We start from the raw sequence: 117,154 nt of genomic DNA, 5'->3' as shown, positions 1-117,154 counted from the left end.
TATTGGAACTTGAGCTTCAGCATCAGTCCTTCCAATGAATATTCAGGACTGATTTCCCTTAGGATTGACTGGTTTGATCTTGCAGTCCAAGGAACTCTCAGGAGTCTTCTCTAACACCACAGTTCAAAAGGATCAATTCAGGGGAACCACTATCACAGAGAAATCCTGTCTCTAATTTCAGATAGGGTTCCTCAGGCCAGGGCTGAGGCTTCCCAGCAAAGGTAGGGAGGGGTTTGGTAGCAAGAGAAGAAAGAAGTCACCGGGTGAACAATGGTTGTTTCATTTTTGATGGTAGGCTAGAACGCTTGTTTTTCAAAGCAAGTTTTTCAAAGTTTTTCAAAGCAAAGTTCTTGAGAAACCTGTATGCAGGTCAGGAAGCAACAGTTAGAACTGGACATGGAACAACAGACGGGTTCCAAATAGGAAAAGGAGTACATCAAGGCTGTATATTGTCACCCTGCTTATTTAACTTCTATGCAGAGTACATCATGAGAAATGCTGGGCTGGAAGAAACACAAGCTGGAATCAAGATTGCCGGGAGAAATACCAATAACCTCAGATATGCGGATGACACCACCCTTATGGCAGAAAGTGAAGAACTAAAGAGCCTCTTGATGAAGGTGAAAGAGGAGAGTGAAAAAGTTGGCTTAAAGCTCAACGTTCAGAAAACTAAGATCATGGCATCTGGTCCCATCACTTCATGGGAAATAGATGGGGAAACAGTGTCAGACTTTATTTTTTGGGGCTCCAGAATCACTGCTGATGGTGACTGCAGCCATGAAATTAAAAGACGCTTACTCCTTGGAAGGAAGGTTATGGCCAACTAGATAGCATATTTAAAAGCAGAGACATTACTTTGCCAACAAAAGTCCGTCTAGTCAAGACTATGATTTTTCCAGTGGTCATGTATGGATGTGAGAGTTGGACGGTGAAGAAAGCTGAGCGCCGCAGAATTGATGCTTTTGAACTGTGGTGTTGGAGAAGACTCTTGAGAGTCCCTTGGACTGCAAGGAGATACAATCAATCCATCCTAAAAGAGATCAATCCTGGGTGTTCATTGGAAGGTCTGATGTTGAAGTTGAAACTCCAATACTTTGGCCACCTCATGCGAAGGGTTGACTCATTGGAAAAGACCCTAGTGCTGGGTAGGATTGGGGGCAGGAGGAGAAGGGGACGACAGAGGATGAGATGGATGGATGGCATCACCGACTCGATGGACATGGGTCTGGGTAGACTCCGGGAGTTGGTGATGGACAGAGAGGCCTGGCGTGCTGCAATTCATGGGGTCGCAAAGAGTCGGACACGACTGAGCGACTGAACTGAACTGAATCTAAATAAGAATAGTTTATATTCTAAATAAGAATAGTTTGTAAGAATAGTAGTTATCAAAAACTACTTTCTTTTTAAACCCATTAGCTCTATTCCTCTCCTTGTACATTAAAACCTCACGTTCAACTCTTCACTAGTTTGTCGTTTACAATTATTTGTCAGATGGACTGAGTCTTGCTGTTTGCAACTATTTAAATGTGGATACCTTGATTGTTAGGGCTTCCAGGTGGTTCAGAGGTAAAGAATCCACCTGCCAAGCAGGAGACGCCCGTTCGATCCCTTGGTTTGGGTAGATCCCCTGGAGAAGGAAACGGCAACCTTCCCTAGGATTCTCTAGCTACGGTCCTTGGGGTTGTAAAGAATCGGATGTGACTCAGCAACTAAACAACAACAACCTTGATTATTAACCAAGAGAGAAGGGAGCAAAGGGACAATTGTTTTCCTGATTTAAGTGTAAATGCCAAAGAATTATTTTGAATTGTTACTCAAGACCGCTTGTATTCTAGCAAACGTGCTAGTATAGTTACTAAAGCCTTTTAAAATAGTTTTACTGGTGGTCAATTTTCTGATCCCATCCAGTTATTTTGAATAGTTTTAAAAAGGTATAATGTTAGTAATTTGAGAATTATACACTTCATTCATTCATTCGTATTCCTGCTGGGTACCAAGTACTAGGCAGTACAAAGATAAATATGTCCATTCCCTAAGTGGCTTGATTTTGGAAGGGTGAGAGCATCTTAGCCTGGAAAAGTCTGTAACTATTGCAAGTGTATATATAAGATAAGGAAGTAGGACCAAGTGCTCATTAGTCCAGGAAGATATAAAAGTGCCTGCAGTGCTAAGACTCAACTCTGCACTTCTCATTCCATAAAGGACCAAAGAGTTTGCCTTGTCAGTGTAGTGGCCCTGTTATGTGATACAGGCAGTCTGCTCCCCAGTAAATTAGATTTTACTGGGCATGTTAAATTTGGCAGTATCTGATCTCATTTCTGAATGCCTCTTCAAAAAATTATAATGTTTCAAATTTATGATATGTAAAACTTGGAAACATGGAAGGTTCATAATATCGAGGTTCTCAGGCTCTATTATGAGCATGTACTTGGTTTCTCAGTTGTCTCCGACTCTTTGCAACGCTGTGAACTGTAGCCCACCAGGCTCCTCTGTCCATGGGATTTTTTCAGGCAAGAATACTGGAATGGGTTGCCATTTTTCTCCTCCAGGGGACCTTCCTGACCCAGGGATCGAATCCATGTTTCCTGCACTGTGGGCGGATTTTTTACTCTCTGAGCCATGGGGGAAGCCCATATATATCTGTGTGTCCTCTCTTTTTCATTTGATCTGCTCAACTTACTCATCTTTAGCCCTCCTCCTGTTGACCTAAAACATGTAGAATGCCAGGTATTTCTCCAGCAAAGATGGGTTTATTCAGGATAGGCAGAGAATTACAATTTGGGATATGCAATTATGGTGAGAGGAGTACTATTTATCCCCATGGCAAGAGAAGGAAATGCTTTTACAGAGGAGAACAGGAAGTTGAGAGGCTGTGGTAAAAAAGGGTTCATGGCTTCCCACTGGCTGAGTCCTTTCCAGGAAGGAAAAGTACTTTTCCTTCTTGGGCTCATCTGTCTTCACAGGTGTGAGAGCTCCCCCTTGTGGTTTGCGGTTTCTATTAACTTCTTTTATACTCATCAGTCAATACCCAGTTTTGATCCTGGCTGACTCTTGTGCTTAGTTGCTCAGTCATGTCCGACTCTTGTGACTCCATGGACTATAGGCCCCCCAGGCACCTCTGTCCATGGGGATTCTCCAGGCAAGAATACTGGAGTGGGTTGCCATGCCCTTCTTCGGGGGATCTTCCCAGCCCAGGGAGCTGATTCGTAAACCTTATTTATAATTCCTGGATTTAGGGGGAAAGTTCATCGAATTATTTTTCTAAAATTCAACTTTTATCTTTTATTTGCTGTGCTGCTGTGATTAATAATAAATATATATATACAGTATTTGTTCTTCATCCCAACTTCTGGCACAGAACTCCCAAAACCCTTGGAATGTCTTAAGTGAGGAGAACAGAAAGGTGTCTTTTGTTATGTTAATATGTTAAGGTAACTTGTAGCTCCCAAGGATGGGGACTGGTCACCAGGAATATCAACCATGTGATTCGGGGGCCCCCACCCCCCAATCTCTGGGGCTGGGGGGCCGGCTAGAGGTTCTATCAGTCATTGATGGCCAATGATTTCACCAATCATGCTTATGAAACCAGGTGGCTCAGTGGTAGTCTGTCTGCCAATGCAGGAGATGCGAGTTCAATCCCTGGGTCAGGAAGATCCCCTGGAGAAGGAAATGGCAGTCCACTCCAGCATTCTTGCCTGGGAAATCCCCTGGAGAGAGGAGCCTGGTAGGCTACAGTCCATGGGGTCGCCAAGAGTCAGACCCGGCTTAGCAACTAAACAGCAGCAACAGCAGCAGGTTATGAAATGAAGTCTCTGTGAAAACCCCATGACAGCTTGCAGAGCTCCTGGATGGGTGAACTGAACAGTTGATACACAAGGAGGGCAGCTATACAGGGAGGGCAACATGCTCCTTGAAAACTCCTTGCCGTTGCTGTTCCCTCAGCCCTTGCCCTATTGGTCTCTTCCATCTGCCTGTCCCTGAGTTATGTCCTCTTATAAGAAACCAGTAATCTAGTAAATGAAATACTTCTCTGCATTCTGTGAGCTGCTCTAGCAAATTTATTGAACCCAAGGAAGGGTCATGGAAACCTCTGACTTATAGCAAGTGGGTCAGAGGCACAGGTAACAACCTGAGCTTGCAATTGGCATGTCAAGTGGAAGCAGTCTTATGAGCCCTTAATCTATGGAATCTGATGCTCTCTCCAGGTAGGTAGTGTTGGAATTGAGTTGAATTGTAGGACCCGCAGCTGCTGTGGGGAAAACCCCTGTGCAAGCTGGAATTGGGTATCAGAATCTTTATTTGCTATGTAGATATTTGAGCAAACAATTCTTACATGGATTAGATGTCACATTGAAGTTGGACAGGAGACTAGCTGAGATTTCCCTATTTCACAAAATGGTAAACTTACGGAAAAGCGGAGATCAACAACCAGGAAACTCACTCCTTGGACACTTACTTAATGAGATGGGGAATTCAATTCACCTGAGACACAATGGAAAAAAAGAGTGGGCACTGACCCGAATAAGTTGAAAGCACTGTCTTGTCGGCCTTTGAGTCTTTGTCCGGAAAAGGAAATGATGACCTGAAAAAAATGCCAATCATAAGAGAACTTTACAAAAAGACACAAAGGAGTGGCTTTTGTCCCAGTAGCTCTTTGTTTTTCCGAAAATTAAAAACTGAAGGACACCTGAGCTCCACACTAAGGGACCTAAAAAACTGAAGGAGGAAGGGTGGAGTTTGCTGGGACCAGGCCGAGTAGATGTGATTGGCGGTGACTCCCTGGGAGAGGTGAGGTTTTTGTGTAAGCTGATGGCTATGTCCTTGACCTCCTGTGATGCAGAAAGACACTGTGTCCTTCCAAGAGTCCACTTTGGACAGCCAAAGAATGGACAACACCACTGGCTAAGCTCCGTTTCTTTTAAGATTCCCCAAACTGCACCTCTGACACTCACTGAAATCTTGAAGAAAAAAGGATGCAGTTGTGATTTAAAGGAGGAATTTGCTAAATGAGAAACCACTACTCTACACAATACCAGGTACATCGTTGCTTGCAGATTAAATTATTGTATATGAAGTAGCAAAATGTAAACAAGTTTTTTAACTTCTTAATGGTGTACTTCTTTCATCTCAAGTTTGTAATCCTGGGTCTTCCCTGGTGGTCCAGTGGTTAAGACTTTGCCTTCTAACGCAGGGGGTGTGGGTTCAATACCTGATTGAGGAACTAAGACCCCATATACCTTGTGGCCAAAAAACCAAAACATAATTATTGTAGCAAGTTCAATGAAGACTTTAAAATGGTCCACATTAGAAAAAAAGTTTAATAAAAAATAACAAAAGCTTCAAAGTTTATAATCCCAGCTGCAGAAGGTAAAGAGATGACCGGTAGGCCTTTGTGCTTGTCCCTCTTAGACAAAAAGCAATCCCAGGATCAAAACCTGAGTGGCAGGTTGTCAGGAGCCTGACCTAATGGTGATCGTTGTTGTTAGTCTGAGGGTTGTGCTGAGTTTTGACTGCATTCGCCTCATTAACTGTATCGTCTGCTGATAAATATCTCTTACTGACATGTTGTCTTGCTGTGGAGATGCTGATACCAATAGTTTATGTAAAGGAAGTGTCATCAGAAAGTCAGGTAGACCCTCCTCGTCTGACTAGAAATGTCCTTCTCCAGCTGACAATGTCCTCATTTCTCTTCTCTTCTGCAAAACTCATTAAAGTCACAGGTTCACTGTGCAATTTTACCACACATCAGATCGGTTAAAAAGGTGTTCTATGAATAACCAAATAATGGATTCCTCCTCAATTGAAGGGGAATAAACTAATGTATTCAATTTTCTCCATCTCAGAAAATTTTCTTAAAACCCTTGCTCTTTGGTCGTTAGTGAGAACTAATAGGCAGCCAGGTAATTGAACAAGAGCCAATGAGCACTGAGTGGGAAGCACAGATATTACTAATGCCAAGAAAGCTTGCTTCTTTCAGGAGCCTGTGTGCTTGTGGTTATGATTTTTGACTGCATGCATTTTTTTCTTGGGAAAATTGTCCTCAGTTTGCAAGATTCAGTTCAGTCTAGCAATCAGCCTTGGTATCCCAGAAAGAATTGTGGCTTTCAAATGCTCTGAGAAGCAACAGAAGTTATGAACCATGGCTCTAGGGTCAAGCGACCATGCTGGAGGGCTTCACCAACTGAGGGAAGACTCAGTGATCTGCTGAAGGGAAGAGAAAAGGTGGGCTTAAAGATGCAGAGGTGTGCAGCATGCTGCCTGATGGGCATCCTCAAGGGGCTGCCTGCAGCTGAGGAAAGCTGTGAGCGGGACCCCACCCTTCCCCCACCCCATGAGAAGCATGGCCACATCTGGTTTTATTATTGTCAAGATGGACAGTGTCCCTTGCCTCTGCAGTGCATTTTCTTCCATCATAGAAAAGAGGAGGAAAGAATAACAAGAAAGGGCCAAAAAAAGAAAGGAAAAAAAAAAGGTCTTTTCAACGTATTATCTATGACAACCCTTACATTTTCACTCTTTCTAGTCAAGATAAAAAGAGCTCCAAACATTGGCACATTCGTCAGAAGTGAATTGCTCATACATGAAATTCTTAACCTTACATCCTGAGGGGAGAAAAGGCGAGCTCGCAGAAGAGAGCTGTAAGAGGTCTAGAAAAGTCATATTTCACTACAATTCTATGTAATCAATCTTTCCTGTTTGGGGAGAAAAGAGTGTTCCCCCTAATGTTACTTCGCATGCAAATACTTCACTGAGACGTAGGGTTAGAGCACCCTCTTGTGGCCAAAATCCCTAACATGCTGAACACTAAAAAAATAGCCTGTTTCATTCCTAACTAGGATAATAGTTTGGGGGGAGTTTTTTTTGCTTTTTTTAAATTAAAGTGTAGTTGATTTACAATGTTGTGTTAATTTCTGTTGTACAGTAAAGTGACTCGGTTATACATATACATACATTCCTTTCTTAATAGTCTTTTCTATTATGGTTTATCCCAGAATATTGAGTATAGTTCCCAACAGTAGGACCCTGTTTATCGATTCTATATGTAATATAGAAGTTCCAGTCCATTCCTCTCCCATCCCCACTGGCAACCACAGGTTTGTTCTCTCTATCTGTGAGTTTGTTTCTGTTTCATAATTACGTTCATTTGTGCCATATTTTGGATTCCACATTTAGTTATACCATATGGTATTTTTTTCTGACTTACTTCACTTACTGTAATGTCTAGTTGCAGGGATAGGTTTTACTAATATTCCACTTCCTTAAAACCACATAAAACACTTTTGAGAATAATATGCCCTATTTTATATATGCATATAATAACATATGAACTACACTAAAAAAGAATAAGGCTTATATAATTGAGTCTATAGACATCAATATTACACTTTTGGATAAGGGACATTTTGGGGGCTGAGGAAACTGGAGGGAGTGTCAGAATTTCAAAGTAAATGACTTCAACATCTTTCTCCGGTACCAAGGTTGAGTCAGGGCTTTCATATCCCACCAACTTCCCACGGTCATAATGACTGTCTTCTCAGCGTGGACTAGACCTCAGTCAAAAAGGGGTCCTAGAATGGTTACTGAATGCTCTTGCTGCTGTTGCTGCTAAGTCGCTTCAGTCGTGTCCGACTCTGTGCAACCCCATAGACAGCAGCCCACCAGGCTCCCCCGTCCCTGGGATTCTCCAGGCAAGACCACTGGAGTGGGTTGCCATTTCCTTCTCCAGAATGTTCTTGGGTACAGTCCTTTAGACAACACCCTCATACCCACATGGTCCTCTTGCCCACACATTAAACTTCTGTAATGCTTACTCTCATATAGCAAATTAAGTAGTCATTCAAGTTGGTCCCAAGTTTCAAGCTATTTCACGTGGAAGTGCAAGAGTGTATAAATTGTCTTCTACATTCATGTTATTTTAATTGGTGCTTTTTAAAGGTACTGGCTTCTCTGGTGTTTCAGGTGGTAAAGAATCTGCCTGCAATGAAGGAGGCCCAGGTTCAATCCCTGGGTCGAAGATCCCCTGAAGAAGCGATTGGCTACCCACTCCCAGTATTCTTGCCTGGAGAATTCCATGGACAGAGCAGCCTGGCAGGCTACAGTCCACAGGGTCGCAAAGAGTCGGACACGACTGAGCAACTAATGCTACACTACAAAGCAGTTTTTATGAACTAGAGAGCTAGACTTGTTCCACGTGTAACCCTAAAATCATTCAAGGATTAGAAGCTTGAAAAACCTAACGGAGAAGATAATTCCCCTCCAAACTTGTAGATTACGGTCCTGCAAACTGCCCTGAGCAGGAGAAATATATCAGTAGAACTTACAGAGGAGGAAAGGATTACTCAGTTTGCAACTGAGTTCTCCAAAGACTTTTGGAAAAAAATATTCAACTAAAATAAAATTAGAACATTGTTCTAGCACATGCTGGATGAGAAGTGGTTGGAGGACACATACCATCTTTTGCTTCCCAGAAACTTTTTATATAGTATCTCTTTCCTCCTATGTTGTCAATGAGATGCTTGATGTGTCTACTTGTAGATGATATGTGTAAGGGTAGCATTTTACTACTGGGTTTGGTCCTCTATCCCTGTGCGTAATTATTAGGAGTTGGAGTTACTCTCAAAGGTGAAAGAGTTTACACTTAAGCTAACCAATCCAGCCAACTAGGTAATTCTCAAACTCCCCTTCAAAAGCAGTCTCTGCGTTAGCTGTCACAGGTGTAAGTCCTCTTTTTTCATCTTATTTAGTTGCCAAGTCATATCCAACCCTTTGCAACCCCTAAAGTCCACTGGGCTCCTTCATCCATGGGATTTCCCAGGCAAGAATACTGGAGTGGGTTGCTGTTTCCTTCTTCAGTAAGTCCTCCTAGATGATATTAAGTCCACTTTGAAACTGTTTGCCCGAGACTGGTTAGGAGTTTCAAAGATTCATCTTCCTTTACAAAAAGATTTCATGGCAAAAAGTGTTACCAGTTCAAACGTTTTCAGTTCAGTTCAGTCGCTCACTTGTGTCCGACTCTTTGTGACCCCATGAATCGCAGCACGCCAGGCCTCCCTGTCCATCACCAACTCCCGGAGTTTACCCAAACCCACGTCCACTGAGCTGGTGATGCCATCCAGCCATCTCATCCTCTGTTGTCCCCTTCTCCTGCCCCCAATCCTTCCCAGCATTAGGGTCTTTTCCAATGAGTCAACTCTTTGCATGAGGTTAAACATTTTACTTCTTTTCTATTCTCAACTCCCACTTTTCTTGTTAACTTCTGGGGAGTGACTGCTGGCAGACTGAAACTGAAAATTATTACTGTTGCCAAAAACTTGAAACGAAATAAAGGGAATTTGCAGTAGGAGGATTACTGAACTGAACATAAAGGATTAAAGAACCAGAAAGCACACTTTTAAGATGTGTCTTCTACTGAATTAAATGTGTTACAGTAAGATATTTAAGAGCCCTGCTTGGGACATGGTCGCTATGATTATGGAATACTAAATTGATAAATAAATGCATACTTTATTTTTCCATTAGCTTCTACATTTTAATCTGCTTTTGATTTTTATTTTAAAAGCATAAAATGTACATCCCTGCCATTCATTTTATAGAAATTAAGTAGCTATGAAATCAACCTGCACACAGAATTTTAAACCTTGGCTTCTCTTCCCACGGACCACAGGCTGGGTAGTCGTCACCTAAGTTATTGTAAAGCCTGTTATAATCAGCACCTTACATTTCTAAAGGTTATAAGTTATGACTATTTTAGCTAAAACTGTACCAGAGAGGGGAGAAGGCAATGGCAGCCCACTCCAGTACTCTTGCCTGGAAAATCCCATGGACGGAGGAGCCTGATGGGCTGCAGTCCATGGGGTCTCGAAGAGTCGGACACGACTGAGCGACTTCACTTTCACTTTTCACTTTCATGCACTGGAGAAGGAAATGGCAACCCACTCCAGTGTTCTTGCCTGGAGAATCCCAGGGATGGGGGAACCTGGTGGGCTGCCGTCTATGGGGTCGCACAGAGTCGGACATGACTGAAGCGACTCAGCAGCAGCAGCAGCACTAGAGAGGCAGAGTTCACTAATCTGGGTATATCAAGTTAAGCTACAATGAAATACATGAAGAATAACTTCTTTTAATTGGCATTACAGCAAACTTCATGTAAAGTATACATTCAAATTATGATACCTCAAAGTCAGAAGGGAATAAAATACACCTAACTGTACAAGTTAAATACAATAATAAGATCAAGAATTTGAGTTAAAATTTATCAGGAAAATACCAAAAGATCAAAAGATTTCTGATAGAACAAAACTGACTAAAAAGAAAATAAAAGAAGTGACCTGATAAACACTTGTTCAATTTTAGGAACTCAGTATGAGGAATAAGACTTATTTCTTCACGATTTAAAAAATGTCCAGCTTGGATCATCTTTTGACGTTCGTCCGTCTCGCTGTTTTGCTCACAGGTTTCAGGCTGTGTCTCTGGCTGGCTAGCTGGCGGCGGTGGCCTTTCCCGCTCTCACAGGCTCCTCGGGCCTGGAGTAATCCCAGGGCCGGCGATTCTCAGCAAACCCGTAGAGTTTCCTCAGAGCCACTCGGGCAGCTTCTTCTTCTGCAACCAGTACTGTCTCCCCGGGGCCTTCGGCAACTAGCTCTTTATCACTAGGAAAAAAACCCAACAACGGCCTGAAATTACATGGTGCATCATAAAACAAAGCACACAGATCAGTTTTCCCTGGTCTAATTTTGGCAGCAATATTCACCAACACTATCAGAAATATTGTGCCTTTTCTTTTCTTTCTACCAGCAGTATATGAACTGCTGATGAAGGATGCGTTTAAGGCTTGCCAATCTGATAAGCAAGAGCATCTCATTTTGCTTTGCACTTCAATTAAAACTAAAGATCAAACATCTTACAACACCATCAGTTTTCTCCTTTGCAATATCTTCTACTGCTTTTATACCTACGAAGTCCTACATCATATAAAATCAGAAAAATATTTACCTAAATTTTAAAAGTCATCATAAATATTCACAGTTTACACTTAACACTTCTATCCACCTGCAATCAACCTGAGGCAGGTCAACTGTTACTAAGAAACCTAAAAGTTCTCAGCATGGGCTGACTTATTTTGATGGACAGTGTTCAGTTTCTTTTTCAGTTCTAGGCTCAACTGAAGCTATTACAAGTGTGGACTGGGGTTAAATCTCTATTACAAGTCAAATTTTTTCTAAAGAAATATTTAGATTACCAGGATTCTCCATGAGATTTCTATAGTGAACGGTTGGTTAACAAAAGCTACTATTAGCAAACCACAGATTATCTACCTTCCCCTAAGGATGACCAGCAGGAAAGGAAGTAGTGACTAGATCACCAACGGAATGAGGTTTTCAAAAAATCTTTTAATGCAATTCAAGGTTTATTAAAGAATTGTGAAAAGTCGGTTTTTAAGACTTCTGATCAGTATTATGAATATTAAAATTTTACTAACCAGTATAAGCCAACAAAATACACAGGCAAAGCTGTGGTGCTTCCAGACTGCCTAGTGAGTCTAGATTCAGGAACTGAAATATTCCTTTTCTTCAGTTCTTGTACCAGTAGCCCCATGGGATTTATTATCTTCCAAATCTCAAAGAGTTCTTTTCCCGTCATTTGAGTAATTAAGAAGTCCTGCATATAAAAACATAATTTATACATTTAAATTAGTAAAAAGAAAATAAGGACCATAATTCAAAGTTCACTTTTAACAGAAATTTTAAAATTTAACGCAATTAAGAGGTATGAGCTACTATGTATTGGGTTGACCAAAAAAGTTCATTTGGGTTTTTTCATAAGATGTGACAGGAGAACCTAAGGAAACTTTTTGGGGCAACTCAATATAAAATAAATAAAGTACAAGGTTATGTGGTACAGCAAAGGGAATATGCTCCTCAAGGTTTCTTCCTGGAAGGACCTTCTTGGGGCTAAATGTCACTTCTGTAAAACTTCCCTAACCCTGCTGGAATGAGTAGTTGCCTCCTCTGAGCTCCCGCTACACCTTACAATACGTGAGGGCACTGTCCACATTCTACTCTCTCTGCCTATGAGCTGTGAGCAAAGACTGAATCCTATTAAACTCTGGATCCAGTGCTTGGCACAGTGCCTGGCATACAGGAAACAATAAATATTAGGTGAGCAAATAAATGAAATAAGACCATTCAAACCAGTCAGTTCTACTATGGAGAGTGCCTGTGCTCACCACTATACCACCAACAGTTAGTTCTACTACGGGAGAAGTCACAGCTCTTGACTGAGAAATAAGATATTTGAATTATCTATCTCTATGAAGATGTATAATTGGAACTGTCACCAGAGGCACTAAAATACGGTAAACAAGTATTTCCAAAATGGTCTCATGACTACCCTGTGAAAATTTCAAAATGGTGACCAAAAACTGTTTAGACAGTTCTAAGACTCTACATAAGCTATAGTGATTGGGAGAGAATGGAAATCAAGGGAGGATTTTGTTAGAATTTCTTTAGAAAAAAATATTCAATTACAGGGGAAAGAGGGGGCAGGCAAGGCTTTCCTTTTCACCTCAGGCCTAGAGGGCTTCAAAGGGTCCCCTGGCCTCTGAATATGAGGCAATGGATGTGCAGTCAACTGGCAGTCAACACACACTCCTGCTTAAGTCAACAGTCTGGCAGAAGTTACCTGCAGTAATGGGGCCGAAGTCCGCACCTGATGTCAGGGGTATAAAAATCCTTAAGACCTGAGGTGGAATTCATAGCAGGGATGTCATTTTGAAAGGAACCCTATCCAGAAAACTAGAAGCTGACAGCCAACACCCACATGAAAGTACACGTTTGTAAGGTTCCAGCTGGGAACAAAATGCTCACTAGTGTCTGTTTTAAACAGTGAGCAGACTCAGAAAGCACTAAACCAGCTTTGAGCCATCAAGTCAAGTAAACAACTTCTGCTTTCCTTTCCTTCTATTTCCCTCAGCTCCATCTCCAGAGGTGTCAGTTAACATACCTGCTTCCATAAGACAGACAGACAGATAAGTCCTGGCTGGGAAGTTGAAAGGGAGACCTTACCTATGAATGAAGTCTGAGTGCTGGTTAATGCGAGTCCTTCTTGATCAAAATGATCACATCAACTTAGTGTCAAAACTAAATACATACATTCCAACAGTAAGGGATACTGGTTTAAAACACCTGATTTCAAAGGCCTGAATCAAAACTCTTTTTGTGACTTCAAGTGATTCCCTGGACTATCCATTATTTAAGAAAGACCAAAAACTCATGTTTTCATCCAAAAGCAAAGTATATAACTTCTCCCAATTGACAACTTCTAAAAGGACAGTGGAGTTAAATCATACCAATTACTTAAGTATTTTAATTAGGCAAGCTACTGGCTAACAAGGAATTAGGTGTACATAATGAAAGTGTTACTCGCCAGTTGTGTCTGACTCCTTGCAACCCCATGGACTGTATCCCGCCAGGCTCCTCTGTCCATGGGATTTTCCAGCCAAGAATACTGGAGTCGGTAGCCATGCTGATCTAGGGATCGAACCTGGGTCTCCTGCATTGCAGGGGGATTCTTGACCATCTGAGTCACCAGCAAAGCCCATAATAGGGATCAGAAATCCAAGACTGTATCACTCAGAAGAGCAGAACAGCAGCTGGTACTTAAGCAAGGAGCTCCCAAGCCATACTAGGCCCTCCAGCCGTGTCCTTTGGACTCACTAAACACCTGACCGTCTACTGTGCAGGCACTACACTTGTACCTTAGGATGTAAAGCTAAAAACACTGCTTGCAGTCCTGCCATTAGGTGAACATTAAATTTAATATTTAATTCACCTCTGACGTTGTCCTCAATAATAAGAGACAACTGGAAAAATTAAGATACTATCATAAAAAGCTTTTTTTAGAAAAGACAGAGGAACCAGAGATGAAATTGCCAACATCCACTGGATCACTGAAAAAGCAAGAGAGTTTCAGAAAAGCATCTAGTAAAGTAATGCTAGTAAAGTAATGCTCAAAATTCTCCAAACCAGGCTTCAGCAATATGTGAACTATAAACTTCCAGATGTTCAAGCTGGTTTTAGAAAAGGCAGAGGAACCAGAGATCAAATTGCCAACATCCAATGGATCACTGAAAAAGCAAGAGAGTTTCAGAAAAACATCTATTTCTGCTTTATTGACTATGCCAAAGCCTTTGACTGTGTGGATCACAATAAACCGTGGGAAATTCTGAAAGAGATGGGAATACCAGACCACCTTACCTGCCTCTTGAGAAACCTGTACACAAGTCAGGAAGCAACAGTTAAAACTGGACATGGAACAACAGACTGGTTCCAAATAGGAAAAGGAGTACGTCAAGGCTGTATATTGTCACCCTGCTTATTTAATTTACATGCAGAGTACATCATGTGAAATGCTGGGCTGGATGAAGCACAAGCTGGAATCAAGATTGCAGAGAGAAATATCAATAACCTCAGATATGCAGATGACACTATCCTAATGCCAGAAAGCCAAGAGGAACTAAAGAGCCTCTTGATGAAAGTGAAAGAGGAGAATGAAAAAGTTGGCCTGAGGTTCAACATTCAGAAAGCTAGGATCATGGCATCTGGTCCTATCACGTCATGGCAAATAGATGGGGAAACAGTGGAAATAGTGACAGACTATTTTTGGGGGCTCCAAAATCACTGCAGATGGTGACTGCAGCCTTGAAATTAAAAGATGCTTGCTCCTTGGAAGAAAAGTTATGACCAACCTAGACAGCATATTAAAAAGCAGAGACATTACTTTGCCAACAAATGTCCGTCTAGTCAAGTCTATGGTTTTTCCAGTAGTCATGTATGGATGTGAGAGTTGTACTATAAAGAAAGCTGAGCACGGAAGAATTGATGTTTTTGAACTGTGGTGTTGGAGAAGACTCTCGAAGGTCCCTTGGACTGCAAGGAGATTCAACCAGTCCACCCTAAAGGAAATCAATCCTGAATATTCATTCGAAGGACTGAATGCTGAAGCTGAGACTCCAATACTTTGGCCACCTGATGCGAAGAACTGACTCATTGGAAGACCCTGATGCTGGGAAAGATTGAAGGCAGGAGGAGAAGGGAACGACAGAGGATGAGATGGCCAGATGACATCACCAACTCAATGGACATGAGTTTGAGTAAGCTCCGGGAGTTGGTGATGGATAGGGAGGCCTGGGGTGCTGCAGTCCATGGAGTCGCAAAGAGTCAGACACAACTGAGCTACTGAACTGAACTGATAAAAAGCTTTAGGTCTTTCTCAGTTTGGATCCGGAGAAGGCAATGGCACCCCACTCCAGCACTCTTGCCTGGAAAATCCCATGGACGGAGGAGCCTGGTGGGCTACAGTCCATGGGGTCGCTAAGAGTTGGACACAACTGAGCGACTCCACTTTCACTTTTCCCTTTCATGCACTGGAGAAGGAAATGGCAACCTACTCCAGTATTCTTGCCTGGAGAATCCTAGGGATGGCAGAGCCTGGTGGGCTGCCGTCTATAGGGTCGCACCGAGTCGGACACGACTGAAGCGACTTAGCAGCAGCAGCAGTTTGGATCAGGAGAAAAATTCACATGCAATCTGCCAAGGTCATAGCACAAAGAAGTAAAGTACAAAAAGAAATTTTTCTTTCTATCTCAAGCATGTTCCAGCATGTGCGACTAACAATCACCTACCCTGATGAAGAGTGCAGTCCTCTCGGGTCCGCTGCTCTGTAGCAGGGCTCCAATCACTGCAAAGAAAGTCTGCCGTAACACAGCTGGGGGGACAGGGAAGTCCGCACTCAATGTCAACTGTTCCACTGCCAAGTTTCTAGCCACATGACACACAACTTCCTCACCGGTGAGATAGTCAACCAGACTTTTAATGCCTTCAGTGGGCAAGTCTGGGAATGCGTCCTCAAAAAATTGCGTGAGACATGTCTGTGAAAAAGATGTCCCTTGTTCAGATAGTTCTTGATTATCTTTGAGGTTCAGAAAAACAGCTTCCTTCTCTATTCCAAGTTTTTGGCGTTTGGCCTCCTCGCTCTTAATATAGCAGCTATTAACAAATGCAGTTTTGAGAAGATCTAATGAAAAAGTTTCCTGTAACCGAGGGCCAAATGCTTGTATTTCAGCATGGTAATCCCAGTTGGGCTTCTCCGAACTGAAAATGTAAAACAGAAGACAGTAAGAGATAGTAAAGAGAACAAGATGTTGCTGTGATGCAAGCATTTCTCATTGTGATGCAATTTTATTTAATCTTATAAGGAAAATTTTAAAAGATTGAGCTTCATTTTAATTCCAGAATCTGATTTTCTAAAAATTAAAACTTATGTCAGATGATTATTTGTGGTCCTTTGCTGGATTAATTGTCCCTCTGAGTCAACTGCCACATCAAAGCAGTCCATCAACAGAGACTAAGACCTTATCCTCACTTTTAGGTTCTACTACCACTGTTATAACCACGGAACTATGGTTTATACTTACACATGAAATACAAATTATAATTTCATATGTTCAAGTCATAAACACTAAGTAAATTATATTTATCTTGTATTTTATTGTTTTAAGATTTGAAAGCATTCATTGAAAATTAGCAATAAAATCTAGTATCAATATTGTAAGTAGGTTAAAACTTAACAATCATTCTCAAGAATGACTGAAAGGTCTTTTTAAAACTAAAGACAATAAACCAAAAATAAAACTCTCAAGTAAAAAGACTGCAAAGCATAAAGATCTGGGTTGTAAGTCATTAAGATATATATAATCTATATAATATATAAAGTTTCTAACAACTATAAAAGCCTAAAATGGCTAACTTCACTATAACCAAATGTAGATTAAGAAAGAATACTATTTTTTATTGTTTTTAGGAAAAACCTTAATATTCTGTGTTGAAAAATACAGGACTACGAACACGTATGTTCCCACCAGGTATATAAACTAGATCGGCTTTTTTGGGGCGGAGGGCAATATTAAAGTAGCTATCAATTTTCATACTAAATTTTCACAGGGGCAATAACTTCAAAGCTATTCGGTGTTACATCAGCTGTAACACCAACAGTAACTCAAACACCCATCAAACGGAGCCATCAAAGAGTGAGGTGCATCTATTTGTACGGCCACGACTACATGTCAAAGAAACATTATGAAAAAGATGCAAAACCTCATGTATAGGGGGATCTTTTCTGGAGTTATATAAAGATCTGAGGGTCTTCCTACCAGACTTTCCACTAGCAGAACAAGATTAATTATCTAAACCTAAAGCCAAACTGTTTTCCCTTTCCTCTGAACAGTGGACTTGTGATTGTGTACTTTTTTTATTGCCCTATATCGCAATACTGTTTTGTGCTTTCCTTTCTCTTGTCCGTACCCAAAGAATTCTGAGGCAGCAATACAAAGCAGGGGCTAAAATAGCCAAGCCCGGGTAAAGGTTACCCTCCAGCTGGCCTTATTTCTCACAAGTCTCGGTCTACAGGACTCCAAATGGGAGTTCCAAGAGCGTCGGGGGCAGCCACGCGCCCAACTCCTCAGTAGAAATGCATTCCCTTTGCCTCCACAACGCGTCCACGACCCGTGGGTGTCTCTATCGCACAACTAGGGTCAAGCCAGGAGCAAACGAGCGATGAGCAGCTCTACCCGCCACCCGGCCGAAGCCGCTGGGGAGCGCGCCCCGGCTCCACGACCGCCACCACTAGCCTCTTCCCCCGGTGGCTCCTACCGGCGCACCGGCGGCGGAGGGCACCGGAGCAGGCGCCACCGCTCTAACTCCTTCTGGAATCGGAAAGCGGCGCGGAATCCCTTCTTCACTCCCCGAACCGGCGGAGAGAGAATGGGGCCAGCCGTTGCCAGGACGCAACGGGGACCTCGCAGCAGCAGCAGCCTCGTCAGGCCGGATGCCATTGCACCGGAGAAAGCAATGGAGGGCGGAAGGAGGAAAGCCAGAGCAGTGTCGCGGTAACACAGTTCCCCCGGAAACCGGGAAACGCGGGAGAGGCGGGGGCTGAACCAGAGCCAGGTGGGGGGGGGAGGGCCAGCAAAGGTGTTTTAGTGGGCATGCGCAAATGTTGCTTTTTGCTTTATTTTCTTTTTCTTTTTTTCCCTCAGTTCAGTCCAGTGGCTCAGTCGTGTCTGGCTCTTTGCCATCCAACCATCTCATCCTCTGTCGTCCCCTTCTCCTGCCTTCAATCTTGCCCAGCATCAGGGTCTTTTTTAATGAGTCATTTCTTCGTATCAGGTGGCCAAAGAATTGGCGCTTCAGTTTCAGCATCAGTCCTTCCAATGAATATGCAGGGTTGATTTTTTTTTTTTGCAGGATTGACTGGTTGAATCTCCTTGCTGTCCAAGGGACTCTCAAGACTCTTTTCCACCACCACAGTTCAAAAGCATCAATTCTTCAACGACCAGCCTTCTTGATGGTCCAACTCTCACATCCATACATGACTACTGGAAAAGCTATCGCTTTGACTAGACGGACCTTTGTCGGCAAATTAACGTCTCGGCTTTTTAATGTGCTGTCTAGGTTGGTCATAGCTTTTCTTCCAAGGAGCAAGCGTCTTTTCATTTCATGGCTGTGGTCACTATCCACAGTGATTTTGGAGCCCAATAAAAAGAAAATCTGCCACTGTTTTCATTTTTTCCCCATCTGTTTGCCATGAAGTGATGGGACAGGATGCCATGATCTGTTTTTTGAATGTTGAGTTTTTTTTTTTTTTTTCTTAATATGGAATGCTTCACGAATTTGCGTGTCATCCTTGCTCGGGGGCCATGCTAACCTCTGTATTGTTCCAATTTTAGTATAAGTGCTGCCGCGAGTTCCAATGTTGAGTTTTAAGTCGGTTTTTTTGCTCTCTTCTTTCACTTTCATTTAGTTCCTCTTGGCTTTCTGGCATTAGGGTGGTGTCATCTGCATATCTGAGGTTACTGATATTTCTCCCTGCAATCTTGATTCCAGCTTGTGCTTCATCCAGCCCGGCATTTCACATGATGTACTCTGCATGTAGGTTAAATAAGCAGGATGACAATATACAGCCTTGACGTACTTCTTTCCCAATTTGGAACCAGACCATTGTTCCATGTCTGGTTCTAACTGTTGCTTCTTGACGTGCATACAGATTTCTCAGGAGGCAGGTCAGGTAGTCTTGTATTCCCATCTCTTTAAGAATTTTACAAAGTTTGTTGTGATCCACACAGTCAAAGGCTTTAGTGTTGTCAGTGAAGCGGAAGTAAATGTTTTTCTGGAATTCTCTTGCTTTTTCTATGATCCAACAGATGTTGGCAATTTGATCTCTGGTAATTTGACCTTTTTTTTTTCCTACCTGGGCATTAATTACTCTTGGGTGTACAGAACTTGATGGGCTTGGGGTTCCAGAAATTTTTGGAAGAAGTTGCTTCATCTTGTCAGTTGCTCTTGTTCCTTCCGTCCTAATTAAAGTAAGACAAGCTGTTTCATGTTTAAAGAAAACACTTAAATTCTTAAAAAGAAAATACTTCTTATCAAGGCATAGTCTTAAAAAGAGTTCAAGACCATGAATCCAGCAGCTGTTTATAGACAAATATTTACCTGGCATGTCTCCAGAAGCCTTCCTTTTAGGAGCCCTAGACTAAGAGATTATTGAATCCAAAATAAACATTTTTATTTAAAAACAATCTAAGTACAAACTGTTTTACAGCAAAAGGTGGGGGGAGGATGGGAGAGATATGTCAAAATGGGAACAGTGGATTTATGTCATTTTTTCTTTATCTTTCACTCTTTAGCAATATCATCACATGGCTTTCTTTGTTGTTGTTCAGTCACTCAGTCGGATCCAACTCTTTGCCCCTTCATGGACTGCAGCATGTCAGGCTTCCCAGCCCTTCACCATCTCCTGGAGTTTGCTCAAACTCATGTCCATCGAGTAGGAAATGCCATCCAACCATCTTATCCTCTGTTGTCCCCTTCTCCTCCTGCCTTCAATTTTTCCCAGCATCAGGGTCTTTTCCAATGAGTCGGTTCTTTGCATAAGGTGGCCAAAGTATTGAAGCTTCAAGTTTTAGCATCAGTCTTTCCAATGAATATTGCTTTCTTACCAAACTATTAATTTATTTTTTAAACTTAATATTAAGTCACAAAAGAAGACTGTCTGAATCCTCAAGTTTTGAACTGCCCACAAAACATGTAGATATTGAAAGAGCATCTCTTTCTGTGATCGCTCTACTTGTTAATGGCATCCTCCATAGTCACCCAGGTTGGACTCCTATGTCTTCAGTTGTTCCTATTTCCATAAATACCCTCTTTTATCCAGGTGGCAAGTCTTCTTTCAGTTTATTTCCACAGGAGCTACCTGATGGCTAGCCTACCCCTCTCCCAGGTTATTATTGTCAGCCTCCACTGTAATCAATCTTCTTCCTTCCTTTCTTCCTGGACACATCTCACCTACATTCACCTCCCTGAAAACTGGTTCATAACAATGTACAGGAGGTGGTGACCAAAACCATCCCAAAGCATGCTACGACTTAGCTCAAGATTCTCCAGTGTTAGGATCTGGCAAAGATTCTCCTTGACCAAACTTCAGTCTGGCTTCTCTAAGCCCTCTTCTCAACAAGGCTTCCACCTCAGGCTCCAGTCTGCCCCCTTGATAGGCCTGCATCACAGTTTCAGCAAGAAAGTTAAATCAGTTTAGAGAGGCTCCCCCCACCCAATGTCTGACAGTCCTTGATATCTTATCAAATTCATAAACCTTACTATCCTCCAGTTATGTCTGATCACCTGGCCTGCCTTTTGTAAGAATTCTGTCAACTTAGTTTAGGCAGAATCCCTTAGTACCCCTGATGTTTCCTCCTAGTACTTTGCCAGCCACTGACCTCTACCATACTCCTTGGCTTTAAATCCCCACTTTAGTTCAGTTCAGTCTCTCAGTTATATCCAACTCTTTGCGACCCCATGGACTGCAGCACGGCAGGTTTCCCTGTCCATCACCAACTCCTGGAGCTTGCTCAAAGTCATGTCCATCCAGTCAGTGATGCCATCCAACCATTTTATCCTCTGTTGTCCTCTTCTCCTCCTGCCTTCAACCTTTCCCAGCATCAGGGTCTTTTCCAATGAGTCAGTTCTTTGCTTCAGGTGGCCAAAGTATTGGAGCTTCAGCATCAGTCCTTCCAATGTATATTCAGGACTGATTTCCTTTAGGATGGACTGGTTTGATCTCCCTGCAGTCCAAGGGACTCAAGAGTCTTCTCCAACACCACAGTTCAAAAATTGCCACTTGTCCATGCTGTATTGGAAACTGAGCCCAGTTCTATGCTGGTGTCTCTTTCCCTCTATTTTTAGGGGAATAGTTCCTAAATAGACTGTTATTAACTACTGTCCAGCTCTCATTTTTTGTTGACAGGTCATACAACTCAGTTCAGATCTCTTAGCTTAACCTATGAAGAGGAAGAATCTGAATGGTTCATCCCAGTTTGTAAAAGGGTTCCCTGTGGGTAGGGAGAGAAGAAAAGAAGGATTTGACACATATGGCAAAACAAGCTGATGCATTTCTGGGTGAAGCAATTTTTCTCAGAAGAGGTGAGAGGGGATTGTGATTTGGCTTCATGTTACACTGCATGTTAAATACTCAAAATTCATGGAATATCATTCAAATAAATTGAAGAAAGCACAAGGAACTGTTATTTTTGCAGTATTTCATTAATTGAGAGAAATATTCTAATAAATGATCTACTAATATAGTTGGAGAGAGGAGTATTAAAGAAAACGGGGGATTAAAAGCAAACAGGACAAAAAAGCCCTTCCACATCCACAGTTTTTTGTTTATAGAAAAAGGCTTTAGTCATTGACCTTTCCTGAGTTCCAAAGAGTAGTTGCTAATTAGGGGAGTGAGGGAACACAGCAACAAAGGAAAAGCAGTCAGCAAGAAAAATAATAATAGCTTAAACAATAGTTCAGTAATAACAGTCCTTGTTCCTCCTCAAGGGAGAGTCTAGCAATCTGATCCATATCTTTGAGTTGTTTTGCAGAAGCTAAGACCCCCCTCCACCCAGGTGGAGGATGGTGACTACATGCTGACCAACAGCATGTATACCCTAGACCAGTCGGAACCAGAAGGTTGATGATTAAGATTTCTAAACATAACCCATCACCACCAAGCAACCAGAAGAAAGTCATGAGTCACAACCCTTACCCCAAATGTTGCCTTTAAAATTCCTTCCTTGAAAGCCATTCTGGGAGTTGGCTCTTTTGAGCATGAGCTGCCTGTTCTTCTTGCTTCTCTTACTCAGTTGCTTAGTCATTTTTTTTTTTTTCTTTCTTTCTTTCTTTTATGACCCCACATACTGTAGCCTCCTCTGTCCATGGAATTCTCCAGGCAAGAATACTGGAGTGGGTAGCCATTCCCTTTTCCAGGGGAATCTTCCCTACCCAGAGATCAAACCTGGGTCTTCTGTGTTGCAGGTAGATTCTTTACTGTTTGAGCCATCAGGGAAGCCACCCTGGAAATAAATGCTGACTTTCCTTCACTACAATGTGATGTCAGTAGCTTTGCTGTGCTTTGGGCTAACAGATCCAAATTCGGTTCAGCAACATTTATGCTCCACAGATACTAGCTGTGAGCATCCAGCTAGCTCCTGAATATTCATTGGAAGGCTGATGCTGAAACTGAAGCTCCAATACTTTGGTCACCTGATGCGAAGAACTGACTCATTGGGAAAGACTCTGATGCTGGGAAAGATTGAAGGCAGGAGGAGAAGGGGATGACAGAGGATGAGATGGTTGGATGGAATCACCAACTCGATGGACATGAGTTTGAGCAAGTTCCAGGAATTAGTGGTGGACAGGGGAAGACTGGTGTGTTGCAGTCCACTGGGTCGCAAAGAGTCAGACTCGACTGAGCGACTGAACTGACTGAACTCATATAAAGATTTTCGGATCGTGCTTGATATACAGTCACCACTCAATGAGTGCCTTTCAAAGATTCTAAATTGCATTCTTATTTTTCGCACTTTAACATGTCTGCAATGTTTGGAGGTGTGGTTCAAACAAAGGCTTCTTAGAATGGATACAGTATAGTATTGTTATTTTCGATAGGTTCTAGTTTGAGGGATAATTCCTCTTCACTGCCAACTGTTCAATACATTCCTTGGATCCATGAGTTTCCTCTTCGAACTTTGTAACCTCCCCTACTTCTCAGGTGAGCCCTTTACAGGCCTCTCTCCTGGCCACGTAATTTTTAGCTGCGCGGCTTCCTCAGCCAATACGGTAGGCGGCGGAAGCACTCGGGAGCTTACGGCGGCGCGGCACCCACGCGGCCGAGGGAGCGGGAGCGAAACCTAACTGGTCTCCGCCCGCCCGCAGTCAGCTGATGGGCCGCCCGTAGCGGAGACCGCCGCCGCCGCTCGAAGATGGCGGCCGAGATCCACTCCAGGCCGCAGAGCAGCCGCCCGGTGCTGCTGAGCAAGATCGAGGGGCACCAGGACGTCGTCACGGCCGCGCTGCTCATCCCCAAGGAGGACGGCGTGATCACGGCCAGCGAGGACAGGTAGGGCCGGCGGCTGGTGCGCGGCGGGGCCGAGGCGCGACGAGGGCGGCCCGGATTCCACCGGCGCCCGGGTGTGGGGGCCCTGGGGGTCGCCGGCCTCGGCCCTCTCCGCGTGGGGGCGTCCACGGCCCCCGGGTCCCGCGGCCCGTCGCCCCCGCCAGCCCGTCTTGGTCGCCGGGACCCCCTCCCTCGAGTTCCCGCCCGTGGGGTTCCTCTAGTCTCGACCCGCCGCCGCACTCTCTGGTCACAGACCCCGGTCCGTGCCTCGCACCTCCCTGTCCGGGACACCTGTCCCAACCCCCGGCCACTGCGCTTCCCCAGCCCGAGACCCTCATCCCCGCCGCGCCCCTCCGGTCCGAGACCCCCCACGGTATACCCTTCGAGCCCGGGACCCCCGCTTTCCCCTAATTCTCCTTTGCCGAGAGCTGGAAGCGTCCCTTCCGCGGTCCGTTCCAAGCCGCCTTCTCTGGGAGCCAGGACTGGCCTCCGGTTCCCTCGGGACCGGGTGCCAGGGATCCCCTTATTGCAACACACCTCCCGGGGCTTCAGCACTCTTCTGCCCTACGCTGGGGTTTACACCTCTCTTTGGCGCTCACCAGGTCTCTAGATCAGTTATTTTTCCACAGCTGTTAGAACCATCTGAATTGTTATTTACAAAACAATGTTTTTTTTCCCCTAAAAGTGACTCACTTAAGAAAAAACTCTAAGAATAATAAAAATGTTTTTATTTTTAAAGAAATTTGATATTTCCACTGTTAGTGGAAAACCAGTTATCCCTTGACATAAAAAATTGATGGCTAAAACGTTCATCTCTGTACACCTAAAGTCAGCTCTGTCTGGTTAACAGGGCGTCTTGCCCATCATACTTTGGGAAACACTGATCCGATGCGATTTTCTCATTCTTCCCAAGAGGAAACTGAGGTTCGTGGAGAGACACAGAGATACTGGTGACGCCAGAAATGCACCCCAAGATTCCGCAGTCCAGCTCTCTGGTCTTTCCAGGGTTTTGTGATTGGATGGGAGAGAGATTATTTGTGTTGTAACTTTAGCGCTTTGTAAACCCTTAAAAGTTTCAAAGGTTAGTGGCTTTACTGTGGGAATTTGGAGGAAATGACTGATGTTTCTGAGAGAAGCTGTGTTTCCTTGCTTCAGTGAGTGTTCTTAAACGGTGATACTGCAAAAGTGGAAAGTCTTTCTGGAAGAAGGAAGGTTCTGCTGTTCTGTTGAAGTGGGAGGCACAGTACAGCCTTTTGTCATCTAGTTTCTGAAGTCGGTAGTTTTGAGGGCCTGCTCCCACTGCGAAGAGGAAACCTGAAACCCCCCAGCGCCTGTTTGACCTTTGTATTTTGCTTTTGAGTGAGTTTGTTGTGAGCAGGCAATTTAGGAGTAACTGACCGCAAACGAGGTGGAGAGTGATTGGTTAAACCTGGATGTGGGTGTGTCACCAGGAAGGACTGGGAGACTGGGCTGCCTGAGCCACAGGGAGAAATTGTTCTTGTTCAGTTGCTAAGTCTCATGTCCTTCTCTCAGGGCGAAGAGGGGACTGTTGTAAAAAAAAAAAAAAAAAAGACAAAGGACAGAACAATGATATTTGCATGATATGAACACAGATGGAGACAACACTTTATACAAGTTAGCTGTCTTTGTTCAGTAAAATATTTTAGTCATGACTCATGTGTGTTGGGTAACTTGCTGAGTATTTGCGATTACTGGCCAGGAGCAGTGCTGATCAATGTTTTATGGAAAGTGATTACTTAGCTGCTCTGGCACTGAAGTGTTCTGGGAGACACTTTCATGGGGGCACAGCAGGGTCCTGGCAGAGGACTGGACCAGGTGGGGGTTGGGGCCTCGGGTCTCTGATTTGTGTTTCAGGCCCATGGAACTTCCTGGCAGGCAGGACACTCTTTGTAGCAGGTTATACACCTTATGAGATTTATGAAAGCGCATGGCTATGAGGTTTTTGTTGTTGTTGGATATGGTGGTTTGTTTTTACATTGTCATAAGTCTGTGTCGTATTCTTCAATCTTTCTTTATTCACTCATTTATAGATTTAGAAATAATCTCCTTATTGAGTGCCAGGCCCTAGACAGAACAAGGAGCAAAAGTCATAGCACTTGCCCTTATATAACTTCTGATTCGTGATTTTATGGCGTCCGACCTGATAGAACCAGCCAGGAAATAGAACACTGACCACCGTTTATCATCAAACAAGCATTTATTGGGCACTTACTGTGTGCCAGGCCCATCTTAGATCTGTGGGTAGAAAACACGGATGCTGAAATTGCTGTTCCCAAAGGGCTGGATGGTGTGGTCAAGAGATGGCCCTGTGCTCTCCACTCTCTGAGTGCTGGGGAGACACAGGGGAAGGAGGGTCCTTGGGTGAGCGCTGGGTTTCAAGAAAAGCCTTCTGGAGGAGATATCACTGGTGAAAGGAGTGGTCTCTGTGACCTTGATCCAGGCAGAGGGAAAGGACAGGAGGGAATCGCAGGCGCTACAGAACCATGGTTACTTCTAGATGCCCAGAGCAGAAAGTGTACTGAGAGCTGGAAGGCCCAGTGTCCAGTTATAGAAGGATCTTCCTTGTGTGCCACTGTTAAGATTTGCGAGCCGTGGGGGACCATTAAAGAGTTTAAAACAAGCAAATGACGCCGTCAGAATGTGTACTTGAAATCTTTCTTTTTCTCAAAATATTTACTTACTTGGCACAAGGGAGTCTTAGTTGCATCATGTGTGTCCTTGGTCACTCTGCCATGTCCAACTCTTTGTGACCCCATGGACTGTAACCCGCCAGACCCCTTTGTCCCTGGGATTGTCCAGGTAAGAATATTGGAGTGGGTTGCCATTTCCTCCTCCAGGGAATCTTCCCCACCTAGGGATCAAACCTGCATCTCTTGCTTCTCTTGCATTGGCAGGCGGATTCTTTACCACTGCACCACCTGGAAAGCCCCTATAGCATGTCAGTTCTTTTTAGTTGTAGCATGTGGGATCTAACTCCCTGACCAGGGATCCAACCCAGGCCCGCTGTATTGGGAGTGTGGCGTCCCACTGGACCACCAGGGAAGTCCCCCAGAATTTGTGCTTTAAAAATAGCAACAGTTAACCTGTTAAAAGTCCTCTCCCTCTTTCAGTACAGAATTGGACCAGTGTATGTGACTGCATCCAGTCCTCACATCTCCCTGTGAGATGGGTTCGGTCATTTTCTTTTATCGACAGATCCAAAATTCAAGGTATTGTAACAGTCAGAGGTGTTTTTGATGGTTTGTTTTTGTGAGTTAGGCCTGAAAACTCATTGGTGCTAAAACTTGATCTCCGTAGATGAGAGTATTTGTAATCTTTATTTATCCCATGTGGCATGAATAATATTCATTTGTTTTACTGCAGAGATAGCAATGCATTGTATTGCGGGTCCCACTGGGACTTTTATGAAACATGTAGTGTAGATGTCTTGTTGTAATGAGCATTTGGCCATTTAGAAAACTGGGGCGCAAGGGGCACTGAAGTAGCTGTTAATACCCAAGGTCACGTTGCCAGTAAATAATAGGAATGAGATTTGAACCCAGGTCTGACTGAGGCCCTAGTTCTTTCTGCTGTGCACTAGTCCTACACGTTTGGAGACCCTGAGTTGAGGCAATGTCAGTGGTTGACGACTCCAGCAACAAGTGTAAAATGAGAGGATTCTGCCTTTTGCCCTCCCTGCCTCCGCGGTCCCCTGGAGTGGGGGACGTTGGGCAATATCTGGAGATATTTGGTTGTCATAACTGGGGGAGGGTACTCCTGGAATCTAGTGGGTAGAGGATGTTGAACATCCTGTAACACACAGGACAGTCCCTCATGAAAAGGGTTGTCCAGCCCCGAATGTCATTAACGCTGAGTTGGAGAAACCCTTGTCTAGGCTTAATGTACTTGTTTGTCTGATTTGTCTAGAGGGTGGCTCTCAAAGCTTGCATGTGCATCAAGGTCACATGGAGAGGGATCTTGTTAAAGCACAAAGATCCCAGTTCAGTAAGTCTGGGGCTGGGCCCCAGAGTTTGCCTTTCTGTCAAGTTCCCAGTGATCTCCATGCTGATGCTACTGGTCACCTTGGAGGGCCGTTGCTTTACGCAAAAGGAGAATTATTCATCGTGCTTGTCTGTGGAGAGGCACTGGGAAAGAAGACTGTTTATACCTTATTCTCTTTTCTTTTTTTCGTCAGTTTGTGGGATGTTTTTACCTGGAGCCATTTACATATACTCATCTATTTCCTAGTAAAACCAAAGTATATCTGATAGTGCTAAATACAGAGAATTCCCCCAAGGAGTAATAACCTAATATGGAGGATTCACCTTAATTCCACAGGACCTGGAGTCACTGCTAATGGTTTGGGCAGCAAGTTTAGGGGTCTAATCAGAAACCTTCAGGGATTGCTGTGCCCTGAAGGGTTAACGGAGAACGGTGCTGCTCTTTCACACGCATTCATTTGTATTTTGTTGGGGCTTCCCAGATGGCTCAGTGATGAAAGAATCTGCCTGCCAATGCAGGAGATGTCGGTTCAATCCCTGAGTCAGGAAGATCCCCTGAGGAGGAAATTGCAGCCCACTCCAGTATTATTGCCTGGGAAATCCCACGGACAGAGGAGCTTGGTGAGCTACAGTCCATGGGGTCACAAAGAGTTGGACACATCTGAACGACTAAGCACACACACACAAATCCCTTTGTTTAAGCTTCGTTCTTCATGAAACCTTAGTATTTTTAAATTGTAGTTTTCAGTTGCACATTGGAACTAGAATATCTGAGCATGCAGCGTAGAAAAATGGTACATTGGTAAAGTAAAAAAAGATTTTCTTGAGTCAGTGGAGTATGACTGTCTTTCTAGTCAGGAAACTGTAAAAATAACAGTAATAAACTCAGTATTACGTTTCAGAATTTAACTGCAGCAGTCATTTTCCTGGTCGGAGAAACAGAAAATGAGACTGTACTTTCAGGACAGAACTGAAATGTTGTGAGGCAACAGGAAATGATTCCCCGGACACGTTTGCTTTCTGAACTTCTTTGCTTTGAGTTGCACCAAAAATTTAGACAGTTGGTTGAAAAGGATAGATAGCATTTTTTTAAAGGTAAAATCTTACTAAAAGTCTTACCAGTAAGTTAAGGCTGAGAGCTAGCTATCTTCATTTTTGAAAAATAGAGTTTGGAGAGATGCCTGCTGATACTACTGTTTCAGGGGCCTAAAGGTCAAGGTTGATTTCTGCAAGAAATTGTTTTGTCTGGCCTAAGTCACACAAAGAGAGATTGCGTCTATTTTAAGATATTTTAGGATGTTGCACTTAGGCTGGTAAGCAATAGAGATCACAGAAGACCAACTTCTAAAATATTTTTGGTAGCATCGCCCCCCCCCCGCTACATTAGCTGTTTATTTTTTTGTTTCCTTTAGACATTTCTAAGGGTATTAAGATGGTTTGAAGGAAAACTGTATATTTAGTAGCTGTTCTCATAGAAACAATGCTAAATAAACAAGCAACTTGATTTTTAAGTGTTGTGCTTGGGAGGAAACATGGTTTAGCTGAAAGTTTTCAGTTTATACAGAAAACCAGAATGTTAACTGCTGTATTTTTGTTGTCTTGCAGTGCCTAAAATAGACTTTCATTTGTGTTACAAAATAAAGTGAAGAAGTGAGATGTCGGAAGCCTGGGTAGGAAAGCATCTATTGCTCTGTCATTAGGAGCGGGTTTTCATTGTTGAGATAATTTTCTTTTATAGCATAGTTTAGAACAGATTCTGAATCATGAATGCCAGAGTTTGAGTCCTAGCCATGCGACCTTGGGCAGGTTACTTTTTTCTCCCAGTGTTGTAGTTTTGTCATCTGTAAAATGGAGATAATAAAGGCTCCAGCCTCCTAATTATGAGAATTAGATGAATTCACATGTAAAGCACTTTGAACTGTACCTGGCACAGAGAAGGCACTTCTCTGTGTGTTGTTTATTATTATTTTCATTCTCATTTATTTTGCACTTGATTGCTTTCATCTCATCAGAAGCTAAACATGTCTTTGCGCACTGTGACTTTTGAGTGTGCTTGCTGCCTGGGAACTGTAGCCCGCCAGGCTCCTCTGTCCATGGGGTTCTCTATGCAAGAATCCTCCAGTGGGTTGCCATTTCCTCTTCCAGGGGATCTTCCCGACCCAGGAATCAAAGCTGCATCTCTGGTGTCTCCTGCATTGTGGGTAGATTCTTTACCACTGAGCCACATAGGAAGCCCCTGGTATATATGTGTGTGTGTAAATAAAATGAAAAATTTCCTGCCTGAATAGAATAGTTTCAGAGCAATAGGTGCTTTCCTGCCCAGGCTTCCAACTTCTCACTTCTTCCCTTTATTTTGTAACACTAATGAAAGAGTCTATTTTTAGGCACTGCAAGACAACAAAAATACAGCAGTTAATATTCTGGTTTTGTGTATAAACTGAAAATTTCCACTTTAGGGGTCCCTTACAGACCTTAATTCTTATAACTGTCTTTAAGTCATGCCTTTTCAGCATTTCCATATTTGGTCACTTACAAGTCACGTCAGTCACACGTTTTCACTTATAAAAGTCTTTGCCCTGCTGTGTTAGGGAGCCCCCAAACCACTGCCAGGTTCCTTGATTCAGGAGGAGGACTGCCATTGTGTGGTCATCCTCACGGCTGCGATGTATTACAATGGGAGGACAGGAAACAAAATCGATGAAGGGAAAGGTATGGGGTGAAGTCCAGAGGAAACCAGGCGTGAGCTTCCAGGAGTCCTGGCCCTGTAGAGACTCTCAGGAGATGTTCCATTCCCCCAGCCAGAAGTTATCCCACACGTGTGAAATACTCACACTGGCTACCTGCAAGCTGGTTAGAGGCTCAAGCTACCCAGGCGCTCACTGGGGGATGTTCCTGAAGGCAGCCTCTGCCTCACACGTGCCGAAATCCCAGATTCCCAGAAGGAAAGCAGGAGGTCAGTGGTCTCTCAAATGATAGTTTGGTTTTTTGTTTTATTTTTTCCCATATTTATTTATTTGGCTGTGCCGAGTCTTAGCTGTGGCATGCAAACTCTTGGTTGTGGCTTGTGGCATCTAGTTCCCTGACCAGGGATCAAGCCCAGGCCCTCTGCATCAGGAGCTCAGAATCTTAACCCCTGGGCCCCCAGGGAAGTCGCTCAAATGTTAGTTTGAGAAAATCCTCAATAAATAAATCTAGAAGAAGCATGGACCAGAATTGCAAAACAGCCTCACTATCTCCAACTGTTTTTTTTTTTTAAGTTCGTTTGCCTTTGTGTTTCAAGACTTCAAGGCTGTGAAGAAGAGTCTGGAACTTTTTTTTTTTTTTAATTCTTGAGTTAATGTTGCATGGACCCTACCTGGACCGACTCCACCCTCTCCTCCTGCTCCTCAGAGGTTGTAATAGCTTTTACCCACCTGGGTGGCACAGAGGTCACAAAAGGTAATTTTGAGGCTGACAGTGGAAACATACCAACAGGAATGTCTCCTCAGGTCAGAAAGAAAATGTCTCAGGTGGAAGACCCAGCCACCCGGCTTGTGGAGCCATTATTCACTTAGGGGCTGGCAAAGGTGCACATGTCCTTTGCCCCTGATAAAGTCTGCCGATGACAGAATCAGCAGTCTGAGGGTCACCATCATCATGGACAGGATTCCTTCCCTAGATTGTAGAAGGGGGTGGAAATTTAAATTTTCCAAGCCAGTCTGATTTTCCTCTATACCAAAAAAGGCTAGTTGCGCTGCCTTTCAGTTTAGTTAATTCAGTAAAAATCTAGTGTTTTCCCCCTTTGTTATTCAAAGAGGAAGGCTGCTTTCTGCCAGTGTAATGAAGAGGGCAGAGTTCAAGAGACTTGGCTGGAGGGAAACTGCTGTTAATTTGGTAAAAGCAGATTGTACCATTTGGGCTTCCCTGGTGGCTCACTGTTAAGGAACCCAGCTGACAATACAGGAGATGTGGGTTTGATCCCTGGGTCGGGAAGATCCCCTGGAGGAGGAAATGGCAACCCACTCCAGTATTCTTGCCTGGGAAATCCTGTGGACAGAGGAGCCTGGTGGCCTACAGTCCATAGCGTCACAAAAGAGTCAGACACAAGTGAAGCCACTGAAACAAGATTGCACCATATCCTTTTCTCCTCTCCCTTTTAGGCTAACATCTTAGTGTTATATCAGTAGAAATTACTCGGGCTATCAGAATTATGCATTTTTATCTGTAACCCTGGAGGTACTGTCAGACTAGGAAAAAACATCCTTTGTAGTAGGTAACACAAATGTTTGGTCATTTACCAAGGTATAAAATAGCATCAGCAATCCTAAGAGCAACTGAAAAATCAGATTTCCCCAAACTTACTATTTTTTCCAAGTTTTAAAGAAATCAGGCTTGGGGCTTAATTTGTAGCACATGCTATATTTTGTATTCTTTTAAGCCAATTCAATGAATAAGCCCTGTATATCAGTTTACAATTTAAAGATGATTAAATTGTTTTAATTTAGCTATTTGGGGATGGTTAGGGTGTTTGGGGGGGAGCTTTTTGAAAGAGCTGGTTTTAGAAATGCTGATGTATCAGGCAAGGTAGAATTTGGCCTTGGGATTTTATAGAAACACCTGTGTGCTATTTGAATCTCTTTATCAAAGTGTGGGCATGATTTTCAAAGTAATCATACTAGAAAATAACATGTACTGAACCCAAATGTATGTTCTTATTGGGTGATAGGTTTGAAAATGGTATTAATCATGACTTGCACAAGGTATCTCCTGGTTTGAGAGCCAGTGCTTTTCAGGAGAAAAATTATGCTTTAATCTGTCTTTTCTCTACTGTGTTGTAGCATACATAAATGAGATTTTTATAAACTTGATTTCCTAAGGTGTGTTTTTAACTCTCTTTTGATCAGTTCTTTGACAGAGTGAAACCAAGGGGCTAGAAAAGATCAAAGAAAGCTCTGTTTCTCATTAGGAGTATCTGTGAGCAGGTCACAGATTTATCTCCCTGGAATAGGTGCTTCTTTCTTAAACCTTTTGGTTTTAGTCTGCTTTTTATGTATCTACTCTAGTTAGGAAAAAGAACATACAGAATTATTATTCTTGATAGGATGAAAAATATTGAGTAATATTTAATTAAGAGTAATATGTTCATTTGTGCTTTTGCATAACTTCTTCAATTTCTTGGAAATCGAATTAGCATCTGAGCAAAATGAGGATCCTGGAGCTCAGTTAAAAGTAAAAGTGGACTTAATGTGTTTACTAAGGACTCTGAAATTCTTGGCACTTGGTCAATGCCAAATGCTGTTTTTATTTCCAATTTTAAGGTCAGAATCCTAATTATTCTTAAAGATGTGCTACTTGGAACAGGCGGCATTGTATCAGTTAGCTATTGCTGTGTTGCAGGCCGTCGTGAAATTCAGAGGCTTAAAACAAGAAGTGCCATCATTGCTGGTGAGCCTGTGAATCCCTTAGACAGTCCACCCGCTCACAGCTAGGCTCGCTTATACACGTGCTGGCCCTGCTCATTTCAGCCAGTCTCTTTCACGGGGCTTGCTGGCCACAGACTGGTGGAGGATGGCGTCACCTGGCATTTGGGGCTCTCTTCCTTGTGGTCCATCCTCTAGCAGGCTAACCCCTCTTCTTCATGTAGACGTGGTAGCCTTTACTCAGGCCCAGTACAGAGCTGGCACTGCATTGCTGCAGCCATGTTCTTTGGGCCAAAGCAAGTCACAGGGCAGCCCATCTCCAGGGTTGGAGAAACAGTTTCCACCTCTTGTTGGGAAGAACTGCAATGTCACGTTGTAAAGTGCACACAAGCAGGGAGGGGTAAGAATTGGGCTTGTTCTTGCAATTTACCACCCCAAGCACTATCATATTGGATACTGTAGTTGATCTTAAGGTACTGAGAAATTTTGTTAGAATCACTGTTCCTGTTTAGCACAGAAGTCGGGATTTTTTTTGTTTTTTTTTTTGAACCAAGTGAGAGTTTTGGGGTTGAACCTAGACTTTTCCACATTCTGCATTTATTTGGAGAAAAAAGGAATTTAATGCTTCCTGTTTTCTTACTGTTGAGGAGTCACTGCTTTGTAGGATAAAACGTAGAGTTTTCTGAATGCCCTTTAGAAAATGGTTCTGTGTATTAATTGCCATATGAAGCTTCTTTACTTTGGAATTTTCCACAGTTTGTTGTGATCCACACAGTCAAAAGCTTTAGCATTGTCAGTGAAGCAGAAGTAGATGTTTTTCTGGAATTCTCTTGCTTTTGCTATGATCCAACAGAAGTTGGAAATTTGATCTCTGGTTCCTCTGACTTTTCTAAATCCAGCTTGAACGTCTGGAAGTTCTTGGTTCACGTACTGTTGAATCCTAGCTTGGAGAATTTTGAGCATTACTTTGCTGGAGTGCAATTGTGCGGTAGTTTGAACATTCTTTGGCATTGTTTTTCTTTGAGATTGGAATGAAAACTGAGGTTTTCAAGTCTTGTGGCCACTGCTGAGTTTTCCAAATTTGCTGGCATATTGAGTAAAGCACTTTAACAGCATCATCTTTTAGGACTTGAAATAGCTGGAATTCTATCACCTTGACTAACTTTGTTCGTAGTGATGCTTCATAAGATCCATTTGACTTCAGATTCCAGGATGCTGGTTCTAGGTAAGTGATCACACCGTTGTGGCTATCTGGCTCATTAAGATCTTTTTTGTATAGTCCTTCTGTGTATTCTTGTCACCTTTTCTTAATATCTTCTACTTCTTTTAGGCCCATACTGTTTCTATCCTTTACTGTTCCCATCTTTGCATGAAATGTTCCCTTGTTATCTATAATTTTCTTGAAGAGATAGATCTCTAGTCTTTCCCATTCTATTGTTTTCCTCTGTTTCTTTGCATTGATCACTGAGGAAGGGTTTCTTACCTCTGTTTGCTATTCTTTGGAACTTTGCATTCAGGTAGGTGTATCTTTCCTTTTCTCCTTTTCCTTTAGCTTCTTTTCTTTTCTCATTTATTTGTAAGACCTCCTCAGACTACCATTTTGCCTTTTTACATTTCGTTTTCTTGGGGATGGTCTTGATCACTGCCTCCTGAACAGTGTCATGAACCTCTGTCTATAGTTCTTCAGGCACTCTATCGGATCTCAACCCTTGAATCTGTTTGTCACTTCCACTGTATAATCCTAAGTAATTTGATTTAGGTCATTCTTGAATGGCCTAGTGAGTGGTTTTCCCTACTTCAATTTAAGTCTGAATTTGGCAATAAGGAGTTCATGATCTGAGCCATAGTCAGCTCCCGGTCTTGCTTTTGCTGACTGTATAGAGCTTCTCCATCTTTGGCTGCAAAGAATATAATCAGTCTGATTTCGGTGTTTACCATCTGGTGATGTCCATGTGTAGAGTTGTCTCTTGTGTTGTTGGAGGAGGGTGTTTGCTATGACCAGTGCTTTCTCTTGGCAAAACTCGATTAGCCTTTGCCCTGCTTAATTTTGTACTCCAAGGCCAAACTTGCCTGTTACTCTAGGTGTCTCTTGACTTCCTACTTTTGCATTCCAGTCCCCAATGATGAAAGGGACATCTTTTTTTGGTGTTAGTTCTAGAAGATCTTGTATGTCGTTGTAGAACAGTTCAGCTTCAGTTTCTTCGGCATTAGTGGTTGGGGCATAGACTTGGATTACTACGATATTGAATGCACAGAGGCACGGTTTATTGCCTTGTAATTTTCAGGCCAGTGAGTCCCTGCCTTTTGGTGCCTTCTCTTTCCTTCCTTTCTGCCCCAGACTTCTCTGCCCAGCTCTGCCCCTGCTCATAGATCCCAGGGAGTAACTGCTGCTCTCAAGGCCCCATCTACCCAGCACCTCTAGCCCTTGTGTCCAAGCCCTCCTCACCCCTCTGTTCTGACCTCCATGGATACATCAGATAGACTCCGAGGGGCCGCAGAGCCTCATAGAGTCTGCCACACTGGAAAGAAAGTGGTTGCGTCCGGTTTGAAACTGCCTCTGATTCCCAGGTGGCTCAGTGGTAATCCTCCTGCCAATGTAGGAGCTGCAGATGATGCAGGTTTGGTCCCTGGATCAGGAAGATCCCCTGGAGGAGGAAATGGCAGCCCACTCCAGTATTCTTGCCTGGAGAATCCCATGGACAGAGCCTGCCGGGCTACAGTCCATGGGTTTACAGACAGTGACCACAGACACAACTGAGCAAGTGAGCATGTGTGCACTGATTCTAGTGCCTGCAGCTGCCCAGAGCTTCAGGCTGACCCTGTTTCACTCCTCACCCTCTCTTGCTTTCAGTGGTACCAGTTTGTTAAGCATGCTTCCAGGTAGTGGATGGTTTTTACGTTTAGAATTTGAAATAGCCACACTTGCAAATCAGACAAAATAAGTCCTGTGTACCTCAAGGCTTATGAAAGTGTTAGCTGCTCAGCTGTTTCTAACTTTGTGCGACCCCATGGACTGTAGCCCACCAGGCTTCTCTGTCCATGGGATTCTCCAGGCAGAAATACTGAGTGGGTTGCCATTTCCTCCTCCAGGGAATCTTTCTGACCCAGGGATCGAACCCAGGCATCCTCCATTGCAGGTAGATTCTTTACCGTCTGAGCCACCAGGGAGGCCACGAGGCTTATGATGAAGTGTTTGATAGTTGGCAGCCCTGCTGTCCTCCTGCTTCTCAGCTGCTCCACATCTTTGCTCTAGGGACCACCCCCAACCCTGCCCTCCTCAGGAGCCAGAGTCCTAGTCTGTCTCACAGGCGCTCTGGGGACCACCCCCAACCCTGCCCCCCTCAGGAGCCAGAATCCTAGTCTGCCTCAAAGGCGTGTTCACTTCTCTCTGCCCCTTGTCAGCCTTCTTGCCCTCTCTGCCCAGCCTGACTCAGCATGGCTGTGGAATTTAGTTCCATCATTTTTTACTATGCTTAAAAAAATCATAAACATTCCTTCATGCTTCCATGGTCATCATAACTCATTTTAGTGACTATATAGGCTATTGAATTAATATGTCATTAACCCATTTGATTATATGGCATTTTCCCTTAATTTTTGCTCCTTTGAATAAGGCTCATATGAACTTTTTAAAATACATAGTTCTTTTGTTTTCATCTATTAAAAAATTTCTGCAGAATCAGTTGCCAAGCCTGGAATTCCTAAATCAATTTATTATTGTTTTTATCATCATCATCATCACTGTTATTATTATTAGGTAGGTAATGTGTTTCTCTGGAGAAGGCAATGGCACCCCACTCCAGTACTCTTGCCTGGAAAATCCCATGGACGGAGGAGCCTGGTAGGCTACAGTCCATGGGGTTGCACAGAGTCGGACACGACTAAAGCGACTTAGCAGCAGCAGCAGCAACAATGTGTTTCTCACTAAATGGAACAGAATTCTTGGCACAGAAGTAGTTCTAATGTACAGTGCTGACAAAAAATCATGAGAACCCTAGAAATGGTACGTTCTTTTGTTCTCAGTTGTTCCTTGCTTAGCCCTGCCAGGCAGTTTCAGTCTGAAATATTTAAAATAAAGAAATATAATCCAGCCTTGGCATTTTCATTTTCCCAGAAATTAAATGAATGATGAGCCACTGGGGTGTGAACAGCAAGACAAATAAGATGATGATTTGATGTGGATACAGTGGGGCTGTAGTCTTACAAAGAGTCCTCTTTTCCTCTCTCCATGAAAAACTGTGCAGCCCTACGTGAGTTCGTGCTTCTCAGACTAGGAGGGCAAAGGATACTGATAGTAGAGCCCTCCACAGGATCAGCAGGAATGTAAGGAAGTTTAAAAAGCACTTATGTAGTCTCTGGAAGAAATGACACATTTCCTTTCTAAGTACCTTTTGGAAAAGTTTCAGGCTATTGTTTTTAAAATAACTTAAACATAGAGCTTGGCAAAATGAACACGTTTCTAAAATTTTTTTTTCTACGTTGACACAGACTATCAAAGACAATCCCTCTACTAGAAAAATGGGTAGAATAAGCAGCAAGCAAAACATACAATGAGTTTAGGTGAGTGGGGGTTAAGTGTCAAAACAATGAGTTTAGGTGAGTGGGGGTTAAGTTGTCAAAACAGTGAAGGAAAAGGAAGCTGTTTTATCTCGGTGCAGAGCATGGTTTCCCTAGGGGCTCAGATGATGAAGAATCTGCCCGCAATGCGGGAGGCCCAGGTTTGATCCTTTGAGAAGGAAATGGCAACCCACTCCAGTATTCTTGCCTGGAAAATCCCATGGACAGTGGAGCCTGGCGGGCTACAGTCTGTGGGGTCGCAAAGAGTTGGGCATGACTGATCGAGTAACACGTAGAGCATGGCTTAGACATTCATGAAGGTAGTTTTTGTAAAAATAAAGCCATCTGATCTTGATACTTTGATGCGGTTTATTAGTATCATTCAGAAATTTTTAATAGTTTGTGCCTGTAAAATGTTTCTAAACTGTATTGTTGTGAATAGTAGATTTCGTTTCCAATTTGCTGAATAGTAAATTTTTTAGTCTGTGGAATTTGTTGATTTTTAAAAATAAAACAGCCCAACTTAAGCCTGTTTTGAAAACCATTTTTTAAACCAATGAGATATATCCTAAATACAAAACAAATTTCTGTATTACTTAATAGAAGTTATACAACTTTGTTTAATACCTAGTTTCTTGAGAGTGCTGGAGTATTAGGAGTTGAACTTAATATTGTTTTGATTTTATCTCAAAAGTGGGAGATTTTAATTTGTCACCCAAGGAAGTAAAGGAGTGTGCCTGGACAAAGAGAAAGAAGGAATTCTAGATAGAACCTGTGAATACAGTAAAGCCAGCTATCAAGGTCAGCTGCCTGATTTGAAACCTGATTCACAAGCAAGGATGGTCTTCTCTCAGCCTGAATGTGATAAGCAATTTTCAGGTGAAACGCTCCCAACAAACAGTGTAAGTCTTGCCAATTTTCTAGTGTGTCCGCTTGAGCTGAGTGCAGACCAAACGGTAGTACTGATGTTTGTCCTCCAAAGGAAATAACTACTGTGTTTCAAAGTTCCTGGGGTCTAGGTAGGTCCCATTTTGACCTTGGGCTAGTTTATCATTCTGAAGCTTCATGAAGTTAAAGCGTGATATTTCCAGGTTAGACGATTGAATGGAAGAGACGACCTTAAGGTGTTCCGCTCACAGCGCTTCTCAGCTGTCTGAAATCATTCTTCTTTCAAGAAGACACAGGGAAGAGCACGTCCCCTGAGGCCTGCATTGAACTACCGGCGCATTCGTGACTACAGCTTTTGGGGTTGATTTTGGGGGTTTTAGAATATGTCAGCATTCTGATCTTTAGACCCTTAAAACCACACAGATAGGGAGCTTGTGGGTTTAATCGCTTTGACTGAAGGCAGGTGCTGCCTGACACCCTCGTCTTCAAGTGCCTTGGCCTTTACTGTCCTGTTGGCAAGTGGAGTAGAATCCTTGAGCAGACTTTAATGTAATTTTTAGAAATATTTTTTTATTTATTTGGCTGCACCGGGTCTTCGTTGTGGCACGCAGGATCTTTAGTTGCGTCCTGCAAACTCTTAGTTGAGGCGTGTGAATTCTTCAGTTATGATAGCACATGGGATCTAGTTCCCCAACCAGAGATCGAACCCCAGGCCTCCCTGGATTGGGAACGTGGAGTCTTAGCCACCGGACCAGCAGGGAAGTCCCTCCTTGAGCAGATTTAATGCTTAGAGGAGAGTTGACCTTTAACTTCTTATAATTCCTTCTGTTTCATCCCTTATGTTGAAAGGAATGTATCCATAAGCATTCGGTACTAAGTAACAAAATACAGTCAATAAAATGTGATATTGTGTTAGTAGTTTAGGCCTAAGGATCATCCTTATAAGCTTCTATTGATGATTTTAGGTGAGAGAAAGTGAAAGTAAAAGTCGCTCAGTCGTGTCCACCTCTTTGTGACCCCATGGACTATAGTCCATGGAATTCTCCAGGCCAGAATACTGGAGTGGGTAGCCTTTCCCTTCTCCAGGGGATCTTCCTAACCCAGATATCCAACCCAGGTATCCTGCATTGCAGGCAGATTCTTTACCAGCTGAGCCACCAGGGAAGCCCTTAGGTGAGGGAGGCCATGCCAAATGCTACCCATCTTTTGGTGTGCAGCCCAGGTGAACTACTGCCTGGAGAGAGAAGTCCTTGGTAGGGAGGTGAGGGACAAGGGCTTCAGACACAACCTGGGCTCGGTATTTGGGGCACCTAAGGATGACAGCTTGTTAGGATGCAGGGTCTGGGTGTGGGAATCAAGCATGTCAGTTGAACCCCTGATTTGAGACCACCACTGGTGGTCTCTGAGCCCAGGGGCAGTGGGATGCGTGGCTCCTTGGGAGTTGTCGCCGGTAGTCGACATGCCCGAGGTGGTCTGGAAGGAGGAGCCCACCAGGTAAGCTGGGAGGAGGCTGCACTGAGGCATGAGTGGTGAGGGTTGGACAGTGGTGGACGTGGCAAGAACAGAGGCAAGGCCCAGTGTCTTAGGTTGGAATTACTGCTTACTTCTTAAAAAGCAAGCAGAAGCCTGCAACACTGTTATCACATCTAAAGAACAGTATCTTTAATATCAGATATCTAGTCAGTGTTCCTATTTACAGCTGTTCCGTGATAATATTGGAGAAGGCAATGGCAACCTACTCCAGTATTCTTGTCTGGAAAATCCCATGGACAGAGGAGCCTGGTAGGCTTCAGTCCATGGGGTTGCTGAGTCGGACATGACTGGGCAACTTCACTTTCACTTTTCACTTTCATGCCTTGGAGAAGGAAATGGCAACCCACTCCAGTGTTCTTGCCTGGAGAATCCAAGGGATGGGGGAGCTTGGTGGGCTGCTGTCTATGGGGTTGCACAGAGTCAGACACGACTGAAGCGACTTAGCAGCAGCAGCAGCAGCATGATAATATAGGCATGTATATGTAACAGGTTGACCGAATCAGGATCTAATAAGTCTCTGCATGGTGATTACATGATGTGTCTGTTAAACCTCTGTAGTGGTAGGCTGGTTCTCCATCTCTGTGTTTCCTGCCTTGCAAATTATGTGTTGAAGAAACTAGGTCATTTGTCTACGGAGTTTCCTGCAGTCTTGCTTTTTTGCTGAATAAACCCCAGTGGTGGTGGTTATTGTTTTCCTGTGCATTTCCTATAGACTGATAGTTGGATCTAGAGGTTTGACCAGTATCATACTGCACTTATCAATTTTATATAGGGCCTTTTACTTAATATTGTATCATGAACATTTTCCCATGCCATTAAGTATTTTTTCTATTTCATAACTTCATTTAAATGGTTTCCAACTAGAAAGATCTGTTCCATCAGTTCAGTTCAGTTGCTCAGTCCTGTCCGACTCTTTGCAACCCCATGGACTGCAGCACGCCAGGCTTCCCTGTCCATCACCAACTCGTGGAGTTTGCTCAAACTCGTGTCCATCGAGTCAGTGATGCCATCCAACCATCTCATCCTCTCTCAACCCCTTCTCTTCCTGTTCTGTTCCTTCTGTTCATGGAAATGTCTTAACCTCTGAGATTTGTGAAAGAAGAAAACTAAATAATCATGAACAGTAACCAAGAACCCATAAATAGTAACAGAGCGGTTTAAACATTACCTCAGAGTGTCAGATTTTGATTTAAGATGTTGAACTACAAACAGTAAAAAGTATAGATCTGTTTACACATGCTTTAGTCGGATCTGCGTCTTGCTTTACCTTTTAATTTTGGATGTGAACTTGAACTTCCTAGAACTTCCTATCACAGTATAGGTACTCATGAAGGAGTCTGCCTGATTGTCTTGTTTGTGAACCTTGTGACGTAGGAGCTCATTTAATGGTGCTTGAACAAAGAGACTGCGTGTCACCGTGTCTTCACGGTGTCCATGCAGACGTGGTATATTAGTACCTGCTTGATTGCAAACAATGAAAGTCACTTGGATTCGCTGAAGCTGCTGAGAGTGTTCGTGGTGAGGATGCTGGGCGTCTGCCTCACAGAACCCTCAGAACACAGGAGGGGCCTCAAGAGCAGCTGGCGTGAGGCCCCTCCACCTGAACTATCTCCAGCTTCTCTTCATGGGCCGGCTTCATTCTTCCCCCTTTATTAACGTACAGAATTCTGCAGTCCAAACTGCGAAACGTGTGGCCAGAAACAGTCATTTCAGCTCCTGGAGAGGTATGGGTCTGTTTCTCTCTCCTGGTTTCTGATTTCCCAGGGAAGGAACTGACTGATCTCTTCTCTGGTCTGACCAGGGTGATCAGAGGTGGGATAATGTAGAGGAAAATCCTGGATTCAACTTGGCAAAGGTTCCGTTGTGACCAGTCTGCCGTGGCTGGAAGATGGGACGTGTTGTACAAATGGCAGTTCATACACTAAGGCCTGTCTCCAGGTCACATATAAAATAGCATGATACCTGCTGTCCTGCTTGGGCATCTTATTTGTTTGGATAAAAGAAGGTCAACATCTAGTCTTTCTTGATTACGGTCTAATCATTTATAATAATCTTAAATCAGCTGGACAGATGCTGACACATGCATACACCCACATCACCACCTCCCCACAGCCTGACACGGCCCCAGAAAGTTCCCTCGTATCCCTTTGCTGCGTTCTGTCCTTCCTCAACCCCGGAAGCAACCACTGTTTCCATTTTTATCCTCAGAGACCAGTCTTCCTTGTCTCGAACTTCAAACAGAATGGAAACAGAGAGTGTCAGCGTTTAGCCTTAATGTATTCTAGTTCAAGATTGTAAACATTAATTCAGTGCTGGCTGTGAGCCAGAATCTCGTTGCTGTTGGAAATACAAGAGTGGCTGTGACAGAGCTGACAGTAAGGGACAAGGAGGGAGCTAGGACTCAAGGTGAAGGCAGAGCACAGCTGTGCCAGACGAGGCAGCCAGGGTCCTGCTCTGAAGGGGAAGAGGTCCAGAGCTTCCAGGAGGCTTGGCGGAGAGCAGAAGAGGCATTCCTTATTATTCTTCTGAGGGGATGGGCCAAAATATTAAACCTGGGCTATTTTGGTCGTGTGTCCTTTGCCCACCTGTGGGCAGGATTTCCTCATCTCCCACGTGTGCTCTGGTCAAAGGAGAGGCCCAGGGACTGGTGTGGAAGGGTTTCCTCCCGAGGCCGAGATGGCTGGGACTCTCGGTGAATGAGCGGTGATGTGGGCTCCACTCTGTATGCAGGTCTCTCCCAGTTCTCCAGAAGCGTTTTCTTTCCGTTTACCTCAGCTCCTCTCATTTGGGTGAGATGGCCAAGACACCAAGTTTGCAGTTGGTTGCCAAGACTCAGTAGTCCTCAGCGTTGTTTGTATATTGCTATATAATGAGCACTTTCCATATTATTGATATTATTTAGAATCCTGACTCCTAGTTCCTGCATAACGTACCATGTATGGGCATAACTGTAGGTAGCTATTGGGTTGGCCAAAAAATTCATTTGTTCGTAAGTAAAAATAAAAGACATATTTTTATTTTCACCAAGAACTTTATTGAACAATGTAGTCACTTAACCAAATGAACTTTTTGGCCATCCTGCAGGGAAGCCTGGGTGTGCTCTAGTCCATGGGGTCGCAGAGAGTCAGACATGACTGAGCAACTGAATAGCAACAATAAATATATAGAGTATGTGTGTATGTGTATACATGTACATACTAGTATAGTATACCATGTACACTCTGTGTGTGTACGTGTGTGTATTTGTCTAATTTGTCCAATTGATTAATGTTATAAGGCCAATGGAAATAGTATTGAAACTAAGAAGTTTGCTTGGGTGGCAAAGAGGATAAATTTACTAAAGACTACTCATTCTTTTCTTTTTTCTACAGGACTATCCGAGTATGGCTGAAAAGAGACAGCGGTCAGTACTGGCCCAGCATTTACCACACAATGGCCTGTGAGTAGCCACACTGTTCCACCCAAGAAAAATGTCTTTGATGATTTAAATTTCAAAATGAGCTTGTTGGTTACCTACTACCTACAGCATTCTATGTTAAAATGCAGGAAAACTCCCCTTCTCTTGCAAAAAGGAAGCTGAGTCAACTGGTTTAACTGAATCAACTTGAACAAAACTTGGAAAAAAAAAAAAGAAAAGGAAGAGGAAAGCTGCCTACCTCCCCCATTTTCCTTTGTCTTCATTTTGCCAACTTATATTAGTAGTAATTTTCTACTTAGTAATAGCTGATACTGACACTAAAACAGGATACTGAACACTCCTTTGCCTCATACCTGGCCTTTTGTGCTACTTTTTCATAAACTCTGGGTACTGTTGAGAAGTTTGGTCCAAGGCACGACACATCCTAAATGGAGATTTTTTTTCCCAGCAGTCAAGCATGTTCTAAAAATAAACCCAAAAGATAAAGCTTTTGCATTGAGATTTTAGAAGAGCCCTGAGATGTAGTAAAATAAAATTGCAATTAAATCCTGCCCTTCCTGCCAATCTAAGCTTTGCATCTTTCTCTCCCACTTCTCCATCCCCTTTCTTGAAAAAAAGATGCTGGGTACCACCCAGGTCCAAGCTGGAATTGAGTCCTGCCACCCCAGTGGCCACATGGAAGGCATCATAGCTGCTTATTTCCGGGTGGTTTTGGTCTTTAATGAGGAGATTTTCCTCAGTTAAGGTTTCAGTGTTCAGAGGCACCCCCTGGGAAAAGACACACGGTTCTGGGGCAGGCTTGATGGTCTGTTACTAAAGACCATTACGAAGTTCTCCAAAGAAGAGCACGTGCCAGGGCCAAACTCTGTGGACACTGCAGCTCCGTGAAGAGTTACTGCAGGGGCTGTGGGGTGTGTTACAAATGCAGAGTAGCCAATTATTCAGCAGATTCTATTCAGTCAGCTTGAGTCACTGTTGCAGGCACTGCCTGTCTTGCTAGCACTTTCTCATTTGCACATTTATTGCAGGGTACTTGCAGGATTTCAATCCTATAAACATTTCCACAAAGGATTAGTAGTTTATCAGGATTTTCCTTTGTCCTACCTTCCACTAAGAGCTTGGGCAGGCTGGTCACCTTCTCTGTCTTAATAACCATTCAATGAGAACAAAGTAGACTTTTTGGAATACTGGTATGAAGCTAACTATTATAAAAGGACCCTTTTATATAATTATAAAATAGTTATAAAAAATTATAAAAAGTAAAACTTTATGTATGTAGCATGTTAAGACTACCTGAAACCCTAATCATGGTCTATTGTGCAGGCAGTAGTATCTTCTGTCCTGCATCCGCATTTATCTGTGGATGGGTCACCTTGGTTACTCAGTGTGGAACATGAAGTGTCACTGTCTCAGTAAATGTCCTTACAGGCCCATTTAAGAAATTTACTTTGGGATTTTGGGAAAGCGGGGCAGAAGTAGATGGAGCACCCTCATCCACTGAGCCTATCTTGTACTCAACCAGAAAAAAAAAAGGCTTCTCTTAGATGAGTAACTCCTTACTTCCAATGGTCCAGTGATGTGTCCATAGCTGGAAATAGCCACAGCAACTCAGGGACCTGCTACCAGTGCTGGGAGATGGTTTGTCATCCTTGTAGACGGTCTTATTAATGCTGTTGGCTGTGATTCCTCCCTCCTTCCCCTTCCCTTACACTTCTGATTTTCGCCACAGCTCAGTCTCCTTGAGACCTCAGGTGTGGAGTTCATGCTCTTTACAACAAGGAGAGTCTAACATGGATTTTTGTACTAATGTCCAGTATTTAGTACAGGGACCCCTTGGCTTGCATTTCCCCCAAATACTTAGTTCACTTTGTAACTGATTTCTCTCCTGGGACACCAGAACCTAGCAGCAGCAGCGGCACACATTCTTCTTGGCTGTTGAGTCTTGGGCATGTGGCTTTGCTTTCTCCATTGCCATCCCTTGCTATCTTGGCTTAACTGTATCCTCTGGAAGTGGCTCCCAGAACTCTGTGGCTGGAAGGACCAGGAAAAAACAGGACGGAACAGGCACAGCATCTCTGCCGTGGGTGACTGACACCTTCGTGTTTGTATACATGCATGTAGCCTGTTGCTTCCAGATGGCTGGTTATTACCTCCAGCTAGAGCCGTGTCTGCTGATGAAACTGCAGGAACACTGCCAAAAGAAAACAGAATGAATGAGTGTTGAGAAATTTGCTTGTCTGTTTTAGGATGAGTTTTTTTTTTTTATAAATTAGTTTATTTATGTATTTTTTAACTTTACAATATTGTATTGGTTTTGCCGTACATTGACATGAATCCATCATGGGTGTACATGAACACAAGAAGAAAAGTGCCATGTTGGTTTTAAAAACTACTGCAGATTCACCAGTTGACATTTTAGGGGTCATCCATCGATTTAAACTGTTCCCTGTGACGAAACAGATGTGATCAGTAAGCGAAACCCTAGAATATTGCTGTACGTGGACCAATTATGAATCATAATAGTACCTCACATAACAGAAATAACTTTCAGAATCTGCTTTAGCTGAAGAAAAATGTAACTGTCAGTTTCTGTCTACTGTGTGCTGCTGCTCAGATGCTCAGTCATGTCCAACTTTCTGCAACCCCATGGACCGTGGACTGTAGCCTGCCTGGCTCCTCTGTCCTTGGGATTCTGCAGGCAAGAAGACTGGAGTGGGTTGCTGTTTCCTCCTCCAGGAGGTCTTCCCAACCCAGGGATCAAGGCTATGTCTCTTATGTCTCCTACTTTGGCAGGTGGGTTCTTTACCACTAGCACCACCTGGAAAGCCCATCTACTGTGTGTCTCATGCATTTTTCTTGGTACTATTTTACAAAATCATCACAACAGCTATTATAAGAAAGAGGCTATTTTCATCATTTAGTAGACAAGGAAACTGAGGCCAGAGATTGGAATTCCAGCCCATGCGCATCAGATTCCACAACTGGGCTGCTCACCACAGTATGGGGTGGGTCCACAGACTTCTCCTACAAAGGACCAGACATAAATATTAGACTTTGTGGGCCAGACAGTCTCTGTGGCAGCTTCTCAACTCTGCCATTGCAGAATCAAAAGCAGTCATAAAGAATACATAGATGAATGAGCCTGGCTGTATTCCAGAAAACCCTTTGTTTATAAAACTAGAGTTTAAAGCATATGATTTTGTACTGCAGTGACCTTTTTAAAAGGTCTCTGATTTGAAAGATGATTTGTGTTTTCCTTGTTTATAAAACTATGTGAACATTCACATTAAAAAAGAAATTATCTTTTTAAAAAATGTTTATCTCGCTAGAAGCTTCCCTTCTAGGAAAAAAGTCAGGGCATTTTTATATACTAAAATAAACCATCCGGCTTGCTTTTTTTTTTTTTTTAAATGTGAGAAGTCTCTTTAACCTTATAAAATTATTATTCAGCACGTTGTAATTTTTACACAAAGGAGAGATTTTACATATTCATGTGCAGTTTGTTATAGGATTGGGCATAAAAAGAATTGAATAGAAGCTTAAAACTAAAACATTAAGATTTAGTAATGACCAGTAACGCTGAAGAAGCTGAACTTGAATGGTTCCTCGAAGACCTGCAAGACCTATTAGAACTAACACCCAAAAAAGATGTCCTGTTCATTATAGGGGACTGAAATGCAAAAGTAGGAAATCAGGAAACACCTGGCGTAACAGGCAAATGTGGCCTTGAGTACAGAATGAAGCAGGGCAGAGGCTAATAGAGTTTTGCCAAGAGAACGTACTGGTCATAGCAAACACCCTCTTCCAACAACACAAGAGAAGACTCTATGCATGGACATCACCAGATGGTCAACACCGAAATCAGACTGATTATATTCTTTGCAGCCAAAGATGGAGAAGCTCTATACAGTCAGCAAAAACAAGACTGGGAGCGGACTGTGGTTCAGATCATGAACTCCCTATTTGCAAATTCAGACTTAAATTGAAGAAAGTAGGGAAAACCACTAGTCCATTCAGGTATGACCTAAATCAAATCCCTTATGAGTATACAGTAGAAGTGACAAATAGGTTTAAGGGACTAGATCTGATAGAGAGTGCCTGATGAACTATGGACAGAGGTTCATGACATTATACAGAAGACAGGGATCAAGACCATCTCCATGCAAAAGAAAGGCAAAAAATCAAAATGGCTGTCTGAGGAGGCCTTACAAATAGCTGTGAAAAGAAGAGAAGCAAAAAGCAAAGGAGAAAAGGAAAGATATTCCCATCTGAATGCAGAGATCCAAAGAATAGCAAGGAGAGATGAGAAAGCCTTCCTCAGCAATCAGTGCAAAGAAATAGAGGAAAACAACAGAATGGGAAAGACTAGAGATCTCTTCAAGAAAATTAGAGATACCAAGGGAACATTTCATGCAAAGATGGGCTCGATAAAGGACAGAAATGGTATGGACCTAACAGAAGCAGAAGATATTAAGAAGAGGTGGCAAGAATACACAGAAGAACTGTACAAAAAAGATCATCATGACCCAGATAATCACGATGGTGTGATCACTCACCTAGAGCCAGACATCCTGGAATGTGAAGTCAAGTGGGCCTTAGAAAGCATCACTACGAACAAAGCTAGTGGAGGTGATGGAATTCCAGTTAAGCTATTTCAAATCCTGAAAGATGATGCTGTGAAAGTGCTGCACTCAATATGCCAGCAAATCTGGAAAACTCAGCAGTGGCCCCAGGACTAGAAAAAGTCAGTTTTCATCCCAATCCCAAAGAAAGGATGCCAAAGAATGCTCAAACTACCACACAATTGCACTCATCTCACAAGCTAGTAAAGTAATGCTCAAAATTCTCCAAGCCAGGCTTCAACAATACGTGAACCATAAACTTCCAGATGTTCAAGCTGGTTTTAGAAAAGGCAGAGGAACCAGAGATCAAATTGCCAATATCCGTTGGATCATTGAAAAAGCAAGAGAGCTCCAGAAAAACATCTTATTTTCTGCTTTATTGACTATGCCAAAGCCTTTGACTGTGTGGATCACAATAAACTGTGGAAAATTCTTAAAGAGATGGGCATACCAGACCATCTGACCTGTCTCTTGAGAAATCTGTATGCAGGTCAAGAAGCAACAGTTAGAACTGGACATGGAACAGACGGGTTCCAAATAGGAAAAAGAGTACGTCAAGGCTGTATGTTGTCACCCTGCTTATTTAACTTATATGCAGAGTACATCATGAGAAACGCTGGGCTGGAAGTAACACAAGCTGGAATCAAGATTTCAGGGAGAAATATCAATAACCTCAGATATGCAGATAATACCACCCTTATGGCAGAAAGCAAAGAACTAAAGAGCCTCTTGATGAAAGTGAAAGAGGAGAGTGAAAAAGTTGGCTTAAAGCTCAACATTCAGAAAACTAAGATCATGGCATCTGATCCCATCGCTTCATGGGAAATAGATGGGGAAACAGTGCAAACAGTGTCAGACTTTATTTTTTGGGGCTCCAAAATCACTGCTGATGGTGACTGCAGCCATGAAATTAAAAGACGCTTACTCCTTGGAGGAAGGAAGGTTATGACCAATCTAGATAGCATATTGAAAAACAGAGACATTACTCTGCCAACAAAAGTCCGTCTAGTCAAGGCTATGGTTTTTCCAGTGGTCATGTACAGATGTGAGAGTTGGACGGTGAAGAAAGCTGACCACCCAAGAATTGATGCTTTTGAACTGTGGTGTTGGAGAAGACTCTTGCGAGTCCCTTGGACTGCAAGGAGATCCAAGCAGTCCATCCTAAAGGAGATCAGTCCTGGGTGTTCATTGGAAGGACTGATGTTGAAGCTGAAACTCCAATACTTTGGCCACCTCATGCAAAGAGTTGACTGATTGGAAAAGACCCTAATACTGGGAAGGATTGGGGGCAGGAGGAGAAGGGGACGACAGAGGATGAGATGGCTGGATGGCATCACCCACTCAATGGACATGGGTTTGGGCAGACTCCGGGAGTTGGTGATGGACAGGGAGGCCTGGTGTGCTGCTATTCATGGGGTCGCAAAGAGTCGGACACGACTGAGCGACTGATCTGAACTGAACTGAACAACTGAAAAGCAAGCCAAAATGATGACAGTGAATCTTTAAAATCATCAAAGAGATTTGATTTGTGAAAGATAAATTTGTGTGTGATTATTAAAGAGCGTTTTGTGTGACAACAGCATCTATCTTTGGACTTCCCCAGTGGCTCAGTGGTAAAGAACCTGCCTGCCAATGCAGGAGATGCGGGTTTGATCCCTGGGTCGGGAGAAGGAAATGGCAACTCATTCCAGTGTTCTTGCCTGGGAAATCCCATGGACAAAGGAGCCTGGTGGGCTATAGTCCAGGGGGATTGGAAGAATCGGACACGACTTAGTGACTAAAACAAACAAACATGTATCTTTGTGGTTGTAATCCTTACACATGATCATTCTTTGTAGTTTCAAACATCAATATGGTGGATAAGGGTGTACAAACTTGTAGTCTATTCTAATTGTTAGGTGTGTAGACAATTTTAGTATCTACATTTCAACGAGATAGTTTTTGGAATGCAACTGAAATAGTCTTTTTCTATAGTCTGATCATGCAGCCATGTTTCTGCCTTTGAGTACAATCCAGCATTTCTTCCAGTTTTCTTCCTTTGGTGAAGAATATCAGCCATGGTAGTTAGAGAACTTTAAACTGTTTTCAAGTGGTAACTTCATTTATAGGATTTTTCTGTTTTACTCTTTTATAAGACATTTTATTTCAAAGTAAGCTCGAGTTTGTTTGTTTGTTTCCTGGCATTCGTTTCTTTCCGTGGTCAATTAAAATTCTTAAGGCTGAAGTGAACCCAAGTATTTCTTTTTCCAAGTGTTCCATTTTCTAAATCACTTTAATTTTGATTTTTAGCAGAAGGAAGTGATTTAGAGTTTCTCCTTTCTGACACTCATTCTCTAAGCCACGCTTTCTGGAAGAAGTATAGGTGGGACCTGGAAGGGTTGTGTCTATGGGAAGAGTCAGGCTGTCCCAGTCACATGACACTGCTTTGGACAAAGAACCAAACTGGGATTGTATGAGTCACTGCAAAATGGAACAAATAATCCCAAAGTAGCCTCCCCAGTTTGCTCACATGCCTTGGAATGGGAATTGTGGTACTGGACACCTCGCTTTCCACAGATGCCCACTACTCTTTTGCCTGTGATGGGGAAGGGAGGAGGGACAGGATGACCCACAGAGTTTGTGTGGCAGATCACCTTCTCTAAACACTGGTCCCCAGACCTTTCCAGAAACAGGTAGGAATTTCAACCAGATGAAACTTCATGCTGACTCGCTTCACCCAAAGTCATAAAAGTAACTTGGAAGGTTATTAAAGTTAAAATTTGAAACTCAAACAGCAGAAAAAAGTTTAATAACCCCTTTTAAAATAAAACATCTTTGCCCTCTTTTTTTTTTTTTAATCTAAGTTGTATAGCTCTTTTTAATAACATACCTTGAACAATGACTTAACGTGCTTAGCTCTGCTTGTAACATGGTGTTTGTCTTTCTGGCAGCTCCCTGCTCTGCTATGGCTTACCATCATGATAGCAGACGGATATTTGTGGGCCAGGATAATGGAGCCGTGATGGTAGGTAGCTTCCAGAATGTATTCATTGTATTGACCTCCCCATGTTCACCGTTGGACAGTTTAAATAAAGTTAACAAGGAATGCCCAGTTGTTTGGCATTAGGAAATGTTTCATTCAGTACAGATGGTAGACCCAAAAATGGATTAATTCTAGTTAATGCTAGAATTAACTAGCATTAATTAATAGATAAACTCCAGATTTTCCGTGACTTATGATGAGGCTTTGTCCGGATAAACCCATTGTAAGTTGAAAATATCGTAAGTTGAAAATACATTTACTACACCTAATCTACTGAATATCATACCTTAGCCTCACCCACCTTAGATATGCTCAGACCACTTACATTAGCCTACAGTTGGATGAAGTCATCTAACACAAAGCCTATTTTATACTCAGGTATTGAATATCTCATGTAATTTATTGAATACTGTACTGAAAGTGAAAGACAGAATGATTGTGTGAGTCCAGAATGGTTGTAAGTGTGTCGATTGTTTACCCTCAGGACGCTGAGTAGTAACTGTGGCTGCCCTGGCCCAGCATCACTAGAGAGGATCGTATGACTTATCACCCGTCTGGGAAAAGATCAACATTCAAAATTCAAAGTACAGTTTCTACTGAATGTGTATCGCTTTTACACCATTGTAAAACTGAAAAATCATAAGTTGAGCCATCCTAAGTCAGGGACCAGCTGTAGCTCCACGGAGCTCTGATGATTGATGGCTGATTCTCAGGCTGACCACAGTGCACAGCCTTTGTACAGGAAACATGAGTCCCATGGCAGCCCCTGTCCCTGAGCCCATGAAGGAGGAGACTGGGGCAAGGAGGACGTGGGGGAGGTCACGTGCACGTGTGTGTGTGTGTGTGTGTGTGTGTGTGTGTGTGTGTGAGTGAGAGACAGAAGAGGGAGAAGAAGAACAAGATCAGGGACTAGTCATTCAGCCAACAACTCGTGTAACTCTTTGAGGCAGTGCTTCTCAAACCATCTTTGGTGAAGAACCAGATATTTAAATTTTCAACTTATTAGAGATGGGCGTTTTTGTAAGTCTAATTGTATGTGTGTGTATGGATATTTCATTAAGATGTAATTCATATACCATAAAATTCACCAAAGTGTACAATTCAGTGGTTTTATAGTATAGTTACAAGATTGAAAATGAAAGTGTAGTCACTCAGTCGTGTCCGACTTTGCGACCCTATGGACTGTAGCCTGCCAGGCTCCTCTGTTCATGGGATTTCCCAGGCAAGAATACTGGAGTGGACTGCCATTCCCTTCTCCAGGGGATCTTCCCGACCCAGGGATTGAACTTGGATCTCCTTCATTGCAGGCAGATTCTTTACTGTCAGAGCCACAAGGTGTGTATGCATGTATTTCATTGAGATATACTTCATGTACCATAAAATTCACCAGCTTAATGTGTGTGGTTCAGTGGTTTTATAGTATAGTTTCAAGATTATACAACTGTTAATAGTCTAGATTATTTTTATCAGTGCACCCCACCCAAAAAATAAATCCCATATTCTTTAGCAATCACTCTGCATTACCCCTTCCTTCAGTTCCTAGCAGTCAGTAATACACTTTCTAAACATTTTATGTAAATAGAGTCATAAAATGTATAACCTTTTAAATTTGGCTTTCACTTAGCATCGTATTTTCAAGGTTCATCTGTGTTGTAGCTTGAATTAATACTTCAGTCCTTTTTGTGGTGGAATAATATTCTGTTATATGCCACACTTTGTTTATCCATTCATTAGTTGATAGATAGTTGGGTTATTTCTACATTTTGGCTATTATGAATAATGTTGCTATGAACAGTCACATAAAAGTTTGTGTGTGAACCTGAGTTTTCCATTTTATTGGGTTTACACGTCTAGGAATGGAATTGTGGGTCATATGGTAACTCTGTATTTAATTTTTTACAGAACTGCCAAACTGTTTTCCAAAGTTACTATACCATTTTACATCCCACCAGCAATCTATAAAGGTTCTAAATTTTTATATTTACCAACACTTATTATTTTCTGGTTTTGTTTATTTCCTAGTCAGTGTGAAGTGGTATCTAGCTTATCTAGTTTGTTGGCATATAATTGTTCATAGCAGCCTTTTTTAGTCCTTTTTATTTCTGTAAGATTTAATAGTCCCCTTTTCATTCCTGAGTTTAGTAACTTGAGTCGTTTCTCTTTTTTTTTCACCACTCTAGCTACATGTTTGTCAATTTTGTTAGTTTTTTTTCAAAGAACCAGTTTTCATTGAGTCTCTGTTGATTTGTTTTCTCTATTATTTTTCTATTCTCTGATAATATGCTTCAGCTCTTATTTTTCCTTTGGTTTGCTTTGAGTTTAGTTTGCTGGATTGATATTTTGGATATTATATTATTGAGTGAGAAAATTGGAAGGATCCCTGGTGGTCAGATGGTAATCTGCCTGCAATGCAGGAGACCTGGGTTTGATCCCTGGGTCAGGAAGATCCCCTGGAGAAGGGAATGGCAACCCACCCCTGTATTTTTGCCTGGAGAATTCTGTGGACAGAGGCTACACCCCATGGGGTTGCAAAGAGTAGGACGTGACTGGATGACTTGCACTTTTAACTTTATCTGTTTGAATGTCATAACGATATTAAATTGCTGGAAAGTTTTCTGAACACTTATTCCCTATTTGCCTGCTTCTTTAATCAGGACCAGTGGTCCACAGACCTCACTTTGAGTAGCACTGCTTTACTGAACTGAGAATGGTAACAATAAGTAAGATTTAGCTAGTGGGGTTCCATCACATGTAAAGTGAAGAATGCATGCGGAGCAGTGAGAGCAGACCAGCGCCTGCGCTCACCTGGCCGGAGAGAGTGGCTTGGCCAGCCTGTAACTGTGCAAAGCCCTAGAGGGTGGCGAGGATTTAACCAGGAGAGAAGGAGGAGGATTTCCAGACACAGAGGACTGTATGAGCAAAGACAGAGGTTTTCAAGGTCAGAGTGTGTGCAGAGAACAAGAATGAAGCAGCTTGGCAGCATGAAACATGTAAGACTGAAGAGGTGGCTGGAGCAGGTCAAAGAGCCTTGCCTTCAGACCTTACTCAGCACTGGGTGTCCTGCAGAATGCTAATTAAGAAGGAAGCAGACATGGTTCCTGCTCCCAGGGGTCTTTTGGACTAGTTAGAAGGACAGGTAATACACAAGTAAGCATCGCATTGCAGGTTGTGTTGGGTGCTGTGGAGAAATGAACAGGCGTGGGAAGGAGAGGGTCCAGAGAGGTGTGTGGCCCCGCACCCAGCTGACAGGATCTGCAGGAAGGAGGGCTGCTCCAAGGCTGTGACGTCTAGCCTAGGCCTGAAGGGCATGCAGGAGACAGCCAGACAGAGCAGGTTTTCCAGGAGTGAAGACATCTGTGGAGACGCAAGGCAGGAGTTCTCAGTGTGTCTGAGGACTTGGAGGATGTCCTCTTGGCTGGTTGGTGCTGAGTAACAAGGGCAGCAAGAGGGGTGATGGGACCAGGTGGGCTGAGGGCAGGTCATTCACGGCCTTGTGGGTCTGGGTGAGGTTTTCTGTTTTGTAAACCTGTGGGAAGCTCTTCCAGGGTTTTCAGCAGAAGAATGGTGTCATTTAATTTACAAAGATCCCTCTGACTGCTCAGTGGAGCACAGATTGGAGGGCAACAGGAGTGGAAGTGGGAGGGAATTCCCTGGTGGTCCAGTGGTTAGTACTCGGCCTTTTCATTGCTGAGGGCCTGGGTTCTTCCTTCTCTGGTCAGGGAACTAAGATGCTGCAAAGCCATGCAGTGCAGCCAAAAAAAATATGCTCTAACACCATATACAAAAATAAACTCAAAAATGGATCAAAGACCTAAATGCAAGTATAAGGTCAAACACTATAAAACTCTTAGAGGAAAACATAGGCAGAACATTCTTTGACATGAATTGCATTCAATATCTTTTGTGATCCACCTCCTAGAGTAAAGAAAATAAAAACAAAAATAAACACATGGGACCTAATTAAACTTAAAAGATTCTCAAAGCAAAGGAAACCATAAAACAAAAAAACAGCCCACAGAATGGGAGAAAGTATTTGCAAATGAAGTGACTGACAAGGGATTAATCTCCAAAATATATACACACCTCATGCAACTCTGTTAAAAAAACCCAAAAACCCCATCAGAAAATGGCCAGAAGATCTAAATAGATACTACTGCAAAGAAGACATACAGAGGGCCAAGAGGCACATGAAAAGATACTCAACATCAATAATTAGAAAAATACATATCAAAACTACAGGGCGGTATCACCTCACAATGGCCATCATCAAAAAATCTATAAACAATAAATGCTGAAAAGGGTGTGGAGAAAAGGGAACCCTTCTACAGTGTTAATGGGAATATAAATTGGTACAACCATTATGGAAAACAGTATGGCAGTTCCTTAAAAAACTAAAAATAGAACTACCATATGGTCTAGCAATCCCATTCCGGGCATATATCCAGAGAAAACTCTAATTCGAAAAGATAAATACACTCCAGTGTTCATTGCAGCACTGTTTTCAATAGAAGCAACCTAACTGTCCATTGAAAGATGAATGGATAAAGAAAATGGAATATTATTCAGCCATAAAAAGAATGAAATAATGCCATTTGCAGCAACATGGATGGACCTAGAGATTATCATACAAAGTAAAGTAAATGGAGAAAGACAAATATATGATGTCGCTTACATGTACATGGTAAAACATGGTACAAATGAATCTATTTACAAGACAGAAATAGTCACAGATGTAGAAAATAGATTTGTTGTTAGCAGAGGGGGAAGTAGAGGGGAGAAATAAATTGAGACATTGGGATTGGTAATATACACACTTTTATATATAAAATAGGTAAACAGTAATATACCATATAGCACAGGGAACTCTACTCAATACTCTGTAATGACCTATAATGGAAAGTATTCTAAAAAGAGTGGATTATATATGTGTGCCTGTTCGGCTCTGTTGTACAGCTCAGACTAACACGCATTATAAATCAATTATACTGCCACAAAAATTTTGAAAATGGTGGAGGCAGAAATATCAAGTGTTGTCACCGTCTGGATGAGAAGGTGGTGGCAGTGATGATGGACAGAAGCAGATGTCTTGAGCTGCAGCTATGGCAGATTGGGTGCAGGGGTGGGGAGAGGAGCAAGTCAAGTGACAGCTGGGTATTTGGCTTGAGTGTCTGGTGGATGGTGCTATCATTTATTGAGAAGAGATGGCTTAGGGGTGTGTGGGGAGAAGGCATTTAGAGGGAAAGGACAGTGAGGAATCAGTGGTATAGTTAAGATACCAGGGAGACACCATTCATGGGTGATGCAAAATGGGCCAAGGGATGGGAGGACCAGCCAGGACAGTGTGGTCATGGTAGCTAGAGGGACAGTTTCAGGTGGGGCAGAGAGAGGATGAGATCAAGACAGGAGCATGACCTTGGGAATGGCAGTTAGCAGCTGGTGGTTGCAGGGAGAGCTGCTTCCATGCAGTGGGGTGGTGCCCTGGGGTGCAATGGATTGAAGGGTGACCGGGGTGAGGAGCTAGAGATCCTGAGTGTCGAGTGCGGGGTGATCTGTTAGAGAAGGTTTAGGCTGGGATGGGGTGGGGGGGCAAAGAAAGTTTTAGCATTAAGAGGGTTTTGTGTTCACTTGTTTTGCTTTTTTAAATTAGAAGAAGTCTTGAGTGTGTTTATGAGCCAGGAAGGAAGGAGCCAGGCTCTCTGCATAAGAAGTTCACTGGACAATAGACAGGCAGCGAGAGTGGAGGGCGGGGTGGGGGATCTGCATGGTTGGGGGTTGATGCCCACCAGTTTTGGGCTGCTGTAAATCCGTTGTGTGATAATAAATGCTAGTGGTCTCGTTTTTCTCCTTCTGAAGATTTTATAGGAATATGGTGCTGTGCATACATATACATCATAGGCCTCAAATGGCATCTCCAGGAGTGGCAGTGGCCATGGATTTATTTCTCTAGGGACCCTTCTTGTGGCTCCTGGTTCAAGGGTACTCTCTGCCACCATTATAGGATGACATATAAAACTCTTACAGCTCTTCAGTGGAAAGGGGCAGTGTAAATCCAATTTATCATTAGTTAGTATTGAACTGTTGATTTCCCCCCAAGGGAGATTGTGGTGGTGGTTTAGCTGCGAAGTCATGTCCGACTCTTGTGACCCCTTGGACTGTAGCCTGCCAGTCTCCTCTGTCCAAGGGATTCTCCAGGCAAGAATACTGGAGTGGGTTGCCATTTCTTTCTCCAGGGGATCTTCCCCACCCAAGAATTGAACCTGGATCTCCTACATCGTAGGCGGAGATTGTAGACGGATTCTTTACCGACTGAGCTAAGAGTCCCAACAGAGATTAGTATATATAAAATGCCGATACATTTTTGTACTTTGTAGAACCAAGATGAAGGACAAGAAATCAGTATTCCTTTGTGGGTTTTTTTCATCCTGACCAATCAACAATTCATAATGTCCATGTTATCTAGAACAGTTAAGAGCTTACCAATTTAGCACTGATCAATAGAATTTTTAAGTAGTGCATTTCCTTTAGAGTTTTATCTTAGTCTTATGCCTGAGGCTCATTTTTTCATTAAGAAGCATATACTTTTACTTTTTTCCTAGTTATAAAGTATTAACACAGTCCATAAAAACTTTGGAAGATAAAAAAGGAAAACCACCACAATCTTTAAATTTCTTTTGTATGTGTTTGTGTGTTAAATATATGTAATGTGCCCCTTCTGTTGCTTCAGATACCCAATGCCTTATTTTCACTGGTGCTGAGAACTCTGTTAGTAATGGGTCTTTTTATATCACTTTGCTTTGGATATATCATCTTGAGAAACTTCTGGTGACGCCAAGAGGGCAAAGTTAACAGGATGCCTCCTTTGCAATTAGAGGGAGAGGAAGTATACAGCACTTATTTGTAGAGGAAGAATTAGGCAAAAATTCTGTGGTGGTCAGCAGCACTTTCTTTACTTGTCTGATTCCAAAAGAAATAGTGTTGCAAGGACAGGACCAAGAAGCAATTCTCTACTGTTCTTATGGAGCCAATCTTGTATCACAAAGCTGGTGATGGCCAGTTTTAGATTTTACATCCTTTTGGAAGATAATTTCCCATTGTTTTTAAAAATATAACTGTTCTCTTATTGCATGTTCTTTTAGGAATTTCACGTTTCTGAAGATTTTAATAAAATGAACTTTATCAAGACCTACCCAGGTAATTATAATACACACACTCATTTGCACACATATACACGTAGATACACACAAAAATAAACTGGAACACCGTGTCTCATGATCAAAATTAGGTTTTCACATTAACTTTTTAAAAGGTTGGTTACCCCAGGTACATGAGAGGCTGTTATCTCGTCAGTCATTTACACGTCCTTTTCCTGCTTATTAACTTTGGAAATTTGTATACTGTGCCGCTGGGTGCATGTGTCAGATTTAGTTCAACCGTTCCTGTTTTTGAAAGTGTGTACTGATCCCATTTTTGATAACACATTATAAGGTATATGATGGTATGTACATAGGTATGTGTGTTCACATATATCTGTGTGTATTTCATATATATATGTGTGTGTGTGTCCTTGATGGTTACTGACTCAGATCCTGTAACTCTTGATTACTTTAAGATTGATACTAAAAGTAGAATAACTGGGTCAAACATTAAAACTTTTTTTTAATACTCTAGATTTATTTTGCAAAACTCTTTCCAGCAATAGTCGAAATATTTTAATGAGTAGTGATTGAAAGTGCCTGTTCATGAAATCTTCATTGCTCTTTTTAAGTGCTTATCGCCAGTTTGTAGTCAAAATTATTCTGTTTTAAAATTATTTAAGCTTTATTTGATATGGGTCATGTTATGTTTAATGAATATCTACATGACTATGCCTGCATTCCCAGGGGGTTGTAGTGTTTTCTGGTTAATTTGTAAGAAACAGTCCCTCTGTTTTTCTGAAGCAGCCTGGACAGCTGAGAGTAAGGTCAAATGTGTCTCTGTCTAGCTTCTGACTTCATTCATCAGACTGGGCAAATATTTATTAAACACCAGCTGTATGCAAGACCCTGCTCCACGTAAAGTAGACAGGTCATTGCCTGGTATGGCTTAAAATTGACCTGGAGATACAAATATTCCAGAAGTTAGGTAATAGACTACCTTCCTCATTCTCAGCTGTTACTTTGGAATGTGGAACTTTACAAATGCTTCATCTTAGAAATAATAAAAAGTTAATTTCAGAAAATTTCAGTTGCCCTTTTTACAATGCCAGTGTTTTCTAAAGAGTCAAAGCACTAAAGGTACAGACAATAGAAAACAAACAAACCTGTTCTGTTAAGAAAAGACTACTGCTTTCCATATGAAACTCATTGATAGTTGTTTGAGGTTTGTTTTTTTTAGTCTGTCCTCTGATATATTTGAATCCCTCTTGAGCATTATTCTTTTAACGATTTGTAGCTTCTGATGGTCTCCTCCCTTGCAGGGAGGCAGAGGGCAGGGCCTCGGAGAGCCTGCCTGTTAGATCATGGGTTGGGGGTCGGGCGGATCTCTGCCGCATGTTCAGAGTGCAGGCTTTCCAGGGTGGGCCTGTCCAGCCTGTGAGTCTGCAGGCTGACCAGGTGGAGAAGGGGAGCCCCAGTTCCCACCCACTGAGACTGGATTGCCCGGGTTGTGTTTCTTCTCTGTTCCCACAGCTCATCAGAACCGGGTGACGGCGATCATCTTCAGCCTGGCCACTGAGTGGGTGATCAGCACCGGCCACGACAAGTGCATCAGCTGGATGTGCACCCGCAGCGGAAACATGCTCGGGAGGCACTTCTTCTCTTCCTGGGCCTCATGTCTACAGTATCCTTCCCGGTCTCAGGAGTTAGCTCTGCACCTGATCCTAAATTGCTAATTGAGATCTAAAGGCTGAATGATTCCTACATATTTCACATAAAATCGAAGAATTTCTGTCTCTCCTTTCTTGGGTATAAAATTGGTTTATTAGGACTTGGTGGTTAAGACTTGGCCTCCCAATGCAGAGGGTGTGGGTTTGATCCCTGGTCAGGGAACTAAAATCCCACATGCCTCTTGGCCAAAATATCCAAAACATAAAACAGAAAAACTATGGTAACACATTTAGTAAGGACTTTAAAAGTGGTCCACATTAAAACAAACAAACGAAATACTTTTAAAAATGGTTTACTAAAAGTAATAAATGAATTGCTGTTCTCTGCTGGGGTGTGCTCTAGGTGTTTTAATACAGAAATCGCAGAAAATCTAAACCTCGTTAATGCAGACCCCTCCCTTCACTCCTTTGCTTTTCGAAGTGAAAGAAAAGACTTTATGTTGTGTAGAGAGAAAAAAAAGGAATGCATCTTCTAGTAGTGGGTTATTTGCAGACCTGGCAAGAGAATACAAGAATCTGTGACCCTGGAATTCATAAATGGGCTACAAGGACTTTTTAGTTTTCTTGTGTGTGTTTGAAGAGGGTTCATAATCCTTACATGACTCTCGAAGGTGCCTCTGGATCCCTCAAATGTTAAGAAATTGCTGCTCTGAAATTCTGCTCTGTTGGATTTGTTTCATGTAGAGCACACGCTCGCATTGGGCTGCCTGTGGTAGCTGTGTGTCACTGCCGGCGAGGTCAAGGCTGTCAGCCACAGGCAAACGCCCCATGGTATTTTCTCTTTCAGTGTTGGACATCTGGTGTAGTGACATTCTTCCATTGAAAGCCTTTAAAAAAACGTTTGCTCCAAATGAATGTACAGCATGAGATACTTAAAAGAGTACCATACACTTTAGAATCAAACAAGGGAAGACTACTCAGAAATATCATGTACTATATAAGCTTTTCTGTTATGTGTTAGGCTTTTGTATGGATTAATAGAAGATAGCACAGAATCACATCATTGTGGCCCAGCCTGTGGTCTTCCTTTTTTTGATCCATGTTTTGGAATTGAAACAGTAATTATCTTGTTGTGTGTAGACACCTGATTTGCCACAAACTGCTATGGCCATAGAGTTCAGTTCAGTTCAGTCTCTCAGTCGTGTCTGACTCTTTGCGACCCCATAGACTGCAGCATGCCAGGCCTTGCTGTCTATCACCAACTCCCAGAATCTACCCAAACTCATGTCCATTGAGTCAGTGATGCCATCCAACCATCTCGTCCTCTGTCATCCTCATCTCCGCCTGCCCTCAATCTTTCCCGCATCAGGGTCTTTTCCAATGAGTCAGCTCTTGCATCAGGTGGCCAAAGTATTAGAATTTCAGCTTCAACATCAGTCCTTCCAATGAACACCCAGGACTGATCTCCTTTAGGATGGACTGGTTGGATCTCCTTGCAGTCCAAGGGACTCTCAAGAGTCCTCTCCAACACCACAGTTCAAAAGCATCAATTCTTGGGCGCTCAGCTTTCTTCACAGTCCAACTCTCACATCCATACATGACCACTGGAAAAACCATAGCCTTGACTAGACAGACCTTTGTTGGCAAAGTAATGTCTCTTCTTTTTAATATACTGTCTAGGTTGGTCATAACTTTCCTTCCAAAGTAAGCGTCTTTTAATTTCATGGCTGCAGTCACCATCTGCAGTGATCCTGGAGCCCAGAAAAACAAAGTCAGCCACTGTTTCCACTGGTGCCCCATCTATCTACCATGAAGTGATGGGACCGGATGCCATGATCTTAGTTTTCTAAATGTTGAGCCTTAAGCCAAATTTTTCACTCTCCTCTTCCACTTTCATCAAGAGGCTCTTTAGTTCTTCTTCATTTTCTGCCATAAGGGTGGTGTCATCTGCATATCTGAGGTTATTGATATTTCTCCCGGCAATCTTGATTCCAGCTTGGGCTTCTTCCAGCCCAGCATTTCTCATGATGTACTCTGCATGTAAGTTAAATAAGCAGGGTGGCAATATACAGCCTTGAAGTACTCCTTTTCCTATTTGGAACTACCCTGTTCCATGTCTAGTTCGAACTGTTGCTTCTTGACCTGCATACAGATTTCTCAAGAAGCAGGTCAGGTCATCTGGTATTCCCATCTCTTTCAGGATTTTCCACAGTTTATTGTGATCCACACAGTCAAAGGCTTTGGCATAGTCAATAAAGCAGAAGTAGATGTGTTTTTCTGGAACTCTCTTCCTTTTTCCATCCGGCGGATGTTGGCAATTTGATCTCTGATTCCTCTGCCTTTTCTAAAACCAGCTTGAACATCTGGAAGTTCATGGTTCACGTATTGTTGAAGCCTGGCTTGGAGAATTTTGAGCATTACTTCACTAGTGTGTGAGATGAGTGCAATTGTGCGGTAGTTTGAGCATTCTTTGGCATTGCCTTTCTTTGGGATTGGAATGAAAACTGACCTTTTCCAGTCCTGTGGCCACTGCTGAGTTTTCCAGGTTTGCTGGCATATCGAGTGCAGCACTTTCACAGCATCATCTTTGAGGATTTGAAATAGCTCAACTGGAATTCCATCACCTCTTCTAGCTTTGTTTGTAATGATGCTTCCTAAGGCCCACTTGACTTCACATTCCAGGATGTCTGGCTCTAGGTGAGTGATCACACCATCATGATTATCTGGGTCGTGAAGATCTTTTTTGTACAGTTCTTCTGTGTATTCTTGCCACCTCTTCTTAATATCTTCTGCTTCTGTTAGGTCCATACCATTTCTGTCCTTTATCAAGCCCATCTTTGCATGAAATATTCCCTTGGTATCTCTAATTTTCTTGAAGAGATCTCTAGTCTTTCCCATTCTATTATTTTCCTCTATTTCTTTGCACTGATCGCTGAGGAAGGCTTTCTTATCTCTCCTGCTGTTCTTTGGAACTCTACATTCACATGGGTATATCTTTCCTTTTCTCCTTTGCTTTTGGCTTCTCTTCTTTTCTCAGCTTTTTGTAAGTCCTCCTCAGACAGCCGTTTTGCTTTTTTGCATTCCTTTTTCTTGGGAATGGTCTTGCTCCCTGTCTTCTGTATAATGTCACTAACCTCTTTCCATAGTTCATCAGGCACTCTCTATCAGATCTAGTCTCTTAAATCTATTTCTCACTTCCACTGTATAATCATAAGGATTTGATTTAAGTCATACCTGAATGGAGAAGGCAATGGCAACCCACTCCAGTACTCTTGTCTGGAAAATCCCATGGATGGAGAAGCCTGGAAGGCTGCAGTCCATGGGGTCGCTAGGAATTGGACATGACTGAGCGACTTGACTTTCACTTTTCACTTTCATGCATTGGAGAAGGAAATGGCAACCCACTCCAGTGTTCTTGCCTGGAGAATCCCAGGGACGGGGAAGCCTGGTGGGCTGCTGTCTGTGGGATTGCACAGAGTCGGGCATGACTGAAGCAACTTAGCAGCAGCAGCAGCAGCATACCTGAATGGTCTAGTGGTTTTCCCCACTTTCTTCAATTTAAGTCTGAATTTGGCAATAAGGAGTTCATGATCTGAGCCACAGTCAGCTGCCGGTCTTGTTTTTGCTGACTATATAGAGCTTCTCCATCTTTGGCTGCAAAGAATATAATCAGTCTGATTTCGGTGTTGGCCATCTGGTGATGTCCACGTGTAGAGTCTTCTCTTGTGCTGTTGGAAGAGGGTGTTTGCTATGACCAGTGCGTTCTCTTGGGAAAACTCTATTAGCCTTTGCCCTGCTTCATTCTGACTCCAAGGCCAAATTTGCCTGTTACTCTAGGTGTTTCTTGACTTCCTACTTTTGCATTCCAGTCCCCTATAATGAAAAGGACATCTTCTTTGGGTGTTAGTTCTAGAAGGTCTTGTAGGTCTTCACAGAACTGTTCAGCTTCTTCACCATTACTGGTTGGAGCATAGACTTGGATTACCGTGATATTGAATGGTTTGGAAACGAACAGAGATCATTCTGTCGTTTTTGAGATTGCATCCAAGTACTGCATTTCGGGCTCTTTCATTGACCACAATGGCTACTCCATTTCTTCTAAGGGATTCCTGCCCACAGTAGTAGATGTAATGGTCATCTGAGTTAAATTCACCCATTCCAGTACTCGGCCATAGAGTAACCAAGTGTTAATAACAAGTTGTTACCAATAGTTAATATATTTTTAAATTTTTAATTTACTACTGCCCCAAATTACTGCCTTTTTGATGGTTAAACCCTTCACAGCAATTTAAAATAAACCATCCTCTTCACTTAAATCTGAGTCATCTAGGCCCCGCAAAAGATGAGTTCACGTCATTTGCTCTCAGTTTTACATTATTTACATATTTACATTATTTTACATATAAAAAGCATTTTCTTCCAGTTCTTTTTGACTGTTTTCATTATAAGTATTTTACATTTTAAAACTTTACTATAATTTGAGTATAATTGCTTATTTTTATGTCTCTATCAGCTCTTTTATCTTTTTTTGTTGCCAGTTCCTACGATATCATTGAAACAATAACAGGTACTCTGCCAAGTCACTTCAGTCGTGTCCGACTCTGTGCGACCCCATAGACGGCAGCCCACCAGGCTCCGCCGTCCCTAGGATTCTCCAGGCAAGAATCCTGGAGTAGGTTGCCATTTCCTTTTCCAGTGCATGAAAGGGAAAAGTGAAAGTGAAGTCGCTCAGTCGTGTCCGACTCTCCACGACCCCGTGGACTGTAGCCTACCAGGCTCCTCCATCCATGGGATTTTCCAGGCAAGAGTACTGGAGTGGGTTGCCATTGCCTTCTCCTAACAGGTACTCAGTGAATGCTTATTGAATGAATGAATTTTCCCAATAATTACAGCTTAAAACATTTTTTTCTTCGATGTTTCCATGCTGTATGATTTTCAGTGGAGTGTTTGTTTTCTCATGGTTTTAGGTTTGTGTTTACCCTTTGTAGAATGTACATTTACTGCTTTATAACTTTGAGACGGATTGTTTTATACATCCTTGACTGCTTCTCCACAGATATGACTTTGATACTCAGTATGCATTTGTTGGCGATTACTCTGGACAGATCACCCTGCTGAAACTTGAACAGAGCACCTGTTCAGTTATTACCACTCTTAAAGGACATGAAGGTAGGCTGTGTGATCACTGCTGTCTTTCACCTAGTATGTGTGTATGCGTGCCTGCTAAGTCACTTTAGTCGTGTCCTACTCTTTGCAACCATATGGATTGTAGCCCTCCTGGCTCCTCTGTCTGTGGAGATTCTCCAAGCAAGAACACTGGAGCAGGTTGCCATGCCCTCCCCCAGGGGATCTTCTTGACGCAGGGATCGAACCAGAGTCTTACGTCTCCTGCATTGGCAGGTGGTTTCTTTACCACTAGTGTCACCTGGGATGCCCTTTTCACCTAATATGGGCATCCAAATCTAGTTCTCAGCTCTATGGCTTCATGAATGATGAGCTCCCTAAGATCTTGTCAGGTTTCAGTTTGACTGGCCAGATATGGGACTTCAGTCCCAGAAGATCTTAGAGTGAAAACTAAGTGAAGGCAAGGTATGGGGTTGGGTTTCAGGTTGTCCAGATCCCGTCTAGATTTGTAATACTTGTGTGACATTACTTTCTGTTCTGTTTCCCTTCTTTAATTAAATTACTTTCAGAAGGACCTTTTTAAAATTTCGTATATATGGTAGGACCTTTGGAAGAAGGTTGTTATTACTGTTTTAAATTTGTCTCTTTCTAGGACACTGAGCAAGACACAGTAGGTCGGTCAGCACAGTTGGAAGAAGTGCATGAGCTGGTTCTGTCTTTATTTGGGAAATAGCCACTGGGGAGGGACTGAGGGAGAAGGATGACTGGGCGGAATTCGGTTATTTCTGTAGCACAGTGAGTTGGCAAGCCTTCGTGGAAAGGTTTTAAGGCTCAATTGACTGTATTTCATAACAGATTAGAAGCTTTGAGACCATCTGGTTCAGACTAAAGAATTAGGGGTTTGTTGAAGGGATTAATGATGGATTGATTTATGAAAATAGTGTTTTTAAGTACAGCAAGTTTAAATGTCCTCTGTAGGTAATTTATTTAGATAAACCTGAGTCTGTGACCTTGTAGAGGAAGAGGGGGAGGGAAGGACAGTAAGTTTGAGTAGATAAATCTAAAGGCAGGAAAACACAGGCCCTCAGAAACCACTTTCTGTTGATGACTCATGGTCTCATGATCCCAGCCTTTTAAGTGTTCTCTGGGTTGCTCAGGACAGAATGGGTTCTGATAGCTGCTCAGCAGGGTTCATGTAGAAAGAGCTGGCTTGTCTGATGTTAGGCTCTAGCTGAAAAACAGGGTTCATAGGATCAAACAAGGCTAGGGTTTCTGCAGAATTGATCCCTGAAGCCAGTTTTGCGCAGTACTTCTTTTTTCACTTTGGTTAAGCTTCTGTGAGAAACTAGTCTCATGTGGTTTGCTTTTGAATATGGCTTTGCCAGTTTTCTATACACCCACCAAAAATGATATTAGCTTGTGTGACTGGTTTAATAAGTTTATTAATTTTTTCTAGGCAAGCAGCAGTTAATGGAACAATGAAGAGATCTGTTGAAAGAGAAATCTGTAGAAAGAAAGATTTTTCCCAAGGGTATCAAATTTAGTAAGTTTAGTCAACATAGAATGTGAAACGTAGGATTTGGATTTTTACCTGCATTCTCTGTCATAATCATGTGATACAATTTCACATTTTTTTTTTTTTCCTTCCTCTAAGGCACTTAATTTCCTTAAACAGAGGCATCCTGGGGTAGGACACCCGCAAGGTCCCAGAGACCTGGAATAATCCAGACTTTTATCTTAGATAACTCCTGAAACTTTCACTGCCTTTGCTCTTTAGATACTGTTAGCTTTTTTTTTTTTCCTTTCAAAAGCTTTTTCTGAACTAACCCTCATGTGTAGCTATTTTATAATTTTTTGGTATAGAGCAGGAAAATCTTCTTTTAAACACCTTGGTGTTCAGAGTAGTTTGATGTACAACTACTGAAAAGCCTCCTCTTGTAGCTTGGGTAGGGGTTGTGCCGTGTCTCCTCCGTGATTCATGATAAAGTGTTAGACGCCCTTTTATACAACGAAGATCCATTTTTACATCCAGACTCAGCTGGTCCTGGGCCAGCCTTCTGTCATCAGTTGTGCGTGTGCCGGTGGAGAGTTCCAGCTAACCTCCCTCTCTCACCCCTAGGGAGCATCGCCTGCCTCTGGTGGGACCCTATCCAACGGTTACTCTTCTCAGGAGCGTCCGACAACAGCGTCATCATGTGGGACATCGGAGGAAGGAAGGGCCGCACGCTCCTGCTCCAGGGCCACCAGTGCGTGACTGGGGGGAGGGTTGGGAGTGGAATCCAAGCTGGGGCGAGGCAGGGGGAGGCGTGAGTATGCTGAGGCCACTGTCTCCAAACCGCATCCTTCCAGCTCCCCACGTGATCGAGCTTGCTTATACCTTTATCTGCCAAGGAGTCACCCCAGTGAAATGTCTGCTTCAGGCAGAAGTGGGTTCGAGACCACGGTTGGGGACTTTGACCTCGGAAGACGGCCTGCTGAGCGACACTTAAGCCAGTCTCATTAGCAAATTTCATTAAGGGATAGTGTCTGGATTGACCCAGTCCTGCTCCGCCTAAGCTATGACATTTTAATGCTCAGGTTTTGCCGTCTAGTCTTTAAGAGGAACCCTTTCCTCCTCATTGGGTAGGCTTGTCTGTTGCTTGGCTATGAGCAGAGTCAAGTTGAAAAGCAGCCAAGGAGAGGAAAGCTTCTCCCCACAAATCTACAAGTCAAGAGGTTGTTTCCTAGGGCTTCCAGAGGAGGAAGCAGACAAGCATGCTGGAGCAGGGCAGATTCCCTTACCCTGTCAGAGTGTGTGTGTGTGTGTGCGTGCGCATGCACGCATGTGTGTGCACCAGTAATCTCCATCGCATTCAGTTGCTTGTTCTTAGGGATTATGTAACTAAGGGAGTTACACCTCCTTTAAGAGGTGAACACCTCTTAAGTTCTGAACACCTACTTGTTCAGAAACAATCTTGTGTACCTGGAAAGAAATTATAGTGGTTGGTCCAGAAAACTGTGGTCACTATCTCCTCTCTGACCAGCAGTTCTTAATGGCGGATTTGAAAGTAGTAGCGTTTATTTCATAGTAACTGTTATTCTGTATAATACATTATAGAATGCCTGGTAAAGTATATACAGGGATCCAGATGACCATACCAAATAGTCAGTGATAAAGCGCCAGTTGCTGATTCCAGCGAGGGGAGACATTGGAGGCTGCGTGAGGACAGCGTGTGTGTGTCCCAGCTGGAGACGAGGCTGCGTGAAGGCAGCGTGTGTGTCTCCCAGTTGGAGACAGTGACTGCTGTGTGTTTGCAGTGACAGGGTGCAGGCGCTGTGTTACCTTCAGCTCACGAGGCAGCTGGTCTCCTGTTCCTCGGACGGTGGAATTGCAGTGTGGAACATGGACGTTAGCAGAGAGGAGGTAAGAGAGAGCAGGGCAGGGTTGACCCGGGCAGGTCCCACAACCCACCTCTTGGTTCTCCACCCTTTGGCTGGAGGTGCAGGCAGCCCCAGCTCCTCCCCACTGTGCTTACTGGTTGTTGTCTAATGAGGTCCTGTGTGTCACTGTGACTGTGTCCTCCACTCACTGGAGAGCTTCCCCAGGGACAAGCAGTACACACACGGGGCATTTGGGCTGATTTTCACAGGGAAGTACACGGAGAGGGTGCTGGAGACAGTCCCGCCCGTCCCAGGAATGGACTGCAGGCAGCTGCTCCAAGGTGGTGCTCCACATCTGTCATGGGATCCCCGAGACACTCACCAGGGGCATAGCTTATCTGGGAAAATACATCCCCGTTCTCTGCTTTTATTTTCCATGAGTTCTGTCCCACTGAGTCCGTGTCACTACAGTGTTCTTTTCACGAGACCTGAGTTCTAAGTGGCTGAATTTCCTCATCTTCGTTCCTTCTTCCATCAAGTGAAATCATTGAATGGGATGATCTCTAAGCTCCCTTCCAGTTATTTAGACAGACACTATAAACAATCTCTCTTTTTTTTCTATTTTAAATAATGCTGCAGTGAACATTTTTTACCTTGTCATTGTGTGATTGTTCAGTTATTTATTTCAGACAAAATTCTGAAAATAGACCCTTTTGGGTCAAGGGTATGTACATTCTTAAGGCTTTTTATAGATGTTGTCAGATGATTTCCAGGCAGGATTTCCATTCTCATCTTTACCAGCAAAGGTATTATCTATTATCTGTCTTTCCCAAGTGACGTCTACAACCTGTGATGTAGAGAGTGGCGTTGATTCCAAAGAAGATTTTTTTGTGAGGGGGGTTAGGGACTTATGGTTTAACTTCAGAAGCATTTATTGATTACCTAAATGGTGGCCCTGGAAACTTAGGTACATATACCTCATAAGTGATATTGTATTATTGTACATATTGTGACAGGGCTTCCCAGGTGGCTCAGTGGTAAAGAATCCGCCTGCCAATGCAGGAGACACAGATTTGATCCCTGGGTCAGGAAGATCCCCTAGAGAAGGAAGTGGCAACCCACTCCAGTATTTTTGCCTGGAAAATCCCATGGACAGAGGAGCCTGGAGAGCTACAATCTATGGGGTTGCACAATTGAGCAGCTAATCAAAAATGACACTTACTGTGATGTCACGCGATGTGTTCCAAGTGCTGTCGTTTATACAGCGTGTAGGTCAGCTTGCTGCCCACTGCAGTGGATGCCAGGCATGAATGCAGCATTCCCAACAAGCCCTGCACATGTCTGCTTTGTGTCGCCTCTGATTACTTGCGAGTCTGATTCTCCCTGAATACATTTGCATCTTTAGCATACCCTCGGGGACATAATCCGAGGGGTTCAGTCTATTAAAAAAAAACCAAAAACAAAAAGCGACATTACTTTACAGGACATTACACTTCCAGACTTTATAATTACTGTGCTCTATACATAAAGATTCTTGCCTGCCAGAAACTTGCAATCTAGTGAAGGAAATACATTACCCTATAAATAATAAAATTTCATTTGTAATCTGGAGAAGTACTGATTGCTAGTTTTTTAGTGACCTTGTGCTGCTGCTGCTAAGTCGCTTCAGTCGTGTCCAACTCTTTGCGACCCCATAGACGGCAGCCCACCAGGCTCCGCCATCCCTGGGAATCTCCAGGCAAGAATACTGGAGTGGGTTGCCATTTCCTTCTCCAGTGCATGAACGGGAAAAGTGAAAGTGAAGTCCCTCAGTCGTGTCCAACTCTTAGCAACCCCATGGACTGTAGCCTACCAGGCTCCTCCGTCCATGGGATTTTCCAGGCAAGAGTACTGGAGTGGGGTGCCATTGCCTTCTCCGAGTGACCTTGTAAGACAAGTCAAATAGAGGAAATCTTGATGGCATGTCTGCTGGTTAATTTCTCTGTTTGAATTTTCTAAGAAGCTTTTTGGTAAGGCTTAGAATAACTTGTTATTAAACATATATAAAATTGACTCAGTATTACAGAATGTGTGATACTGCCTTTGCAAAGGTTTATCTGAACTGGGTTATGTATTTGTCATCTACTAGTTTCATGCAACATCAGCAGCTAGTGTACTGCGCTGTTTCCTCTGTTCAGTTCAGTCGCTCAGTTGTGTCCGACTCTTTGTAACCCCATGCACTGCAGTACGCCAGGCTCTGTTTCCTAGACTTGTTGCTCTTCAGTCTAATTTTGAGAGAGCAGGAAACTCAGGGGGAGGATGGGGAGAGGATATATTCCGTGAATCAGGAGGGAGGAGACCATCGGGGCCTGATGCTACTGGTGGCTCTTGTAAGGGTTTAATTACTTGGGTTTCAATCCACTGTTCTCATCCTTGCTAAGTCCTTTTAGAAGTGGAAAGTAGAAGCAGAGTTCTTACCTCCAAGGTTATGTGAGTGTGAGGTTATTTGTACCTCTAGGGAAAGAAGAGATTCCCATTGTCTCTTTGGGGGCCACTCATTCAAGGTGCTTCCTGGCTTCCTGTGTGTTTGTGGCGGGGGGGCACTCTTTTCCTCTGAATCACTTACGGACAGTTATCCCAAATCATGTGCACACTAGCTGGTAACACTGTCTCGGTGGTTGGTAGTGTTGGTGGGAAAGAAAATTATGTCAAAATGATGCAATATATTTAGTAGGACTTTTTGGTTTGGTTGTTTTGTTTTTACCAACTGAGTAAATATAAGTGCAAAAGTAAGCAGCCTCTGGTATATGAGATTCTGACCTTGCAGTAGGGTTTTCTACAATTTGTAGGACTTCCTTAGGCACCAGCCAAGAGGATTAACGCCAGATTCTCTAGCCCCACAGTCCTTGCTGGGAATTTCTTTCTGAGTCACCTGGAAACACTGACTGGGGCATTTCCAACCCACAGTGGCTGTTGGCCACCACACAGGCAGGTTGGAAGCAGACAATCCCTGCCAGATTGTAATCAAAGGGACTCCTTTTTGGAAGGAGGCAAGAGACATAGATGAGCAAGTAGCCATAATAAATCCACGTGAAGAAATTATATTTGAAGCTAGTTGATTACAGAATGGGAAGTATTTTATACACTAATGCAAAACAGATTATCAGTGCCCTGCGGTTCTTGTTACATCATCTTTGTCCAGGTTAGACAGACGAAACAAGATTTAGAAAAGAGAGTGCAGCAGTCACTAAATCATGTTCCCTTTTGCTCTTCTCAGCACAAAAGAAAACTTTTTCTACTTAGAGAATGAGCATTCAGTAGGATGGTTCATGAGAGCTTATACCATAACACTTAATCCTATTAAAAGAAACAAAGTTATGGTTATTTCTTATATTAAAATATGTTCCAAAAAGTCTATTTATTAGTTTGTTTTTTTGTCCATTATCTGATTATTTTAAGCATATTTTTTCTTTCCTTGTGTCCCTGTCCCCTTCAGCTCAGCAAAATGATATTCTTCCCTAACCCTTAGACAGAATTATGCTCCCTGAGGGCAGGAATTCAGTCCCATTGGTTGTCATACTCCAGAAACATGTCTGGAGACCTTGTTGAAATGAAGAGGACCATGTCCAGAGGCTGTGTAGAGTGCAGTGGACAAGTGCAAAGATGTGGGCTGGAGTCCTGCTTCTTCTGGGAACTCCACCCATTGACCAGCCATGGACAGTCGCTTCAGTCTCTGAGCCACAGTTTCTTTGCCTGTAAAACTGAGAAAACATTGCTGTCCATCTCCTAGGGTTGTGTTGAGAATGAAGCAAAATAAACCCCTTGGCACACTGGTGGACTTATATGGCACTTGCTGTATACCAGGCACTATGCAAAGCACTGCAAATATTGATGCATTTAATGCTCACAACTTTACCCATTGTGTACTCATACTTGAATATCGCTGCCATGAAGACATTTTTGCGCTGATTGTTCCATGTGACTGCACCACCACATATGGGTGGTGTTGCGGGAGTTACACTGGCCTGTGTCACAAACTACGACTAGACAGTGGCCCTGCTTTCCTTCTGCTGCAATTAAACATTCCTGTGATGTTGGCAGCAGGCCCCGCTGTGTCACGGGTTTTCCTTGAGGGATGTTCACAGTCAGGGTTCTCAAACCCCGTCCTCTCTTCCCTGATCACAGAAATGAGCAGTTCTACATTGGTAGTAACCTTGTCACATGGGTATGCATTTCCTCTTCGCTCTTTGTGTCCTCCCTTCCCACTTCCAGCATTGCCCCAATCATTTACAGAAGGCTCTTCTGTCTTAGCCTGCTTCATTCTGTTTGTGGGTGCCTTCCCCACCCCCACTCCAGGAAGAAAGACTGTTGTAATGGCTGTCTTATGTAGAAATACTTCTAATGCCATATCTAAAATAAGAAATGGGAACGCCAAAGGTTTTAATGTGCTAGGAAACAAAGAATTAGGGACACTCACTCTTTAACCACCTTCTCGAATCTATAAAGCTGACCGTCTTCACTGAAGATTTTTTAAGGGTCGGTGTAGTTTGAGTTCTCTGGTTCTCCCATCATTTTCTCTTTTTATCAGATAAATTTTTCTTGAGTGTTAACTTTCACAATCAAGAAAAGGTTATTCCTTACTTCATTATCTTTGGTATAATTTTAGAATATTTTCTATTTTTATTGCATGTATATGATGCCAAGTGATTGAGGTCAAATATGCAAGGACAACTCTTAAGAGTTCATAATGCAAACTGAATTCGTCCCTCCTGTCTATAGGTTGAACAATCTAAAATTAAACAATCTTGAAACATTGCAAAAATGACAAAGATTACTCAAAACACAAGCATAATATTGAATGAATATGGAAACAGCTATAAGACATAGAGAAGTTAAAAAAAAAAAAGAACCCTAGTGAGGTCTAGAACTGTTGTATTAATTTCTGAAAACTCAGTATAAATAAGCAGATGCTCTGATGTTGGGTCTTTCTCCTCCCCCAGGCTCCTCAATGGCTGGAAAGTGATTCTTGTCAGAAATGTGAACAGCCCTTTTTCTGGAATATTAAGCAGATGTGGGACACAAAGACACTGGGGTTGAGACAGGTGAGTAGCTGGCATCCAGTTGTCACTGTGTTAATCACATTTTGTTATTTACATGATTAGTGTAACATTTTATTTGGAATCACACTTTTCCCAATGAGTGCTGTTAATGCCTACATTTGTGATGTCACCATCATTGTGTGACAAATATGAGTAGATCTTTCCTGGGGTAATAGTGAGACTTAATTTTCCCAAAGTGTGCCATCCCTCATCCTGCATTGGGAAAGCAGGGATGTCCAGAAAACCCTCAGAGCCTATTTGTAAATGGATGAAAGAGCTCTGAGTTTTGGGCTACTGTTAAAGTTAGTATTTGTACCAGCCCAGCACAAAGTCAGAATGAACTCAGCCTCTAAGCCTTCAACTTTCATGAACAGATAAAAAGTAACAGATTAGCCCTCACTGGAATACTCTTGACAGTAAGAATTTTAGATTATTCCATGTGAGTATACCTGGAGCATTTCTGTTAAGCATGTTTCAAGTATGTACTGTTTTTTAATTTTGTAAATTAATTGAAGAAACATGTTCCAGATAGCCTGTAGATTTCAAGGAAGCTCTTACCATTAGGTATTCATGTAATACTAAATTCTACAAAAAGTATAGTTCTGCAGCAGCCTTGAAGGTAGCCATTCACTCAGATTGAATGTGAATTTGTGCAGGTAAGTAAAAAAGGAGTGCCAATTTTAATTGCTTTTCTTATGGGTTGTACCCTCTATAAAGAATTGGTGGAAAGTTTGTGTGTGTCAATAAACTTTTACTTATGAAGCTACTCTATAGCAAGGTCAGATATAAGACTGCCAGTGTAGGAATTATTTTATCACTCATAACATTCTAATGCTCAGAAACTGCAGCAATATTCTGTCTTTAGCCTCGTTCTCACAACACATGGCTGGTAGTAACTGGTGGGTGAAGTAGTCCCTACTTCAAAGAAAACACGGAGAATTAATTTTAATCTTATTAGTTAACAGCTAATAGAAGAGCATGGAAAGGTATGGGTCACAAAATTTTAGTGGTTTAAAAATACAAATATGTCATAAGTAGTGATAATAGCTGGACTGTTTTGGAATGTTCTTGAAGCTCATTTCCAGAATCATAATTCGAAAGAGTAAAAGAAAGAGCAAAACATGATTATGGATGTTTGTTTCTTAATGAGGGCAAATTACATTTAAAACTTTACTTCCAAACTTTTCTTTGTTATGGAAATAAGTTTTTCCTTCCCAAAGTCTCTAGCCATTTGGGTTCCTAAATGAGCTTGAACTTGGTTTTAACGTTGTTTGTTGTCATCTAGGCTGAAAATATGAATGAGTAAAAATCAATATTTCACCAATAACAAAGCAAGGATATTTGGAAATTCTTGAAAGTGTTGAAATTGTCTGCCTTTTGTGTGTTAATTGATACATTGAATTAGGGGTGATTATAATTCAAGGACTGGAGAAGGGAATGGCAACCTACTCCAGTATCTTGCCGGGAGAATCTTATGGACAGAAGAACCTGGTGGACTACAGTCCATGGGGTCACAAAGAGTCGGACATGACTGAAGTGACTTAACCCTATCATTCAAGGCACATCATCCCCAATCCCATTCCCCTACTCCAAAGGGAAACCACGTACCTTAAAACAAGAGGTTAACTCTTCCTTTCCCTCCTTCCTTCCGGAAGCATCACTGCCGGAAGTGCGGGCAGGCTGTCTGTGGCAAGTGCAGCAGTAAGCGCTCCAGCTACCCCGTTATGGGCTTCGAGTTCCAGGTCCGAGTCTGTGATTCCTGCTACGACTCCATCAAGGACGAGGAGTGAGTGTTTGCTTGTCTCTGTCTTACTATGTTCATCTGTGGTAGGAGGGCCTGACAAATGACACGGATACACAGTCGACCCTTGCACAGTGGTTAGGGTCCAGTCCTCCTTGCAGTGGAAAATCTGGGTACAACTTAAAGTTGGGTGTAACTGGGTATAACTTAGACCCTTCTATCCACGGGTCTGCAGATCATTTAGCACTGTGATATTTACTAGTAAAAAAATCCGGATATAAGTGGACCAGTGCAGTTTGAATCTGTGTTGTTCAAAGGATCGACTGTATTGATCTTTCCTCTCGTAAACAGTTTCTAAGGAGAGGATTCTGCCCTGGCTTTGTGACTTAAAACAGGTTTCTCCCAAACACTTTGAGGAATGATGCTGCTCAGACTGGTCAGGCCATGAGCGGCCGGTTCTGAACCCCCGAGCCACTCAGACTGCCGTGAGGGTCAAGGCTTTGTGCACACTGCTGGGTGGCTGAGTGGGCACTCTACAGAGCATCCCAGCTTCGACCTGTGCTCACACTCACGGACGTTTTATTAGTGGGAAAACCCTGGAGACCCACATTCTCTCCCGCATAAAGTCTGACCTAGTGATCTAGTGCTTGAATAACTGTGTACAAGACACATCTGTCCCCCATTCAGTCCTGAATCAGGCAGATCCATGAAGGCAGGACCAGCATTTTCTTTTGCTCCTTTTTTTTTTTTTAATGTACTTGATTGAAATGCAGTTGAGTTACTTTGGTGTGTTAATTTCAGCTATGCATGCTAAGTCGCTAAGTTGTTTCTAAGTTGTTTCTGGCTCTTTGCGACCCCATGGATCATAGTCCTCCAGTCTCCTCTGTCCATGGGTTTTCTAGGCAAGAATACTGGAGTGGGGTGCCATTTCCTTCTCCACTTCTGCTCCTTTTTGAATCATTTTTTTTTTTTTTTTTTTTTTACATTTGAATAGAAAATTTATTATTTTCATTTTCCAAGTGTTTTCTTTTTCCATCAGGGGAAAAAAAAGAAATCTTAAGGACAGTTGTCACTTGCTGCCAAATTGAGGGTAGTCTTTCTCTAGTGGTTTAGTCACTAAGTCGCCTCCGACTCTTGTAACCCCATGGATTGTAGCCTGCCAGGCTCCTCTGTCCACGGGATTCTCCAGGCAAGAATACGGGAGTGGGTTGCCATTTCCTTCTCCTGAATCATTTTTGAAAGCAGTAGCTGGGCACACCTTGGTGGATGCCCAAGTAGGAAGGCTGGTGTGGCACCACCACTGCTATTGGTCAGCGAGCTGGTGATAGGGCCAGGGTGCAGGCTTCGGAGAAGAGTGAGGGTCAGCACCCAGGGGCAGCGCTGCCTCTCCCACCTGGATTAGCGGGGAGCCCGCAGCCTTGGTCTCATGCAGTGTAGTTCCTCTTCTCTGTTAAAGGTTCTCGTTCTGATGTCTAGGAATGTATAAGCCTGTCCACTTGAAAAAAATCAAATATTTTGGGAATTTTGGAAAATCCTTTATAAAACTGCTTGTGGGAATCCCCGGAGGTCCAGTGATTAGACCTCTGCTCTCACCACCGAGGGTGCAAGTTCAGTCCCTGGTTGAGTAACTAAGATCCCTGAGGTTGAACGGCACAACCAAAAACAAACAGAAAGACCAAAAAACCCCAGAAAACCAGTCCTGCAACTTAGGCTTTGTGTCATCTTTTAATTATAGTTGGTTTTCAAAACCATAGCCACATTTCGGGGAGCAAATTTTGACACTGTTACTGTAAATATTTCCTTTATGTTGCTAAGACGACTCATCCCTCAGCTCTAGAAACCGTCGGGTGAGTTTAAATGGCCTCTCTTCTCTCTGTTAGTCGGACATCTCTAGCAACCTTCCACGAAGGAAAACATAACATCTCCCACATGTCCATGGACGTTGCTAGGGGCCTGATGGTGACCTGCGGGACCGACCGCGTGGTGAAGGTAAGCTGCCTAATTGTCTCAATTAGCACGTCCTTGCAGACTGCTCCACTGACACTGTGAGTTTGTAAGGCAGTTCTGATGGACAAGCTCGCCTTCCCTTTGGATGAACTCCCCATGGCCAGGTGACAGCCCTGGCTAACAAATTGCATGTTTGTGAGTTTCCATGCCCTTCCCGGCGGCTCAGTCCAGTGGGGTCTCCCTCCGCTGTCTCGGTCTCTTCAGGTAAGCTGGTGAGGGCCTGCCACCCCTCTGTCACTGTCTGCCCTGAGCCGGCCCCAGGGTCTTCCCTCCCACTGCCTGGCCTTAGCTGACCTCTTTCTCTGGTCGCTCCTTCTCTGGCTAATGGTCCTTTATCCTGGATAGGATACTCCCCATTGATAAGAAATAACCATACTTCCCTTTGCTAAATCCCTGAGTGACTAGCACAGAAACTGGATGTGAGTGCTTTACCCTTAGTGCCGTTCTTGAGTTATGAAACCGCCGTACATGCATGCGTGCTCAGTCGCTCAGTTGTCTCCAACTGTTTGCGACCCCATGGACTGTATAGCCCACCAGGCTCTTCTGTCTGTGGAATTATCCCAGCAGGAATACTGGAGTGGGGTGCCATTTCCTCCTTCAAGGGATCTTCCCAAACCAGGAATTGAGCCCATGTTTCCTGCGGCTCCTGCTTTGGCAGGTCGATTCTTTTACCACTGAGCCACCTCAGAAGCCCCATGAAACTGTCATAATTTGTTTCATAATTTTAAAAAATGGGCTTTTTCCCAATGGGCTTTTTATTCAAAATAAAAGTAAAACATTATTATGATGTAATTCGGAGGTATTGAGAGAAATACTGCTTATAAGCTTTTTTTGTGTTTTAGCCAACTACATTGTCTTGTCACTGTGTAAATCTCCAGAAAGTTTTGTAGGGAAAGAAGAGGATGAGTTGTGTGTCTTGACCCGTTGGCCAGTGTACCCGCTGTCTGTCCTCCTGTGGGGCCACGGGGCTGGTGCCACCTCTCCAGGTCCTCCCCCTCCTTCTCTTGCAGATTTGGGACATGACTCCTGTGGTGGGCTGCAGTCTGGCCACCGGCTTCTCTCCACATTGACACGGGGGCTGGCGGGGTTTGAGTCTTTGCGGCGGCCGCCTTCCCCCACACACGACGCTTCCCTCTAGCTCCACAGTCCCTGTCACGTGGATGGACAGCCAGCCACTAAAAAACAAATGAGCATTTTTATAAAGAACAAAACGTGAACGTGTGTTTTCGGGCATTTGTGGAACTATCCGTGGGGACCAACATAGCGGGTCCCCGAGGAGTGGAGTTACTCCAACGAGACAACTTGTGAGCGGTGAGCTGACGTGTGCCGAGACGGTAATTTAGCACACGAGAGTTTCAGAAGAAAAACACTGAATGAAAGAGTTAAAGCCTGGAAGTTTCTTCAAGCAATTCCAAGTACAAACACACTCCCCTCCCCCTAGACTTGTTGGGCCCTCGGGGGCTCCTGCATGTCTCCCCGGTCAGAGCAGGGGTCCAGGGAGGAGGACTTGCATCTCTCTCCGGGGGGGTGGGGTGGGGCAGGGGTCTTAGGAACCCAGAGACCCTCCTCATCCACTGGTGTCTGTGAATATTCTCCACCCCTAGTCACTGACAGACCTCTTCACGGTACCTGTCCTCTCCAGGTGGTGCCATGTCTGCATTTAGTGTGTGGTCCGCTTCAGTTTCTCATCCCAGCCAGCGTGCCGTGGGCGGGCCCTTACGGTTGTCACCAAGTGAGCTGTACAGTGTCTGTACTAACCAAGGGAGTCCACATCCTTCCCTGTCCCCCAGATGTGCTCTGAGGACAAGACGTCTCTATGGTGCTGTTAACATGGGACTCGCACAAGCCGCCTGACTTTTTCTCATTGCAACTAGGGATGACTAATGGAAAACCCAGCTACCAGCGTGACTGGGATGGGGAACGAGCAGTCCGCTCCATGGAACAGCCCAGCCCTCCTGAAAGACAGTCTATTTGCAGCCCAAGATGAGCCCCTGTAAATACCATGACACTTCAGTAGACACCTCAGAAGAGAACTCCAAAGCTTTTTAAACTAGGTTGACTTTCAGTTACAACTTATTTCATAGAAGGAAATCGGTAACCCAGAGCAGTGACTATTAACAAGGTCTTGCACAGGTATTCCTAACTTGTAAGTTACTCCCAGAACAGTTAGCAAAATCTCTTGTTATCAAATGGCATTTTAATTTAAACGTTTTTGGCCACTTAGTACCAGGATTGGGGAAGAAGTAGGAAATAGGGAGCCTGTCTTTTAATATTCAAATATTTATTTGTTTTTAATGGCAGTTCATGTGTCTTGTTACTTTAGGGCTATTTTAAGGATAGCTTTTAAAATAGATAGCAGCAGTATTTTTGTTAGTCTTACTAATGGATATAGAAAAATACTGCTGCATTGCTTTTAGGGGACCAAACCAAGACAGCATCATTCTGTGTGACATAACTAAGGGACTAAACAGTTTTAAATAACAGTTATTAATGAAAATGTGTTTTTAATAACAGTTTTAAGACAGGCAATTAAACTAAGATATCTTAATGGCCAGTGGCACATATAAGGAAAGGAGGTCAGGTTATCATGTTCTAGAATGATCTGCAGTAGACGTCGACTTGCCTTCAGAAATAAGACTGAAGGGTTTTGTTGCTCCTTGCAATTTTTGTGTTATATCACCTGAAAAAGATGTTTTCTTTCAAAACTTGCCCTAGGCCCTTTGCAGAATGTGTGTTGCTGACTAATCCGGGAGGAAAATCGAGTGGTGGGAACTGAACGGTAGTGTTGAATGTCAGCTTAGTTTAGTTAATGGTTCGGCTCATACATACAAAGGTGCTATGCTGGGGATCCTCTGAAGTACTGAAGGGAAAAGAGAATAAGAACTATTCCTTGCCATGCTGAAGAATGCTACATGATGGTTTTGCTTTCCTTCAGCCTCTGTAAAATGTGATTTTATGATGTCTGTGGTAGACTGAGCAGTTTCGCAGCTGTCAAGGATATGCCATAGCTTTTTGACTTTCTATTTTATTTTAAAAGACTCCTAATGAAAAACCTAATGTTTCACAGAGGGCATAAGGCTGATACAGTGCCTCCTTAGGGGTTAAACTAACCTAAGTCAAGAGGGAGAGGTCTGTGTCAGGAAGAATTGGAGCCAGGTATCTAGAAAAAGAAAGGAGAAAGTTTCAATATATTTTCTTTCCACCAGAACTTACTACCATTTTTTGTTTTAAACACACATGTGGTAGGCTTGCCTTGCCTCTGTCACACACAAGGTAGCAAATGGGGTAATATTTTTTATAGAGGTGGGTAAAAATTTTAGTGATTGGACACATAGAGTATAGTTAGACTTCTGGTTATTGCCTTATTTTGACTGCATTACTCTCAAACTGGTCACTTACAATATATAATTCTTCAAATAATGGTTTACCAGTTTTTCCATTCCTGAATACTCCTGCAGAGTCCCACTTGGGGATCACGAAGAACAGAATGTTAAGAGAAGATCCTTCTGTTTAGATCTAGTATGCTTGGGGTGGCAGAGTTGGACATGACTTAGTGCCTGAACAACAACAACAAAAGGTTCGTGATCAAGACTTGCCAATTCTTCCTTCTAAACCTGTTTTAAAATTGCTCTTTATTAGTGGAAGTGATAGGAATATACTCTTAACAGCATTAGATGGAAGCAGAATATTCATTACATTGTAAATCTCTGTTTACTGTGTCTTAGTTCTGGCCTGCTGCTTAGAGGCCATAAATGAAACATACTACTTTATACTTTAGAAGGTGGTGTCACTTTATTCTCCCCCTACAGCATTCACTTTGTTAGTTCTACAGATTTAAACTGTTGAAACTGGCCTAAGTATGGAATAAAACCACAGTGGCTCAGATTCAAGGAGTTATTTTCTAAAATCAGTTTTCATTAATTACTTCCTACTTCATTACTGGATCTGGTAAATGTAAGACCCATTACTGGATCTTAAAAATGTAACAAACTGGTTACTATTAATGGTAAACCATCTGCTCATTATAAATGTGAAGTTTAACAAATAAGTAATACATGCTATATTTGTGTGTCTATTGCTTAATTGTTAATTATGAGCAGATTATTGAATGCCTACTCTATTTTCTGCAGTTTACTACACAATAACTCTTTGAGTAAGTTGATGTTTAATTGTGCAACAAATTTATATTAGAATACAATTTAAAGTGTTTTTCTCTCTAGACTTTTTTGACTAGGGAGGCAAAGGGCAGTGTTGATTAGTACATTTTGTCTTGTACTACCAGCTACGTTTATATAAGATAGGGTGCCCTGCGTGTCCCAGAGAGCTAGAAACCTTTGTTGTTTGCTCCTGTTTGTGGGTTCTGTTTTTGTGGGGTTTTTTGAGAACATGCGTACAATAAAATGTTCCTTGCTTGTTACCCTGTTGTTTAATGTAGCTTTTGTTCTGTTTGACCTGGACAGAGTGCAGCAGGAGTAACTACCATGAGTTTAGTGCTGCCTGCGTGCGTGCTGGGTGCCCTGCCAACCTCATACTCTTCAGTCCTGGCAACACTTCTGCAAGGGACTATTTTCTCCATTTTACAAATGAGAAAACCAAGTGGATCTTGTCTGTCTGACTCAAAAGCACGTGCCTTCTTCATACCGCCTGCCTTAATGTGCTAGCTAGGGTTTGGTAGCTTCCATAAAGGAAGTAGGTATGATCTGTCTTGAAGTTCGTGAGGCCCTGGAGTGAGATTGCTCAGGATGCCCAGGCCCCCTGAGAGCACTGAGCCTCGTGGAGACTGCATGAGCCCTGCCCTGGGTCCCCTTGCAAACAGCTCAGTTTTATGAAGAAACACAGGATGATTCAGATCTGGGAGAACAGAGTCCTCGGCTTAACTGATTAGGGGTTGATTTAGAGATCAGAACAGCAGTTTATTGAGGGTTTTTTTGTTTTTTTTTAAAGAACCAAAGCTTTATTTTCTCTCATCATCAGAATGTTTATTGGCGGTTCCCTGGTGGTCCAGTGGTTAGGACTCAGTGCCGTCACTGTCAGGGGCCTTGGTTCCCTCCCTGGTCGGAGAGCTAAGATCCCACAAAGTGTGCAGCATAGCCAAAGGAAAAAAAAATATAATAATAATATGTTTATTACAATAAAAAGAAAAGGAAAATAAAAAGATAATACCAAAAAAGTATTTAAAGTATTTATTTTTAAAAAATCCTTTAGTGCAACCACCCAGAGAAATGACTGTTCAACTTATGCCCTGTATCTTCCCAGTATTTTTGTTTTTTTTTCATGCACGTGTACATATAGGACACATACTTATAGACCTATTGTTAATGGATGCCTACCTTCTCACCCCACCTGATGTAGTGTGCAGAGTTTGCCTCATGCCCAAAAGTTGTCCCCCCTGTTAGCATCATCAGTTGCTGCAGAGTCGCAGTGGATGTTAGCTCTGTGCCCTTGCACTGGGACTGCCAGCCTCCAACTCTGTAAAGGTAGGTAAGGCAACGTGACTTGCTTCAGCTCATGACACGCAGGCAGGAGCATTTAATTGCAGGTAAGAGGCTTAACCACCAGTTTCTTTGGGATGCCAGGCCATCCCATGAAACCCAATGTGCCCTGGATCTGCAGTGGATATTACTAAATCTTCTGTTGTTTTAGTCTGCTGAGGTAAGGGTTTTCAGTTCAGTTGCTCAGTTGTGTCTGACTCTTTGCGACCTCATGGACTGCAGCATGCCAGGCTTCCCTGTGCATCACCAACTCCCAGAGTTTGCTCAAACTCATGTCATCGAGTCAGTGATACCATCCAACCATCTCATCCTCTGTCATCCCCTTTTTCCACTTTCAGTCTTTCCCAGCATTAGGGTCTTTTCCAATGAGTCAGTTCTTCCCATCAGGTGACCAAAGTATTGGAGTTTCAGCTTCAGCATCAGTCCTTCCAATGAATATTCAGGACTGTTTGCCTTTAGAATTGACTGGTTTGCTCCTTGCAGTCCAAGGAACTCTTAAGAGTCTGTTCTCCAACACGACAGATTTTTAGCTGCAGCATAATCTAGCCTGGACAACTGTATTCCATTATTCCATTATGTGACTAAACCTTCCTTTATTTCACTGATGCCATTAGTTGAAGTTAGGTTATACATTTTTAGAATATTTAAATTTTCAATTGAAACTAAACATTTTAAAATACTAAACTCAGCATGCTTGTATATTCATATTTGCCCATTTTTCCAATTATTTTCTTAGGATGCATTCTTAGAAGTGGGAATTGCTAGGTCAAAGAATGTCTAGTCTAAGTATTTACTCTTGTTGCGAATATCCTCATACGATTGCCAATACTTGAATTGGTTCCTTTGCACAGGCGATAAACGGGCATAGCTTAGTGTCTTACTCTATGAAATTCCAGTTTATTAACGTTTGAGTTTCTGTGGGACAGTCTAGATAGAACCCCAGTCACCCCGGGAAGGTCGCTCAGTGGACAGGATACAGAGGAAGAAAGGTTGGTGGGTGACCTCGCTGCTGTCACGACGGCCTGATATGTGTGTCTCCAAGATTGCTGGAGGGTGAGCTGATGTCTCTTTACTCGGAAAGTGGAAGCAGACCACTACGTTCTTGTGTCCTGCCTTCCCTTTTAGGTGTTACCTGGCTTACTTGTAAAAACATTCTCGGGAGGAGAATGTAGGTACTTGAGATATAGCTTCCTTTCCCATCTGCCAGTCTTTAGTCCCTAAGTTTCCTTGACAACAGTATAATTAGATCTCTTTCTATATCCTTTCACCGCACATGCAGACCATCCCTTAGGAAGCTTGTCCCATATTGATAGATATGGTTTCCCATAAAAGTTGAGTAACACTTTCTGAGACCATGAGTCCTGTCATTTGTAGCATAGAGATGGAGCCTGAAAGAAAGTTTCCTGGGTCAAACCCAAGTGGAAGACTGAAGAGTCAAGCCGCGGTCCGTCTGACCTCAAAACCCATGCTCCTCTTTCTAGTGCTCCATCTAGCCCTTTCTTTTGAAACAAACTTTCTTTGAAGAGAGTTTAAATCCTGAACTTGACACTCTGGAGAATGATGAAGTAATAGAAATGGATTTATACTGTTAACAAAGGTCGTGTGGCATGTTTCCCCACACCCTAGTGTTTGAGATCAAGAGGGCCACTAGGACTCTATTTACCATGCCTCCCCCCATCATGAATCAGTGGTGGCCCTAATAAGTGGCTTCTTTGGTGACATAATGCCAGAATTTCTGACAAACCAATCATTTCCCATATACTCTAAAGAACAGGAATCCTTAATCTATGTTTTATGATACTTAACGATACTCTTATTTTTATATCATTTCACAGTGGTTAAATTCCTTCTAGAAAGTAAGTTTTATTTTTATCTGAAATAGATTATTGCACATTAAAGAATGTAGGCGTGCCCCCAAATCAAAAATTTGAAAGAACTTGGGAATCACTCTTCTAAAGTATGGCTGTTAAAGCCTATGACACTTGTAACAGATTTTTATTTAGATCTACCCTCATAATGAGGATTATCATCTATTCCTGCACCATTTAAGAATGGCCAGTAGCCTGTAGACTCTCGAAACAATCAAACTCACCTAATAGAGTCTCATGTTAACATTTACATATTTCATGATTTTACTATTTCAGAATTCATAGTGTCATTCCCTTACTAAGTATGATAATTCTTTTGACAATATAATGGTAACCAAGTATTTCCATAGCTGTAGGCTGTTCCCAGTTAATGCAGTGATACTAAAATTCTCACTATCACACAATTTGTTGAATTCAAGATAACTTAAGTCACAGAAAGGAAGATGATTTTCCAACACTTGCAGGTTTATTTAAACTCTTCTTCTATACCCACCACATACTTTAAATCATGACGGGAAAGTTGCCACGTGCATGGTGACGGCCTGCTAACATGTGCACTGGTTCCTGCCAGAGAGCCTTTGGAAAGCAGGGACGCTAGCCTTTCTGTGTCGTCATTGCCTTTCATATGTGAGTTTCTTCCCATCCACTGAAAATGCCACATTAGGCTGAAGGCGTTGGTTTTGAGTGCTCTTCCTTGAGCTGTTACCTAGGGTTGCTGCTGCTGCTGCTGCTAAGTTGCTTCGGTCGTGTCCGACTCTGTGCGACCCCATAGACGGCAGCCCACCAGGCTCCCCCGTCCCTGGGATTCTCCAGGCAAGAATACTGGAGCCATTTCCTTCTCCAATGCATGAAAGGGAAAAGTGAAAGTGAAGTCGCTCAGTCGTGTCCAACTCTTAGCAACCCCATGGACTGTAGCCTACCAGGCTCCTCCATCCATGGGATTTTCCAGGCAAGAGTACTGGAGTGGGGTGCCATTGCCTTCTCCGTTACCTAGGGTTAGAGGAACTAATTAGAGAGCAGCTTCTAAACTGAAGTAGAAACATCTGATGGACTTAACCCAGTGTGGGATCAAAAGGGAACTTCTAGGTGGCTCAGTGGTACAGAATCCATCTGCCCATGCGGGAGACGCAGGTTTGATCCCTGGGTTGGGAAGATCCCCAGGAGGAGGAAATGGCAACCTACTCCAGAGGAAAAAGCATATGGTCAAACAGAGATTTGTTTATTTCTGGGTTTACTTGCATAAAAATCATTTTTTGCTCAAGTGACTTGGGACTTTATTTCTACATTATTAATGTACTTTCCAGGTTTTTGTATTTTATTGACATTGAATTGTCTTTTGCTGAGGAGCCTATCAGCTGTAATCTGTCTAATGAGTCCCACGTTGCAAACGTGTGTTGAAATAACAGACAGGTTTGCAGACCCAAACCTTAGTACAAGCCTAGTGGCTCTACCCTCAAAGTGCATCCTCCCAGTACGGCCACTTTTCACCATCCAGCTCCTACTACCATGGTTCAGTTCCCTGTCATCTGGATTATGCCAGTAGCCTCCTAACCCGTCCCCCAGCTCCTGCCCCTACCAGCCTTTTCTCAACATACCTGTTAGGACACAACTCTGATCATGCCATTCTTGGACACAAAACCCTCACAACTCCACCCCATCCACAGTAGACACCCTAGTTGTAAACAGTCCAGTCATCGCCTCCCTGACCTCTGTGCTCTCCTTGCTCACTCTGGTCTAGCCACGCAGCTGTTGTGTTCATATCTCTAATTGCTATGGGACAGAGAATTTGTGCAAACAGCATAGACCTCAGTAGGCACTCGATGATGTGGGACTTCCCTGGTGGTCCAGTGCTTAAGACTCGGTGCTTCCACGTCAGGAGGCATGGGTTCCACGTCAGGAGGCATGGGTTCCATCCCTGAGAACAAAGATTCATCGTGCAAGCCTTATGCCACCACAGCCAAAAAAAAATTTTAAACTAGCAATGCTTTAAAAAATAAATGATGTTGCCTGTATGTATACAGTTTGGATGCAGTGTGCCTAAATGACAAGGAACTTGGGTGAATTTTCTTAGGGAGTGAGTCGGTAGTGTGAAATTCCTGTTCCTCCACTGCCGTCATTCCTGTCCACCCTGTCCCACCTTCCAAGCTACTCAAACCATTTCCAGAGGCCAGAAGGAGCAGTTAGAGAAAAGCGGAGAGAGGTTATGGAGGATAAGTACACAGGGGACATGAGACATTTCTAAAATGTCAAACACTAATTCCAGGTTTCTGATCATCATAAGACCTAATCAGATGTAACTTCACTCTGCAGCTTCATGCTTGATGAGGTGTGTGATTTTAAAATATTTCTGCAAATGCTTAGACCTTCCTTCTGTTGAGTGGTGGGTCTTATGTGCCCTCCCCTTGAATCTGGGCCAGCCTTAGTGACTCACCAATAGAACATGGCAGAAGTGACTCTGCAGTATCTGAGGCTGGATCAGAACACGCCCTGCAGCTTCCACCTGGTTCTTTATGGGACACCAGGCACCTGAGACCAACAGGTGTTCTGGTCAGCCGCTGAGCTTGCGCTTCTGCTGATGGCCAGCATTAACTGCCAGCCGAGTGCATGTGCCATCTTGGACGTCCAGCCCAGCTGAACTTTCAGATGTCTGTGGATCCAGCTGCCAACTGCCATAGCAGGAGAGACACGCAGTTGAGGGCTGCCAAGGTGAGCCCTTCCCGAATTCCAGACCCACAAAACTGTCAACAAAATAAAATGCTTGTTTGAAGCTGCTAAGTTGTGGAGTGATTTGTTTTACAGCAATAGAATAACCTGAACAAGGAGCCATTAATTCCCATCTGGGAACCAGAGGGCAGAGCACCACCCCTCCCCACCCCACCCCCAACCCTGGCAAGAAAAGTGGACCCAAGTCAACATAGTATTGATGAGCTTCTTCAGAAACAATGAGTTTTTTTTGCATGAGTATTCTACAGGCCTATAGCTAATGGGTCATGATCCTCGTTATTTTTTTCTTCAAATTTCTTCCATGTTCCTACCCACCAAGCCTCATCCCCCTATTTCCACTCCAAATTTTTCTTCGAGGTTTTCATTTTGGCCACATTGAATTTGGTTTTGAGTTAACCCCCAGTCTGTACTAAGCATATTCAGATTTTATATGGACCATATTTAAGGGTGCTCAATTTTCTCAGTGTTTTTGCCCATTATGGAAATGCAAGTTATGTACCGTGATTAGGGCATAGGGAGTTCTGAATTATGGAATTTCCAGTTTTCCAAGCACTGAAACATGAGATGTGTGTCATATATATTGTTTCTATTGACACAACACCATTCTTTGAAAAATGAATTTCTACCATGTATAGGTACTATTCTAGATCCTTGAAAAAAAAAGTGAACTAAACAAAGATCCTGCTCTTAAGGAGTCTACATTCTTGCATTGGGAGACAGACAATAAACCTAAAAGATAGATGAATTATACAGCATACTTCCAAGGTGGGTTTCCCAGGTGGCTCACTGGTAAAGAATCAGCCTGTCAATGCAGGAGAGACGGGTTGGAGCTCTGAATTGGGAAGATCCACTGAAGAAGGAAATGGCATGGACAGAGGAGCCTGGCAGGCAACAGTCCATGGGGTCTCGAAGAGTCAGACACGACTGAGCACACACCCATACTTAAACGTAATGGTGCTACAAGAGAAAGGACAGAGCAGGTTGCTGCAAATGGAGTGTGTAGGTGAGGGGTAGGGGGCAATTTGTCAGAATGATCAGGGTGATATGTACTGAAAGCGTTCAAAGGAGATGTGGAAGATAGCTAAGTGGAAATCAAAGATGGGGGTCCCAGGCAGGGAACACCACTGGATCAGAGGTTCCTAGACGGGAGTGAGGTTGGTGTGTCAGGAAACAGCAAAGAGAGCAGAGTGGCTGCAGTGTTCTGAATGAAGGAGAGAGTTAGCAGAGAAGGTGAGGGCTTCATGGGGGCTGGATCATGGAGGCCACTGCAAGGATGTTGGCTTTTACTGAATGAGGTAGGAGCCATCTGAAGGTTTTGAGTATAGGAGCGATGTGATCTGACTCTTGTATTAGGAGGGTTACCAGCCACTCTGCTGTTCTTTGCCTGTAGTGGCAAGAATGGGGAGTAATCTAGGCAAAAAGTGACAGTGGCTCAGTCAGAAAAGGCTCAGGGTTTGCCCTGAGCATTGGAAGAGTGAAGCTGACATATAGATCAGAATTATGATCAGTTGTTGAGCTGAAGAGTAGATGCTGGGAACTTTTATCCGAACCTCATACCACAAAAAAAAAAACCCCACAAAAAAAAAAACCCAGCGTATTTGGACCAGATGCTGAACCAATATTTCTTGTGCATTTTTGCTTGATTTCACACAACATTCATGAATGAGGATGAATCCTCATTTTACAGAGAAGGAAACTAAAGTTCCAAAAGGTTCAGAGACATTAAAGTTCAGTGACCTTGCCCAACCTACTAAGAGGAGGAACCAGAATTCAATTCCGTTTCGACTCTACTGCCTGTTGATTCTGCTGCACCCTGGTTGGGGGGAGGGGGAACAGGGGGCTTTCCTCCACTAGGACTTTGTTGTTGTTCAGTCGCTCAGTCGTGTCCGACTCTTTGTGACCCCATGGACTGCAGCACACCAGGTTTCCCTGTCCTTCACCATCTCATGGAGCTTACTCAAACTCATGTCTACTGAGTTGGTGATGCCATCCAACCATCTCGTCCTCTGTCATCCCCTTCTCCTCCTGTCTTCAATCTTTCCCAGCATCAGGGTCAGCATCTAGGTCTTTTTCTAGGACCTTAGCAGCTGGCATTTTCACTATTACTTTATCATAATATGTTGCTTAACTATGCAATTGTGTAGGACAAAATTATTGACTAAAAAGTATCACAGGGCTTCCCAGGTGACACAGTGGTAAAGAAACTGCCTGCCAATGCAGGAGATGTGGGTTGGATCTCTGGGTTGGGAAGATCCCCTAGGAGGAAATGGCAACCCACAGCAGTATTCTTGCATGGAAAAATCTCATGGACCTAGAAGCCTGTAGCCTGTAGGAACGTAGGACCCGTAGTCTGGCAGACTACAGCCCACGGAGTCACAAAAGAGTCAGACACAAATTAGCGACAACAACAAAAAGTGTCACTGCCTTCTAAATAATTTTTCTGAACCAATATGTTCTCCAGTATCTTTATACTTACAAATCGACGTAATTTACTCCATTCAACTTGAATGGCTTCTGTTCTTACTGTTTTATTATCTTGTATAGCTCGAACACATTGCTGTCAAAGATTGTTGAAGTCAAGTTTCTTTGAGTCCTACCTATAGTTACCTAATAATAGATACCTAGGGTTTCCAAGCATAGGTATATAAGTTACCTATAGTTTCTGGATCTTTGCTGTGCTGACTTTGGAACCATTTTATTTTTGACATCTGAATTCTCTGTGATGCCAGATGATCTGTTAATTAGGAATGCCTGATAAACTATGTTGTGTTTTTTTTTTTTTCCACATCTTCATAGACTTCTATTCTGTGGAGATATGCAATAGGAGGATATTGAAGAACAGGGGCAGGGCTGGCTGAGGAGTTACTGCTGCATAAATGCCCATGTCTGCTGGACTCTTGGGTTTCCCTGGTGGCTCAGAGGGTAAAGAATCTGCCTGCAATGTGGGAGACCTGGATTCGATCCTTGAGTTTGGAAGATCCCCTAGAGGAGGGCATGACAACCTACTCCAGTATTCTTGCCTGGAGAATCACCATGGACAAAGGAGACTGGCAAGCTGCAGTCCATGGGGTTGCAAAGAGCTCGGCACGACTGAGCAACTAAGAACAGCACAGCATGTATAGATACCTTCCTAGACTCTTAATAGGGTCACGTCCCCAAAAAACCACTATTTTGGTGGGGGAATCTTTGTTCCCCAGCCAGTGACTTTGTTTCTACTTTACAGTTTTGCACACTTTGTGTTAAATTTATTCCCAAATTTTTTTTTTCTTTTCATTTTGTTGATTTGAAAGCTTCTCATTATATCCTCTAATTGGTAATTGTATATATGAAGGTTATTGATTTTTTTCTCTTTTGAAATTATACCTAGCTTCTTGACTAATTTTTTTTAATTGAGTGCTGACTGTTTTTCGGGAACTCTCTTGCTTTTTCAATGATCCAGCGGATGTTGGCAATTTGATCTCTGGTTCCTCTGCCTTTTCTAAAACCAGCTTGAACATATGGAAGTTCATGGTTCACGTATTGCTGAAGCCTGGCTTGGAGAATTTTGAGCATTACTTTACTAGCGTGTGAAATGAGTGCAATTGTGCGGTAGTTTGAGCATTCTTTGGCATTGCCTTTCTTTGGGACTGGAATGAAAACTGACCTTTTCCAGTCCTGTGGCCACTGCTGAGTTTTCCAAATTTGCTGGCATATCGAGTGCAGCACTTTCACAGCATCATCTTTTAGGATTTGAAATAGCTCAACTGGAATTCCATCACCTCTGCTAGCTTTGATTGTAATGATACTTCCTAAGGTCCACTTGACTTCGCATTCCAGGATGTCTGGCTCTAGGTGAGTGATCACACCATCGTGGTTATCTGGGTCATGAAGATCTTTTTTGTATAGTTCTTCTGTGTATTCTTACCACCTCTTCTTAATATCTTCTGCTTCTGTTAGGACCATACTGTTTCTATCCTTAATTGTGCCCATCTTTGCATGAAATGTTCCCTTGGTATCTCTAATTTCCTTGAAAAGATCTCTGGTCTTTCCCCTTCTATTGTTTTCCTTTATTTCTTTTCATTGTTCACTGAGGAAGGTTTTCTTATTTCTCCTTACTATTCTTTGGAATGCTGCATTCAGATGGATAAATCTTTCCTTTTCTCCTTTGCCTTTTGCTTCTCTTCTTTTCTCAGCTATTTGTAAGCCCTTCTCAGACAACCATTTGGCCTTTTTGCATTTCTTTTTCTTGGGGATGGTTTTGATCACTGCCTCCTATACAATGTTATGAACCATGAATAGGTCTGTGCCATTTCACCTTTTCATCTTTAATTTACAGCTTTTCCTACATTGGCTCCCTCTAACTAATCTTAAAACACTTTAATAAGCTTGTTTCTTACCATTTGCCATATTTTTATAAAAATAAACTTGAAAATGTTCACCTTCAAAGAATAGCTTCTTGCATGCTGAAAAAGTATCAAGAACCTCACATATGCAGATAATACCACTCTAATGGCAGAAGGCAAAGAGGAACTAGAGAGCCTTTTGATGAAAGTGAAAGAGAGAGTGAAAAAGTTCACTTAAAACTCAACACTAAAAAAATTAAGACATTGACATCTGGTCCTATCACTTCATGGCAAATACATAGGGAAAATGTGGAAACAGTGTCAGATTTCACTTTTTTGGGCTCCAAAATCAGTGTAGACGGTGACTGCAGCCACGAAATTAAAAGATGGTTGCTTCTTGGAAGAATAGCTATGACAAAACTAGACAGCGTGTTAAAAAGCAGAGACGTTACTTTGCCAACAAAGATCCACATAGTCAAAGCTATGATTTTTCCAGTAGTCATGTATGGATGTGAGAGTTGGACCATAAAGAAGGCTGAGCTCCAAAGAATTGATGCTTTTGAACTGTGGTGTTGGAGAATACTGTTGAGAGTCCCTTGGACAGGAAGGAGACCAAACTAGTCAATCCTAAAGGAAATCAGTCCTAAATATTCTTTGGAAGAACTGATGCTGAAGCTGAAGTTCCAATACTTTGGCCACCTAATGTGAAAAGCTGACTCATTGGAAAAGACCCTGATGCTGGGAAAGACTGAGGGCAAGAGGAGAAGGGGATAACAGAGGATGAGATATTTGAATGGCATCACCAACTCAATGGATATGAGTTTGAGCAAACTCCAGGAAATAGTGAAGGACAGGGAAGCCTAGTCCTGCAGTCCATGGGATCTCAAAGAGTCCGTCACAACTTAACAACTGAGCAACCAGCTATGCTGAAATTGAAAAAAGGTAAAAATATGCACAGAAGATATATTGAATTGCATTTTGTTTTTGAATCCAGTGCTTGTGTTTTAGCACGGGCGTGTGTGGGTGTGTGTGCTCAGTCGTGTCCAGCTCTTTGCAACCCACTGTACTGTAACCGGCCAGTTCCTCTGTCCATGGAATCTTCCAGGCAAGAATACTGTAGTGGGTTGCCATTCCAGGGGATCTTCCCAGCCCAGGGATCAAACCTACATCTCTTGTGACTCATTCATTGGCAAGGAGATTCTTTACCGCTGCATCACCTGGGAAGACCTTTCAGCATGGGAACAGTAGTCACTCAGTGGTGTCTGATTCTTTGCAACCCCATGGACTGTAGCCCACCAGGCTGGGGGTCTGGCCAAATTCTGACAACATATAACATCTCAGAACTCTGTGTTTTGTTATTTGTTGCTTTCTCTTTGCATGTGTGATTTTCTCTGTTGAATTTCCAGCAGTTCTTTAAAAATTTTGAGTTTTCCTGGTGGTCCGGAGATGAGGACTCAGTATTTTCCCAGCAATGGCCCTGGGTTCGCTCCCTGGTCGAGGAACTAAGATCACAAAATCTGCGTGGTATGGCCAAAAAAAAAAAAAATATATCATCAGAACTTAACTAATTTCTCTACTGAAAACATATTTGCTGCTAACATATGATTACTTATTTTATTTCTTTGGTTGTGCTGAGTCTTCATTGAGGTTCAGGGGCTTGGCTGTCCAGCAGCATGAGGGATCTTAGTTCCCAGACCAGGGATGAAACCCATGTCCCCTGCGTTGGAAGGTAGATTCTCAACCACTGCGCCACCAGGCAAGTCCCAGCATATGATTTTAAATTGTATTCATTTGAGACCAAGCCTGTCTGGACACAAAGTTACATGTTTACACCACCTACTTTTGTTTTTGTTTTTGTTTTTTACCACCACACTGCTCGTTCATCTTCCAAATGGCCTGGCATTACTGCTTCTCTTGTGTGAGGTCCAGTATTTGCTCACCTGTTGTCCAGAGAAGGTAGAGGAGAAAAATAATGGAAGAGGAAGGGTAGTGGTGCTTATTCTTTTTTAATCTTGGTGCTAAACTCTTCATTTGGGTTTTTTCATTTAACCATTTTAAGTACCCTTTGTGGTAGGAACTGTTTTTATTCCTATTTTAAAGATAAAGAAATGGTCCTTAAATACTGCTGTTTTTTTTTCCTACCCAAACATTGATTCTGGCATACTAGAGGAAGCCCAGGGGAAGTGCTAATAAACATTTTCAAAGATAGCATGGGGTAGAAAGAGCATGGACTTTGGTCCCAGACTTATCTGGGATTGAATTCCAGCACTGCTGCTCACTGGCTAGATTAACACTGGCAAGTTATGCAAACATCCTGGCCACTCATTGCTTTTGTTACCTGTAGAATCAATACAATGATATTGTATACGTGAAAGCATGAAGTTTTTAAAGTAGCTAGCCTAGTGTTCGTACTAGATATTAGTTTCTCGCCTCTCTTTCCCTTCTCTAGAAATGATGGAGATAAAGTGGAGATTGAACCTGCTTTGGGGAGGCTGATGGGGGAGAGAGGGGTGTGTGAGACATGCTCCCTGAGGCAAGGCTCACTTTAGGGTGGAGAGTTGAGGTGTGTCGCCTGATTGCATCCTGAATTCTTAAGAAGAACACCGGGTGCTTTAACAAAATGCCTATACTGGGCAGGGCAACAAGTGTTCCTTAGCCCAGGCCCAGGGGTATTTGTTATCAGTTAAAGAAAAATAAACATAAATCTGAGTGAGCAGGATTGGGGGTTATGGGTGAGGCCGCCTCTCCAAAGGTAGCCACCAGTGCTCTGCAGTCATGAAGGGAAAACGCCTTCCGTGGGCCAGGAATTGACCTGCTGGCCAAGAAGCCCGTAGGGGCCAGAAAGGAAGGGAAGGGGCCGGGAGAATCTGGAACCTAGGAACACTGCTCAGTGGGATCTTGAATCTTCAAGTGAGTTGCATTTTGATTCATTCAAGCATCCACTCAACACTGATTCACTCAACATATATATTCATTAAGCAGCCACTCTGCAGAGCTGTGGGGGTTCAGAGTATTGGGGGGTGACCAAGACCGTGGGCTGTGGAGCCGACTGCCTGGATTTGAGGTTCCTTTAGGAGCTGTGGGGTCTCAAACTGGTTATTTAACCTCTGGCTTAAGAGTTCTTTCTCCCATGTGGTGGGGACAGTAATTGCCTGCAGAAGATCTTGTAGTGAAGGTGAAATGAGTTAATACATGCAAAATGTTTTGAACATTGCCTGCCATATTCAATGCCCAATAAATCTGAACTTTTTTGATGCACCAGCCTGGGCCGGAAGATTAGAAATTCAAAGAATAATAATGTATCTCAGAGGCCTACAAAACACTCAGAGGCCCCTCTGGAGTCTGGGAGTTCATATCCAGGCAGAGATAGTGTGAAGCAGGTCCTCCACCCAGTTCCCAGCCCTGCTTGATGAGAGGGGTGTTTGAAGAGTCCAACGTGCTTCCCATGGTTTCATGTCTGAGTCTTTCTTCCCTGGCTCCCGACTGGCCTTTTGTACTCAGGTCTTCTTTTTTGGGAACAGAGACCACAGTGTTCCCAAACACTGAGAGCCAAGCTTGGGGAGTGCCATATATTTGGACAAGTTGCAGTGGGGACTCTTTCAGGCCTGGGAATTTGGGTTGAAATTTTGAAAGTTACGAGTTGAACGCAGCTGAGAAGAGCCTACGAGAGCACCAAATCCAATCCCCTAGCTCCTTCTTGACCCTGAGACCGGCTGAGGCTCAGTGACTTAACCACCTAAGGCAAAGGCAAGACTACAACCCAGATCTCCAGTCGTCATCACAGGCTCCTGAAAGTTTAGAGTTGAAATGGCCACTGGATAGTACCTGGACCAAATGTATTATGTTCACCAAGGCTCAGTAAGGCTGAAAGAGTTTATTACTGACCCGACTTCTTTTTTTTTTTCTGCAGATCCATTTATTTTATTAATGTTTTTTATTGTAGTAAAAGTCACATAATAAAATACATACTATTTTAACCATACTTACCTGTACATTTCAGTGGCACGAAGTACATTCACATTGTTGTGCAACTCTCACCATCATCCATCTCCTGAACTTTTCACTTTCTGAACTGAAACTCTGTCCCCATTAAACACTGACTCCTCACTCCCCACCCCATCCCCAGCCCTTGGCATCTACCAACGTTCTTCCTGACTCTATAAATTTGACTATTCTAGGTACCGTGTATGGGCTGCCCAGGTGGCTCTGGTAGTAAAGAATCTGCCTGCCAATACAGGATGTAAGAGGTGTGGGTTCAATCCCTGGGTTGGGAAAATCCCCTGGAGGAGTGAATGGCAATCCACTCCAGTATTCTTGCCTGGAGAATTCCATAGATAGAAGAGCCTGATGGGCCACAGTCCAGAGGGTCACAAAGAGCTGGACATGACTGAAACAACTTAGAACGTATGCCAATGCAGGAGATGTAAGAGACACAGGTTTGATCCCTGGGTTGGGAAGGTCCGCTGGAAGAAGGCATGTCAGTCCATTCCAGTATTCTTGCCTAGAGAATCCCAGGACAGAGGAGCCTGGTGGGCTACAGTCCATAGGGTCGCAAAGTGTCAGATACAGCTGAAGCGACTTGGCAGGCACACATACAGATAACTTGTATAAGTGGAATCAAACAGTATTTGTCTGCACCTAATGTATATTGGAATGCATTTTTAAGGCTAACTTCCTATTTCTTAGTGCCACTGAATCTGAACTGACTTTCTTGTTTATTAAGTTGTATATGGAAATGTGACAACTAAAAATAAAAATAAACTTCTTAAGAATGGCTCTGGTGCATAAAGGACATTTTTACACTTAACTCCTATAATTTTCTTTTTTTAAATGTGAAATGTCACTTATTGTTATTAATAAAATTTAGAGAGAAATGTCTGTGTTTTTTTGTGATTTTTTAATCTAAGTATTCAAATCAATTAATTTCAGTTTCACAAACATTGATTACATTCTTACTTTCTGTCAGGCATGTAATTGGAGTCCATTCACTTTTTAAAAATATTCTTAATTTTATTAGCGTATAGTTGGTTACAATGCTTCGTTAGTCTCAGGTGTACAGCAAAGTGATTCAGTTATACATACACATATATTCATTCTTTTTCAGATTCTTTTCTCATATAGGTTATCTCAGAATATTAGGTAGAGTTGCCTGCACTAGACAGTAGGTCCCCATCAGTCATCTGTCATATATGGTAGTGAACTGTGTTCATTCCAAGCTCCTGATTTATTCTTTCTGTTTCTGATAAGGGGAAAACCAGGTTCATGCCAGTAGCTATTACTCAAAATGAACACACGGGGTCTCTCCTGCCATGTTTTGGCTGAAATCAGCTCACTCTTGGGCTTCTTTGAAAGCTATACTAACACCTAACTCTCCTAAGACTGTTAGAATCTAGTCTTTAAATCCAGCAGAGACAGAAAAGATTATTTATTCCTCTGAGAGCTTCATTTTACCAGAAATCAAGCTCTCGCTAATATGCACACTCCACTTTTTGCCTGGAAGTGTAGTTTAATGCAAGAGAACTATGTGGGCAAATGTTCAGTGATTACATATGGGAGCAGTGGTAAATGCGGAAAATTCCCTATTCCAAGAAAAATGATTTCCTGTGTTGCTTATGGGGAACTCAGATAAGCAAATAACTCCACTGCCAAGGGCTGAGATGGGTGACACCATTTATAAAAGGATTCAGAGAGGGGACAAACATTCTGTTCATGAATTTGTTAGTCATTGGAACTAATGAGATTTCGGTGCCATTTTGTTTTAAATTTTTAAAAATTTTTGGCTGCCGACTGTGGCAGCTAGGGTCTTAGTTCACCGACCAGAAATTGAACCCTGTCCCCTGCATTGGAAGCACAGAGTCTTAATCACTGGACTGCCCAGAGAAGTCTCTCCATTTGTCTCTTGTTGTTATTCAGTCACCAAGCCATGTCTGATTTTTTGCGAACCCATGGACTGCAGCATGCCAGGCCTCCCTGTGCCCCACCATATCCCAGAGTTTGCCCAAGTTCATGTCCATTGCACTGATGATGCCATCCAACCATCTCATCCTCTGTTGCCCTCTTCTCCTTCTGCCTTCAATCTTTCCCAGCATCAGGGTCTTTTCCAATGAGTTGGCTCTTCACATCAGGTGGCCAAAGTATTGGAGCTTCAGCTTCAGCATCAGTCCTTCCAATGAGTATTCAGGTCGATTTCTGTTAAGATTGACTGTTTTCATCTCCTTGCTGTCTGGGGGACTCTCAAGAGTCTTCTCCAGCACCACAGTTTTAAAGTATCAATTCTTTGGCATTCTACCTTCTTTACAGTCCAGCTATCTCAACCACATGTGACTGGAAAGACCATAACCTTGACTATACACACCTTTGTCAGCAAAGTGATCTCTTTGCTTTTTAACACATTGTCTAGGTTTGTCATAGCTTTCCTGCCAACAAGCAATCTTCTAACTTTCTGGCTGCAGTCACCATGTGAAGTGATTTTAGAGCCCAAGAAGAGGAAATCTGTCACTGCTTCCCTTCTGTCACATTTTCCCTTTCAATAGAAAGCCATGAAGTGATGGGATTGGATGCCCATGATATTAGCTATTTTAACATTTAGTTTTAAGCCGGCTTTTTTCACTTTCCTCCTTCACCTTTATCAAGAGGTTCTTTAATTCCTGTTCGATTTCTGCCATTAGGGTGGTATCATCCACATATCTGAGGTTGTTGATATTTCTCCTGGTAGTCTTGATTCCAGCTTGTAACTCATCCAGCCCAGCATTTCTCATGATGTGCTCTGCATATAAATTAAATAAACAGGGTGTCAGTAAATAGCCTTGTACTCCTTTCTCAATTCTGAACCAGTTAGTTGTTCCATACAAGGTTCTAACTATTGTTTCTTGACCCACATACAGGTTGCTCAGGAGACAGGTAACATAGTCTGTGATCCCCATCTCTTTAAGAGTTTGCCACAGTTTGTTCTGATCCACACAGTCTAGCTCCAGGGCCAACTCGGGGGCCCAGGCACCCCTGACCAGGTCCCAGACCAACTTGCTTGCCCAAGGGCACCATGAACAACGTGTACATGAACATGCCCATGAACGTCGTGCTCAACTGCCAGCAAGCCAGATCGTGCCCCATCAGGGGCAGTACCTGCCTCCCCACTTCATGGGGTACACCGTGCAGCCAGACTCGCTGCCCATGACCCCGGTGCCCCCGTTCCTGGACGAGCTGCAGACGGGCTACAGGCAGATCCAGGCTCTCTTCCCTCACACTAACAGCAAACAGAAGATGTACCCAGTGGTGACAGTGTAACACAGAGTGTGGCCAGGGTCCTGGACCAGGAAAGAGGCGAGCGGGAACGATGGGCTTGGGACATCTTTCTCCAAATGAGTGTTTCTAGATATGTTTAGGGCTTCTCTGGTAACTCAGCTGGTAAAGAATCTGCCTGCAATGTAAGAGACTCCGGTTTGATTCCTGGGTTGGGAAGATCCCCTGGAGAAGGGATAGGCTACCCAGTCCAGTATTCTTGGGCTTTCCTAGTGGCTCAGACAATAAAGAATCTGCCTGCAATGTGGAAGACCTGGGTTCGATCCCTGGGTTGGGAAGATCCCCTGGAGGAAGGCAAGACAACCCACTCTAGTATTCTTGCCTGGAGAAACTCCATGGACAGAGGATCCTGGCGGGCTACAGTCCATGGGGTCACAAAGAGTTGGACATGACTGAGTGAGTAAGCATAGCACAACACAGTCAAAGGCTTTAGCATAGTCGGTGAAATAGAGGTAGATGTTTTTCTGGAATGCCCTTGCTTTCTCTATGATCCAGTCAATGTTGGCAATTTGATCTCTGGTTCCTCTGTTTTTTCCAAACCCAGATTGGATGTCTGGAAGTTCTTGGTTCTAGGCTAATGCTGTAGCCTAGAATGCAGAAGTTTGAGCATGATCTTAGGAGCATGGGAGATGAATGCAATTGTCCGGTGGTTTGAACATTCTCTAAATACTGCCCTTCTTGGGAACTGGGATGAGGACTGACTTTTTCCAGTCCTGTGGCTACTGCTGCGTTTTCCAAATTTGCTGACATATTGAGTGTAGCACTTAGATAGGATCATCTTTTAGGATTTTCTATAGCTCTGCTGGAATTCCATTGCCTCCACTAGCTTTATTGATAGCAGTGCTTCCTAAGGCCCATTTTGTTTAGAAAGGTAAAAGAAGTAACGTTTTTTAAAAATAAAATTCTAGCTCTACTAGAGTCCTCAAGGCCTGCCTCACTTGGGACCAAGATATTCTCCAACTGATTTTGGACACACGCAGCAGCAAATGTCAGTGAGCAGTAGCAGGGAGCAAGATCTTAGTTTCCAGACCAGGAATCCTAAACCATTAGACCACTGAGGCCAGCAGCTAGGGCCTAAATCCCTAGTCCGTGCCTGCCTTGTCAAGAAAGAATTCAGGCGAGGAGGCAGAAGGTAAGGAGAAAAGGAAAAAGCATATTGGAAAAGAAAAGTACACGCAGAAAGACCCACAGGCGAACTCAGAGAGAGAGTCACACCTTTGGGAAGTTTAAATCCTTTATATTGTTGTTCTGTCACTAAATCGTGTCTGACTCTGTGCAGCCCCAAGGTCTGCAACTCACCAGGCTCCTCTGTTCTCCATTATCTCCCGGAGTTCACTCAAATGCATGTCCATCGAGTTGGTGAGGCTATCTAACCATCTCATCCTTTGCAACCCCTTCTCTTTTTGCCTTCAGTCTTTCTCAGTATCAGGATCTTTTCCAATGAGTCAACTCTTTGCATCAGGTGGTCAAAGTATTAGAGTTTCAATTTCAGCAACAGTCCCTCCAATGAATATTCAGAGTTGATTTCTTTTAGGATTGACTGGTTTGATCTCCTTGTAGTCCAAGGGACTCTCAAGAGTCTTCTCCAACACCACAGTTCAAAAGCATCAATCCTTTGGCACTCAACCTTCCTTGTTGTCCAACTCTCACACCTGTACATGATTACTGGAAAATCATAGCTTTGACTACATGGACCTTTGTTGGCAAAGTTTCTGCTTTTTAATATGCTGCCTAGGTTTGTCATAGCTTTCCTTCCAAGAAGCAAGCATCTTTTAATTTCATGGCTGCAGTATAAGGGGACAGTTTCTTGGGTCTTTGTCTGCCTTTAGGCCAATCATCTTGTTTTGTCTCCCTCTGGCTAATTTGTCTTAAGATTCTCTCCTGAGCAGAGCACTCACTCCTCAGCCAAGATGGATCTTGACAGGAAGGCTTCTGGGAGGAGCAAGTCTAGCATTATTCTGCCTTTTGACCCCAAAGAGCCTTTCTACCGTGTGTAGTGTCTCCCTGGCCCCAAGAAGTGGGGGGAGGGAGAGTGTTGATCCCTTAATCCTTTAATCAAACAAGGTTTTGTCCCTCTTTGTTCTTGCCTTGACTGTTATCTTAAGGTGTTTACAAGAGACAAAGACTGTCTATTTACCCTGTTTCTGTTGTTATTTCTATTTTGAAATACAAACAGGAGGCTGATGGTAAATGCCTTTCCTGGAGCCCTCCTATCTCCCCTCTCAGGAAATGCAAACAGGAGGCCAGTTGTAAAAGTGGAACCTGGAGCCCATCCATCTCCTGCCTCACAAATGCTCTGCTCCCTGATGTGCTCCTGCTCCACCTGCCTTCCTTCAGCCCCTCCAAGCACTCACCTGTTCTCTCCCTTCCCCTTTACCTGGCAGGTCCCCTTTCAGCCCTCAGGTTAAATGTCTCTTCATGGGAGAGTCTCTCCCTTTATTCCCCTACTAGGTAGGTTCCCCATTACACTCTGGCCTCTGATTTTATCCATCATAGAATCTATCACAATTTCCAGTGATAGTGTTTTTGCTGGTATACTGGTTACTTTCCATCCTCCACTAAATTATAATCCACTGGGATGCTGTCTGTTTCATCCAATGGCGCTTATGCACCTAACTCAATGCCCAGCACATAGTAGGGACAAAATACAGAATAGTGAAATTGGGCTTAGCAAAGAAAGGAATGGTGGCGTATGGATGTGGTGCTTGTGAATAAGGAAGTGACTCTGGGGTCTTCACAAGCTGTGAGGTCTCTAATCATTTATGTTAGAAAGTGAGGGGTAGCCTCTGCCTTGCCTTCGGGGTGCTGTTGGGGAGAGCTTCCTATTAGGGAGTGTTCCAGGCAGAAGTGAACTGAAAAATAACTGCCTTTGTGTGTGGATGCCAGGACAGAGGGCAATCTCAGAACTCCAAATTCTCTACTGGTCTTGGAGGACAGAAAGTTTGAGTGAGATCTTTGTTTTTGCCTAAGAAAAAAAATCACAAACTTTTAGTATCAACAAGAACTGTTATTTTTTTTTTTCTTTTTAATTTATTGGCTGCACTGCACAGCTTGTGGAATCTTAGCTTCTTGACCAAGGATCAAACCTGCTCCACCTGCATTGGCAACACAAAGTATTAGCCACTGGATGCTCAGTCATGTCTGACCCTTTGTGATCCCATGGACTGCAGCCTGCTGGGCTCCTCTGTCCATGAGTGGATTGCCATGCCCTCCTCCAGGGGATTTTCCTACCCCAGGGATCGAACTCAGGTCTCATGCATTTCAGGCAGATTCTTTACCATCTGAACCACCAGGGAAGCCCAGGGAATTCCCCAAAACAGTTAATTTTTTTGAAGCACCCTGATGCTGGGCAAGATTGCGAGCAGGGGGAGAAGGGGACGACAGAGGATGAGATGGTTGTATGGCATCACCAACTCAATGGACATGAGTTTGGGGAGACTCTGGCAGTTGGTGATGGACAGGGAGGTCTGGTGTGCTGCAGTTCATGGGGTTACAGAGTCTGACACGACAGAGCGACTGAACTGAACTGAATTATGTACCAGGGGCTTCCCAGGTGGCTCAGTGGTAAAGAATTACCTGCCACTTCAGAAGACACAGGAGACTTGGGGTCAGTCCTTGGATCAGGAAGATCCCCTGGAGGAGGAAATGGCAAATCCACTCCAGTATTCTCTACCATCTGAACCATCAGGGAAACAGTCAATCCTAAAGGAAATCAACCCTGAATATTCATTGGAAGGACTGCTGCTAAAGCTGAAGCACCAATACTTTGGCCACCTGATGTGACGAGCCAACTCTCCGGGAAAGACCCTGATTCTGGGAAAGATTGAGGACAGGAGAAGGGGGTGACAGAGGATGAGATGGTTAGATAACATCACTGACTGAATGGACATGAATTTGAGCAATCTCCGGGAGAGAGTGAAGGACAGGGAAGCCTGGTGCGCTGTAGTTTGTGGGGTCGCAAAGAGTCACAACTTAGTGACTGAACAATAGCTGGTATTCTTGCCTGGAAAATTCCACGGACAGATGAGCCTGGTGTGCCAAAGTTCATGGGGTCCCTGAGAGTTGAACATGACTTAGTGATTAAAACAGCAACAACTATGTACCAGGCACCACACTAGATATTTTTCAGGTACAATTATTGTGGTTCATGGTCACAACAAAACTGAATTGTATGTTGATGTTATATCTCCATTTACAGATGAGGAAACCGAGGCACAGAGAAGCTGGGCAATCAGTCCAAGGCGGCAGAGCTAGTGCGTGGTGAGACCAGGACTGAAATCAAAGGCTGTAGTGGAATCTGAGCCCTCATTCTAGGCCCTGGAACAGAGATCCTGAGTCTGTGTTTCTCTAGGTGGGAGGGCCCTCCTCACTTCTTCTGTGCCACCAAAATCTGGAGTTCAGTGGCTCTAGTGAGCAGGGCCAGAGTTCCCATAGCTTCCCACTGCAGGACCTTTCTCATGGGTTTGAGTTCACCCTTCCCATCCTTGGGACCCTGACCCATGTCTAAGGTGGCGACTACATACCTCAGGCTGAAGAAGGGTATGAATGATTCGTGCAGCCTCTTCAGAATTGTGGTTGAGGGCTTCCTCAATGGTCCAGTGGTTAAGACTCTGAGTTTCCAACACAAGGGTTGCAGGTTTGATCCCTGGTTGGAGAACTAAGATCTCACGTGCCATGTGGCGTGGCAAAACAAAACACAGAATTGTCCTCTAAAACACTGGAAGGTTTAGAGTTGGGAATGAAGGGGACAAAACTAAAGGAAGGCTCAAGTCTGGATAAAACACATGCTAGGGGCTGAAAGTTCACCTTAGTGGAAAGATGATGGACTTAGAAGCCACAGTTGCCCAAATCTGAACCCCAGATCTGCACTTTACCACTGAGGTGATGTTAACAATTTCTCATCATTCTGAGCCTCAGTTTCCTCATGTACAAAGGAGAGATGACAACATGCACAATATCTGAAGCAATCTCAGTACTTTTCAAAATGTGTGACCAGGGTGGAAACAAGAGTGAAACAAGTGTGACCAGAGAGGAAATGAGTAGCCAGAGAGGAAAAGCATGTGGTTTAAGAAAATAGATAAAGAAGGGACTGAGCTTGCATAGAAAACCTCACCACTGAATGAATTCCGGCTAGTTGTTTGCTTCACCCAAGTCTTAAAATACTAGATCAAAAGGGTAGAATGTTTGTATTAAAGACAAAATTAACAGCCATTATCTAGTACTTGCTAACACTATTTTTAGAGTACTGACCCATAATGGAAAAAAGCCAAGGGACTGACAAGGGCCTAATTTCCAAAATGTACAAACAGTTCACACAAATCAACAAGAGCAGCAGCAACAACAAAAACATCCCAATCAAGAAATGAGCAAAAGACTTGAATAGACATTTCTCCAAAGACGACATACAGTTGGCCAATAGGCAGGTGAAAGATGCTCAACTTTGCTAACTATTAGAGAAATATAAATAAAAACTACAATGAGGTATCACCTCACATCATTCAGAATGGTTATCATTAAAAATCTACAAATAATAAATGTTGGAGAAGGTATGGAGAAAAAGGAACCCTCCTATATTGTTGGTGGGGATGTAAATTGGTGCAGCCACTATGTAAAACAAAATCTAAATGTACAATCCTGAAATCCTATTTCTGGGCATATATCTAGAGGAAACTCTAATTCAAAACAATACATGTACCCCAATGTTTATTGCAGCACTATTTACAATAGCCAAGACCTGGAAGCAACCTAAATGTTAATCAACAGATGAATAGATAAAGAAGATGTGGTATACATAAACAATGGAATACTACTCAGCCATAAAAAAGAACAAAATAATGCCATTTGCAGCAACATGGATGGACTTAGAGATTATCATACTAAGTGAAGTAAGTCAGACAAAGACAAATATCATATGATATCACTTTTATGTGGAATCTAAAATATGGTACAAATGAACTTATTTCAAATGAACTTATTTGCAAAATGGAAACAGACTCACGGACATAGAAAACACACAGTTAGAGAAAGGAGCAGAGGGATAAATTAGAAATTTGTAATGAACAGATACGTACCAGTACATATAAAATAGTTAAACAACAAGGTCCTACTATATAGCACAGAGAACTATGTTCAGTATCCTGTAACAAGCCATAATGGAAAAGAATATGAAAAACGGAAATTTCCTGGTGGTCCAGTGGTTAGGACTCTGTGCTTTTACTGCTGAAAGTCTGGGTTCAATCCCTGGTCAGGGAACAATATCCCACAAGCTGTGAGGCATTGCCATAAATGCAAAAGAATATATATAAATATACACACACACACACAATGAATCACTTTGCTGTATACCAGGAACTAACACAACATTGTAAATCAATTATGCTTCAATAAAAATGCAATTATAAACATATAACACATATCAATGGATAACTGTATTAGATAAGGCAACACATTTAAAGCCTTCCACTGAAATCACAGTAAGCAGTTAGTAAATGTTAGTTATTATTATTATTATTTTAAAAAAAGCCAGCATGTAGTTAGGTATTGTGATGGCATAACATTGTAAGGACAGAAATTAGAAGGCAGAAAACCTAATCTCTTTCAACAAAGGAGGGAAAGCATTCTCTCACAAGTTCCTGAATGTAACAAACAGTGAGCTGACATTTTCTTAGGTGACCATCTCTCCTACGCATTGACATCACTGACCCTAAAGACCCTTGAGACCATGTGATCACCCAAGTCCTGCTTGTATGTGCAGATTATTACTCTGCTTATTGCTTGAGTTTTGTGTGAAAGTCAAGTATGGCTTGCACTGCTGGGGGCAAGCTGGCTGGAGACACGGAAGTACCATGCCACCCTACTCAGCTCTCTCCATGGCTTTGAAACATGCTTTTTTTAATTTAATTTTTTTTTTTTCTGTGAAACATGCTTTCAAAAAGGCACATCAGACTTTGGAAAAGGTGTTTTGATCAGTGAGGAAATAAGGCAGCTTTTAAATAAAGTTAATGCTGGACTTCCCTGGTGGTACACTGGTTGAGGGGCTTTCCCGGTTGCTCAGCAATAAAGAATCACCTGCAATGCAGGAGATGCAAGAGACTTGGGTTTGCTCCCTAGGTCGGGAAGATCCCCTGGAGGAGGGTGTGGCAACCTGCTTCAGTATTCTTGCCAGGAAAATCTCATGGACACTCATGGACAGAGGAGCCTGGTGGGCTATGGTCCATGTGGTCACAAAGAGTTGGACACAGCTAAAGTGATTGAGCATGCACGCACAATGGTTGAGAGTCTGCCTGCCAGTGCAGGGGACATGGGTTTGATTCCCTGGTCTAGGAGGATTCTACATGCCCTGGGACAATTAAGCTCATGAGCAACAACTACTGAAGCCTGCACTCTAGAACCCGTGCTTCAGAACAAGAGAAGCCACTGCAATGAGAAGCCCAGGCAGCAATGAAGGCCCAGCCCAGCCAGAAATAAAAAATTAATTAATTACTTAAAAAAAGATAAAGTTAACACTAATTAAATTTACTACTACTAGTAGCAGCAACTGTAATTATTGAGTGTGGACTTTTTAATCCTATGCTCGGTCACTTAGTTGTGTCCAGCTCTTTGTGACCCCATGGTCTATAGCCAGTGTCTTTAGTGAAAGTGAAAGTCACTCATTTGTGTGCAATTCTTTGTGACCCCATGGATCATAGCCTGCCAGGCTCCTCTGTTCATGGAATTCTCCAGGCAAGAATACTGGAGTGGGTACCCATTCCCTTTGCTCCAGGGGATCTTCCCAACCCAGGGATTGAACCCAGGTCTCCTGCACTGCAGATGGGTTCTTTACCATATGAGCCACCAGGGTATGAGTAGCTCCCTATGAGTCTCTTTAGGAGTCATGACAATGATTATCTGCACTTTGGAGATGAGGAAATTGAGGTGCAACGAGGTTAAGCATCTTGCCCAAATTCACCTGGTGGGTCAGAAGAGAGACTAGACCTGCACTTAGGGCATCTGATTGCAGAAACTTTTCCTCTGTAAGACAATCCTAGCACATTTCCCTGGGCAATGTTATCCCTCCACTCTTTTCCTGTCCCTACTCACTTGAGAACTAGGTGATTCTGACTCTTCATCACCCTCCCCACTCCCTGCCTTGAATTTTGAAATCATTGGCTTTGAGGTTCAATCCCTTGCCCAACATATACATGGATCTAGTGATTCTGTAGGCATGCTCAGCCTACCCATGACCATAGGATTACCTGGGGAGTTAGACTAAATCCTACAAAACCAAAGGTTGTTGCTTATTAGGAGCATCAGGACTAAGGATTCCTCGGTTAATATGAAATTTAAACATCAACCATGGAGTCCAATATATTGCACAGGAGACTGGCAAGGATGATGGGCTTCCCTGTTAGTTCAGATGGTTAAGAATCTACCTGCAATGCAGGAGACCTGGGTTCGATCCCTGGGTCTGGAAGATCCTCTGAAGGGAATGGCAACCCAATCCAATATTCTTGCCTGGAGAATCCCATGGACAGAGGAGCCTGGTGGGCTACAGTCCATGGGGTTGCAAAGAGTTGGACATGACTGAGTGACTAACACTTTCACTTGGCAATGATGATACCACTGTGGCATTAAGCTTCAGTGAAGGCCCCTCCTCCCCAGTTAGAAATCTGACCCCAAACATCACATCTATGCCTTAGGCAACTCATCAGCATCACCACTGGATATCGTGAGTGTGAGCGGCCACAAGAGCTTCCTGGAGCATGGCAGTTGTTTGAGCATTCAGAATTCCAAAATAGGGTGGGAATAAGTAAGGAGAAAATGGTGGCATAAGTCAGACAAAAGTGCAGTGCTGTTGTCAGGAATAATGCTAATCCTTTGAAACCAAGACCTAGAAGGCAAGTCTCTGAACATGACTGGAGGATCAAAGGCCAGCTCTCAAGGAATTGTTTCAAAGGCTCTTGAGCTTAGTTGGCATCCATTACACTGACATATTCTGCACTTTTAATGGTAATTGTAACTGCCAGCCAATGTCAAGTTGTATCCGCATTCCATTTTCTTTTCTCCTTCAGTGAAGCAGTGATAACCATCAGTCTACTTTAGTTGAAGTATCTTGTATTTGACCAGATTAACAAGATGAGAAACCCAGGAACTACTCCTCCCATTCCATTTATTTTTACGTTAGGTAGCCTTTAACCAAATTACCATTATGATCAGAAAAAAAGAATAACCTTATTCATTTCCTGACAAATCTTGTTTGATGACATTAGTGAGTCATTTATTCACAGATTCCAAAGATTACTTTTAAGAATTCAATAGCCATCAGGAAGCATTTTGCTTAATCACACACACACACACACACAAATGCATACTTTGTATCTTTTTTCATTTCTAAAGACAATCTGGAATTTATGGTGTGATAAAAAAACATTCTGAAAGAGATGGGCATACCAGACCACCTGATCTGCCTCTTGAGAAACATGTATGCAGGTCAGGAAGCAACACTTAGAACTGGACATGGAACAACAGACTGGTTCCAAATAGGAAAAGGAGTACGTCAAGGCTGTATATTGTCATCCTGCTTATTTAACTTATATGCAGAGTACAGCATGAGAAACCCTGGGCTGGACGAAGGAAAGCTGGAATCAAGATTGCCCAGAGAAATATCAATAACCTCAGATATTCAGATGACACCATCCTTATGGCAGAAAGTGAAGAAGAACTAAAGAGCCTCTTGATGAAAGTGAAAGAGGAGAATGAAAAAGTTGGCTTAAGGCTCAACATTCAGAAAACTAAGATCTTGGCATCCGGTCCCATCACTTCATGGCAAATAGATGGGGAAACAGTGGAAACAGTGTAAGAATTTATTTTTCTGGGCTCCAAAATCAGTGCAGATGGTGATTGCAGCAATGAAATTAAAAGATGCTTACTCCTTGGAAGGAAAGTTATGACCAACCTAGACAGCATATTAAAAAGCAGAGACATTACTTTGCCAACAAAAGTCCATCTAGTCAAGGCTATGGTTTTTCCAGTGGTCATGTATGGATGTGAGAGTTGGACTATAAAGAAAGCTGAGCGTCAAAGAATTGATGCTTTTGAACTGTGGTGTTGGAGAAGACTCTTGAGAGTCCCTTGGACTGCAAGGAGATCCAACCAGTCCATCCTCAAGGAAATCAGTCCTGAATATTCATTGGGAGGACTGATGCTGAAGCTGAAACTCCAATACTTTGGCCACCTGATGTGAAGAACTTACTCTTTTGAAAAGACCCTGATGTTGGGAAAGACTGAGGGCAGGAGGAGAAGGGGACGACAGAGGATGAGATGGTTGGATGGCATCACCGACTCAATGGACATGAGTTTGAGTGGACTCCGGGATTTTGTGATGGACAGGGAGGCCTGGCGTGCTGCTGTTCATGGGGTTGCAAAGAGTTGGACACGACTGAGCAACAGAACTGAACTGAAAGAAACAAGAAACTTGATTGGGCATCTAGTTTGAACAACTCCTTCTGGCAGCATGTCCTTATGCCTTGCAGCCAAATACCTTCTCAAGTTTATCTCTTTCAAGGACAGCTTTGTTTCAGCCACACGCTGCTAACCTTTTCCACTGCACCCCTCTTGACATCCTCGCCTCCCGCTATAAAAACATCAATAAATTCTTGTTGTCTAAAAGTGAAACAGGAATGATTTGACTGGCAGTGCTGTGCTGTGCTTAGTCGTGTCCGACTCTTTGCAACCCCATGGACTATAGGTTGCCAGGCTCCTCTGTCATGGGTATTCTCCAGGCAAGAATGCTGGAGTGGGTTGCCATGCCCTCCTCCAGGAGATCTTCCCAACCAAGGGATCAAGTCCAGGACTCCTGCATTGCAGACAGATTCTTTACCAGCTGAGCTACCAGGGAAGCCCTTGACTGACATTAAGTGAAAGTGAAGTCGCTCAGTCGTGTCCGACTCTTAGCGACCCCATGGACTGCAGCCTACCAGGCTCCTCCATCCATGGGATTTTCCAGGCAAGAGTACTGGAGTGGGGTGCCATTGCCTCCTCCAATAACTCACACTAAATTTCCCCTTTTACCTCTTTATGAGTTTCCCAAGAGTTCTAATTCTCTGTGTCAATACTGGTAATTTTTATTTTTGTAAAAAATTTTGTTTAGGTTTTCAAATGTATTGGAAGCACTGTATTCAGTATAACATTTAAAATTGGTAACTGTAAGGTTTCTCTTTATATGTATGCATATCTATTTTCAAACATAGTGCTGTGTGTCTTTTCATACTTTTTCACTAGTGTCAGCAATGTTTGTCTATATTATTGTCTGTTTTTACATTAGGTATTTTATAATGTAGTAGAAAGGATACCAGTCTGAATACACAGCCTTTCCTACTCATTACATGTTACTTTTTGCACCAACACCCAGGATTAATTCATGTTCCACAGGAAGTAAATGATAGAAAATTTCTTAATTCATTACCCCCAACGGGTCTTTCTTCAATTATATATCCTGTCTGATGTTGAGTATGGTCTGTAGACACAGTTGCTTTTCAACAAATAATACTAATAAAGTGATAATGATGAATACAATTAACAACAATCTGTAGTATAGGACAGGCACAATTCTAAGCACTTTGTGTGTCTTTATTTGATCCTCACACAGAATTGAGGTAGGTATTATAATTATTCCCATTTTTATCATTTCTACCAAGAAATATATGTATAGAAACATAGGAAAATGCTCAGGAAGAATAAATACTAAACAAATAAAGACTATCCTTTAGGAAGCGATATGGGACCAGGGATAGTGGTCAAAGGTCTTATTTGTAATGTTTCAGTCTATTATAGGGAAAATATACTGACATTAGTGCTCTTTAAAAATTGGTGCAAAACCACACTAGTGTCTTTGAAACACTCACTATCTTAACTCACACCACATCTCAGCTAAACTTGGAAGTGAGCATGAAGATGAGAGAGGTCCAGACACTGACCTGGGTAAGTTAATGCTGTTTGCTCAGTAGCATCTGACTCTCTGTGACCCCATGGACTGTAGCCTGACAAGCTCCTCTGTCCATGGGATTCTCCAGGCAAGAATATTGGAGTGGGTTGCCGTTCCCTTCAGGGGATCTTCCTGACCCAGGAATTGAAACTGTTTCTTAACTCTCCTGCATTGGCAGGTGGGTTCTTTACCACTAGCATCACCTGGGAAGCCCCAACCTTGTTTAAACTGAACTTTTATTTTATTTATCTATTTATTTATTCTAGACTGCTTGGGATCTTGGTTGCTGCAAGTAGGCTTTCTTTAGTTGCAGGGAATGGAGGCTACTCTGTAGTTGTGATGCAAGAGCTTTTCACTGCAGTGGCTTCTCTTTTGCAGATCAGGGGCTCTAGGGCGAGAACTTCAATGGTTGTGGCGCAAGGGGTTAGTGCCCTTCAGTACATGGGATCTTCGTGGACCAGGACTGTGTTCGCCACATTGACAGGTGGATTCTTAACCACTGGACCACCAGGGAAGTTCTGAAATTTATTCGTAATTTAAGAGTTACCTGGGTTGTTTGTTACTGGTGGGAATGTAGACCAGTATAATCTGGGACACTCTTTCTTGATGGATATATAGAGACAGGCTTCAAAAGGTTTATTCTTTCGAACAGTAGTTTGAATTTCATGAATTTATCCTGATGTAACCAGAAACTTGGAGAAAAATTTTATGTACAAGGTTTCCATTGTAATATTCATAATGTAAGAAGTGGAAACAATGTCAGTATTTAGTTGTAAGGACTTAGATTTCTAGAATTTCATGATGGGTTTCTTATAAGGGACTAGAACATGAATAGCTCAAGAATGGACTCTTAAGTATTATGTATTTTTCATTAAAAAAATTTTTTTTGGCCCTGTCTTGTGGCATGCAGGATCTAAGTTCCCAGACCAGGGATCCAACCCATGCTCCTTGCAGTAGAAGGGCAGAGTCCTAATCGCTGGACCACCAGAAAATTCCCTGTGTTTGTGTATGTTTAACTAGAAATTGATATTGAGAGATTCTCACAAAATAATATTACGTAAAAAATGTATTACCAAGCTTCCTGGTTGAAGCGTGTATCATCTCTCACTTGGAACACTATAAAGACCACTTAAGTCTCTCTGAATCCTCTCTTGTCTGCCACCCATTTGGCTGTCCAAACCACAGCAAGTGGGATTGTTAATTAACATCTTTAAACCACAATTTTGACCCTTCTCTACTTGCAAGCCTTAAATGGCTTCTCATTTCTTGATCTCATATTTTGAATCCTTAATCCAACCTCCGAGGCCCTGCATGTACTCAAGCACTTTTGTCCCATGTTCTGAAGCTTCTTCTGCTCTAGGCCCCTGTGTATGCTGTTTCTCCCCTTCAACTGCTTTCCTCACCCTGTCTCCTGCTCCAGGCCTCAGGTCTCATCTTATACCTCCCTTCCTCAGAGAAACCTTACCTGACTCATTTATGCCCTGAATCATTATAGCCAGCCAAACTGTGACAACCAAACTGGTTCAGGTAACTGCAAAATTCAGGCTTGATCTAGGACTCAAAAAGTGTCATGAGGACCTGATTATCTTCTTGTCTCTTGGCCCTATTTCTTTGGTGATGGCTTTAAAGAGATGCTCATTCTTCATGGTGCTAAGATGGCTGCAACGGCTCCAGCTTCCTCCTTTAACTTCAAACCTACTGCGAAGAGTGGATATACTTCTCCAAGAGGATTCCAATTAATACCCCAGAATTCAGTCTTGATGGCTTGGGTTACTTAACTAAAAGCATATGCCTGTTTCAGAACCAACCACTGTCTCTGTTGGGGAATAACACTCTGATCTGCCAGGATGCTGTCGGGCCATGTGCTACTCCTGAAGTGAAGAGTTATGTGTATGTTGGGTCTCCAAACCCAAACTGGGATTTCAAGAAGCAGGGAGAATGGATCCCGGAGAGGAAAGTAAATGTCCGTCAGGATTTCTTACATGTTTGCATAGCACTTTCTCTTTTTGATAATTATATATTTATGTATGTTACTTAAAAAAACTGTCTTCCCTATAGGACTGCATACTCATCTTGAGAGGGACCATTCATATCTTTCCCCCACCTCACTGTTCTGTGCCCAAGGGCCAACACAGTTTTTGGCACAAAGCAGATGCTCAATTAATATTTGTTCAGTAACTGTTACCCTCACCCCCCAAAAAAGCCCCAAACAAAAAAAAACAATCAGTAGAATATAAAACCATACATATGGTAGGATTCCCATTTTTGTTTTAAAAACTAAATTTCGCTCTTGTCCTCTATGCCTGTAGAATACAAATCTAAAAGGAAATACGCCAACCATAACAGTGGTTATTTCTTTTTTTAAAAAATTAATTAATTTATTTATTTTACGTTTGGCTGTGCTGGGTCTTCGTTGTTGCTCAAGGGCTTTCTCTAGTTGCAATGAGCAGTGGCTATTCTCTAGCTGCTAATTTCTCATTGCAGTGGCTTTTCTTGTTGCAGAGCACGAACTCCAGGGTGTGCAGACTTCAATAGTTGTGGCGTTCAGGCTTAGTTGCCCTGCTGCAGGTGGGATCTTCCTGGACCAGGGATCGAACCCATGTCCCCTGCATTAGCAGGCGTATTCTTAACCACTGACCCACCAGGGAAGTTCCAACAGTGTTTATTTCTTGATGGTAAGATTAGGAATGAGGCTTTAAAATAATACTCTCCTGTATTTTCCAAACCTACAGTGAACCTATATTATTTTTTAACTGAAAATGTTTTGAAAATATTCTTTAGAGATACATTGAATAAGGTTCTTTTATTTGGAATAAAACTGTCCAGTTTTGAAAAGAAAAGTAGTTTTCTAAAAACATAAGGCCTCAGACCACAAGTTTCCCCATGACGAGGTGAATTCCTAGACTATTCAGAGGGGATTACTGGGGATGCTGATTGCTTAAGACACTAACAGGGATGAGCTGAAGAGCAGCAGGGCTTTGGTCAAATGCATGCTGCCATGGAGGAGCTGCACAGGCTGGCTTCGAAGCTGGCTTCTTCTTTGTTCCTTTTATATTGTAAAACTTGCAACTTGACTTTTCTCAATTTCCAGACAGTCGGTATTCTGGTTTATGGACTATCAGTGTTTTACTTTATTAACATGTCCCTGATTTGTAACTCCACCCCCTTCCTCTTCTATGGACCTCATGGTGGCTTTTGTATTCTCTGTTTTCTGTTAGTGTGCAGTTATAGAGTCATCTGAGAAGTGAAACTCACAAATCGAGTTGACCTAATACCAGGGCTTTGTGCACAGAATTACACGAATCAGCTCACAGATGACCTGATCTGAACTATGTCATGTACCATGCTTCCTGGCTTCTGCTTATGACAGCAGATTTAGAATCAAAGGCACTTTCAAGACCATCTCCCCAGTAGAGCATCTTGATTTACAGGGCCTCTGGGTACTCCCTGGGGTTGGCCTTCTTAATAGTGGACCTGCTGTGAAGGTCAAAAGGGAGCAAAGATGGGCTAGGGAAGTCAAGACTCAAAAATGCATTTTATTCCATTAAGACCCATGGGTGTTCTGAATAAACATTGTTTGTTCCCCACTGTGTGTCCTGTGTAGCTCTACCAGGTGTGAGGGTTCAGTGGGAATCAACTTGAACCTCAGTGCCTTGATTCCAGGCTCAGTTCTGCCTCTGATTAGTTGTCTGTGCTTGCTCTGGTCTCAATGCCTCTGAGATTCAGGCACTCATCTATACAGTGGGCAAAGAACTCCTTCTTTTAGAGGCTGTTTGAAGGCCAGATTAGACCACTTATGTAAAGTGTCCAGCCCCGAGAGTGATTTAGGGTGTGATGTGGGAATCTGGAGGGAAGAGCATTAGTCAGCAAAAGCCCAGGAGCGCATCCTCTGCCCCTCTCAGCAAGGTCATGTGGGAAGACAAAGGATGCTCTTATTCTCAAACCAAACTTTTCCTAGTCTGGGCCACATAGTAAGGGAATTTTCATCTGCTTTTATCTTTTACTTAACGGTCAGGACAAGAGCATCAAGATTTCTTTAGCTTTAAGTCTCACCTTTAGCATTCCCATCTCTTTCTAATGGCAACAACATCCTTAAAGCAGAAGCTTCACAGAATGGGCAAGGTGAATGGGACAGGTGTGAGCCCTGAAGTCAGATAGCAAGCAGAAGGCACAAAGTTTAGACTGAAGCCCAAAATGCCCAAGATAGGAAGAAAATGAATCTTGGGGGTAGAATTTGCTTAGAAAACAGCTCTTCTAAATTTACAGTAAATTGCTGATCCTCTGTTAGGAGGTGAACTCATCCCATAGCCTGGGGTTTAATTATTTCTTTTTTTTTTTAAAATAAATTTATTTATTTTAGTTGGGGGCTAATTACTTTACAATATTGTAGTAGTTTTTGCCATACATTGACATGAATCAGCCATGGGTTTACATGCGTTCCCCCTCCTGGACCCCCCTCCCACCTCCCTCCCCATCCCCTCCCTCTGGGTCATCCCATTGCCCCAGCCCTGAGCATTTGTCTCATGCATCGAACATGGAATGGTGTTCTGTTTCACATATGATAATATACATGTTTCAATGCTATTCTCCCAGAACGTCCCATCCTCACCTTCTCCCTCAGAGTCCATAAGACTGTTCTGTGCATTTGTGTCTCTCATTCTGTCTCGCATATAGGGTTATCATTGCCATTTTTCAAATTCCATATATATGCATTAGTATACTGTATTGGTGTTTTTCTTTCTGGTTTACTTCACTCTGTATAATGGGTTCCAGTTTCATCCATCTCAATAGAACCGATTCAAATATATTTTGTTTAATGGCTGAGTAATATTCCATTGTGTATATGTACCACAGCTTCCTTATCCATTCGTCTGCTGATGGACATCTAGGTTGCTTCCATGTCCTGGCTATTGTAAACAGTGCTGCGATGAACATTGGGGTACACGCGTCTCTTTCAATTCTGGTTTCCGCAGTGTGTATGCCCAGCAGTGGGATTGCTGGGTCATATGGCAGTTCTATTCCCAGTTTTTTAAGGAATCTTCACACTGTTCTCCAATTATTTCTTAAATAATCCTCTTCTAGAGTACTCTGGGCAGATGCCACCACACCAGGGGTGGAAGCCATTAGGATATGGAGGCAGTGAGCTTGTTAAGAATTTCCAGGTTTGAAACTGCAGTTATCTTGGGGGTTTTAGTACACCAGTTGCCTTAAGGTAGGAAAGACCCATTGCCTCTTGCCCACCTTTTGACCTCCTCTCACTTAACCCCAGCCACAGAGGTTTTCTTGGAGATCTTTGAGAAGGACAATCCTTTTTTCTTCTTTTCTTCAGTGCACTGACATCTCACCTCCACCTCTCATGTCACCTCCCCGGGGGAAGCCTTCCCAGGTGCCCCATCTAAATAACTGTAGCTTCCCCCGTTTCTGTCCCAGCAACCTGTACTCATCTTGGTAATGTTCTCACCTACTTAGTACTCATTACTTTGTAATGATCTATTTACTTGCTTATTATTTGTTGAGCCAAAAGAGATTATATCTTGCTGGTTCCCAGCTGGATCCCCCATGCTCCTTGTGTAGTGGTCTGATTAATGTGGCTTCAACAACGCACAGAGGTGGCTTGCTGTTTTTCAGTTGCTAAGCCACGTCTGACTCTTTGCAACCCCACGGACTGCAGCACACCCGGCTTCCCTGTCCTTCACTATCTCCTGGAGTTTGCTCAAACTCATGTCCACTGAGACGGTGACGCCATCCAACCATCTCATCCTCTGTTGCCCCTTCTCTTCCTGCCCTGAATCTTTCCCAGCATCAGAGTCTTTTCCAATGACATGGCTCTTCACATCAGATGGCTAAAGTATTGGAGCTTCAGCTTTAGCATGAGTTCTTCATGAATTTTCAGAGTTGATTTTCTTTAGAGTAGACTGTTTGATCTCCTTGCTGTCCAAGAGATTCTCAAGAGTCTTCTCTCCGGCACCGCAGTTTTAAAGCATCAATTCTTCAGCGCTCAGCCTTCTTTAAGGTTCAACTCTCATATCCCTATATGACTACTGGAAAAATCATAGGTTTGACTATGGGACCTTTGTCGGCAAAGCAATGTCTCTGCTTTTTAATACGATGTCTAGGTTTGTCATAGCTTTTCTTCCAAGGAGCAAGCGCATGGGGGATATGGAGCTTATATCTCTAGGTCACCTGGGCTGGATCACACCGTACAAGGCAGATCTGAGGATTTTCACCAGTTTTGACTTCCAGAAACCTCTCAGGCAAAGGTTCTTAACCTTTTCAGGGTCACAGATCTCTTTAGGTATTTGGTAAAACCAACCAACTCAACCAAAAGAACATAAAAATGCACTCAAAAACTCTACTTACAACTTCGGGTTTGGAGACTCCTAACGCCCCAGGTGGAAACTCCAGGCTTAAGAAAAACCAAGGGGAGAAGAAAGATTA

At 43.0% G+C, this 117,154-nt stretch overlaps 2 protein-coding genes, 1 long non-coding RNA gene and 1 pseudogene across 4 annotated transcripts; 1 reads left to right on the top strand and 3 right to left on the bottom strand.

Moving 5' to 3' along the window:
* Positions 1-10,100: 10,100 nt before the first annotated feature.
* MRPL44 (mitochondrial ribosomal protein L44) lies at positions 10,101-17,905 on the bottom strand. The gene is made up of 4 exons (XM_081579642.1): positions 17,709-17,905; positions 15,683-16,151; positions 11,480-11,658; positions 10,101-10,649 (listed from the first exon to the last, which is right to left on the bottom strand). Exons 1-4 carry the CDS (start codon positions 17,888-17,890, stop codon positions 10,478-10,480), a joined length of 1,002 nt encoding a protein of 333 aa, XP_081435768.1. The 5' UTR covers positions 17,891-17,905; the 3' UTR covers positions 10,101-10,477.
* Positions 17,906-18,704: 799 nt separating this feature from the next.
* Positions 18,705-18,805, bottom strand: LOC145543921 (U6 spliceosomal RNA; annotated as a pseudogene).
* Positions 18,806-23,271: 4,466 nt separating this feature from the next.
* On the top strand, positions 23,272-81,466 carry WDFY1 (WD repeat and FYVE domain containing 1). 2 transcript variants are annotated; one of them, XM_081579641.1, is made up of 12 exons: positions 23,272-23,499; positions 43,246-43,313; positions 50,845-50,918; positions 58,073-58,127; positions 59,603-59,753; positions 64,796-64,908; positions 66,983-67,109; positions 68,161-68,266; positions 73,203-73,304; positions 74,957-75,087; positions 76,923-77,031; positions 78,060-81,466. In XM_081579641.1, exons 1-12 carry the CDS (start codon positions 23,363-23,365, stop codon positions 78,117-78,119), a joined length of 1,233 nt encoding a protein of 410 aa, XP_081435767.1. In that variant the 5' UTR covers positions 23,272-23,362; the 3' UTR covers positions 78,120-81,466. The 2 variants fall into 2 exon arrangements, with proteins under 2 accessions (XP_081435767.1, XP_081435766.1); XM_081579640.1 differs by having other exon boundaries at positions 64,796-64,941; positions 66,959-67,109.
* A 9,291-nt stretch (positions 81,467-90,757) lies between these two features.
* LOC145541900 (uncharacterized) lies at positions 90,758-93,003 on the bottom strand. Its single transcript, XR_014079403.1, has 2 exons — positions 92,742-93,003; positions 90,758-92,521 (listed from the first exon to the last, which is right to left on the bottom strand). It is a non-coding gene; the product is annotated as an uncharacterized LOC145541900 (long non-coding RNA).
* Between the last annotated feature and the right edge of the window lie 24,151 nt (positions 93,004-117,154).

Source organism: Giraffa tippelskirchi, chromosome 3, assembly GCF_054371585.1.
Source record: "Giraffa tippelskirchi isolate mGirTip1 chromosome 3, T2T-mGirTip1v1.2.pri, whole genome shotgun sequence".
Lineage (NCBI taxonomy): Eukaryota > Metazoa > Chordata > Mammalia > Artiodactyla > Giraffidae > Giraffa > Giraffa tippelskirchi.
This window is presented reverse-complemented; position numbering and strand designations above follow the sequence as displayed.

Excerpts from the sequence above, each read along its gene's own strand:
- MRPL44 (XM_081579642.1), bottom strand. The coding sequence starts at position 17,890 with ATGGCATCCGGCCTGACGAGGCTGCTGCTGCTGCGAGGTCCCCGTTGC. Across the intron at positions 16,152-17,708 it reads CCTCCGCCGCCGGTGCGCCG|TTCGGAGAAGCCCAACTGGG; the intron begins GTAGGAGCCACC and ends TTACATTTTCAG. Across the intron at positions 10,650-11,479 it reads TATTTTGTTGGCTTATACTG|TGATAAAGAGCTAGTTGCCG; the intron begins GTTAGTAAAATT and ends TTTTTTTCCTAG.
- WDFY1 (XM_081579640.1), top strand. The coding sequence starts at position 23,363 with ATGGCGGCCGAGATCCACTCCAGGCCGCAGAGCAGCCGCCCGGTGCTG. Across the intron at positions 68,267-73,202 it reads TGGACGTTAGCAGAGAGGAG|GCTCCTCAATGGCTGGAAAG; the intron begins GTAAGAGAGAGC and ends CTCCTCCCCCAG. Across the intron at positions 75,088-76,922 it reads GACTCCATCAAGGACGAGGA|TCGGACATCTCTAGCAACCT; the intron begins GTGAGTGTTTGC and ends TCTCTCTGTTAG.